Below are 141,021 nucleotides of genomic sequence, written 5' to 3' on the forward strand. Positions count from 1 at the left end.
AGCCCCAGTTCAGGGCTCAAGTGCAGGGGGATAGGAGGAGAGAGGCAGTCAAGGGTCTTGTTAAGACCACTGCCCCTCCCCAGACCGTCACTGGTCATTGGCTCAAGTCTGCACATGAGCGGGCTGCCCAGGGGCTGGAGCCAGAGGGGGAGACCCGAGTTCCCCGGGCAACACTTCTCCTGCCTGAACCCCAGACCCCCGCCCATAAAATGCGGCCGCTGATGCCTGCTGCAACCTTTCGGGGCTGTTTCGTGGGTCAAATCAGGAAAGGCAAAACAGGAGCCTTGAGAGGGCAGAGGGCTATGTGTCCATGGACAGCCAAGTCCAGGCACATGGCACCCCAGGCAGGAGCTCCCTGGGGAGTAGGGACCCAGGTAGGTGGGGGCCTCAAGGGAGAGAGGACAGCATCCCTCCAAGACCCGAAACAAATCTGGTTCCAATCTGGATGAAAGTCAGGGTCCAGCACCTGAAATCAGGGGGAGAGCTGCAGTCTGACTGGGGGGCCCCTGGTTTCTGTCTGCAGGAAGAAGCTGTCAGATGCTCAAGCGGAGAGACAGAATGTCCAGGTGTCACTTAGGGTGGGGAGGTGCCTCCTGAGCTAGAGGAGCTCCCAGGAACAGGGACAGCGTCTGACTTTCATGGCGTCCAGCACAGCAGCCCGCAGGCGGCCGGTGCTGAGCAGGTATTTACAATGATAAACGCTCATCCTGTGAGCATGCAGGGGACACCCCTCATGCACACAAAGATGCAGGTGTCTCCTCCTCCTCATACTGCTCTCAGGTGTGCTCTCAAGCCCCTTCCTCTGCTGAGGGTGAGAGAAATGACCCAGAGAAACTCAGCCACGTCCTGCTTAATGCTTAGCCCGTTAGGCTCATCGCTTGGTCAGTTCAGGACACCAGCCCTTGCTCTCTCATCCTCCCAGGGTTACAGCTGTCATGGTGCTGGGGAGGGGACGCAGATGTGGCCTGTGGACATCTTTGGTCGGAGCCATTGTCCATTCTGCAGGGGCTGGTGCTGCCCTGTGTCCCCTGGGTAGAGCCCCTGAAGCCAGGTCCCCACACCCAGCCTCCTCCTCCTTGTCTGTGGCCTCCTGCCAGCCCACAGCCCTTGGGACCACTTCCTGGAGCCCCAGGGCTGCTTCCCCATCACTGGGCATCTGCGGGTCTGGGTGATGGGAGCTGCAGTAATGGAAGAAGAGGTCCCGCCCCTCAGCATCCTTGGCTGTGGGCTTCCTCTTTGACTGTACAGACTGACCAACCCGGCAACCAGAGCCATCTTCTGGAAGGTTCTTGACCCCAGACACTTACCCTCACCCGTTCCCAGCCAGTCCAGGGACTGGCTTCCCTGGAGACACGGGGCTGTGTGAAGAATGGGTGGAGACGAGAAAAAATCAGGGTTCTGTAGGAAGGAGGAAGGGAGAATGAATGCTACAGAGACAAGGAGAGACTCTGCTACCCCTCCCGCACACTTCCAGAAGTACAGGGCAGGGCACCTGAGCCTCCCCCATCCCGCCACCTCCGCCTGTCCCCAGGCCCTTCCCAAAGAAGATAGGGAGCGAGGTCAAGGAAGGGGGACAACCTCCATGGTGAAGGAGGCTGTTGCCAAGGGCAGAGGGGTCCAGGAGCCATCAGAGCTGGCCCCAGGCCCCGTCACGGTGTCTGCAGGAAGATGGCCACCCAAGCTGCCCTCCGGTGGCTCCAGATGTAGCAACAGTAGGTCGTCTGGGGACCTCCTGGGACCAGGACGTGAGCCAGACTGGAGGGGATCTTACTGGCTCCTATCCCTTTTCTGCTCACATCTCCCAGTCCCTCTGCCAGTCTTGATAATTGGATGGAGAAAGGGCTGCAGTTGATGTTAGTTCCTACCCCTGGCATGAGGTATGGCTGGGGAGTCCAGGGTACCCAGCCTCTCTACTCCGCTGCCCCTCAAGGCTAGCCCAGCCCTCCCTGATTAGTCAGAAAATAATCCCCCTGTTTCCCTACTTGATTTCCTGTGTCTCACCCGCCAGATGGTTCTAGTTCCAAGATGACTAATGGATTTCATCTCACGTGCCAGCTTCTGCTGATTGATAGTAGCCATGCTGGAAAAAATTATGAAGCCTTGTCAAGGCTCGCTGGGGGAAGACTAGCTGTGATTGATTAGCAATGTCTGCCACGAGTGCAGGAATACAGAGTGTGGTATGTGTGATTTTAGCTCACTCCTCTCAGGACCTGTTGCTCATCATTAGCCTGAGCTGGAAAGGTCTGGAGATGCCTTGTGGCTGACATCATCATGGGACAGATCAGAGCCACAGTGTGCTGGAATATGGTTAACAGTTGGCTCTTGGGTCAGGGTGAGGCTGCTTTGTAGCTTTTGCCAATTTCTGTGGTGTGAATACTCCTACTGTGGTTGATTTCTAGCTGCCAATGTGAAGTCACTGAATGCAGAATTGGGAAGAGATGAGCATGACCGGCCCTCACAAGACACCGTCTGAGCACTTATATATTTTTTCTGAAAACTGTAAAGCCTGCCACCTCTCAAAGCTCTGCCAGTGGTGGGCTGCTCCAGGAGGGGCACTAGACTGGAACTCAGGATCCCTTACCAGCCGTGAACCATAGGTAACTCACGTCCTCTCTAAGCCTCAGTTTCCAGATCTGTAAAATGAGAGCTGGGTTGTGGTGAAGCTCAGTGAGCTAAGATACAGGGTTCTTAGCATCAGTTCACTAAGCATGATTCATCAGACATGCTTCCAGGGCACCAAATCCAGATGCTTTGCTCACAGATTTGCAGTGACCAGCCCTGTAAAGCCAGTATCCCCACTGTGGGGTCGCACAGGAGAAGGGCTTCCTGTTTTCTCTGATGTCAGCCTCCAAGGGCGGAGGCTGCTCATTTCAGTTTCCCTTCATAGGCCATCACACCTGTCACTGACCAAGTCCTCTCGGTAGTTTTGAGCTACTCGTGTTTCTGTCTTTCAGCGCTCCTTCATGCTGAGGTTGCTCCGTCATTTCCACTCCACGTGTGTGTCTTCTTCAAGCTTGGGAGCCTCATGGTCCTAAGAGGCTGTGCCAGGCTGTGTTCATGCCACAGCAGTGTTCTGCAGGCCTGCATGTTGAGGACCAGCTCAGGAATGCATGACTCTGTGACCGTAAATACATACCCTCAGGGCCTCCGCTTTTCTCTCTGTGGAATGGGAATAATAATAATAGTAGCTACTCTGCTCATTCACTGGGAGGTATGTAAAATTGTTTGCATAGTATCAGGCACAGAATAATTGCTCAATAAATGAATTGTCCTTTGTCCTAGCAAAGTCTTGAGTGGAGGGAGAATGGGCTAACATATAGAAGATCCCCAAAGTTGGTAAACCATAGGTAGAGTGAGGACCAGGGCCTCAGCCTAGGAGCACAGGCAGGACTACAGGCATGTGGGAAACCTAGAGACAGGACTTCTGTTAGACCATGCTGGATTCCTCACTCTTGGCACTTGAGATTCGGAGTCAGATAATGGTTTATTATAGGAAACTTCCCCGTACATTGTAGGGTGTTTAATGGTACCCCGGCCTCTATCCACTAGAAACCAGAAGCAGACTACCAGTAGTAACAGTCAAAAATGTCTTCAGATATTGCCATCTGTTCCCTAAGGGACAAGATCCACCCCGATTAAGAATCCCTGTTTTGGCAGACAGAGCAAGGCAGGCACTGTAGTTAGTCACCCAGGTCCTAGGAGAGCCTGGGGTGCAGAGCCTGTCCTGGCAGGATGGGTGGGTCAGCACGTGGTGGAGACAAGTGGCAGGTGGTCAGCTGCAGGCAGCCTGGCAGCAAGCACCAGATGGCATGGGTTGGGGCTAGGACCCCAGGTGCTAGGAGCCCAGCAGTCAAACAGGGTCAGATCACAGCTCATGACGTTGAACTCGGGCACACTCTGTGGCCCTTTGCTTGTCTATTCAGGATCAGGATTGGATCCAAGGTCTGGATGGGCAGAGCCCTCTATGTTTTGGGGGTCGGGGCTGGGGTGGGTGTTGGGGAGGAGGGTTAGTAAGAGGGGAGAGCTAGTGAGGAAGGGAGGGGGAGGGGCCTTACTGCCCAAATTAGAAGGCTGCCCCTTCCAGCCCTGATGACCTTCATGACCTCCAGTCTGGAAAGCACAGGCTTCCAGGAAAGAGAGACCAGGTTCAAATCCAGGCTCTGCTACATGGAAATTAAGCCTAAAAAATAACAGATGCTGCCATTCAAGACAGGGAGACCACCTTAGGCAGGTTGCTTAACCTTGAAGCCTCAGGTTCTTCATCTGTGAAATGAGGATGATACCAACCTCATGTGGTTGTTGTAAGGACTGAACATGCTGTTATAAGGGCTCTGTTTAGCAATATGTCTGCCACGTCAACCCAGTAAACGCCGACTGAGTGGATGGTGACTCCTCCTACCGCCTATCTCCCTTAAATCCTTCTGTTCATTTTGGTTCTCTTCTCTGGAATCTCTCCAGCTCTCTGACATAGGAAACTCTTGATTTCTCAACAGGAGGAAATGAGTTATTCATCTCTGTATCACTAGCACACCAGGCCTGGTAGATATTAGGTAATTAAAAAATGAAGTTTTCCTTCCTCACAGGCAAGGACTGTGCCTTACTCATCCTTATAGAGCCACAGCCAAGCACAGCTCAGGATACACTACCGGCCTTTCTTAAATGTTTGCTGAATGAATAAATGAGCATGCTAAAAATGGGTGAAATAAAGGTGTGACATAGAACACGACCCAGGATTCTTTACTGGAGTCCATCCCTACGTGTCCTTTCAGAAGGAACATGACTGTCTTGGTTGGAGGAGATCAGCCAATCCCTAGGAAGGGCAAGTGTGGCCTCACTGAGGTGGTGGGTGAGAAAATCGACTACACAGGCCATGAGAGGCAGTGTGGCCTGTTAGGAAGACTCCCGGGTGGGAAGTCAGGAGACCTGGGTTCTGGACCCATCCCTGACACCCACCTACGTGGTGACCCTGCATGGCCTCTCCCCTCCCTAGGTTCTGCTTCTTCATTTGTACAATGGGGACTTGGCCATGCCTTGGGGTGACTCTTATGGTGCTTGGCCAGGGTGACCCATCAACTGATGGCCATATGATTGAGCATGGCCAAGTGACCAACACAGGAGAGCGACCAGTGGCATCAAGGCACGGCTGATTGCACAAAGCCATCAGCTCCCAAGCTGCTGCCCGGAGCTGGGAGCTGCCGGGCATTGAGCATGGTGCTAGTTGAAGCGTGCTGTCTGAAATCCAGAGCTCTGATGGAAACTAGCAGGGGTAGGACTGCAGTTAGATTTTCCCAAGGGGCCTACAGATTTTCCAAGGGGACCCTCGAGGATTATCCTTAACAAGGGAAAAACTGTTAATGATAGGGTCTTTTTTGGTAAGTCCTCTATCCCTCTTCCCCTTCATAAGGCACAGAATCAACTGAAAAACACAGGCTTTTTCCATCCTGAAGTCTGTGTGAGTGGCAAGTGGGGGAACGCCAGCCTGGTAGAGTTTGACAGAACCACATTCCCTTGCATCAGAAAAGCAACCTATAAAAGAGAGATGAGAGGGTAGGGTCCAGAGAGAGGAGTCAAAAGCTGAACACAGTGGGCATGCGTGGGAGAGGACTGAAGAGGTCTGTGGGCGATTTGGGGATGAAGTGGATTGTTTTTCCTTTTGACTTTATTTTTAATTGAAGGATAATTGCTTTACAATACTGTGTTGTTTTCGCCATACATCAACACGAATGGGCCATAGGTATATATGGGTTGCTTTTTGAGTTAGAGGCGTGGACAAGGAGACAGGAGCTCCACCAGTAACTAGCAGCTTGACCTTGAGGGGTTTGTGCTGTGCCTCAGTTTTCTTATCTACAAGGTAGGTATAACAGAATCTATCTGTAGTGGAAAACACTTGCACCAGCATGTCGTAAGGACCATAGCAGTAGATGCGGCGGTGGTGGTGGTGATATAAAAATCCTTGATATCAGCAGTAGAATTTATATTCCTTGGGAGGACCCAGCAAACCTCTCCTCTGGGTGGGACCTAAGTGCCAAGTCTCAGGTTGGCTTAATGGCTGCGTCTGGTGACAGTTGCCTGGCTAAGGCCGTTAGCAGCAGACAGGGCCATCGCTGGGGCTCTGCTGCGTCACCACAGATGCCGCCCCCAAAGCCTGTGCACTGGGAGCCCGGCGGGTGCAGGGCATCTGCTCTCCATGTGGCTAAAACCATCCACATTGCCGTGGGCTGAACTTTGTCACCAGTCTGTTTCTCACGAGGACACTTAGCCGGGCCAGGAGGCACGGGCTTCCCAGCTGGGCTGGGCCCCTCTTGCTAGTGCACTCGGGATATTTTCAGATTCTGGGTGACGTTCCCCTGCCCCTCCATCTAATAGGTCCCAGATGTCCCCTCCTCCCTCGGCCTCCCTCCTTCTTGCTGTTCTAAAGCCTCGCTGCCGGCCTGCCTGGGGCCTCCTCACCCGGGAACTACCTCTCTCTGTTCCCCTTAATGTGATGGCTTGACAGAGGCCAGCATGAAAGAGGCTGTTTCCTCTGAGGATGGAGAAGCAGGCAGATGAAGGCGGAGAGAAGGAAGCGGGCTTTGGGAACACGAGGAGCCCGGGGAAATATAAGGAGTCTTTATTGGCCAAGCATAAAAGAAGCGACAGGAGTCGCAGCTGTGTTAACGTGGCCAGGTCACCAGGGGCTGGGCAGAGGCACCGGGCCCAGCCAGGAATCCCACGGGCCCTGGGCTTTGGTGAATCATGTTTGCAGAGATGCCTTTCAGTTTGCTATCTCTCAGCTGCTGCTTTTTTCTCTCCCTTACCTCCCTATCCATCCTCCTGCCCCTTTTGTGGAACATTTGAATTTGTAATTCTCAGCTCTTGGTAATGAGATAGGGCTCTTGCTGAGGCCTGTGGGAGGGAGGAGGGGGGAGGTGGCCACAAGGAGGAGGAAAGTAAGGAGGGAGGCTGAAGGGAGGGTGGGGCAGGGGCACAGAGTTGCACAGTGAGAAAGAGGGAGTGGGCAGTGGACCCGGGAGGGCAGAAAGCCTGACTCAGAGCTTCCCAGAAACCAGGACAGGCTTGATAGCCATCATGGGGGAACTCAGGGGAAAACCTCCTTCTGCTCCTGTTGCTCCTGCCTGTTTTCCGTTGTGTTTTGTGGGAGTATGGAGAGACAGCAGGTGTGCCAATGAGTGCAATCTCCAGGTTCTGTAACACTCTGACCCTTGTCGAAGTGCCTTGGTGCCCAGCACCCCACATTTAGCAATGCCACCAAGAGCCCAAACTGGAGTGGATCCCTCAGAGCCTGTTTCTTGGGTGGGCAGCTGAGGTATGGACTGGAAGTTAGGGCCACAGCCCAGCTGCACCTGGGGCCCAGACCTCTGGATTTCTCATCCAGTGATAAAAATACAGAGGTGAAATAAAGGGGGAAGAGATTAGATGGGTGAAAGTGGGCCAGGAAAATGCAAACTTCGGAGACCAGCTGGAAACCCCACAGCTGAAGAATTCTTGGATGCTCCCTCTAAGGCAGCCCTTGCGGTGGTGACACTGACGCTGGCGTTTTCTCTCTCTCTTTCAGGGCCTCCTGTAAGTACTCCTGTGAAGTCTGGTCTCCAATGTCCAAAAGGCCTTGCTCTCTGCTGGTAACCGGGCCCGGGGTGGGGGGTCTGAGCCCCTTATACTCTGCACTGATGTCTGCAGGGTCCCCCCCAGAGGGTTTACATGGGCATCACTTTGCTTCCCATCCGCCTCTGCACCCCCCAGGGCCAAACAGAGGTCGTGCCCGGGGGAGCCTATCCCTGAATATAATCTGAAAGCCTGGCTTGCCCCATTGTTAGCCTGCTCCTTTGTCCTACAAAGAGGCAAGTAGAGTCAAAGGAGCACCAGGTATGAGAAGAAAGAGGTCAGTTCTACTCAGGTCTGGGTCCTTGAAAGATCTCCTGCCCTTTCAGTAAACAGGTCGGTGAGTGGCCCTAAGTGTGGACCGCTCCTAGGACATGGTCTTCGCCCCACTGTGTGGGCAGCTCCATCTGGCCAAGTCACTTCAGGCAGGTGGTGGCTGTTGGTGGTGGTGTTTTTATGTAAGAGAGTGATGTCAGCGGGTTAGACTGGGAAACAACACAATGTTGAGGCAGACGGTCGGTCTCCTTCCCCTGGCATTGGCCTAGAGTCCAGGGCAGAGAGGGGGAGCCGAGCCATTTCCAGAGAACCTGAGAAGAGCCCAAGGAGACTGTCTCCCCGAAGTAATGGATCCAGGGAACAGGAGCGTGTCTTCTGAGGACAGCATTTGATATCCCAACAAAAGGCCCAGAGGTCACGCCCCGGGGAGCTGGGGATTGGAGTTGAAAGGGCCAAGCCCTCCACATCAGATCTTTCTCAAGGATCCTGAAAGCCTATCACCAGCCCTTCCTTGGAGAAGTCATTTCCATAGCTGTTGTCTTGATCTGAACCGTGGAGAGCAGCCACACTGTTTGTAATGAGACCATGATGTTCCGTTCCATCCGTGTTCTGAAAGGCACATTGAACCCAGGCTGACGATACCGCCCAGCTTGCTCGTTGCTCACTTAGAGAGAGAGGAAAATCTTGTCATTCCCTGAGAGGAGGAGGGCTGATTTATCATGCATGTTCTCAATGTCAGACCTCAATTCCTGTCATCAATCTTCCAAAATAAACTCTGCGTAGGAAACTTCGACAGACCACCTGCTGGAAATGGGCTGCTTTTCCCTTTCTTTTCTGACAAAGCCAGAAAGAGTCCTCACCTCCCCCACTCCAGGGACCTCCCCCATATACCTGGTCCCCAGAGCCAGACTTCCCAGCTAACCCTAGTCAGTGCTGGGTCCCTGCCTGACTTGGGGGCTGTGGTACCCAGGAATGTAGTCTCCTGAGCTCTTCTGCAGGCCTTAGCCCACAATAGTCCCCAGCCAGGGAGGTGCTGTCACTGCTGGGAGCTCTGCAGGGTGGGAGCAAATTGGGAGGTGGTTGGGTGGGCTTCCCAGGTGGCACTAGTGGTAAAGAACCCGTCTGCCAGCACAAGAGACATAGAAACATGGGTTCGATCCCTGGGTCAGGAAGATCCCCTAGAGGAGGGCATGGCAACCCACTCCAGTATTCTTGCCTGGAGAATTCCATGCACAGAACCTAGTGGGCTACAGTCCATGGGATTGCAGAGCGGACACAACTGAAGCGATTTAGCTCATATGCATGCATGGGTAGATATGATCCTCTCCTCCCAATGCCTGCCCACCCAGCCCCCAGAAATGCAAAAAAGCAAAATGGCTGTCTGGGGAGGCCTTACAAATAGCTGTGAAAAGAAGAGAAGTGAAAAGCAAAGGAGAAAAGGAAAGATATAAGCATCTGAATGCAGAGTTCCAAAAAATAGCAAGAAGAGATAAGAAAGCCTTCTTCAGCAATCAATGCAAAGAAATAGAGGAAAAGAACAGAATGGGAAAGACTAGAGATCTCTTCAAGAAAATTAGAGAGACCAAGGGAACATTTCATGCAAAGATGGGCTCGATAAAGGACAGAAATGGTATGGACCTAACAGAAGCAGAAGATATTAAGAAGAGGTGGCAAGAATACACAGAAGAACTGTACAAAAAAGATCTTCACAACCCGGATAATCACGATAGTGTGATCACTCATCTAGAGCCAGACATCCTGGAGTGTGAAGTCAAGTGGGCCTTAGGAAGCATCACTACGAACAAAGCTAGTGGAGGTGATGGAATTCCAGTGGAGCTATTTCAAATCCTGAAAGATGATGCTGTGAAAGTGCTGCACTCAATATGCCAGCAAATTTGGAAAACTCAGCAGTGGCCACAGGACTGGAAAAGGTCAGTTTTCATTCCAATCTCAAAGAAAGGCAATGCCAAAGAATGCTCAAACTACCACACAGTTGCACTCATCTCACATGCTAGTAAAGTAATGCTCAAAAATCTCCAAGTCAGGCTTTAGCAATACGTGAACCGTGAACTTCCTGATGTTCAAGCTGGTTTTAGAAAAGGTAGCGGAACCAGAGATCAAATTGCTAACATCCACTGGATCATGGAAAAAGCAAGAGAGTTCCAGAAAAACATCTATTTCTGCTTTATTGACTATGCCAAAGCCTTTGACTGTGTGGATCACAATAAACTGTGGAAAATTCTGAGAGAGATGGGAATACCAGACCACCTGACCTGCCTCTTGAGAAATCTGTATGCAGGTCAGGAAGCAACAGTTAGAACCGGACATGGAACAACAGACTGGTTTCAAATGGGAAAAAGAGTACGTCAAGGCTGTATATTGTCACCCTGCTTATTTAACTTATATGCAGAGTACATCATGAGAAACGCTGGACTGGAAGAAACACAAGCTGGAATCAAGATTGCCAGGAGAAATATCAATAACCTCAGATACGCAGATGACACCACCCTTATGGCGGAAAATGAAGAGGAACTCAAAAGCCTCTTGATGAAAGTGAAAGTGGAGAGTGAAAAAGTTGGCTTAAAGCTCAACATTCAGAAAACTAAGATCATGGCATCCGGTCCCATCACTTCATGGGAAATAGATGGGAAACAGTGGAACCAGTGTCAGACTTTATTTTGGGGGGCTCCAAAATCACAGCAGATGGTGACTGCAGCCATGAAATTAAAAGACAATGACGACCCTGTATGCAAGACAGGGAAAGAGACACAGATGTGTATAACGGACTTTTGGACTCAGAGGGAGAGGGAGAGGGTGGGATGATTTGGGAGAATGACATTCTAACATGTATACTATCATGTGAATTGAATCGCCAGTCTAGGTCTGACGCAGGATGCAGCATGCTTGGGGCTGGTGCATGGGGATGACCCAGAAAGATGTTATGGGGAGGGAGGTGGGAGGGGGGTTCATGTTTGGGAATGCATGTAAGAATTAAAGATTTTAAAATTTTAAAAAATAAAAAACTAAAATAAATAAATAAATAAATAAATAAAAGACACTTACTCCTTGGAAGAAAAGTTATGACCAACCTAGATAGCATATTTAAAAGCAGAGACATTACTTTGCCGACTAAGGTCCATCTAGTCAAGGCTATGGTTTTTCCTGTGGTCATGTATGGATGTGAGAGTTGGACTGTGAAGAAAGCTGAGCACCGAAGAATTGCTGCTTTTGAACTGTGGTGTTGGAGAAGACTCTTGAGAGTCCCTTGGACTGCAAGGAGATCCAGCCAGTCCATTCTGAAGGAGATCAGCCCTGGGTGTTCTTTGGAAGGAATGATGCTAAAGCTGAAACCCCAGTATTTTGGCCACCTCATGCAAAGAGTTTACTCGTTGGAAAAGACTCTGATGCTGGGAGGGATTGGGGGCAGGAGGAGAAGGGGACGACAGAGGATGAGATGGCTGGATGGCATCACAGACTCGATGGACGTGAGTCTGAGTGAACTCCGGGAGGTGGTGATGGACAGGGAGGCCTGGCGTGCTGCGATTCATGGGGTCACGAAGAGTTGGACACGACTGAGCAACTGAACTGAACTGAACTTCCTCAGTCACTGCCGATCTACTGGAGTCCACACTAGCTGACAGTTGTTGGCCATTCCGGTTCTAGATTTAAGAGAGAGTGTCTTAATGATGCCAACTGTGAGACTGAAACAGATGACCAAGGGAAGTATATGTATCTCTTACTTGAGGAAACACAGGATGTTCAGCTGCTAGCCTTGGTTGAAAGTGATGCTTGCTGGAATACTAGCTAACACTTACTATGTGTTAGACACTGTTGTGTTTTTATGGAAGCAGTGTAATAAAGTGATTACAGGCATGGACTCTGGAGCCAAGCCGCCTGGGTCTGAATCCTGCTTCTGCCACTTCTAGCTGTGTGACCTCAGGCAAATTACTTTACCTCTCTGTGCCTCAGTTTCCTCATCTATAGGATGAGAATAGTAATAGTACCTGCCTCATCCAGATGTAAGGAAGATATACATAATTATATGTATGGCCTGGAGAAGGAAATGGCAACCCACTCCAATATTCTTGCCTGGAGAATCACATGGACAGAGGAGCCTGGCGGGCTACAATCCGTAGGGTCACAAGAGTCGGACACGACTTAGTGCCATCTTTCTTTCTTTTATGTATGGTTATGTGTGTATATGTATACATATTATACATACCTATATGTGTGTATAATTATGTATATGTCTTTCCATGTAAAATATATTAACTCATTTAAACTCTAGAAACAGAAGGCTTCCCTAGATGATCCCCAAAGATTTTTAGGAGGAAATTATTATTCTTTGCATTTTTATTCATTAATTTACTACTTTGTTTTATTTCCATCCCACGTTATTCCAAGAAACATTTGGGAGGGATTCATAAACTAAATACGGAAACAGTGGGTAGGTGTGTGGAGAGCAGAGGTAAGAAAGCAAGGGGCATCCAAGCTGATGACCCCACAGCATCCTGTGCAGCCACAGGTTCAGCCTTGAGCTTCCTGGTGGACAGAGCGATCAGGAGAGCAGAGCTGCTGCAAGAGGCAGGGAGCACGGAGGGTCACGGGAGCACTGGGTTGGGAACCCTCCGCAGATGCGCCTGCCTCTTGGGACTGAGGGAGGTGGCTGCCCCTTGTGGGCACACTCCCTGATGGCATTTAGAAGCAGCGGGAAGAGGGACTGGCTCAGCACTACAGCTCTGGATCAAGGAGGACACCAGGGGGGCCCCAGGCTGTCTTTGTGGGGCTGGGAAGAAAGGCGGCTGCGTTCCTAGGTTCATTTGTTCACAAGCATGAATTAAAGACCTGCTAAAAGCTCAGCACTCCTTAAGGCCACGAGCAAAGGAGAAAGTGCCCTGCCTGCCCTGGGAGCTTACCTTTTGGTGCCCCAGGGGTAAAACTCAGCAGAGAGCAAGGAGTGGACACTGACCCTCTACCTACGGAGCCACTAACCAGCATCCCCTGAGCTTGGTTCTCTGTTGGGGCGTCACTGCTCCCCACCCCGCCTCCCGGACATCCTTAGAAACAAGGCCCCAGGAAGGGGGCCTTATCCCTGCTACTGCCTGCATTTGCTCAGCAGCCCTGGGGCAGAGGGACTTGTCTCCAGATGGGCACCCTGAGACCGCCTCCTGGTGTTGCCGTGGGTTTCTGGGAAGAGTGGGATGTCTGGAAGGAGAGAAACATGCCTGATGGCTGTGCCTCTGAAAGGAGAGCGCGGGCCTAGCTGCACATACCTCCCAGCCAGTCCTCTTCTCTTCTGATGACTGCGGTCCTTAGCGCTGGCTCCCTGCCAGCCCTGTGCCACTTGCTCTGCATACATCAGCTCATTCGATCCCAAGAGGTAGAGATTGTTCTCCCATTTACAGGATGAGGAAACTGAGGTGCAGGCAGGCCAAGCGGCTTGCCTGAAGTCACTGACTAGTAAGTGACAGTCAGGCCGGCCGACACCAGAGCCCTGCTCTTAACTGAAGCTTGCTTCTCCCTTACCACGACCCCATCTCTCCTGACCCCCGGCCTCAGCCATGCCAGGGTGGGGGCTTGGCTCCAGAAGCTCTCTCCAGGTGATCCTCCCCACCCTCTGCACGGCACCCCACCACCCTCTTGTATCAGATCTACCTGGAAGTTGGAGGCCAGAAGGAAAAACATATGAGTTTCTCAGAAGCTCCTTTGTTCCTGCGCCCCCTCCTGTGCATATTACTCTGAGAATAACTATTATGATCAATGCTTTGTTGAATGTTTTCCTCTCTTCAATGGGAATTTAGATCCATCATAGGGTATCTTTAGTCTACACCCAGAATTGTGCTAGGCAAGAGTCCTAGAGTCATTCACATAAAGGGTTTGAGACAGATATGGCTGTGGTCAGTGCAGACAGGTTCCCAGAGCCACATGGGGTGGGGTCCCACCTGCTCACCCTCAGCACCAACTCACTGTAGAGAGAGTGGCCTGAAGCCAGTTAGAGGCATCAAAGGAAGGAAGTCCCACTGCTCCCCTCACCATCCGGTGGAGGGGAAGAGGTCCCCCTGGGGAGGCTCCCACCTTCTGCTCCCTGGTCATGGTCCATTGGCACAGATGGGGCAGGTCCTCCAGAAGTGTCCCAGGCAGACTAGCTCCATCAGAGGTAGTGTCTGGCTTCTCCTGTGTGGCAGGACAGGGAGGGCCAAGCCCCAGGCCCTCAGGCCCTTTCCCAGGCCAGGGCCAGAGCACATGCGTGGGAACCCTGAGGCACAGAGGCTCAGAGAGAGGGGGCGTGCTGTGAGGCCCAGAGCTCTGATGGCCCTTGAGGGATAGTTAGGAAGCGGCATTCTTGTCTTCTGTCCCCTGCACAGGCTCTGGGCCTGGCACAGAGAAGGCCTCTGCCAGCGGCTTTCCTGAACGAATGAATGAGTGACTGAATGCATGCTACAACTGAAAGGAAGCTTAGTGATTAAGGCCCTGTCTTCATTTTGTTTATAAAATAACAGAGGCTCGTAGAGCACAAGGGACTCCAAGGGCACACAGCTAGATATTGCAATACCCTGACCTTCCTAAACTTCACTCTTCCTCTTTAATTTCAGGGTCCTGCTGGAAGACCCGGCCTCCCGGTAAGTACCTTTCATTTCTTTTTCCCTTTGCCTTTCTCTCACATGCTCTTCCTCAATCCAAGGACCGGAGAGGGTGGGTGGCCACTTTCCACCAGGTGTGTCTGGATGGGAGGCCTCTCTTCAGCATCTCTAACCTACGGCTGAGGGTGAAGCACCTGGGTACCTTTCCTGGGGGGCTGGGTGGGAAGGCAGCCCCCTGGCTTACTGGTTATCCTGCATACCAGCTTCATTAAAGGCCACTGTCCCTGCTATGTCCCCTGGTAAGAGTAGACTCAAACACTTTATTTTCCCCCCCGAGTTACCATTTCTGAGTGCTAGAGAAGCTGGGTCCAGTAACCATGGGGGCTTTGGGACAAAAGTAGAAATAGTACTCATAGCCATCTCTCACTGAGACCTTAATACATGCCAGGCACCAAGCTAAATGCTCTCTATACATTTGATTTGTTCATCAACTCAATAAAATGGGTACTATTATGCCCATTTTATAGATGAGGAAATACAGAGGGGAAATAGCTGGTCCGATTGTCCAAGCCTCAGTTGTAGACCTGTTGAAGGCCCCATGTTATCACACAGCATCCCATACTACTGTTTTCTGTGATCCATACTGGGCATCTGAGATCCATCTTTAAAGTCTTCGAAGACATTGCCCTGTGGGGTGTAGCCTGGGGCATCGAAGCATGGAGTACTGGATACCATGGGCCCTTAGATGGCTGTTGGCTCAGGCAAGATGCTCTAGCCAGCCAGAGGGCCAAGGTGGGCATTTGGGGGAGCCAGGGCTGGCACCAGGCTGCCCTCTCTCCCTGCCCCGAAGGCCACATCAATTGGATTCCAGAGCCTCTGTGCATCTTTCTATCCCAGTTACTCCTCTTTTCAATGTGAATTGTACTATAACCTCTTGACTAAACCAGTAACTTCTAGAATTCAAATCTAGCAAGGACTCTCTTAATGAAATACATGTGGGAGAATGTTTAGCTTTGAAAATGAAAACTGTCCAAGCAAGTACGAACCCTGGAGCAAAGAAGAACAGGGCAATCTGTCCCATGAAATCCAAGGAGAGGGAAAAGTCAGATGACTGGGGGAACGTGGGCAGACTTTGTTTTTTCTCTGACAACGTCCACCTTTAAAAAGCATTTGGGGGCAATTCGCAGAGCAGGGGCCGCCACACAAGAATTTCCAGTCTCCGGCCACTCCATGCCCGTCCCTAAACCAAGCATTTTATGGCCAGGACTGCAAAGACCATTAGTTTTAAAAAAAAAGGGGGGGAAAGAAATGAAACCAAAGCACACATCCTGCAAGATCATTCAAAAACACAAGAGCGAGTGGGCCATTGGGATGTCGCAAGTGACAACCAGTGGGCCTGGCGTCCTCGGTGGGAAGGGTCACAGCCCTACTCAGGCTTCCCCATGAAGGGACCTGGGAGTGACCAACAAAAAGATCTGCTGATGCTTGTTGTGAAGTGCAAAAGTGTGAAGTACACACATGTTTATAACAATCGCTTCTCCGGAAACTTGCTGGGCTCGGTACCTGTAGACAAAGTCTACACGGCACACACCAGGTGGCAGGCACCCAGAGTTAGATTCCCAGAGCCATAGTCTCTTGACATCCTCTCAGAAGCCCCAAGAGAGAGACCTGGATGCTCAGGGAGCTTCAGGGAGCTCATGGATCATGGTTATGATCCATGCTCATAACCCTTGCTGCAACCCTGCTACTCTTTCCCAAAGTCTGAACGCTTTACTGAAGACACCTTCAGTCTTGACAGTGTGCGTGTAACAGGAGCCCAATTCAGAGCTGGTTGCTACTCCCTAGTGGGTCCATGAACATCTTAGGATGCTAATTATCCCTCACAGCATTTGCCTAAGTGGCGTCAGCAGACACAGAATCACTCCAGAAATGCCCACCCTTCAGATGAACCCACAAACCCAGCTCTTCCTACCGGGACAAACACTGTCTGATTTTCAGCTGCTGTGGCTTTCCATCCTTCCAGGCTCCCGGCAAACCCCAAGCCCTACCCCAGATTTTATGAGTCTACACATATATGATTGCAAAAAAATATTCTCTACCAAAAGAGGGAGGAATAAAACTTAATAAGCAGATTTCCAGAATGAGGAGATATAACCCCTGGCTGCAAAACAAAGCAGTTCCGTCTGAGCAGTTGAAACTCGTGATGCGGCTGAAGACACATGGCACAGTGATGGTGCCGGGTTGGTGGCGAGGAGGGGCAGGACTCTATTAGTAGTCTTTGCAGACACAGGGCTTGGGGAGGAGCTGGGGACCATGGGTGCTGTTCCCCAGCTCTGGCAGAAACAGAGCAAGGGTAGGGATGCACCCTTCTGTCAGATGGGAGCTGCCGTTCACTCTCCCTACCTTGAAGCTGAGTGTGACAAGGATGCGACCAGTCTGTGGGGCTCAAGGGGCAAGTTCACCCACGATGCCTGGAAAGCATTCCAACCGCCCAGGCAAGCCAGATCTTGGGTGTGTAGCTAGCCATGGGGCCCCTCACCTGCTGGCCCGGCTCCAGCCACTTCTAATTGTTTCTGCCTTCTTCATCAGGGGGACAAAGGTGCCATTGGGATGCCTGGACGTGTGGTGAGTTGGAGCATCTCTGCCCGCTCGGGCAGCCATTGCTTGCTTCCCTGTGCTGGCCTGGCCTGCAGACCACCCCACCCCCTAGCAGGCAGTTGGACCTCTCGCTTCTCCCCACCCAAGGCTGCTGCAGAAAGGACACTCGAGGAAGAAGGGAATTGTTTATTCCAACCCTTCAGATCTTGCAAAATGGCTTTAACTCTCCAGAGAACTGCCGCGGCAAAGGAAAAATCCAAAAATGGCACGAATAAAGGCTCTTTGTCAATCACTACCAAGGACTCCCATCCACTCTATGCCCTAACCACCCCCACCGCCCCGAGACAGGCAGCTCACCCTCAGATTTATAGCTGTTCCTGCAACCATCCTCCAGCAAGAGCAGTGAAAGATGGCAGGAAACGCAAATGGAAAGTGCCCTTCAGAGACTACAGTGTAGCCAGCGTCTGGAGGCATCGTCCCTAGACAGAGGCTAATGATGAAGACAGGGCTTCCTTCCAGGCAGTGCCTCCAATCCTCACCAGGAAGGTGGGGGTTAAAACCTTCGTTTCCTGCTGAAAAAATAAGATGGTGAAACAGAAGACACGATAGGGAGCTTGTGTCACATATGGGAAGGTTAGCACTAGGCTTTGAGGGCCCAGCACCGGGGTTTTTCCTGGTGCTTGGAAAGGCAGCACCTGGTGGCCGCCTAAGGCAATGATGACCACACACCAGCCTCCCCGGCCTCCCAAGTCTAGGACATGGCCCGAGCTCCTCTCCCCGTCTGACCTCTGATTCCCCACCAGCTGCCAGCCTTAACCTCCACCCTGGTTTCCAGTGCCCCCTGACCAACCCCATGCCATCTCTCCATGTCACTCACATGCTTTGCCTTGTTTACATCACCTCTTGCCCTGGGCTGGCCTTAGGCCTGGGTTGTGCACGGCTGATCATAGCTAACACTTGAAAGTACTGTCTTTTGTGCTCAGGGCCTTCCAAGCATCAGCTCATTCGGTCCTCCCAAGAACTACATGAGGCAGGCATGATGTCCACCCCCATCGTTCAGATGAGAAAACTGAGGCTCAGATGTTCAAGTGTCTGTCCCAAGGTCACAGGTCCAGGAAGTGGCTTATTTTAATCCAGGCAGCCTGACTCTAGATCTGTGCTCCTAACCCTAATAATGGAATCCTGCCTCCCACCTCCCAAATCCCCTCCATGGGAACCACAGCTCTAAGGAGAGTCTGATCCTTAGGGTGAAGCCATAGTTCTAAGCCTAGGTTCTGGGACATTTCAGAGGTTCGGGACAAGGGTTCCCTGTCACAGAGCTTTGAGCTCCCTTGGGCCACCCAAGAATTGTCAAGACAGGGAGACTGGCAGCCCTGGGCCACCCCGTTGGGCGGTTCTCCCTCCGCTTCCCAGAACACAGCACTGTGGCATCCCTGCCTCACCCTTTCTCTAGGCTTCAGCTCTCTAAGCCCAAACCCTGAGTCCCCCAAGCTGTCAGCGTGTCCTGTGTAGAGTAGGGGGGTGACATTCAGCCAGCCTTTCTCAGGGGCTCACTTTGGGAAAGCCTGGGCCAGGTTCATTCTCCACCACAGCCCTCTGAGATCCCATTTGTCTATGAGCACGTTGAGACTCAGTTTACCCAGGATTGGGGTGGAGTTGGGTCTGGTACCCAAGACACCCAAGTCCTTGCTCCTGACAGGTAAGCTTCAGGAGTCTCTACCCTGTGTGCAGCCGCCAGCCTGCCGGGAAGCCTGCAGAGTGCAAAGCAGCCCCTCCAGGCCTGCCCCCTCATGCCCTCCTTCTTGGGCCCTATGGATGTATCTCCCCAGGAAGTGTCCATCCAAGCCTTGTTCTGACCACAGGGGGCAGGGGGGGCAGGAGAAAGAGCGACATGAGGTCTCCCCATTTCCTTCTACACAAAGCTATTTTCAAACCACCTTGGCGCTTTTATGCTGCTTGTGCTGTTTCAAACGTGACAACGGGCCCATTTGGCTGCCCCGTAGGTGTCCTGGCACGGGCCACCTGAGAATACTGGGGTGGACGATGGGTGTGAAATGCCTGAGATGTTCTCATGATTCACCAGAGATGGTGCTCTTGGCTGCTGTGAATGAGGGTGGATTGGTCACCGTGGGTCCAGGGGTCCTTGGCCATGACCCACTTCCTTCTGCATCCCGGACGCGTCCTCCCAGATGTGTGTGCTTCTGTCTGTGTTCCTCATCGCATCTTGCCTGGGCACCCCTAACGACTCCTGTTGTGTCTACCTTGGCAGTTTCGTGCTTGGTGTTTGGCTAGACCTTCAAAAGGACTGGACTGCACCTCACCTCACAGTCCTTGAAAGTCTCTCCCATGCCCACTCCCTCCTCAAAAGACCCAGGCTGCTGGGGCCACAGCTCCTCAGACACGTTTCTGGCCTGGGTGGGCTCTCCTTCTTTCTGTCTCTCTCTGTCTGTCACATACACACACACACACACACCATGCACGCAGATGTCAAGAGGGCTTCTTAAGGTCCCTGCCACTATTTCCTTCCTAGTTATCTGGCTGGGGCCAGCCTTTGGGCTGAGACAACAGCTGTCCACGAGCTATGCTTGTCAGACTCGGGACCTGCTGAGTGTCAGCATCTGTGTTTGGTTTTGTTTCTTATTTCACGGTGATTTCTTGTGTTTGGTCATCATGCCATTAACACGAATTCTTGCGCGTGTGTCTCTCTCTCATCCTTTCTTTTTTCTCTCCGTCCCCCCTCTCTCTTCCCTGCACCCCATGTTGCATGTGATCGCCCCAGGGAGGAAAGGGCCAACCAGGAGAGAAGGTGAGTCCACACTTTCCCCTCTGCACCAGTGCCTCCACCCCCTGGAGTCATGGGGGGTGCTTTTGGAAGCCCCCCATTCCAGCCCTCCTGGTGCACAGGCCCCAGTGGAGGCTGCCAGCCCAGCCTGCTCTGCCCTCACAGCCTCTCACGGCCGGGTCTCCTAACAGCCTCCACCCCATCAGGCAGCAGTGGTGGGCGGAGGTCCCACTTCCCTGACTGAGGTCCCACTTCCCTGGCTGAGGGGTCTCTGCTGCCCGTGGGGGCTGCACATGGCCTCCTGGCACTGATTTTGGCCTTAGACAGTCACCCTTCCCAGAGGTGAGGACAGCACCAGCTGCCGTTGTATGTGGCTGGTCCTACCCCCATCTGCAGCCCACCACTGCCCCCTCAAACCGAGACACTCTCTTTGTGCTGCCCCCTGAGAGAGTCCCCCGGCAAACGCCCAGACAGACTCCCGGGGTGTTAGAGCGGAGTCTCCCAGGAAGCTAGACGCCAAAGAAACAGTCCTCTCCTGGAACTGGGTGGGCTCTGAGGGATTATAGAGCAGTGTAGCTAACCAGCTGGCTCTCGAGATGAGGCCCAGAGTGGGTGTGGAGCTTGCCCGAGGTCCCACAGGATTAGAGATGACCAGAGGGCTGGAAACAGACTCCTGGCCCCAGCGCCACACTTCCTCGCTTGGACACCGCAGTGTGTATTTCTGCAAGTCTCCCCATCTCCGAAATGACAATGACAACAGTGACGACAGCAACAACCATATATTAAGCGCAAACTGTCAGGCGCTGTTTTAAGCGGTTTACTCTGTAACAGTAACGTCCCAGGTAACAGTGGTGTGGCCCTTCCAGGGAGGCTTGGTAGTCCCATTTACATGAGAGGGAACTGAAGCACAGAGAGGCAGGGTCACATACCCGACGTCACACAGCAGAAAGTGACAGAGCTGGGGACTTCCCCGGCAGTTAAGACTCGGTGCTTCCACTGCACGGGGCACAGGTTCAATCCCTAGTCTGGGAACTAAGATCCCACATGCCTCATGGCATGGCCGAACAATTTAAAAATAAAAATAAAAAACTTTTTTAAATGATAGAGCTGGAAAGGATTCCCAGGGTGCCTGACTCCAGGTTGAACTCAGGTCCCTAACCACTGTGCTATGCTGTCTTCCAAGTATAACGAAGACCGGGTCTCACCCTCACGGGCGGTTAAACCACCCAGGGGAAAGACAGGGGACATGATCACAGTATAAGAATAATAGCAGACACTTGTTAGCCCCTTCGGAGACCCGGCATTCTTTTAAGCATTTTACACCATTATCTCATGAAGTTGTCACATCTACCCTATGAGACAGGTGCTATTATCTCTGCATTACAGGTAAGGGAACTGAGGCAGAGAGAAGTTAAGTAGCCCAAGGTCAGCCTGCACGGAGCAGAGCTGGGCTTCAAACCCAAGCATTTTGGCTCCTACCCATCACACTATGTTGCCTTGTATAAAAATTATTACATAATTGCAATGGAATAAACAGCTACTTAATTTGAATTCACTCTTCACCTGCGGGTGAGGCATGACATTTTACAAATGTATTTCCATCCCTTGCCCTGTAAGGGCAGCAGAGCTTCTCTCAGCATCCTGTTCACAGAGGAGATATGTGGGCTCAGAGAGGTTCTGTGAGGCAGAGCAAGACCTGCAGGTGAGGCCTGGGCATTTCCTGGACTCCTGGAGGGAAGTAGCATCCTGCCATCCTCCAGCCGGGCACCATCAGGATTCTTCTGCCAGAACATCACCTCTCATCCCCACCTGTGTTCATACACCCTTCATCCTCCTTCTGTCACACTTCCCCAAGCTCCAGCACACACACGCACACGCACACGCACACACACACACACACACACACACACACACACACACACAAGCTTATCTAGGCAGCTGGACCGCATGGCACTTTGAGCCTCCAGCCCAGCATCCACCATCCTCTCTGGGCTGAAAACTCTGCTGCAGGCTTAACCCCTCTGTGTCACTCCACACCAGGACTAGGAGGCCAAGGCAGCTCTAACCTCCAGGCTCAGGCCTGCTGGGCCCACACAGCAAGTGTGTGTCTTGTCCCCACCTCTGTTTACAGCAGCTCCATCCGGGGGCGGGCTGCTGTCTGGCAGTTACAGGGTGTGCAGCTGCGTGGGCACTGGGGACTGGGGAAGAAGGCTCAGGGGGTGTGAAGTTTGGCTGGGGCTGCAGCAGGCTGGGGAGCATCCTGAGCAGGGCCCTGTGGGGATGCCTCTAGGGCCTGAGCAGCCATGGCTGAGCTGAGTCTCCCTCCTTGCCTCTCTCCCCCCACCCCCTGCTCCTCCCTCTTCCCCATCACCGCACGGCATCCTCTTCTCCCCACTTCCTGGCCTGGGGGCCCACCGCCCTCTTTCTCTGGTCCCCAATCATGTGCTGTCACTCATATCTCTTCTCTCCATTCCTCCTGCTTCCCCACTGCCCTTCTTGATCCTTCTGGAATGTTCCATGCATCCTCTTTTCATCTCCTCTCCTGTGAGTCCCTCATCTTCCTCCACCTCCTCTGCCTCCTTGTCCTGCGGTCTCTGGGTCTTGGGGTCCCCCCTCGCCCTCTCTGCCTTCCCCACCTGCCAGCTTCTCCTTTTTGTTCTTCCCCCCTCCCCTCCCCTCCCCTCCCCTCCCCTCCCCTCCCCTCCCCTCCCCTCCCCTCCCCTCCCCTCTCCTCCCCTCCCCTTCCCTCCCTCTTCCCCTCCTCCCTTTTTCTCTCCCACACAGGGCGCCCCAGGAGATGCCGGCATGTCCATCATTGGTCCCCGTGGCCCCCCTGTAAGTGGTTTTTGCCCTTCTTTGGGATGGATGGATGGGTGAGTTAATGAGAAGGGCTGGGTGGGGAGGGGGGTACGCAAGTCCTGGCTGTGCCTCTGGGTGTGATGCCTACCGCATGGGATGCAGTCAGCCTGGCCAGGCCTCAGTGCTGCTGTCGATGTCAAAGAAAGTAGCCTAAATCCGCTTAAGTTACACCCTCTTGGGAAGGTTCCTGAGAGCCGATCCTTTAGCCACGAAATGACAGCAGTTGTGAGGCGGCCCTGCCGTTTACAGGCAGAGGGAGGAAGTGCTGGCTCTTCTTGGGGTGGGGAGGCCCGGTGCTCCAGCTTTCCAGAGGAAAGCCTTGTTTCCAGATGCCCAGGGAGCAGCTACCCCAGAGGCCTGGTTCCCTGACCCAAGCTCCCACTCCTGGTCTTGGCAAAGCCTGCCCACCACTCGCCCACAGAGGCTCTGTTTTGTGCTTGGTCTGGGTCCCAGTACCCTCTGCCGAGTGGCCGGGGGCTTGGGAAAATCGAGAGACACTTCTCCTCCAGTACAGTTCCTTAGGGATCAAAAGGGGGGCTCGGGTGATGCTGTGGGAAGATACCGTGACTGTGGGAAGGAGGACTGACTGTTTTTCTCAAAGAGTGTCTGACCCACGGGGCTTCAATCAAATCTCCAATTGTCAGAGCAGAAGGGACCTCTCAGAAGGGGAAACTGAGGCACAGGGAGAGGAAGAGGCTTGGCTGGGGTCCCGCAGATAGAGAAGGATTAGAACCCAGGACCCCTGGCCCCAGGGCTCCGCCCATAGCAACGGGCTGCCGTCTCCATGCTCTCCTGGGCTCTTTTGCTGACTGACCATGCATGAGAGGGGGAAGGGATGTGGAGGCCTAGCCTCAGACTCCCAGAGCCTCACCCAGTGGGTGGATGAAGCCCTCTAACTTATCCCCCTGTGTTCAATGGCAAGCAGGAGTCTTCTACCCACAGACTAAGGAGAGGGGTCAGAGAGCAAATTGCTAAGCTCTGTCCAGGGGAGGGGACTCTTGGACAGTCAGGGAGGGGCTGTGGTGAGAGCTGGGAGCAGAGGGGCAGAGCCCAGGAATTTTAGCAGGGGAAACCAAAGGACAGAGTGGGGCTGGCAGGGCTGGCCGGTCGGGGGCCTGGGCTGGAGGCAGGGATTGAGGGTCCTGGGCTGCACAGACAGGCTTCAGCAAGGTTTCCAAGGCTCAGATCACACAATAGTGCTGAAGACTGACACTTTGCGCTTACTCTATGGCAGTATCCTGAGACCGTTACACATAGAAGCTCTCTTAACCCTTACGAGAACCTCACAGGGAGGTACTATGAGCACACCCATTTTACAGACGAGAAAATCGAGGCCCAGAGAAGTTGAGTGACTTGCCGAAGGTCATACACGTGAGTGGGGCCTTGCTAGGCTATGACACTCAGCCGGGCTGTGTGCTCAGAGCCTGCCCTCTGACCTCTGCTGCTGTAGCAGACCACCCGGCCACAGAGTTCCCATCACCTGTGTTTCTGGGCTCACGGGCTGCTGCCACAATGGACTAAGCCCCCTCGTGTATTGGGTATTCCTGACAAAGGTGGTATGCAGCTGGAGGGCAAGGCAGGAGAGGGGAAAGTCAGAGAAAGACAGTGCCCTAGGTTCCAAAGGCAAGGACCAAGCCTGGGGTGGGCCTGTTAGGAGGACAGGGGAGTAACACAGAATACGGGCCGTACTCCTTGGCCACCATCTCTGCCTGCCTCCCTGTCTGACACAATGCTCCATTTGTGTGGATCAGGCTGGTCCTCTCACACCCTCTTAGCTGCAGCTTTCAGCAGGCTACGTAGAGGTGGTTGAAAACACCCCACATCCAGAGAATACGGGCAGAGGGCGGGGTCTGCTTTACCCAGCACCGCCCACCCCCAACCTTCCACCCTGCTTCTGGCTCAGCGTGCATAAATATAACCACCACACTGGACTTGGTTCCAGCGGTAAGAAGTACTTTCTATTTCCGGTAATAGTGACTGCATCCCTCTCGTGGACACCTGGAGACATGCTGGGTCCTAAACTGAAAGATCATGTATGTGCTGGTCTTCAGCTCCCAGGAAAGCTGCGAGGCAGGCCCTGCCAGCCCATTTCCCAGAGAGGAAAAGAAAGGTGCAGAGTTGGCCTGTGGTCACCTGGCTCCTCAGTGCTGGAGCTTGGTTTGGGCCCAGTCAGCCTCATTCCAATGCCAACGTTGTTTCCCCAACATCCTCTTTCATGTTTTAAGTTCAACTGTTTAAAAAGGACATTTACCTTGAGGAAAAAGCTCTCCCTGTGAGAGCTTGGTTGGTGTTAAGAGAGGCTTTATGGCACCAGAAGGCTTGACCAAGCCCAGGGCCCTCTGACTTTGGCCTGTGTGTGTGACCATCACAGAGCTGGCTGGTCCCACCCCCACGGAGTCCTCAGTAGACACCAGGGCAGCGCCTGCAGCTCCTCCCAGCAAGCCCCCTGGAGCTAGTGAAGGTAGGGGACCCCAGAAGACCAAGGGACCAATGCAGTCAAGGGGCGGAGGTCAAGTGGGCAAGCCCTCTGTGACCGGTGATGATGGGGAACATATGGCTTTCCACTCAGCCAGGAAGGGCCTTGAATACACGCTGCTAATGAGAACCAGCCTTGCTGCTCTAGGGGCCACCTGCCTCCTCTCTTGGAACTTTAGAAATGGTCTTTGCAAAGGGGGGACCTCCACGTACTTTGGTGAAGGATGGTTCAAGATGCCAGAACAATGGGCCCCATTAAGCTGAGCTGGAGGCTGGGACCCCGAAACGCTGGCTGGCCCTGCAGGCACTGGAAAGGTCATCAGCCAGGCTAAGAAAGCCCACCATCTCAAAGGAAGCTTGTTCCTTCCCAGAGCCCCTAGCTTTTCTTCAGAGGCAAGAAAGAGCTGTCTAAAGTTCCAGCCCTCAGTCACAAGGAGACACCCTACAGCCAGCTTGATACCTCTGCTGGATGTGTCTTCATTTATTCATTCCATTAATATTTGTCAGGCACCGACTGCATCCTAGACCCTGTGTAGACGATGAAAACCTGACTGCATCCCACTTACCCTTTTGCAGAGAGAAACCACCCTATAGTGATTATAGTCCAGATGGTCAGTGCTTGGCTGGGAACAATTAGGGACACGGAGAGAGGCACCTGACCTGGGGTGCAGGCAGGCAGGGAGGACTTCCAGGAGGAAGAGGTAACTAAACTGTGATCAAGAAGGAGCAGAACTTCCAAGGCAGGTGCAATTCCTGTAAACTACTGGAGAAATGGGCAGAGTCCTTTCTAAAAAAATTATTTGTTTACTTGGCTGTGTTGAGTCTTAGTTGCGCCACAAAGAGTCTTCCGTTGCAGCACACAGACTAACTGGGGCACCTGGGCTCAGTAGTTGTAACACGTAGGCTTAGTTGCTCCGTGGCATATGGAATCTTGGTACCCCAACAAAGGACTGAAACCAAGTCCCCTGCATTGTAAGGTGGTTTCTTAACCACTGGACCACCAGGGAAGTCCCAGGAAAGTTTCTTCTAGAACAAAGCAAGAGCAAGGATGGTGAGAAGGAGGTTGTCAAGGTGAGCGAGGACCCAATTGTGAAGGACATGATGTCCAGGAGTTGGGACTTTATCCTTTGGGTTATGTTCTGCTAAGGGGGGACATGACCAGACTTGCAGTTTACAGAGCTCCTCTGATCCTTCTGGCTCCAGCACTGAGCATGTTTAGAAGAGGCTGCAGGTGCGGGGCTGGCTGGAACGCTTAAAATGGGCTGTAATGAGAGTATTTACAGAATCACAGATTTCCAGAAATTGGCAAATGCTGCACAAAGCAGGGCTCTCTTCCCTACTCTCCCCAGCGTGAGTAAGTAAGTGTTTACTAGCACAGAGTCCTGCTGAAAAGATGGTCAGCACTGACTTGGGGTGGGGGAGGTGGAATGAGGCAGGCTGTGGACAGATCCGTGACTGGCCCTCTTTGAGAGGTCAGCCAGGAGGGAAGTTTCTCTCCAACCAGAAACTTTGGTTCGTCTATGTTGCTTTACCCTACACACACAGGCAGGAGAAAGGAAGGTAGGAGCAGACACAGGGATCCACCTGGCTCCCTCTCTTCCCTGGCCTTGAACTAAGGGAAGCGATTTTAGAAAGCAACGTAAAGCTTATTTCCCTTGTTCTTATATTGGTGTTGTTTAGTCCCTAAGTCATGTCCAGCTGTTTTGCAACCCCATGGACTGTAGCCTGCAAGGCTCCTCTGTCCATAGGATTTCCCAGGCAAGAATACTAGAGCGGGTTGCCGTTTCCTTCTCCAGGGGATCTTCCTGACCCAGGGATCGATCCCAGGTCTCCAGCTCTGCAGGCAGATTCTTTACTATCTGATCCACCAGGGAAGCCCTTGTTCTTGTATAGAAGGACATAATATTAATCAGCAAATTAATCTACAAGTAAATCTATCATCCATAATTTTAACATGATTCTAATACCAGTAGATTTGGGGGTTGGTTAGGAGTTCAATGAAATAATATTCAATTTCATTTGGAAAAAAATCTTGTAAGAATTTCAGAAACTTTTTGAAAAATAGAGAAAGGGGCATAGGAAGGAGAGGTATAGTTCTTCTACTCGATAGTAAAACGTTTGTAGAAATAGAGCAATTAAAACAACAAACAGAACAGAAATAAAGCTAAATGCATCTTGAAATTTGGTCCATGATAAAGACTTCACATCCCAATAGAAAAAGAAGATAGATTGTTCAGGAAATGATGCTGAGACAACTACAAACAGCTTAGAAATCAGAATAAATTTCAAAGGAACAAAATACTTAGATATAAAATATGCAGCCATAAAATCAGAGGACAAACATGAGCAAACATTTATATTTCTGAACTGAGGAAGGTCTTTCAAAACGTGACCTTAAACCCAGAAGCCATAGGAAAATATTGATACATTTGTTGACATAGACGCAGAGTTTCCATATGGCAGAAAGTATACCATAAAAAAGACAAATGCCAAATTGGAAAGAATATTTGCAACACATATGACTCCCAGTTATTATTCTTGTCAAAGAGCTTTACTCAAATCAGTAGGAAGAAGATAATACGGTAGGAGTTACCGGTAAAGAATGCACACAGGCAGTTCCCGAATAAATATAGCCAGTCAATAACCATTGGAAGAGATGTCCACCTTCGGCACAGATGTGAAGAGATAGAAATTCAAGTCCAGCTTCAAGCCTCTCCACGTGCCTCGCCAATACCCACCCTCTCAAGGAAGTGGAGTCCCGGTTTCCAGCTGGTCAATGACAACATCCTTCCCAAGATCTCCTGAAAAAGCCTTGGTTAGCCCCAGACTTGGCTCTGGGTTGGAGAGACGCACCCTGCTACCAGGGACTGCTCTGTAATTAGCAAACCATGTGATTATCCCTACCATGTAAATATTACCCGGAGCGGGACTGAAGATGTTTCTTGGAATCCTTTCCTCCTGACCTTTTCTTCGGGCCTCTCAGAGTTCAGCGTAACTGAAAGTTTACACTGGGAGGTTTCCGGGTTTTCTCCTTTGTGCTATTCTTAGCATCACTTATATTTGAGAGGAGAGAAGCCTGGGCCCTTCTGCTACATGAGTGGTATCTCCACCCTCTTGCCCTTTTGGATGCTTTCCACAAGCCCATCCCAGGCCCGGAGCATGCTCCAGTGTGCTACCCGCCTGACCAGTGCATGGATTCTACCCACAGGGACCCAGTCCCACCTAGCCTTGTCCCCTGAGCAGAGGCCTCTGGACACTCAAGTCCACACCTTCAAGGAGGACCCAAGTAGCCCAGAGAGGTTTCATGTTTACAGCAGATGGACCCAGAGAAATCCTCCTCTAGATATGCGGTCTGATTTGAATCTACTGCTTGGCAAGGACAAGCCTCCATCGACCCTGAGACGTATCAGATCAAAAGCCAAAAGCAACCTTACTGAGTTCTGGTGCCCTTAGGTTCAGTTCAGTTTAACAAATTTCAGCTCAGGTTACCGTGATGATGGCAGCTACCATCTCAATAGGCTCTGAAGATATAATTGAATGACCCTGTGAGTTTATATAGCTAGTCCCATTCTATAGATGAGGAAACTGAGGCATGGGGAAGATAAGTGGCTTGCTCCAAGTCACACAGCCCTCGGTGGTGGAGGAGACAGGATTAGAACTCAGTCTGCCTGACTCAAACCCCAGACTTGGGAAGAGACTGAGGCCATCTCAGCCCAGGGGAGACTCCAAGCTTAGAGCTAGACATGTGAGGGATGTGGTGTGTCCAGGGACAGGCAGGTCAGCCAGGGTGTGCAGGCAGAGAGTAGGTGGGAAGGTGAGGCATGAAAAGAGCTAAAGTGGTGCACTGGGATAAGATTGAGGCTGACCTTGAAAGATGTGTGAGCAAAAGAGAACCCTGGCTAGTTCTTCGGATGGGGAGTGATGGGATCCAGGCTTCTCAACTCTTATCACCTTGGACCTCCTGGTCACCCCACCCCAGCACTGGATCTGCACAGCCTCAGCCTTCTTCTCACCTCCATTCTTCTCCTTTGTCCTGAATCTGGATCATAAGCCACTGGACTGTGGCCAATGAACCTGCCTCAAATTTCCAACCTGAATACCAATCTGTGTACTTTGTACCCTGGGGAAAATGGGCGTGATAGCTCTGCACCCCACAAAGATGGGGGGTATCCAGACATTGTCCAGCCAGGAGAACCCCACTAGCCAGGGTGAAGGGACACTGGACAGTGGGTAATCTGACCTGTTCTGGCCTGAAAACATATTCCGAAGGTCAGTTCTGATATCCAAACCATCCTTAGATAGGTGGCCATGAGCACTAACTGTGTGAATGAAGAGGACTTGGACAATCACAGTCAAGGAGTTCAGTGTGCTGTATGCTGAGTCCCCAGCATCCTTGCTGTCCACCCTGTTCCCACGTAGGGGTTCAGAGCATCCAGGCGGGCAAAGAGGAGCTCAGAGAGCTACTTCCCAGAAAGACCCGAAGGGCTGAACACCTGCGTTCCCCTTTCCCACCCCCAGTTCCTGGAGGAGATCTCTTATGATGGTCCATGCCCATCTTTCCCGATCCTGCCTCCCAGGCTGCATCTCCCAGGGACAATCACAGCAGAATGGGAGGGAAACCGTGGACCCTCTGGGAGCCCAGGTGAACCAGGGACTAAGGTTTGGCTTCCTCACCTCCTCACGCATCCTCACTCTTCTCCCACTCTTTTCAGGGTCAGCCGGGCACCCGAGGTTTTCCAGGATTTCCGGTAAGTGGAGAGGACTGGTGAGTTGTGTCTGCGGAGACCGCTGGTCCTGGCTGGGTGATGAACTTCAGGCAGGGCTGGCCCTCAAGCTGCCTGTGCGCTTCTAAACCCCCGTCAGCAAGGACCTCTTCCCGCTGGCTTTCATAGAACGCCACCAAGGAGAGTAGCCTGGTGCTCGACTCACAGTGCAGAAAAGGACAGGGACATCAACATGGAACTAGAGGCGTGGCAGGCCAGACAGGCTGCAAGGTCACAGCCATGAAGCCTGGCTGGCCCGTGGACTCTGGGGAAGATGATGCCTCTCGGGGAAGCCACCTCCAACCTGGCTTTGAGGGTTAGTCCGCTTGGGGTGTGGGGCCGTCGGCTGGCCATCTGAATGTCTGGGGAGCCCCTCCTAAGGCCTAAGACAGACTCTGAGAGCAGGATAGGAGGCAGGCCTTTCCTGCAGGCCTCGGGACTGGCTGGCCCTGCTATCCAGGAACACACCATCCACTCTCCTCTGGGGTGAGAAGGATTTTGGTACCAAGGTGACTGCCGCCTGTCAGGTGCCAGGCATGGGGCAGGTGGCATTTCATTCACTCCTCACAAAAACCCCATGTGGGAGATTATTTTATTCCCATTTTAGAATGGGAAGCCAAGGCTTACCTGTTTCATAACAGCCAGCGGTGAAGCAGAGACATGAACCCTACCTTGTTAGAGTCCAGAGCCTGTGTCCTTAGCCACCCCCAGGCTGCCTGTCTGCCAGAACGCCTGTGATGCTCAGTCTTCACATCTGGCCTGTTTATCTTTCAGGGTCCCATTGGGCTCGACGGCAAACCGGTGAGTGGCCCCTTTCACTCTGTGGGCTCCTCCCCCTCGCTTAGTCCAGATCACTAACCTGGGGTCTTTTAGTCCTTCTCGAGACCCTGACTCCTTAGAAGGTGCTTTAGATATAAATGAATGTCCTTGGGGTGTACAGTCATTGCCAATGAGAAGGGGAGGAGGGGCCATTAGAATGAGTTGCCCCAACCCGCATGGGTACAAGTCCACGGCCAAACTGTGCCCTCAGCATCTGGAGCAACAGCCATCCTAGAATTTGCTGATTCCAGGCCTCCTGAAGGAGCTGGAAAGGAGTGAGGTGGGGAGAGAAGAGGGCTGGAGAGCTCAACCTGCTATTCTGAAAGGAGCCCGGGCTCTAGCTCACACCCTCGCCCCCCGAACCCCTACCCCACCACCTCAGGGTGCCTCCTGTGTTCTCCTTGGGGTCTCCCATCCTGGTTGAGCCCCCACATATGCCCAAGTCCATGGGGAGGCTGCTGCCCGTCCAGAGCACCTCTCTGTTCATTTCAACCCTCTTGACATGGCCGCAGACACAGATGTTCATGAGAAGGGCAGCTGCCGGGAAGGGGCTCCTGGTTGCAAACAGCTCACTTGCTCTTCTCCTTCCAGGGCCGGCCAGGACCAAAGGGGGAGATGGTAAGACCAGCTCACCCTAACCCTAAGCCTTCTCTCAAGGGTGGGGAGTGAGGGGGGTCAGACTGGCCCTCCTAGGCTAACAAACCCTACCCAGCCGAGGGAGTGTCTGCCCCAGGGTCACTCCCCAGCTGGGTTTCACGCATCCCACTTACTCGGCACAAGGAGGAGAGGGGGGCAGGGGGCTTCTCCACCTGAGGAATGAGGAAAGAGAGGTCCAGAGAGTGTCACAGAACTGGCAGCTAGTGTCCCCAAACCATCGCTCATGCTCAGCACTCACACTGGGAGCGAGGCGTGTCCATCCAGCTCTACGTCCTGAGCCTGATTTTCTTTTTTTAAAAAATAATTTTATTTGTTTATTTTTGGCTGTGCTGAGTCTTGGTTGCTGAGCAGGCTTTTCTCTAGTTGTGGCGAGCTGGGACTACTCTCTAGTTGCAGGGTGCAGGCTTCTCCATGCAGTGGCTTCTCTTGTTGCCCAGTGTGGGCTCTAGGGCTCACGGGCTTCTGCACTTGCTGCGTGTGAGCTCAGTAGTTCCAGCTCTTGGGCTCTAGAGCACAGGCTTAATAGTTGTAGCGCATGGGCTTAGTTGCTCCACAGCACGTGAGATCCTCCAGGATCAGGGATCAAACCCGTGTCTCCTGCGTGGGCAGGCAGATTCTTTACCGCTGATCCACCAGGGAAGCCCTGAGCCTGACATTCTAGTGTTCCCTGCTCCAGGCTTCCCAGGGCTCCAGGCGCTCCTGCCCCAGCCAGGCAGACAGCAGACCTGGGGAAACACACCACTGTCCCCACCTTCCTCCTGCTCCTTCCCACCTTCTGCAGAGCCTTAACACAGTCCATGCAACCCCAGAAGTAATAGTGATGGTCATCAGCTGGGCACTAATCCTCATAATAACAGCTCATCGTCCTCCACTCTGTAGAAGGGGAGATAGAGGCTCAGGGTGGTTGAGTATAGTGCTCAAGACTACGCAGCTTGTAAGTAACAGAATGGGATTGAGACCCACATGGTAGGGTCTTACCCTCCACCACGCCTCCTTTCGCTGCCAGGGCCCTTTGTTTAGAAAGAAAAGGACCCTTTTAAGGGGCTCCTCCTCCTGCCCTCCCTCTGCCCCACCCCAGTTAACTACCCATGAATCTTACCCATCTGTTCTGGAGTCAGAACAAATTTGAGTGGGGATGGGGGGCAGGGGGGAGGGGAGGCCATCCCTTCCACCATGAACCCACATCGGTGTGATAGATTCCCCCATCTGCCTCATGGTCATCCATCAAAATCCAACAGGCCACAGAGCCATTAGGCTCCTGTCTGGCTTGGCACAGGGACCCCAAGCTATTAATTCCACATGCCATCTAGTGTCATCATCTTGGCCTGCTTATCAGCTGTCCGTCTCCCACTCTCCCCGCTTCCCGGATGGTTTACCATCTGTCAGGCGTCCAACTTGAGGGCTGGGGCTTACCCCGCCCTGCCCCGCTTAACCCCCCTGTCAAAAGGGGGTCACCTCTGCCCCACCCACCTCCCAGTAGCCCCGAGAACCTGATGTAAGGTGTAGACAGGATCAGGGTCCCAGTGGTGTAAAGGAGAACCAGGACTCCAAATTCACGTCTTGTCCCACCATTCACAGGGCTGTTGTAAGGTGGGAGGGGTTAATTCACATCAAGCATTTCAAACAATGCCTGGCCCAGAGGAAACACCACCAGAGGCACACTGCCCTGACCCCAACCTGTCCTAAAGGGGCAGCCTCAAGAGCTCGTTGGTGCCAGGTGTTGCTGGACCTTGAAATACTTAAACTCGAAACTCAGATTTTTGTTGTACTCTCCATGCTCTTCAGTATTGGCATTTAATTGAAATAAAAGTGTGTGGGTTCAGCAGAATATCCCCGGGGACTGTGATTGTCCCATGGGCCACCGTTTGGGATGTCCAGGCTCAATCTTCCATGTCTCTGCAGTCCCAAACCTTCGGGTAATTTTGCTGGGTCCCTGGACCTCCCTCTCCCATCATACTCCTCTCTCTGTCCCCAGGGAAGGTGGCCTAGTCCCCTGCAGTTCAGTCCCCTGCCAGATGCATCATAGTCTGTTGAACTTGATACTAAACACTTGGTCAACCGCATGGGCTGGGATGACACATGGTTTGTCCCAAAGACCACTTGTCCCTTCCCACAACCTCCTGGGAATCTCCCAGTTTGGTAATTGGCCCAGTTAGCAAGTCAGGGACAAAAGGAGGCCTTTCATCCACCCAGATGAATCTGTCCATGGGGATCCTGAGGTCTCCAAGCCCTACAGAGACTGGCCTGGCAGACGGGCCCTCACAGGCCCTCAGGATGGTGGCTGGAAGGGACCTCAGAGCCCCAGGGGTTGAGGCACTGCCTGTAACTCCTGCCAAGTTTGGAAGCCCTGCCCCCTGGGGTTCCAACTCAGTGTAGAGCATGCAGCAGAGTGGATGCAGCTGGACCTTCACGGTCCCAGTGCTGCCACTGCTCACTGAGCCACAGGGCCTTGTCTCCATCACCTCATCTAGGAGAATGAGCGACGCCAGCCCCTTCCTCTTGGGCCAGCGTGGGCGTGAGCTCAGCATGTCCCAAAGCCTGCCCCCAAGGGGGTCCTCAAAACAAGGGGCGCCTTCCATCTCCCTCTCCACTCCACACCAGCCAAGCGTGAGGCCTCCTCAGCCCCGGCCTCAGGTCAGGCCCCTGAGAGAGCCATCTGGACGCTGCATCCCCTTCAGAGAACTGGGGTCCACCCTGAACCCAGACTCCTTTCTCAGCCCTGCGAGCTTTTGACCAGAACCCCTGGAGGGGAGCTCTGAGGCCCTTACGTTCCTCTAAGGAACCCAGAACACAGAGAAGAAATTCCTGCTTCATCTCTTTGGCCAAAATTTCCTCCAAAATTCCTGATGTCTGGAACACTGCCCCAGGTCCCGTGTCCCCAGAAGCCCTTCTGGCTCAGTGGGTTTAATGCTGAGGCTGTGGACGGTAGGAGTTAGAATGTGCTTTCGGTTCTGAGAGGAAATGGCCTGAGAGTGCAGGGCGCCTGGCAGTAGCAGAGCCCTGTCCCGCACGTCCATGCAGCCTCCGCTGTGGCCAGCCCACAAGATGCTGGCAGGTGCAGGGATAAATGAAAGATGATACCTGCTCTTCATCATAGTCAAGTGCGGGGAGCAGGGCACACCTAGTCATGTCTGCCGTTGGATGAAGATGCTGGGCCACAACAGCTGGACTGTCTCGGGCACAGGAAGACCAGACATGGGTGGCTAAGCCTGGCCTTCGGGACTCAGGCCTTCCAAAAGTTTCTTGCACGATCCCATGCAGGCCTGCATGACTGGTTCTGCATGTCTTCTTTGTTCCACTCACCTGTGGGTGTTTCTGTCCCTCAGGGTCTGGCGGGTCCCTGGGGACAGCCGGTTGGTATCTCACCCCAGGGCTTTCCAACAGAGAGGCTTCAGGCCCTGAGTCCTGAGCCTCGGTTTCTGACTCTCTGATTTCCATCTCTTTGTAGGGACCTCAAGGACAAAAGGGAGAAAAGGTAAGCCGATGGGGGTTTTCTAGAACTTTCATCTCAAGAAGCAGTCTTTTAACAGGTAGAAAGGGTAATTTTCAAACTTCAGTTTTTATCAACAGAAGCAGGGAATCCACTGTGGCACTCAGTATATGAGAGAGAAGGGAGGCTGCCCTGAGTGGGGGTCTTTTCTTGAGGGAAGAGGACAGCCTGGATCCTGGCCCTTCTCAGCCTCTTTCTCTACGCACTCCACCTGCCACCCCCATAGTATTTCCTGACCACCTCCCATGAGCCTCTAAGATTTCAGGGGGTCTGTTTTGTAAAATCCTGGCTTGGCCCTCTTCCCAGCCTTCTAGGTGCTCTGTCTCCTTGAGTTTCTGATGGGGGCTCTACTGGGCTTGCCCCCAGATGAATGGTGCAGGGACCTGGCACCTCAGCTCAAAGAAGGCATGTCTGAGGGCTCCGTGGCCCTTGCCTCGGTGTCCACTATTCACATCCAGGGACTCCTGTTTAGGGCCCAGGCAGAGGATGGACCTTTCCGGAAGATACTCCCAGCCAGGCCTGGAGCACAAGCCCTGACTCCACTGTTACAGCCCATGATGTAAGGTGGCAGAGTCCTGCCCTTGGCTCCGTGGGGCCACATGCAGGCAGGCCCTGGGGGTTTCTTCCCCGCTGCCAAGCAGGCATGAGGGAGGGAATCAGACAGAGCCTGGAGGCGGGTGGTGTGTGTGCGTGTGTGTGGTGTGTCCCCGGGTCCTGAGGTTGCCCCCCAGGGTCCACCTCCCAACAAGTGTCTAACACCGCCTCTCCTTCCCTCTCTTCCCCAGGGTCAGTGTGGCGAGTACCCACACCGGGTAAGTGAACCCCAAAAACTGATCCATCCCTGGGGCACAGCCCCCAACTTAGCCTCCTCTTCCCTACAGTGCTTGGGGCCGGGGGCACACAGACCCTCTGCACTCAGCAGACAGAGCAGCACCATGATGGGGGCAGGACGATGGCCAGCCCCCAGGGTTGTGCCTGGTGATCAGCGTGTGTGTTTGTGCAGAGCTATGTGTCTCTGTGTATCTACCCCCATGCTGGCTGGGCCTGGGAGCCGCCAGCATGCGTGTATCTGGAGCTCCAAGTGCCTGGCTGTGCGCTCCTCTGCAAGTGGCCTTCAACATAAGGCTGTGCAACTTGTGTGGGTCTGGGTCTGGCTCCCTACCCGGCGTTTCTGTGTGTCTGTCTGTCTGGCCGGCTGCCCGGTTGTCTGCCTGCCCTGGCCAAATCACAGGGACTTTTGGGTTAGTCATTGTTTCGGATGACCCAGACCTGCGTGCTGGGAGATAGTTGGAAGCTGACTATCAGTGCAAGAGTGAAGTCTTTGTTTTGCCTCTAAGAGTCAAGGCAGCCCCTCCAAGTGGGGTGGGGCTTTCAGGGCTAGTGTCCTGCTCTTCCCCACCCCCGATCCAGTTCCTCCATTCCCTTGCTGCACACCAGGATACGGAGCCCAAAGCCTGCTGTAGTCCTGTTGAGGGCCCTCAGATGTGTGCACTAACGTTGAGAGCCACTCTCGGGGACGGGGCTGAGGAGGGGCAGTGGGGAGTGAAGGTGCAAGAGCCCCAGTGAGCTGGGACACCCCTCATTTTATGGATTGCCCTCGCCGCTCTCAGTCCCAGGCAGTGGGGACAGGGATGACAGGCATCTTTAGGTGTCCATCCCCCTGTTGCGGTCTGCCTTGTGCCCCCCAATACACACAGTGTGGCCACCCTGGCCATCCACCCCTGCCAGGCAGGGCACTTGAGAGAGTGGAGAGAAAGACAAGAGAGACTCGGAGTCAACCAACCTGGCTCCAAAAGGCCCCGGGAGGGCCTTGCTAGGTGCTGACCTCTGGTTCCCAGGCCAGAGAGAGGCCGGGGGCAGGGTGCAGCCTTGAATGTGAGTGGCTGGGGTAGGGGTGAGGCCAAGGCTGAGTAGGGGGCGCAGGCAGGCCGGCGGCAGTGCAGGCAGAGCCAGCCTGTCGGCGGCATGTGCTCCAGGGAGTCAGGGGCCCTGGTGTTCCGGCCAGCCTGATCCCGATACAATAATAGAAGGTCAGCTGTGTTTATTTGAAACGATGGGCTCACAGGATTGTTATGTTACCCGAAAAAAGACAGCATCCCCCAGCAGCAAAGACAACACAACTGTAGCCGCTTTGACAGTGTGTCATTAGCTCTAAGCATGGGGCAGGGAGAAGGGAGGGATTCTGCCCTTGAGCCCAACCCAGGAAGAGGGAGCCAGCAGGGATGGAAGGCTCCAGCACTTGGCCACAGGCTGCAGAGAAACCCAGGGTTATGACTGCACCAGGGTGGGTAACAAGTCAGGCTGGGTAAGAGTGGAGTTGGGGATCCAGCTGATGGGCAGGGCAAGGCAGCTGGCGCCTTCCATTCATCTGGAAGTGGGTAGGAAAGCAGGGTGTTTCTCGGGTAGGGGGGCTGTTGCCTTTCTGAAGGGTCTGCAGGCCTGAGGTGGGTCGCAGTTCTCCCAGCCCACGAGATACATGATCCAGGTGGTCTGGGCCTCTGTGCCAGCCTGCAGCATCCCCAGGGAAAGAGGGGGAGCCCGGGTGGACAGTGGGTGTCTGGGGTGCCCTGGGAGCGGGAGCTGGTATCTGAGCCTGGCACTCACTCTCCCCGTTGCCCTGTCTTCCCCTAACCCCTACCCCTTACCCCACCCCAGGAGCACCTAAGTGGCTCTCTAGCAGCTCTGCGCTCCAACCAGATAATTACTCTGAAGGTTTGTAGGTTCTGAAAGGTCTCTGGGCCCCTCTGGTGAGAGGCTCCATGGACACAGAGCCCAACGTTGCACATCCCCAGGCCCCAGTGGGAAGGCTGGGGCTCCTCACGAAGCAGCTACCCATGAAGGTGGCAATGACCCAGAAAGGCCATGACTGGGCTCCCAGGTTTCTGGCTGGGTGCGTCCTCAGCCCAAGCAGCCCTTGCTTCTTAATGCTCCTCCCAGCCACCTTGTGTGAGCTACAGTGCTTTCAGAAATAAGAGGTGGATTATATGCCCTCTGTTTTCACATGGGTTCTAACCTCTTCCTAAAGCTGTGGGGTGCTCAACTCCCCTGGATAGAAAGACTGGAAGCAGCCAGAATTTCCAGAAATGAAAATTGCGTTAGCTAACGTGATTGCCTCTCCTCGCCTCAGCCCCCCAAAAAGTGGTTGAACATGCCAGCGACGCCTTTGTCCAGCCTCGATGCTCCAAGCCCCCGGCTGAGGCCTCAGTAGCTCTGAGCTGGTGCTCCCACTGGTCACACCCTCCTCCCGCTCAGCCCCCGGGAGCCGGGCTCGCCTCTGCCCTTGACCATCTTCCCCAGATTCGCTGACACCAGCCCTTCTCGCCCAGCCGAAAAAAGAACCCAGGGGTGGCCGCCCACCAGCCTGGCTTCAAGTACCAATTTAGGCTGATCCTGCGGCTCCCAAGTCAGAGCCTCAGAGTCTGTTCCCCTAGCCCGGCAGCCTCTGTCCACGACCAGAGACCCGAGGGCCTGGCAGTGCAACGTTGGGCAGTGTGTCAGGAGGGCTCTGCGGCCTGGCTTGGCCATGGAGGGCAGGCCTGGCCGGGGCGCCCCCTCCCCACTGGGGAGTGCTGCTGCCGACACCCCGAGGGCTTGCCTCCTCCCAGGGATGGGGTGCCTTCCAAGGGCAAGCTCAGAGCTGCACCCACAAGCCTCGAGCGGCCCGTCCACGCCCTCCCTCCAGTGCCTCAAGCCCGCTAATCTCTCTTCTCTCTTCCTCTCCTCCCTCCCTCTCGGCCACCCTGCCTTCCTGGTGGACTTTCGACCCTCCTGAACACCTGCGATCTTTGGCTTCTACCCTCTGGCCTTCCAACTCATCTTTCTCCTCAGCTGCTGCCTCTCCTCAATTCAGTGCGGCTGGCTCCACCCCCAGTCATTAAAAGGCGGACCTTCCAGGTAGACACCTCCCTTGGCCAGGCCACACGGGGCTTCCCAGGGGCTGGCGAGTCTCTGGGCCCTGACGAACCAGCTGAGGCTGCGACAGTGAAAGCTGCTCAGTCATGTCTGACTCTTTGCGACCTCATGGACTATAGCCCACCAGGCTCCTCTGCCCATGGGATTTCCCAGGCAAGAATACTAGAGTGGGTGGCCATTCCCTTCTCCAGGGGATCTTCCTGACCCAGGGGTCAAACCTGGGTCTCCTGCATTACAGGCAGATTCCTTACCATCTGAGCCACCAGGGCTGTTGGCAAAAGCAGAATCTCACTGCACTCCCATTGCATTAAACTAGACAAAGAAGGACCTGCAAATGCCGTACACGTGGAGATAGATGCACAACACCCAGGCCCAGAAGCCTCAACCACTATCTCACTGTTACTGCTCACAGCAGCCAGCAAAACAGCCGCCGCTGTGTGCCAGTCACCAGGCTATGCGTTTTACAGCCTGCTTTTGTTTACATTCTCACAATGGTTGTATGAGTTAGGCATGATCATCCTTGTTTCACAGATGAGCAAATCAGGCTCAGAGACGTTAAGTAAGTTACCTGAGGTCACACAGCCAGTAAACTGCAGAGCACCCACATTCTCCAGCTCTTACTAGTTATGCAATTTGGGGCAAGTTACTTAACCTTTCTGTGCCTCTGTTTTCTCATCTATAAAATGAGAACAATAGTGGTTCTTACTGTATAGGGTTCTTGTGTACGCAGAGCACTGGGAATACTTCCTGGCAGGGTTTAAGCTCTGAAATTACACTGAGGCTCAGAGAGCTGAATCTGTGCCCAAGGTGGCACAAACAGCAAGAGGCAGAGCTGGAACTGGCAGTCGGGTCTGCAGACCCCACACCCAGGGCTCTCTCAGTTGGACCTACACCCTTTATATTTAGAAATGCAGATTGCTTAGCATCCAATCACTTGTAACCTGAGTTTGAGAAGCAAGGGAATTCGCAGAGGAAATGTAGCCCACAACCAACAGGTGTAATCATTGTGGGCAACTGCTTCCTTCTTCCTGCCTTACTAAGCCAAGGAGGCTGGGATAGGACCAGATCACAAAGAACAAAGAGCAAGAGAGCACAGACCCAGGGATCCAGGCAGAGGCATTGCAGCTTGATGCCAGGCCAGGAATTCCATGGCTGCCCTCGCACCCCTAGCCTTGCTCACACTGGGGGTCAGAGGTGACCCCCAAGGTCTCAGGAGTGCTGGAAGAGGCAGGGCTCTGAGACGCTCTCTGAAAGCCTGACAGCAGGGCCTGGAGCCAACATCTGGGCTGACTCAGGGGCCCAGGGGCCTGAATGTTCAGGCATCTGATTGAACAAGGCTGAAAAATCACTCCAATTAATGGCTAAAAATACAGAGGGACCCGTGACACGTGTGCTACCCAAGCCTCCATATCCCATTACACCAGCCGAATCCTCGAGAGCCTCCATGTGCTCCAAGTGCTTACCCAACGCCTGGTTATTCAGGGGGCTCACTGGCAGCTCAGAGAAGCACCAGGCCCACCCCACTCTCAGCCACACCTACCCATGTCAGACCCCATTTCAGGAGAGCTGAGTCCTTACTCTCAGAGTGGCCATCTGCCTCGGCCCCCATCACCCACCTCCTGGCCCTAGTTGCACTGACTGTGATGCATTGAGCCCTTGCTGGGCTCCGAGCTCTGTTGTAAGAATTCTACACAGATTATCCCATGTAATCCCACACGGGCCACCATGCAGTGGAACTGGCATCCTCATCGCCACCTCACAGAGGAAGAAACTGAGAGGGGCTGAGGCATGTTACTGCCTCCCTTTTCAAGAACAGGAGGAGGATACACCAGAGCTTTCTGTGATGCCCTGACCTGATTTCTAAAGTAGAGACAGACTAGGGAACCCCTGTCTTTCCTGCTACAGATTCGGCCTTGAGAATAAGGTTTTTATTCTGTTGGCCACCGTGGGACACAAAAAGGCTTGTCCATTTCCAATCAATAAACCAATATTGATTTCACAGGCTCTGTAAGATGCTTAAACATTGGGTTTAACATTAGTTGAAAAAAATGATGTGTTTAGCAGATGGTGTTGAAGGTCATTGCCAAAGTGCAGAAATTTGGATGGTGAACAGTTTTTGCTGGGGGCTTATTTGGAATGAATAGAAAAGTCTAGAGTTCTGGGTTTTGATTCCAGTTCCCCCCAAATTCTCCATGTGACCTTGGTCAGGGTGCCCAACTTCTCTGAGCCTCCGTTTTCTCTTCTGTAAAATAGGACTTGTGACCCATCTCTGCACCTGCCTTCTCCACCATCGACTCTCAAGCCCTTAAGTGGATTCTTAGAGGGTGTGGCAGGATGTAGCTCAGGCCAAGAGTGGCACTGCTGGTGGCCTCTGTCCTAGCATATCCCATTGGAGAGACGGTTCAAGCAGATGCTGCTAAAATCTGAGTTCCCATTCTGAGGTTGTGCACTCCTACTTATGATATGGGGTTTGCAGCAAGCATCATCAGGCCCCTTTTCTATGTACAGTGTTAGAAAGGATTACTGAGATCACACTGAGAAGGGGGGGCTGGCCTGGAGTCTGGCCACCTGGATCTCCTGCATCCCGGCCTGGAGCACTCACACCGGCCAGACTGTTCTACTTGAGTCTGTCTGCAGGGCTGGACCCCTCAGCAAGAGCTGAACCCAGAACCTCCCCAGAGAGGTCGTGGAGAAAGCAACCTAACGACGCTGGTCTGCGTAGATTGAGGATGACACGGGCTGGCCCCCAGCCCCGAGAGCTGGGTCACGTGGACCAGGCTCTCTCCTCCTCCCAAGGGAACACGATCCCACCCCTACCTCCCTGGGCTCTGGGTCCACCCTGGGCACCTGCATGGAGTGGGGTGACAAAGGCTTCAGGATAAGGAAAAAGAATAATAATAGTGACTCCAGAAAGGCACGAAGCACTTTACACCTTCAAAACTCAACCAAACAAAGGGTTGCAAACTCAACTGTCCTCTGAGGTCAGGCACAGATCACGCAAATGACAAAGCTGGCTGCACACAGAATGGTTTGGAAGGGTGGGGCCTGAGGGACCCAGAGAGCCCAGCTGATGGCGGCCCCCGAGCAGTGTGGGTCTAGCTGGCCCAGGCTCCATTTTTTTCAGCAGAAGCTACCAAGGTATATATATGTATTTTTTACATAAAATCTATTGCCCAATTGTTTGGTGAGCTAAACAAAATTCTGTGGCCTCTGACCTAAGGACTCAGTTGATCCTCTGGGCCAGATAATCACAGACGGCAAAACGTGACAAGAGACAAGGAGCAGCTGTTCTCACTTGAAGGCTGGGAGGCCAGGGCGCGGAGGGGGCGGGCCCGCCACATGCAGGGAGAGGTCAAGGCAGGCCCAGGCCGCCGGCCACCTCGGCTGGACCCTGGTCATCTGACTGACCTGGGGACAGGACTTCGGCTGGGCCGGGGGGCACTCACCCGCTCCTCCGCCTCTGCCACTGCAGCAGGGCTGTGCCCTGGGGACCAACAGCTCACGCAGCAGATCTGTCTGGAAGCCTCTCCTCTGGAGGCCTAGTGTCTTGGCCTCCTCCTCACTGCCACCGGCCTCTGCATGCATCACCACCGCACCGTCACATCACGTCACAGCCGCCTCCCCCAGAGCCCACGGCGGGGCCTCACCGTGTGCATGGCACTGGGGTGGGATGGTTCCGCAGCCCAGGGCTCCCTCTCTGACACTTGTTTCCACCAACCTCAGGGTGAACAGGGCCAGGCTGGCATCCAAGGCCCACCAGGGCCACCAGGCCCTCCCGGACCAAGTGGACCTCTGGGGCACCCAGGACTGCCAGGGCCCATGGGGCCACCGGTAAGTACCCCTCCTGCGCTCCACCAGCTCCTCTCCTTCAAGATTCATCCCCTGAGTTCTCTGGAAGTTTGGGAACTGGGTAACCAATGGGACTCTGGGCCCCCACTGAAAGCGCAGAAACACATTGGCAAGGTTGCGGAGCATGGCTGGCCCCATCCCTGAGGGAGCTGCCCATCCCCGTCACGCTCACCGGTTGCTCTCTGGTTCTGAAAACACATAATGGGACCATGTGTTCCACTTCAGCCACTGCCTCCCGGGGGGAAACCATGAGCAGGCCTGCCTCTCCCAGTCTCAGGAGAGAGGAGCTTGGAGGGAAAGTTCCCGGGACCACGCTGATGTCCCCTGCCCGCTGGGCTTAGGAAAACTCAAGTTGGGATGATGTGTCCTAAAGGAGGTAGCAAGGGGGCATCTGATGGCCTAGCATCCCTAACAGACATGCCTTTGCTGGTGTGTGTGGATTTCCCACTCCCAGGCCAATTTCCAACCAAGTTACACACCCAGTTGGGCAAGAGGCCCCTGCCTCAAGCCTGTGGATTGGACCACTGCCAGGAGGGGCCCAGGGGAGCCAACAGACACCCCTCTGGGCAAGACCACACTCAGGCAATAGGTCAGTCCCAGTGTCCACCGGGTCATCTGCTTGCAAGCTCTAGCCAAGCCCCAACTCTTTCTCAGCCCTTTCATGCAAGAAAGCACCAGGGCAGAGTAACTCAGAAAACCCTGGCCTTCTTCTTTAGAGAAAATGCATCTCTACCCAGAGCTAAGACCAATGTCAGCAGTTATTAGAGGCAGAGGGATTAAGGACACAGTCTGTTTGATAATGTTTTTCCCACGTGGATTTTTTTTTTAAGTGTTTTTCTTTCGTATGACAAAAGCATCATATATCCATTGTGAAAAATTTGGAACATAGATGAAGAAAAAATTTTAAACTGTCTGCTTTCCCATACCCAGGGTTCCCCATCATTAACGCTGGGGAAAGCCCTTTCCATTTTTCTCCTTAGACTTCTCTGCACATAAACGTTTTTCAGGTTGGTGATGTTTTGAATAACATAACACTTTGTATCCTGTTACTCTTTTCCCTTAATCTCATACACCATGCCCTTTCTTACATCAGGAGTCTCCCATGATACAGATTTTAGGACTGCTGGGTCTCTTTACAGTGTAGTTAATGGGTTCCCTTCTGTAATATACATCCTTAAACATAAATGCGTATGCACATCTCCAAAGCTTTCATGGCAATAGATTCCCAAAAGTGGAATTACTGAGTTAGGGGTGCCCCTGTCAAGTAGCCCACGATGAGTATGGCCACATTCCAGGTCACTTGGCTTCACACCTGGGCCCTCGGCTACCCCGGCTTCCAAGGCTAAGGTTTCGTATAGAGTCCCCCTAGGCTGGCTGACAGCTCTGGCCAACCAGGGCAGCCAGCTTGACCAGAAGGCAGCATAGCCAGAGTGAAAACCTACCTTTCTGGGAGAGCCAGCTCTCCTGCTCAGCTTAATCCCCATAACGGATTTTAAATATTTCCATGAATTCTCCCCAGAACCCTGGGGAGGGAAGTTAGTCTCACTTCCATGGATTGATGGATGGAAAAGCAGAAAACCTAAAAGGAAGCAGAATTTGGAGAATTGAACCAAACAAACCAAGCCAAGAAAATAAACCAAAATTTTAAAAAGTGTTCAAAATCCACTTCTTTCCTGACGGCCCTCACCCGAACACACTGGGCTCCCGATCACTGAAACCAAGCCAGGCAGTTTTCTTTGTTAGGTTGTTTATGAAGAAAAAAACCAGAACTCATGTTTTGAAACCAACTGAAACAGGCCAGACTCAGGCATCATGGTTTTCTCCAGCCAGTGTTTGCCATCCAGACCCACGCCCAAGACCACGCTGGAGCCTGCCTTCCCTTTCCTCTCCCTCGGGCTCCTGCAGGGCTCACACCACTTCCCCCAAGCTGGCTCCTGTGGTCACAGCGCCCCAGGGGTGGGGAATGGAGACAGAGGGCTCCCCTGCAAGCTGGCAGGGCTGAAGGCAAAACCCAAGCTCTGCTGGGCAAGGTCAGCTTTCCAGGGAGCGGCTCTAGTTAGGAGGTGGGTGGGTGGGGACCTGGACCAAACACACTATCAATTTCACATGATGCCATTGACCTATTTTACAGCAGTTCAGCACAGCAGAGATGCCCGAGGCTCCCATGTGGCTCCAAAGAGGGACAGGAGCCTGTTGTCCCCACTTGCCCTGAGCAGGTTTCAGATGCCCTTTGAGGACCCTCTTGATCTATTCTCTAGCGCATCCAGAACCCGTTGCAGCCTCCACTGTGAATGTGTTTGTGTGCGTCCGTGCTCAGTCATGCCCGACTCTTTGCAACCCCGTGGACTGTAGCTACCAGATTCCTCAGTCCATGGGATTTCCCAGGCAAGAATATTTGAATGGTTGCCATTTCCTACTCCAGGGCATCTTCCTGACCCAGGGATCGAACTCGTGTCTCTTACATCTCCTGCGCTGGCAGGCAGATTCTTTACCAACTGCACCATCTTAACACGTTTAGCCCTCACCATTTGCCAGTGGAATCCATCTCCACTCACCTTTCTTCTTGCTTCTGCAGGGCTTACCTGGGCCTCCTGGACCGAAGGTGAGGGTCCTTCTGGGTGATGCATCGAGTGGATGGGAAAGTTCCCTGGTGGGTAGAGGGTGGCGCGCTGACAGGTACTGAGTAAGGGGCTGAGAGGGAATTGATTGACTTCCACAAGGATTGCACTTTCGTGGGCTCAGGCCAAGCAAGTGCTGTAGCTGGTATGGAAGATGCAGCCCTGCTTTCCAAACAGATTGTGGTCTGAGTTGGGAACTCAGGTGCCCAGGACATGGTCACAACATCCCAGTAAAACAGTGGCTCCTAAGGGGCCAGAACTGGAAAGGACCTTAGGGGCCATCCAGTTCCCTTCGAAACCTTAGCTGGAAGCCCAGTGTCGAGTCTCCCTTTGAAGCTGGAGCCCCTGTGGCTCTAGGAAAGAGAAGTTTCAAAGCACTGGTCCAGCCAGCCTTTTCACAAGTGCAGCAGCTGGAGTCCCGGGGGAAGTGACTTGTCCAGGTGCCACAGAGAGCCCGTGGTGGAACCAGAACTGACCCTCAGGGGTGCTGTGCCCCTGCTGAGTCGACCCTTCCCTCCTTCCTCAGCCTCTGCAAGACAAGGACTTGTTCTAAAAAGTCAAACAGTCCCTGCTACTGTTCTAAGGTTGGCTGGAGGTGGAGGTCAAAGGATTTGGAGTCATTGGAAAGAAGAGGGATGGTAACATGGAGGAGGGGGTGCAGCAAGAAAACCCCTCTAATGGCCTTATCTTGGTTCCCCTCAGGGAGACCCAGGCATCCAGGGCTACCACGGCCGGAAGGTAAGAAGGAGGGGGAAGGGAGGACCCACTCCCCACCAGGTGACTACCCAAGTAGGGCTTCACCACAGTGTACACAGGGTCTGGACTTGGTTCGTACATGCTTTCCACACACATCAGCAGGGGCCTCAAAACTCTTGAATTTAAGTGATCGAGGGTTTGTGTCTCCACTGAGGAAGCAGGAGGCTCAGGGAAGGAAGGGCCTTAGGCAAGTCAGTGGCCCTGCTGGACCTCAGACCAGGAATGTGTCCCCTGCCAGCCCGACTGGCCGTGTCTGCAGAGGCAGACCAGGCTCTCACCTGCCCCCTGAGGGCCTGGTAAGCAGGGACCAGGCAGAGCTTCTGAGTATGGTAGGGGATATGGAAGGTCCCAACTCTGCTGTCTGGCCACTCACAGGCCAAAGAGACAGAATTCCTACACAAATAACGCTAGTGAAGGCAATTGCACTAACCACTACCGTCCCAAAGCGCTGTGCCAATATTGGGGTAGGGGGTTCAGGGAAATTCATTCTAGGTTGGGAGGATTTCAGGAAGTCGTCAGAGAGAGGACAGCCTCTGAGTTCAATCCTGGTGAATGGGTAAGTGTATCAGTTTTCTATTGCCATGTAACGAACCATCCCAAACTTACTGTCTTAAAACAGTTCTTTCTCAGGATTCTGTGGCTTGGCCAGCTGTCTCCTCGGGGCTCACTCATGCAGTCACATGGGATGGTGGCTGGAAAAGCTGGGGGGCCAAGACGGCCTCGTCCACATGCCTGGGACTGGCACTAGCTATGGCCTGGGTTCCTCTGTTCTCCACGTGGCCTCTCAGCCTCTAGTGTAGGGCAGATGGATTTCCTCACAGCATGGCAGGTCCAGGTCAGCTTTCAAAACAGGCGAGTCCCAGTGCACAAGTGCTTTTCAAAAGTATCTCTTGCATCACATTTTCTGAGGTCCTGTTGGTCAAAGCAAGTAACACAGCCAAAGCATTCAAGTCAGTGGGGCGGGAGGACTCAGCCCCTGTTCTTCTTGTGGGAGGGTGGCAAAGCCTTTGTGACCATCTTTAATCTACCACTGTGCTCCTTCAAGCAGCAGATTTCAAGGGAAATGGCATTTTAGACAGGGAAACAATTGAGCCAAGGCCCAGAGATGGTCATTACAATAACTTTAATAATGTAAAAATAATTTTAACACTGTACACCACTTACTGAATGTCTCCTGTGTGCCAGGCTGGCCTTCAATGGGACCTGCATTATATCTAATCCTAGGAGGCTGGTACTCTTCTTCTCCTATTTAACAGATGAGGAAACTGAGGTACAACCTAAGTGGCTCATAAGTGGCAAAGCAGGAATTCAAGTCCAGGTCACGGCCCTTCCCGTGATGCCATGTGTCATAAAGAGCCCATCCCACTCTCCAGGCCCCAGCTGGGAGGCTCTGGCGCCTTCCAGAGGAAGAAAAGAAACAGGAAAGAAAGGCAGGACGAGGAAGGGGAGGGATTCTGGAAAGGGAAGAATCAGCTCCGGAGAAGCACATTCCACAGGCTCTGTAGCTCTGTAGCTCTGTAATCCGTCAGGGGCCTTCACCGCATTGTTTTATGGGTGCTTGGTGGGTGAAATGGCAAGACCCGCGAGGTCTTTCATCAGCTCTGCATAAACTGCAAAGTTTGTACTGTGTCAGGAAGTGGAAATTACAGCCCCCGAGGTTGCTTCCATCCACTCTCGCAGACTGACAAAATTCACTGCCTCCCAGTGCAGCACAGGATCGGCCTTCCCATTAGCAGCCAGACCAGCTCTTTCAAGCTGTGAAGAAACTTCAGGGCAGCAGTTTCCCCTGGGGTCATGGGGATGCCCACAGCTGGCATCCCTACCATGGCAGGCATCTGCATTCCCCTGCCAACTGGAAGTCTGGTCCATTCAGAAAGGAGGTTGGCCGGGGTGGTCTGTCGCCCTGAGGATAGAGAGGCGTCAGCTTGGGGCTAGGGTGTCCTGATGGTACAGGGCCTCGTTCCATGATTGTGGCCATTCGGGGTGAAGTTTGTGGGAGGAGTCGTTCAGCCCTGACTGTGTGGAATTTGCAGAGGAAACCAGTGTGGTCCTACTGACAGAGGGGCAGCCTCTGATCCCAGGGAAGCCTGCTCTGGAGAGAGACGGCTCAGGGCTGCTAGAGGGGGCTCAGGGCTGCTGGAAAAAGCACAGATGTATTTCTTTTGCCTGACTAAGGATAAAGCAAGTACTGATGGGTACCTTGAGAAGGAGGGAGCTCCCTGTCATCAGAGGCATTTAAGGAGAGGCTGGAAAACTATGGGTCTGTCATGTGTTAAGAGAAGCTCCTATATCCGATGGGAGACTGAATTGAAATCCCTTCCTGCTCAGGGAAGCAGCAGCTTCCTAAGAACAGAGCTGGCTCCATACTCCCTGGAGAGGAGCAGCCTCCCACCCCACCCTGGCTTTATGAGTCAGACCCCTCGAGTCTATGTCCAGGCCTTTCTCCATCCACATCCAGGGCTTGTCAGAAGCATCACCCCTCTTAGGTCTCCTGGGGTTCCGAGAAGGCCCTGCTCCTTCATGCTCAGCTCATGTTCCCCACACTTTCTTTCTCTGTTGACCAGCCCCTGCCCTTCCACAACAGCCTCTTCTCATGGAATCCAGGGGGAGCTGTGAGGCTGCCGGCTTCTCTGCATTTCTGGAAGGCTCCTGCCACCTTCTTTTCTCCCAGCCTGTCCTCGAGACTTCTCAGTAGGCGCTCCGGAGCCACCAGGTGGCCCTAGAACTCTTATCTCCGTGCTGGCCCTCCCTCTGCTGGGACCCTTGTCCTGTCATCACTGAAGCTACAGCCTCCTAGTCCAACAGAGGCCAGAGGGTGTGCCCTGGAGACCGATGGCCAGCAGCAGAGCCCACCCCCAATTGGGGGTCATTCCTCTAGGTCAGGCGATACTTGGGAGGCTACGAGTGCCTGTTCCCGCTGCCTGAGCCCCAGTGATCACCATACCCAGGCAGAAGTATTCTTCCCATCAGAATTCTTAGATGAAGAGTCCTTTTTCCATGAGATATTACTTTTCTCCTTAAAGTGTTTCATCCCATTTTTCAATTCTTGGATGAAGAATCTTGCCCAAGGACAAGGGCAGCAGTTACTTCACATCTCTGGTTCAGCCAAAGTCCTTTCGCTCCGTCTCACTCATCTCATCTCATCTTGGCCCAGTAATTTGATGCATTATCCCCACTGTTAAGAGATGAGACGCTCAGAGAGGTCAATACTCTGCCCAGCATTGCACAAGTCAAGTGTTAGTCACTCAGTCGTGTCTGACTCTTTGTGGCCCCGTGGACTATAGTCTGCCAGGCTCCACTGTCCATGGAATTCTCCAGGCAAGAATACTGGAGTGGGTTGCCATTCCCTTCTCCAGGGGGATCTTCCCGACCCAGGGATTGAACCCAGGTCTCCTGCATTGCAGGCAGATTCTTTACTGTCTGAGCTACCAGGGAAGCCCCAGCATTGCACAGCTGGTGCTACTCATGCTGGGATTGGAAGCTAGGTCTCATGAGTCTGAACCCAGGAGCCAGTCTTCTCGCCCTAGTGCAGAAGGAAATGTCTGCTCGGGGGAGGTGGGGTGTCACCCCAGGCTAAGCTAACTGTGCAGAGACCACCCTCCCCTGTGGTTTCTCTGGGATGTGGAGGGGTAACTCTCTGGCTCTTTTCTTTTGTCTACCAAATCTCTTTTCTCTCTTCCCCTCTCTGCTCTCTGCCTAGAAAGAGGCCTGGAAGGAGGGACCCCCACGAAGGGCAGCTTGGTCACAGATGCTGGGAAGACGAGAGTTTGCCCCCCCCAGCACCCTGTGCCACCCAGTGGGGACATCGAGCTGGGACAGAGGCCACGGGACGCCCCGTGTGTTCAGGGTGTGAGGGGGGCCCCACGGGGTAACAATGGACCCGCCACATCTGCTTCCATTACTCTGTCCTGGCGACTGACACACACGCGGGGAGGCCTTTCTTTCAGGAAGGGATGGAATGTAACTCTCAGCAAAGGCGCTTCTGGTCCTGTGAAGTTTGCTGTTGATCAATTCCATCCACCACCGCTACCACCACCACCCGCCCCTGCAGCTGGTCCCAGCCTGGCACCCTCTCTAAGGCCGGCCAAGGCTGGCAGGGCAGCGTCTCCACCGGCTCCTGGAGATCACAGCCCGGTGTAGCCGGCGGGCCGTGTGCTGCCGCAGCCCCACTCACACCCAGCCCCGTGGCCTAGACACTGGGAGCATTGTTGTGCGCCCATGTGGTACCTATTTGATCCAAATTTATGGCACCAATCTACTTTAAATGAGTTGCAAGACGCAAAATGTGTTTAAAGCGTCGCAACCTTGGCTCTCTTTCAAGAGGATTGATGAGTATTGTCAGACTGTGTATGGATCACAAAACCTGGTGAGAGCTTATCTCCAAGCACGTCAGAACTGGCCTGGCCATCTTGGCAGTAGGGGGGTGCCTTTGACACATGTGGTGGTCTGGGTGTTAAGCCTTGGGGTTTGCATGAAGGACCAGAGCTGACCACACATTGCCATCCTGCCAGCTCTGGGCTGTGCGTCTTCAGACCAGTGCAGGCAGGATGTGAGAACCTCGTGTTTACTCAGCTTGTAACTGAGGTCACAGCTCCTGGAGGCTCTGGGGCTCCCCAGCAAGAGGCACTCCCAGGGAAGGAGATCTGATGGGCCCTGTGGTCGGCTGGCTAGGGTGCTGAGTCAGGGTGTGAGGAGCAGAAGGGCACCCACCCGGCCCGTCTGCTCACCCTACCTTAGTTCTTCTACAAAACGGCAGGATCATTCTGACCTGCCAGTCAGAGCAAAGCATCATGTGGGTGGACACACTTCTGAAGAATGATAACTAGAATTATTATATCTACCTTTCTGGGCCTCTTTGTGCCAGGCTGTATAGGGGCACTTTGCTTGCATCGTCTCATCAGATCCTCTATCCCTAGTTTACAGATGAGCAAACCGAGGTTCACAGAGGTGAATCCCCCTAGGGCCACAGCTACAAAGCAGTGAAGCCACATCTTTCTGGCCCCAAAGTCTTGTTCTGGATGACTTTACTACCTGGGTTTTATGAGCCCAGGGGACCCATAATTTCCAGTATCCCACCACCACTGCGTACTCCCATCTCCTCCACTAAAAGGAAAGAAGGAGGGAGCTGGCCTGTTTTCCTTCTTGTGAGATGGTTGTGGCTGCATTCAGGCCCTCCTCCAAGTCTCCCAGGCTCTCTGTGAACATCTAAGGCAGAGAACTTGGGAGTACTTGGTGTATTTTATTCAAAGAACCAAAGAAGGGGAGTGCTTTGCCCACTGGCACTGATTCTACCCGAATGCTTCCCCAGGGAGCTGACCTGGTCCTGCGACCTCCAATAAAGCTAGGAGAAGGCTGTCTGAGCTGTGTACCCCAGCGGAGAGACCTCCTGAAACTTCCCTGCATCCCCTGACTCCCAGAGGACCTGGGCAACCCTAGGCTCCATGCCATGCTGACGTGCAGCAGAGCATTCCCTGCAGAGGGAAGCTGTAGAGGCAGAGGGGGGACAGCACTTGCTTTCAAAGCCAGGAATTCCTGGGGGGGCATCCAGGCCATTTCAATTAAAGCAGATCAGGGAGCTGAGACATGGGCCCCACATCTGAGGCCTCGTGGGGGCTGACAGCCCTCCTGCTCCGCCTGCCTCCAGCCCCCAGCCTGTGCTCTCTGCCCCCTGTTTCTCCTGCACTCCCAAGTCCCCAGATTAATTAGAGCTGACTTTTCTTTTTGGAACTAACTACAAAATCAACCGATCTCAAATCGAGATTACAACCCAGCCGCCCTTCCAAAGCCCTGGCCTTCGATGGGGCGCCTGACCCCGGTAATTCCCTGGATCACTTCCTGCCGGCCCTAATTACCGGAGGACCTGGCGTTTCCGTGGCCCCAGGGCTCTCCAGTCTGGAGCTGGCTCGGTGAGAAGAGGGAGCCGAGCTGCCCTTCTCCCGGAAGGGAGCCCTGGGAACTCTTCAGGGAAGAGAAGGACAGTAGCTCTCCTCACCCGGCTTTTCCAGCCCAGGAAAGGGCCCTGGTCCAGAATTAAGGCCTGAGTCACCTGCTGGCCTCCCCTCAGTCCTCCACTCCCCACACTTCTCCCCTGCAGAGAACAAAGCGTCTGTGTGGAGCTGCTCTGGCTCAGCAGCCCCCACCCAACCCGCAGCAGGAGCCTCACGTTAGGGAGGTCCGTTGTCTCCCCCTGCTTCTCTGGCCTGACCTTTGCTCGGCTGGGGAACTGACCTGGAAGCCCCCCACCTCTTGCCTCCTTTGCCAAGTCCCTGCCCTGTTTGTTCAACAAACAGTAAATCACCAATTAAGAGAGCAGAACACGACTGGTTTGTGCTCCAAGGAGCTTGCTTCCATCCCATCATCTGGGCAAAGGATGGGTCCTCCCACCTGAAAACAGAACCAGAATACAGAACCTAGTGATGCTTGGCAGGCTCTCCAGGCAGGGGCAGCAGGAGTCAGTGGCATCCTAAAAGTGGTGGCTGCGACGGCCTTCAGGGTCATTCAGGGCAGTCCCCTGTCTACCCACGTGAACTCACCCAGCACTTTCTTAGCCACCAAGACCGGAATCCACCCCTTGTAGGCCAGCCATCCAGCATCCTTGGTTCAGGGAACCAAGGTTAAAAGAGCCAGCCTTTTGCAGGCCTGGCTCCACAGCATCAGCCACCACCCATGCTCCGGGCATCTGGGGTAAGACCCTCTGTAATGCTTGGAGCACCCACTTCCGCAGCCCCCCAGGCTCCCTGCTCAGAGGACAAGAGGTGCGGGAGATAAATTGGGGCCCTTGGGTTTTGGCAAACTATGAGAGCTCTCTCCCCAACTAAGATGTTAGTGAGTTAGCGGATCTAAATTCAGCACAATTCCAAACTTAAACCTTTTAACCAAACAAACAAAATACTTTCATGTAGGAAAATGGGAACGAAGGAGCCTCTAAGTGTGCTCTTACAAAGACACATCACAAGGAAAAGCTCTGTGAACACACACATGTCACTGTCCTCCCTTTAGCAATGGCCCCAGAAACACCCCCAACTCTGCAGCCCCCATCACCCCTGCAAACGGATGCTCTTGCTCACAGCCACCCTGGAGTCCTTGATAATGACTCTCAGCCTGCTCTCACCAATCTCATCGTCCAGAATCAGTGTTTTCTGGTGCAAGCTGAGTCCAGACCCTGGTTCAGAGGTCAGGCTGGGCTGAGACCCCGGAGACAAGCCCCGGAGAAGGAGACTGATGAGACTGGAATGAGCCCGCGGGGTGGGGTCAGCCAGGGGCACCCTGGCTTCCTGCCCAGCAGAGGGGTAGGGGTGAGGGAGGCCCTGAGATGGGGATCAAGGGAGTCTGGGTCACTTGCAGAATTAAGAGACTTGACCCAGAGGGAGGGGAGGGGCAAAAGGTCAGCCATCCTAACGAGGAGACTGCCTCCTCCGAGGGGCCCAGATTTCCCTGGAGAGTGCGGTTGTATCTTCACAGACAAACCTTCAGGGTCTGAAGACAACCCTGATTACATCAGACACCCTCACTCCAGGTTTTGATCTGCACAGCGCGTGCGGAGATTGGGGACAGAAACCCAGGGATGGAGCGTGGGCAGACCCCAGCCTCCTCCCCTGCTGAGGCACCCCAGGCTGTCCTTTGGGGCAGGAGGAGACCCACTGAGCCCCTTGTAGAACCACAGTTTTACCCAGAGCTAACATCCCTTCCCCAACGGAACCTTGTTCTGGGGCTGCCAACACACCCAGAGTCAGCTCCTCGGCTTCTCCCAGGAGCAGAAGTGAGTAGGAGGTGTCTAGTCCTCACTTTGCAGGATCCTGAAGCCAGAGAGAGAAAGTAAGTTATCCGAGATCACACAGACACCCAGCTCAGCTCTGTTACTGGAGGTGGGAAAGGTGAGGGCAGATGCATTGGAGGAAAGCTGCCAGAAAGATGGGAAGAGAAGGAACGGGGTTCAAACAGGAGATCTCTGAGTAGTCAGGGCTGCGCAAGCTGACCTCCCACATGCACCCACCACCACCCCAGGGGACTCTGTCTGGTGTCCCTCTGGGCTGAGTCAATCCAGTTGAATTGTTTGGAATGGAAACTGGGGACTTCAGTTTATGCGCTGTAGCGAGTTACCAGAATTCTGATGACGTCCTGTGGCGCCCTCTGCTGGCCATAGAGCAGAACTGTGGTCACAGGCCAGCCGGGCTCAGCCTCTTTCTCTGGTGCCAGAGGTTGTAAAGACGGCCCTGGGTTGAGCACTGACCCCTCACTCCTATGGGGCACAGACCTGAGGGCCCTCCAGAATACAGGGCTTTTCCCTGCTTTTGGCCTGCAGAAGGGGTTTAATGGAAGCAACGGATGCTTGGGGTTGCCAAGCGATAGAAGCATCTGATGCGTGGGGTTGGCTGAGAGAAATGGGTACCTGGGCTTTGGCAGATAAAAGACCTGTGTTCAAATCTCTGCTCTGCGTGACCTTGACTATCGTACCTGGCCTTCTAGAGCTCACCTGTGGGACAGAAATATCCATTCCTACACTGACTGGAGGGGATGCCTAGAGATTGAAGAGAGGATGGATGTGACGGCTTCACTCAGTGCCAGACACAAGCGCAATAAATGGCTGAGCCTTTCTCTGCTCTTTCCCACAAGAGGGATTTTCCAGAATTTAGTGCCTGGGGCACAATCTTGTCTGTTGCAGTCGCTTCTGAGTCCAGCTCCATCACCCCTGCCTGTGGCTCAGGGGTCCTGGTGGGGTCGAGATGAGGGAGGGCTCCTGCATCGGAAGCTAAAATTTCTGGGCCTTTTGCAGAATTTCGAGACCTGGCCCAAAGAGGATGGGGTGAAGCCATCCCTGGCAGACATGATTTGAACGGTTATTCCAAGCTTCCGGAGCAACCCCTCTCGCTGACATCCTCGAAGGCCATGCTTCAGAGCCGAGCCCTTGGGCCCTGGGTCTGGTCTTCTTCTCATTGTTTCTCTTGTCTCTTCCTGCAGGGAGAACGGGGCATGCCAGGGATGCCAGGCAAACACGGAGCAAAGGTATGCAGCGCCCCCCACTCCCCAGCAGCTCCCCGAGCCGTAGTGCTCTCTTCTGGCGCCTCCTCCTTTTGCATCCTATCCTCCCATAAAAACAGAGATGGGGTGCACATTTCTCCTCATCCTCTCCCCTTGCTGCCTGGCCTGTTGTTCAGGCTGGGGTGTTCCTTTTCGGCCCATGAACCATCACTCACCAGCAGCCTCCTAGCATGGCCAGGCCTCCTCCTGGGGATCAGTGGGTCATAAAAAGAACTTCTCAGGTACCCTCAGCTCTGGCTGCAGTCCTGAGACCCATGTGGGAATCAGGATCCCCTGAGAATGACATTCACTTGAAATTTACTAAGTGCTGTGCTTGGCAGCTTAGTTACCTCAAAGTTGGTGGTCTGGAGCTAAGGAAGTGGGATTCACTCCCAGCTGCTCCCTAGTCCACTGGGACTTAGAACTAGAGGGCTCCCTTAAGGAGAGTCCTACAGGCAGCCTCAGGGGCCAGTGAGCTTAGTAAACTCAGCCACCTGCTGTTGTTCACTTCCTTGTGGCTCTCCTTCCCCCACTTTCTCCTCCATCTCCTCCTCTCGTATCCCCCCCGCCCACTCCACCCAGGAGCGCCCCTCATCTAGCCCAGCCAGGGACTGCCTGCCATGATGCCCTCTGAGTCTCCCAGGAGGGTCTAGAAGCCCAGGGAGCCTGGCTGAGCACAGAGGGTCTTCCTCAGGCCATGAGCTCAGCAACCCCCTTCCCTGTATACCTGAGCGGCAGCCCAAAGTCTCCACGTCTCATGTCTCTCCAAGAGGAGACTGGCCACCTCTTCTGTGCACCGCACCCCTCTCCCAGGTGAGAAAGTCCCCATGCCTTTCCTTCTCTCTGCCAGGGGGCTCCTGGAACCACTGTGGCCAGGATGAAGGTCAGTGGACCTTGAAACTCAAGACCTGAGGGGCATGATGGGAGGGGTGGAGAGAGCTGGGGTTTCAGGGGCTCAGTGGGTGGCCACTGGACCAAGGCAGGGGCAGACAGAATTCAGAACCATTGCCCTGAAAGCAATATGTATGCCAGATGCTCAGCTTGAACAACAGATGTTAACTAAGCCGCGCAAGCAACTGGCAAAGGTTTACCAGTCTCAGCTGAAGGTCCCACCAGCCTGCCAACGTGAAAGGAGTCTAGTGCTCTGCTTTACTCTCCAGAATTCAGCCAGTGGGCAGGAACACTCCCGAAGCAGAAATTATCTATGTGGATCTCCTCCAGGTCACTTACAGGGACACGGCATCCAACGCAAATACCCCTTCCTTCCTCTCCCTCCTCCTGGGCCGCCTGCCTCTCACCTGCCACCGTCTCACCTCGGGGAAGAATACGGAATAGTCCAGGCGGGGCCCGAGTCCGAGGCAGAGGAAAGCCCTGCGCTGACCGGACACTTCTGCCCCCAAATGCCTTCACTTCTCTGCTCCTGGCCTCTCTCATCTGGCTCCCTCCCATTCTTTACCAGAGTCTTCTTTCCTCCCACACAGGGTGAACCTGGGATCCCAGGAGCCAAGGTACTGATACAGAGGAAATGTTCCGGGCAGCCCGGAGCATCAGGCGTGGGGTGGAGGTGGGATGGGCTGCTGTTGTTTTGCTCCTGGTCCCTTGAGGCTGATCCAGAGCTGGGGACCTGACTGAGCAGAGGAGAGCCCACCCCGGAGGGGCTTGCTTGTCAAGAATGCGCTGCAGATGCCTCGCGTCCCCCTCCCTGGATCCTGTCCCGGGCAACTGTCTGGTTTACATTCCCACCAGCTGCAGCAGGCGGTGACATGGTCCCCTACACCCACAGGGATCTGTCTCTCATCCAGTCCAATAAGAGGTATAACATGAGAAAAGTTTCCATGGTCAAAGACATTTGAGAAATAATGGACCTTGGAACTATTACACAGGCTTCTTTCCTGCAGGCCTTCTCAGAGCCTTTACTGTGCTAAATATACATTGGGAAACTCTTTTGGGGGCCGCAGAGAATGAGATGGTTAGATAGCATCACTTACTCAATGGACATGAATTTGAGCAAATTCCGAGAGATAGTGAAGGATAGGGTAGTCTGGCATGCTGCAGTCCATGAGGTCGCAAAGAGTCGGACTCGACTGAGCAACTAAAGAAAAACAAAGTAACTTCTGCGGCATTTTCAAACTTTCTGATGAGGACAATCTTTTTTTAAGAGGTGCCTCTTAGGGGGCAGGTACTCTGGAAACACTCGTCTATGATTCCTGCCCCTTGTACCCCTCACCACTCCCACCCCATCCTCTTATCAGTGACTTTTTCTTCTTACCCCAAAGGGAGACCCAGGAGCAACAGGGAAGCCGGGGCCCCCAGGTTTGCCGGGAAAGAGGGGGCAGAGGGTAGGATACTGTGTCTCTGAGTGTGTGCTCCCTTCATCCTGGCCTCTCCTGGTCCCCCTGCCGTTCCCACCCCCCGCCCCCATGGTTGTCAGGCTGCTTGCAGTGTGAGGAGGGTGCATGTGTCTCCAGGAAGAAGGGAGTGCTGGCCAGGATGGCCTGCAAATCTTCGGAAATTCACACTCGAGGGCAGAGCCTTTCTCCCTGAAAGCCACTGGGTACCCCAGGGGAAAGCCCAGCAGAAGGAAGAGAGGTCCTCCCTGCCCCTGCTCCCATCCCCCAGGACCTCAGCAGAACAGCCCCACACCCTTCCCCTTAGACCACCCCCGCCTCAGACAGGGGTATGCCCCCGCTAAAGCCACAGGCACTGCAGGGCGAGCTGGGGCCTTAGGATTCATGTCTCTCTCATCACTGGGGCTTTTACTTGGCCCTCCTCGCCTCCCGCGTGTGTGTGCTTAGTAGCTCAGCCATGTCCAGCTCTTTGCAACCCCATGGACTGCAGCCCGCCAGGCTCCTCTGTCCCTGGGGATTCTCCAGGCAAGAACACTGGAGTGGGGTGCCATGCCCTCCTCCTGTCATTCACTCTTTCTGCCCCAGGGCAGGTGGCAAGGGGATGACTGCTAAAGACCCTATGCGACACCGTTTGTGTTGGCCGCTGAAAAGTTCGTTGAGCCATCCGAGTGAATTATGAGCGCAGGGCCCTCAGTGTATATTATTACATATGAGAACCACCATCAGCCTAGAGCAAGCGGAGCTTCTCACGCTGGCCTGGAGGGGCACTCTCAAGGGGCCCTCCTGATACAGGACGCTGTGAATCCAAGTGAAGTCTGTGACACAGAAGGAGGAGCATCAGGAGAGCTGGGTGCCTCACTGAGGGCGTTGTCCACAGTCACAGAGACCCTTCCTCTCTGCAATGAGAGCGGGGCTCTGGGACCTAAGTCACGGGCAAGAAAAAGTATTCTTTGGTGGTAGAATAGAGAAGGGTACTTGTTTACTGGGCTTCCCTGGTAGCTCAGCTGGTAAAGAATCCGCCTGCAACACAGGAGACCCCGGTTCGATCCCTGGGTCAGGAAGACCCCCTGGAGAAGGGAACAGCTACCCACTCCAGTGTTCTTGGGCTTCCCTGGTGGCTCAGCTGGTAAAGGATCCACATGCGGTGTGGGAGACCTGGGTTCGATCCCTGGGTTGGGAAGATCCCCCAGTGAAGGGAACGGCTACCCACTCCAATATTTTGGCCTGGAGAATTCCGTGGACTGTATAGTCCGTGGGGTCGTAAAGAGTCGGACACAACCGAGCGACTTTTGCTTGTTTACTAGGGCTGCCCTAACACGGGACCACTGACTGGGTGGCTTCAGCAGCAGACAATGACTGGCCCACAGTGCTGAGGCCGGAAGTCCGAGATCAGGTGTCAGCGGGGTTGGACACCCTTCTGCGGGATGTCCCGTGCCTCTCTCCTGGTTCCTGGGAGCTTGCTGGCGTTCCTGGTCTTCCTTGGCTTGTTGAAGCATCACCCCAGTCTCTGCCTTCGTCTTCACGTGGTGTTCTCCCCATATGCATGTCTGTGTCCAAAGTTCCCTTTTCTTTAAAAGGACACCGATCTTACTGGATTAGGGGCCCACCTGACTCCAGGGTGACCTCATAATTTAGCTAATTACATCTCTAGTGGTCCAATTGCCAAGTAAGGTCACATTCTGAGATACCTGGAGTTAGGACTCCAGCATATGAATTTCATAGGACACAATTCAACCTGAGGCACACTTCTCAAAATATTCCTCCAAAGGAGAAGTGCCGGTATGATGGGTTTAGTCCTCCCTAGAGGCAGGGGGGAGGTGTGCAGAAAGCTCTCCCTAGAGACCAGGAGCATCTAATTGCTATATGTTACAAACATAAAAAACAGCAAAGCAGTTTTTAAAAAGTAACGCCAAATATTTGCATTCTGAATGGCTCACGTCTCCCTAGGAGACCCCCAAAGGAACTCAATGCTGTTGGTTCCTCTCCCTCCATATATGCCAAGGGCCCTGCCCACACAGGACTGGGAGGACAATGATACCAATGGGAAGTGTCCCAAGGAAGGAGTCAGGTCCCTGATAGGGTCCAGCAGGAAGTGAGTCCTTCAGAGAACAGCCCAGGTAAGGGCAGGGAGGCAGGAGAGAAGAGAGTTAAGACCCTACGTTGGAGGGCTGGTCCCTTCGCCAACAGACTAGAGAAATAGCTCCTAACCCAAACTGTCTGCATCTCCTCCACAGGGTGAAAAGGGGGCTGCGGGGTCCCCAGGGCCACTCGGCCTCTTGGGGCAGAAGGTGGGTAGCAACCAGCTCTGAATGGTGGGTTCTGTGTAGAGGTCCAGCATCCATCCCCACCCACATTTCCCACCCTGCACATTCACAAGGGCCCCAGCATTACAGGGGTCCCTCCCAGATTGGGGAAAAGCAGGTGGAACACAGCCAGATTCTGTTTTGGGGGACAGAAGCATGGGATACCACATGGGAGGTCCTGACTGTCCCCAAAAAGCCCCAAATTCAAAGAATTTACTAGCTATGACTTGGTCTGATTTCTCTCCACCAGGTCTGAAAGTGTAGTCTACAGTATGTGAGCTCCACAGACATTCCATTAAAAAAAAAAAAGAAGTCAAATAAGTTTGGCTCTATACAATAGCACCCTCAGAATTCTACTCAATACTCTGTAATGGGCTATACGGGAAAAGAATCTGAAAAAGAGTGGATATATGTACATATGTATGTATGTATAACTGATTTTCTTTACTGTATACCTGAAACCAACCCAAGTCAACCATATGCCAATAAAAAATTTTTTAATAAATAAAGCAGGCTCCTCGGAGAGTCATGAGCACCTTGGCCTGTCCAAGAGGCTCCTGGCACCCCGTGGTGAAGGAGCCTGGAAAACTTCACTTCATTTTGCCTTTCCGACATTGTTTGGCCACCAGACCCCTCTCTGTCACAGTCTGAATATTCCCAACCTGCTGAGGGAGTGTTCCCTGAAACACACTTTGAGAAACCTCGATTCTGGTCCTGCGGGGATCTTGTTCTGGCTTGCACCTGTTCCACTTGAGTAACCAGCTCCATTCTCTCCTCACATCCCATAGCCAGGCTTCTCAAAGCCTCTGGTCCCCAGCCATGCTGGAGCCCACGGTTCCCCAACATTCAGCACAGACTGAGGGGCAGGCTGCTGTCTTCAGTCCTTTGAGCTATGAGGGGAGAAAAGACAGGGACCAACCACCTCCCGCAAAGTTAGTGATGGGAACTCTACCTTCCACCCCCAGGGGGAAAAAGGCGATGCTGGAAACTCCATTGGAGGAGGCCGAGGGGAGCCCGGTCCCCCAGGGCTTCCTGGACCCCCAGGGCCAAAGGTGAGTCTTTCCCTGGGATCAGTGCTCAAGTCAGGTGTTGGCCTGTGTTCCTTATCCCTAGTCCATCTGGGGGACTCTGTATCCTGGGCACCTTGCCTTCTCTCCTCCTCTGTGTGGTTGTTCCAGTGGATTCTAAAAAGGTCTGAGCTCCTGGGACCGAGCTCCTATTTCCAAGCTGTGACCTTGACCCTCCAAAAGACATGCCCTATCTGGGGCAGTTGGAAGTAGGAGCCATTGACTCAAATGGCTCTGATGTAGCTGAGTCAAGGACCAGGGGCTGCCAGGTCTTTGGATAATCAGAAAGGCCCGTAGCCTGGACTCTGAATCGACAACAGAGACTCCTGTCTCTCCCTGCTCCTCCGGTCCTAGGCCTCCTGGGGCCCCCTCCCCACATGCCTAGGCCCTTCTCACTCACCTCTGCCTCCCAGGCAGGACCTGGTGAGGTGAGCAAGTGTTCCAGGCTCCAAAATGACCTGCCTCCTACAGCCGGAAGTTGATGAGGGTCCATAGTTAGGGGCCTCAACAAGCTGGACACGTGTGTTAACTAAGAACTGAGAAGGGCCTGGCAGCACAGAACTCAGAGGGAGAAAGGAATAGATCAGGAGGGCTGCTTGGAGGAGGTGGGCCTGGGCAGGGCCCAAGGGTGGGGAAGTCAGACAGGTGGAATAGGGGGAGTTAGGAGATAACCAGGCAAAGAGATAGAGCCCAGAGACACTTGCTACAACATGAACGGCTGGATCGTCTCTTGCCCCCTGCGTGTCCTCATCCCATCTCTCTCCTGTTGCCCAGGGGGAAGCTGGAGCAGATGGCCAGGCAGGCCCCCCAGGACGGCAAGGAGACAAGGTACAGAGGGCCCCGATCTAAGAGCTGCAGGATGAGGGTCAGCTCGGGAGCTCAGAGGGAGAGAGTCTCGGCCGTCCCTGCCACCGGGCCCCCAGGCACAGGGCTGACGGCCGTGACTCCTGCCTGCCATCTCTTGTGGTCACCTTGGGCTTTGGGGAAGCCTCTGAGATGGCGGCCAGGCGCAGGCAGGCCCGGGGATGAAACGCTGGGCCTGGGGAATGCAGTGACCCAGAGCCCCTGCATCTACTATTTTCTAACCGCTGGTAAAGGCAGGCTCCATTCTCTCCAGCTCCCCCTGTTGACAGGTCAGCATGGTGTTGCTGTGGGCACTGTAAGACTGTGGGTGCGGGGAGGTGCCAGCTGCTATTTGGAGGTGACGCTCCCTGAGCTGACCAACTGAGGGGTCAGCAGAAGTTGAGTTATATTAAAGGGTTTGTTTTCCCTTTATTTTTACTTTCTGTCTTCATTTTTGAAGCTGTGTTCAGTGTTCATATTTTCCCAGATCAAGTATGGAACTGTGCTTTGCTTTTCACAATTTATACCACCTTTCATTTATTTCCCACGGTTCTGTCCTATTTCCAACAAGTACAAATCCTCCCCCACCCAACCTGCTCCAGGAGGCAGGGTATTTCTAATCCCTCACCCTGGCCCCCCGCGTTTCCTCCCACAGTTTGGGTCTTCCACCAGCAGACAGGAACCGCCTGGGCTCTCCACTGCGATTGGCGACCACCCAGGCAATTGGCAAAAAGTTTCTGAACCCTTGCTCCTTGAGCAGGATGGGAACAGAGGGGCAGAGGGTCTGGTCTCTGCTCCCAAGGAGGTGGCTGACTTAGGGGACTAAAGAGAAGTGCCCAGACAAACAAGGATAGAATCACCAACAGCTAACGCAGGACAGAAATAAGACCTTCCAGTGTGAAGCTGGAGGGAGCTCAGAGGGAGAGAGGCATGCGGGCTGGTGGAGGCGCTTCCCGAGGGGTGGACCCTGCATGAGCTGGAGCCCTGCACCCTCCTGGCCTGGGCTGAGCTGAGCCTCCCGGCCCCTCCAGGGACCCAGCACAGACCATCTGGGGACATCAGATTCTCTGTAGCCACTTTATGCCCATTTCACTTCAATTTTGTCCTGCAACAGGGGGAGCCTGGAGCAGCTGGAGAACAGGGACCTACTGGCCCCAAGGTATGTGCATCTCTCATCCAGAGAATCAGGGCAGCCCAGCCCAGCTCCCTGGGGCCATGGTGTGAAGTGGCTCATCTGGGGCTCTCCGGGAAGAGCAGTCTGGCCGGCTGGGTTGTGTGGCTAGGGTGTCTGACATTGCAGCCACAATCAGACTTAGCGTCCCCCAGGTCTGTCTAGTCTAGGGCTCTCCACTGGTTCTGGATTCCCGGAGCATCCTCTGAGTGTGTCTGGAGCCCTAGGAGCCACCGCCAGCGGCTCTGGATCCACCTGTGCAGCCAGCGTCGGCTCTGATCCCCTTTGGCAGGAACAGGAGGTGCCTGTCCTGAGGTCCCCGCTGACCCAGACCCTGGGTACAGGTGTCATTTGTCTCCTAGGGCTCCAAGGGCGAAACTGGGAAAGGAGAGATGGTGGACTACAATGGCAACATCAACGAGGCTCTCCAGGTGAGCGGGGCCACCCAGAGATGGAGGTCTGGGGTTCCTCGTGGGCCTTGGGGCTGGGCCCCAGGCCTGCTGGGAGATCTGAGCCTCTAACCCTCCAAGGCCTGGCCACTAGGCAGAGCTTCCAAGGAGCTCCCTTGTCTTCTCTCCTTCGGCCTCCCCCAGGCACACAGCTCCCTCATTTGAAATCCAAGTGGCCCAGCTCTGGGTCACCAAGAGCCGTAAGTGGAGCATCCTGGCACCTGTGGGGTGCTCTGGGTCACCGAGAGTCGTAAGTGGAGCATCCTGGCACCTGTGGGGTGCTGGCCCACTTGTGGTTCTGGGACTCCCATTTCTCTGGCACACAAACTCCCCCTTCACTTGGCAGCACTTGTCTTCCTGTGACCCATCTACCTTTGTGTCCGTGTAATAGTCCAGGTTCATACGGCTCCCTCCTTTAAAAGTGGCGTTCTTGGGACTTCCCTGGTGATCCAGTGGTTGAGACTCCATGCTTCTACTGCAGGGAGCCTGGGTTTAATCCTTGGTTGGGGAACTAAGATCCCTCATGCCATAAAAATTTTTTTGTAAAAAAGTGGGGTGTAGTGACATTTGGGGCTGGTTGATCTGGGTTGTGGGAAGGCTGTCCCGTGTGCCGGAGGATGTTCAGCAGCATTCCGGGTCTCTACCCCCTAGATTCCAATAGATGGCACCTATGTCATTGCCTCTCAGCTGTAAAAAACAAAGTATGTCTCTGCACACTGCCGAATGTCCCCAGGGGGACAAAATCACCCCAGACTGAGAACCGCTCCTTTAAAGGAATCCTTGTACCTATGTGAATCCATTTTCAAGGTGTACAGATTTTTTTAAATGCCAACAATTGTCCCTCTAATTTATTTCCAAGTAGTTCCGTGTTTTGTTCTACTGTGTTTAAAGGGAGGTACATCAGAGCCTTAAATCTGGGTCTTAGAAGAAGGGGGAAGATGAAGGGAGGGTCCCGGTCAGTGATTAGAAAGAAGACATGCTTCTTTCTTCCCTCTCTAGTAAAGGGACAGTTTGCAGTCCCCTTTAAGGCTTGTCTGAGTCTGTTGTAGACAGCATTTGGTGCTTGTGGGGTGTTCTCTGTTCAGTGATAACGATCCTCTGGGAGAGGTAAAGGTGGGGTGAGTCTGAGAGACACAGAATCCCCGAGAGGGTCTACCTCTGTGGTGCTCCTTCAAGGGGCCCAGCGCCCACACTTCAGGACTGTTTTGAGGGACCTTCCAGGTGGCTCTTGATTTGCTCTTCAACTGATCATGTGATGTTGATTTTTAGGAGATCCGGACACTGGCCTTGATGGTGAGTCCTCGTCCCTTGATTCCCCCCAGGTGCTGGGCTGAGGGCTGGGAGTGGGCAACCTGAAAGCCAAGCCTGGAGGTCTCCCCTCCAGAAGGTTAGGGTAGACCCTGCTGTGCTGGGGCAGGGACTGGCCTGAGCCTGAGCAGGATCATAGCTGTCATCTGGAGTGGCTCTTCACCAGCTCAGCAGGGTGCTCTTGTCAAAGGATAAATGCTGGGTTGGGTTCTCTTTGCAGCGGCATCGAAAAAGTAATGGTATGGAGGAAGATATTTCTATGTTTCTCCTTTTACCCAACCTTTCTACTAATAAAGTATAATCCTAAGAAATCAGTAGCAGTCCTCCACCTTTCCTGGAAATCAACTTCATTATTAGCATCTGGAAAACCGGTGTATTCTAAGCCTGGATCCTGCCTGGATGCCCACCAGTGATAGGCTCTCAGTGAAGATCTGCAGTTAAAACGATCACCACCTGCTTTAACTTCCAAGTCAGAGAAAAGAGGAGAGATTAAGAAGTTCTCAAACTACTCATATTTTATGTCATTCAATATTTTTTAGTGGCCATAAGCCAGAGAACACACTTAGAGATGATACAAATCCAGAATTAAGCACTGGTCATATGATGCCTCAAACCCAGAGATTGGTATTAACCAAATGGTTCTAGGATCAGTGAGCTTCATTTGGAAACACTAAAATATATTATTTGAAAGAGCTATTTGAAACAAAACTTTCATGGAAAAATTTTTTAATTTTTAAAATCAACCTTGAATTAACTGTACATACTATAAAATGTACCCACTTTAGGTGTAGAATTTGTTGAGTTTTGACAAATGTATATAGCCTTGTATCCACCACCTCAATCACTACAGAAAATTCCTTCATGAGACTCAAGAGTCAATCCCACACTTACCCCACTGATCGCTTTCTGGCACCACAGCTTAGATCTGTCTTCAGTTCTGGAGTTTCTTATGGATGGAGTCAATCAGTATGTCAGCCTCCGCATCCGACTTCTTTTGCTCTGCGTCACGTGTCAGAGTTTCTTTCCTGGCATGGCCTGGGCCGTGCTTGGTTCTTTTTCACTGCTGTATAATATTCCAGACACTCACCCGCTGATGGACATTTGGATTGTTGCCCAGTCACTGTCAGGGAAGGTCAGATTTGTCTTCTAGGAACCCGAGGACTCCCCAGGGCTTAGAGGGAAGGGGAGGAAGAGGCTGATAGGTGTGGCTCTAGGATCCCCACCCCTGTCTTTAGCCTAAACACACTCAGAGCTCACCTGCCTTACACTGTGTGATCTCCTTGTTATTTTCTTTGCAAAAAAAAAAAAAAAAAGTGTTCCTAGAAGCTGATGAAATGTTTGGAAATAATCAGCCTCCACATACACCTCCCTGGAGACAGGCCATCCCTCCTCAGTCGTAAAGTTCTCCCACGAGTCTCTCTTTCCTTTCCTAGGGGCCCCCTGGTCTTCCTGGGCAGATCGGCCCACCCGGAGCTCCAGGGATCCCAGGCGAGAAGGTAACACTGTCTTGACCAGGCAGATGCAGACCCTGCAGAAGCCCCACATGCGTCTCTGAGCACGGGACCCCCGGCTGCCCCTATCTGTGTCTTTCTCATGTTCCCAGGGCCACTACCCGACTCCAGCCTGAAATTCTCCCCAAGCTCCAAGGCGCCGCCTGTCCTCCATCCCTCCCACACCCTCAGCTCTGCCTTTCTCCCCTCACCGTCTGTCTCAGGCTCCTGTAATTCACAGGCCCCTCTGTTACGGTGAGGACTGGATCTAGACGAGCTCGCACCCTAGCTGGACCCACAGCAGGGACCCAACCCACCATCACAGCACGTAGCACTTGAGCCCCTCCCCAGTCTCACCCCTCCCTCCATTCCTGCTTCCTTTTGTCCTCTGCCCTCATCCCTGCGGGTTTTCTCAGAAAGCCATGCTCATTTGTCCTTCTGCCCTCTACTCATGAGGCCTTCTGCCCTGAAGTCCCTTCTTGTCTCCCGTACCATTCAAAGTCCTCATATTTCAATGCCACCTCGAAGGCTGCCACCTCCTCCCCGAAGCCTTACCTGATCTGCCAGGAGGAATTCACCGCTCTTCCCTCTCAGCTTGCTTTGGTGGTGCAGCTGGTTATTTGCTGTGCTGTGCTTAGTCACTCAGTCATGTCTGACTCTTCGTGACCCCAGGGACTGTAGCCTGCCAGGCTCCTCTGTCCATGGGGACTCTCCAGGCAAAAACCCTGGAGTGGGTTGCCATGCCCTTCTCCAGGCGATCTTCCCAACCCAGGGCTTGAACCCAGGTCTCCCAGATAGCAGGTGGATTCTTTACCATCTGAGCCGTGAGGGAAGCCCAAGAATACTGGAGTGGGTAGACTGTCCTTCTCCAGGGGAACTTGGATCTTCCCTACCCAGGAGTCAAACCGGGATCCACTGTTCATTAACCACAGGCCTTGGGCTCACAACTCTGCACTGGGGTCCTCACCTGTAAAACAGTCAGTGAAAGTGCATGCCTTCCACGTGAGTGCTGAGGACACCTGACCCAGCAAGTGCTATGTAAATAAGAGTTACTGTTCTCCTCTGGTCCAAGAGTGACCTTGGGTTGTTCTGGCTGCAGGGGGAGATTGGACTGCCAGGCCCTCCCGGACTCGATGGGGAAAAGGTAAGGACACACCCAGACAAACCTCTAAAGATTGTCTTTGCCCTGGTGGTGAGGGTGCAGAAGGCTCTGGAAGGAGCCCGGGTGTACACTTTGTGGGGAAGGGAGGAGAGGGGAGAGGGGACCCGCCTGCAGAAGCCCCCTGATCCCCACTGCTGGCCCCAGGAGGAGCCAGGCAGACCCACGCTGGGATGGGCCGGGGCTGGTGGCCAAGGCCCCTCAGATTCGCACAGGCAGCTGCACAGACTCTCTGCCTGGTCCAATAAAGCACCAAAGAGCCAAGTCCTTTGGGGCCCCCACACCCCATTCTTTCATGTTCTTCCCCTCGATCCTCCATGAGTGTATCTAAATACATGTTGTTGATCTTTTCTCAAGGGACCTCGAGGCAAACCAGGAGATGTGGGCCCTCCTGGTCCCCAAGGCCCCCCAGGAAAGCCTGGGCCTGCAGGAATGAAGGGAGAAGACGGCCTCCCGGGGAGCCCCGGAGAGAAGGGGGAGAGAGGGGAGACGGGGCAGCCAGGACCACCGGTGAGCGCCAGGGCCCACCTAGCATGATACAGCTGTGTGCTGTGCCCACTGCAGCTGGAAACCAGGGTCAGGAGCCGGGGACAGGGGCTCGCCTGCTTTCGCCTCCAGCCTTACTTTATGAAAGCTAGTTTCCTGCCTCAAGAGACCTGAGTCCCACTCTGTCAGCTCCCATTCACAGCAAAGTCACTGAGCCTGGCAGAGCCTCTGTTGCCTCATCTGTAAAATGGGGATGATAATACCATCCCTGGATACCTCACTGGGTTGTTGGGAAGATAAAGTTGTGGGTGTAAAACTGTCTCTTGGGATAGCATACAGAAGCCCTAGACCCAGGAGAGGTACAAACAAGGGACCTTGCCCAGGCCAGCTAGGTTTGACCTAGGAACGTTCTTTGGGCCTCACAGCTTCCATCTGAGAAATAGACGGCACCCTAGACATCTGCTTTTGGGAGAAGGGAGTCCCACGTGCAGGCTGCAGCTTGTCCACAGACCTCAGTGTGATGGCCTAGCCCTTGATTAACAGAGATCTTTGTCAATCCGTAGGGTCTAGACGGCCCAACTGGGGAGAAAGGAGAACCAGGTGACCAAGGGAGAGCCGGAGCGACTGGACTTCCTGGCCCAATCGGGCTCCCAGGATTTATAGTAAGGCGAGGGGACTGAGCATCACGGTTGCCAGCAGACCTCTGCTGACGAGGGCAAGCAAGTCGGGTGCCCTGACTGCGGTCATCTGCCTAGCAGGTGCCTGGTGTGATGAGGCTGCACCGACCTCATCTGCCATCCCAAACTGGGGATGGGAGGGTCCTCTGAATGAGCAGCTGCTCCCTGAGGGGCAGATAGGTGTCAACAGGGGTTCCAGCTCCCTCCGCTCACAACATGATGGCCTCCCTCTCCAGGGGCCAACAGAGTTCAAAGGTGCCAGAACCTTGAACTTGGAGGAATTCTCTTCTTAGAAGTAGAAAGAACCTCAGAGGTCAACAAGTCCCACCTCTGACCCAGTGCAGGGGCCCTCGGAGGCCACTGACTGCCCACTCGGCTGGGACAGGCAGGCAGCTGGTGGCTTCCTGACATGTCCCCTCCAAACTGGAGGGAGTGCTCCCTATGTGGTGTGAGGGTCCCCCATCAACATGCTGTGGGCCTGGCTCTGCTTCTGGAGCCGTATTTGCTTTCGGTAGCTGCATAGCAGGTCACCACAAATTCATTGGCTTAAAACAGTACACGTGTTATGGCAGTGTCCCTGGGTCAGGAATCCAGGCATGGGGCCTCCGCCCAGCGCTTCTCGAGGCTGCAGTCAGGTTGCCATCAGCTGCGTTCCCGTTTAGTGCTGGGGTCCTCTGCTGAGCTCACTGCCACTGGCATAACTCAGTCCTTTCTATAGTAGGACTGAGTCCCTCAGCTCCTACAGGTTACCTATGGTTCCCGACCACACAGCCTTTCTCATAGTAGGCAGAGCACATTACAGTAGCCTGCTTCTTCAAGGCCAAGGCCAGCAGGAGTGTCTCAGTGCACGCAAGCAAGACAGAGGGGTGTGTGTATGTGTGTGTGAGAGAGACATACTTGTAACACAGTCTTAACCTATCAGTTGTATAACATCTGTATAATTTGTACCTAAGCTTATAACATAATCACAAGAGAGACAGACCATCACCTTTGCCACAGGCTGTATTCTGTTGGTTAGAGACAAGTCCCAGGTCTATGCTAGGGTCTCTACCCTATAGGATCCATGCAGAATATCAGCCTCTCCTCCCATGTGCTGTTAATAGAACCTCAGATTCAGGAAGCCAGTGATCACAGGCTCCCTGTCCCGGTCTTCATCCTCAGGCCAGTTACCCCCCATAGCTTCCCAGGCGATCCTTGCAGACACCTAGACACAGCCTAGTCCTAGTCCTTGTCTGGTTTGTCACAGATTTGAGGGTGACTATCCCGGACTCCCCGGAGTGCTGGCATCCATGCCGTGTTGTTTTCTGTCCACAGGGAGAGAAAGGAGAACCAGGGGAGAAGGGTGACCCAGGAATGGAGGTAGGTTGTGCCTGCTCTGCGGCTTGTGTCACGGGGATTGTGACAGGGACCTCATCACGCCACAGCCTCCAGTGGGCACAGCATTGCCGTGCTCTAGAAGGAAACTCACAACTGCCTGGCACAGGAAGAGGGCAGGAAACCAGATTTCCTGAGCGTTTCAGGATCGTTGTGAAGTTCGCTCCACTGATCAGGTCCCTCAGCGGCATTCACATGGCGCCTGCCACTCTCCGTTCCCAGCGCTAGAGCCTGGAGACAAGAGATAAGCAGACCGCCCCTGCGCAGCAAGCAGTCTCCACCTGTGGGGAGATAAGCAGACCGCCCCTGCGCAGCAAGCAGTCTCCACCTGTGGGCACTAGAATGGCAGCAGCTCGGGGAGGCGGGCGAGCACCCCAGCGGATGGGTCTTTGGGGCAGCGTCTGTAGGAGTTTGCCCAGAAGCTCCAGAGGTAGGGTTTCCAGGGAGAGACAGTATTCTTATGAGAAATGTGGTGGTGAAGAGGAAAGGAGAGAACTGTGGAGTGAGAAGTAGTCAGGATGGAAGCCACCTTCTCATAAGACAGGAGGGGATCAGGCTCAAGGAAAGAGCCAGGAAAGCAAGAGAAATCAAGGATGCATGAGGGAGAGGCTATTTGTTGGGAGAGCCTGCACCACCCCAACACCACCGCAGAGAGAGACCCCCAAACCTTCTCAGTCCCCAGAGAAGTCTCCTCAGTCACCCTTCAATGTCACCAAGCCCCGTCAGCATTTAGTAACCCAGACTTGATTATAGAACACGTGTGTTATTTATTTGGATAGCCTCCTAAGGAAATGCTCTGAAATTCAGGAAACACATAATATGCAAAAATGTTCCTTCCAGATGTATTTAAAGTACAAATTGGAAACAGCCTGCATTTCTAACAAGGAGGAAATGATTAAATAACTTACCACAACAATACTAATGGTAATAATAGTCCCCATGTTGGAGAGTTTTTCTTATGCCAAGCCCTGCTCCAAGCTCTGACTAGTAGGAAATCATTTTTATTCCATTCAGTGAAAGAGCTGAATATATATATATATTTTATCATCATAAGTATAGATACACATTCAAATACATTTTATGTATCAAAAGAGTGTAGAAAAAATGAAGCAAAATATTAGCATTACTCAGATATTTATGCATTTTCTTTCTTTCAATTCTCTTTTTCAATTAATTTATTTTTTAACTGAAAGATAATTGCTTTACAGAATTTTGTTGTTTACTGTCAAACCTCAACATGAATCAGCCATAGGTATACATTCTCTTTAATTTACTATGTTAATGAATTTGTATTCCTTTAAAAATGTTAACATTTTAAATGATCACATAATAAAATTGACTTTTCAGGTCCATGAATTTTAATATATGCATGATTTGTGTAAACTCTACTCCCATCAGGATATATGATTTACTTGTTTATACTAAGAGAAAAAAAGTAGTAAACATTTTTTTTAAGAAGGTAGAGTTTGCAAAGATTGCATTCCCTACAAGGTGACTATAGTATCGTGAAGCTAAAAACTCCACATGGCCAGGGGACAACAGGAGTTCCCTGTCTGCCAAGTTCAGGGGCTTCCTTTGTGGTCACCTGGCAGAGGGTCCCCGTGCTGGCCACACTCCAGGGGATTCTGTCCCTGGAAAGGCGAGGTATCCAAGGAGAGTCCAGAAGCTGAAGTGGGGGGACCCACTCAGAAAAGGGCGGGCAGGTCTCCTCCCAGACCATGGACAATGGATGTCCATCTTCACCAGAGACAGAATCTGCCCGTCACAGCATCCTCCTCTGAGAGGAAGACCTCCCAGGGTTCCTTCATCTTCACTCTCCAGTCCAGATCTCTTCTACTTTAACCTACCTTCAAAGGAAATAGAGACCCATATTCCCCCTCCTGTCTGTTACCAACCTGGGGAGCTTGAGGAATATTCTTGAGAAGCATCTCAGTCTCCTTCCATTCCAGATAACCAATCTCTTGTTTCTTTAAGCTAAAGGTCTCAAACTCAAATGCCAGCCAGGACCAAGCATGAAACAAATGACTGCAAAAGGTCTGGGTTCAAAAAAATAGAGAGGGACTTCCCTGGTGGTGTAGTGGCTAAGACTCTGCACTTGCAGTGTGGGGGCCACAGGGGTACTCCCTAGTCAGGGAGACCCCGCATGCTGCGTGGTACAGCCAAAAAAAAGCTTTAGCAAAAAACAATAAGGAGTGGTGAGGACTAGGGTAAACCGAAGGACTGAAGCCCCACCCAGTGGGGAAAGCTCTTCTTGAGCTTCAGGTAATTGTTGCCAGGCAAGAACAAGAACAGGTTCAGCAGTACGTGAACCGTGAACTTCCAGATGTTCAAGCTGGTTTTAGAAAAGGCAGAGGAACCAGAGATCAAATTGCCAACATCTGCTAGATTATTGAAAAGGCAAGAAAGTTCCAGAAAAACATCTATTTCTGCTTTATTGACTATGCCAAAGCCTTTGACTGCATGGATCACCACAAACTATGGAAAATTCTGAAAGAGATGGGAATACCAGACCACCTGACCTGCCTCTTGAGAAATCTGTATTGCAGGGCAGGATGCAACAGTTAGAACTGGACATGAAACAACAGACTGATTCCAAATAAGGAAAGAAGTACGTCAAGGCTGTATGATGTCACCCTGCTTATTTGACTTAGATGCAGAGTACATCATGAGAAATGCTGGGCTGGAAGAAACACAAGCTGGAATCAATGTTGCCGGGAAAAATATCAATAACCTCAGATACGCAGATGACACCACCCTTATGGCAGAAAGCGAAGAAGAACTAAAGAGCCTCTTGACGAAAGTGAAAGAGGAGAGTGAAAAAGTTCGCTTAAAGCTCAGCATTCAGAAAACTAAGATCATGGCATCTGGTCCCATCACTTCATGACAGATAGATGGGGAGACAGTGAAAATAGTAGCTGGCTTTATTTTGGGGGCTCCAAAATCACTGCAGGTGATGACTGCAGCCATGAAATTAAAAGATGCTTACTTCTCAGAAGAAAAGTTATGACCAACCTAGCTTATTAAAAAGCAGAGACATTACTTTGTCAAAAAAAGGTCCGTCTAGTCAAGGCTATGGTTTTTCCAGTGGTCATGTATGGATGTGAGAGTTGGATTATAAAGGAAGCTGAGCACCAAAGAATTGATGCTTTTGAACTGTGGTGTTGGAGAAGACTCTTGAGAGTCCCTTGGACTGCAAGGAGATCCAACCAGCCAATCCTAAAGGAGATCAGTCCTGAATATTCATTGGGAGGACAGATGCTAAAGCTGAAACTCCAATACTTTGGCCACCTGATGCGAAGAACTGACTCATTGGAAAAAAAACCTGATGCTGGGAAAGATTGAAAGCGGGAGGAGAAGGGGATGGCAGAGGATGAGATGGCTGGATGGCATCACTGACTCAATGGACATGAGTTTGAGTAAACTTCGGGAGTTGGTGATGGACAGGGAGGCCTGGCATGCTGCAGTCCATGGGGTAGCAAAGAATTGGACATGACTGAGTGACTGAACTAAACTGAACTGAAGAACAAGAGCCTGGGGCTGCCAGATTTTCTGGTTTTTCAGAAACATCTAGAAGAATAGACATTTTGAGGCATTAGGGTTTTTTCCAACATTGTGTAGGGAAATGAGTTTAGGAGTTTCTGGCCTGTTCTAAGCCTTCGTTTGGGAGGCCGTGTGCTGGTAGTTCTGTCTTCCCCCTTGTGACTCCAGCCGGACCCCAGACTATGGCAAAGGCAGGGCCACTGAGAGTATAACAGGGTGAGCTAATCATTTCCCTTTGGCTTCCAGGTTCCTGGGCCACCAGGGCCAGAGGGGCCTCCTGGACCTCCGGTAAGTTTAGAGGGCTTTTCTGTGTTTTAGTCCACTGTGACTAGGCCTAATGTCCCCTCTCCATGGCAGTCACTGGGCTTAGCCTCAGCCTTAGGTCAGCTATCATCTATTTCCACAGAGGGATTTTCACATCCACGTGCCCCCTCCATGCTCCTCTTCCCTCCCACCTTAAACAGGCATCATCTCTGTGACACCAAGGAGCCTGAGCATTGCCTGCTTTCCTGGAAAGAGCTGACGGGCTTGACAGCCCTGAGGTCTGGTCACGGGGTCTGGTCCTTCCTCGCAAAAGTCAGAGTCACTCCGTTCCTTTGCTATCAGACTTCTGTTCTTCTCCTTCTATTCTGACTAACCAGCCAGCAGGATTAAAATAGAAAGTGACCCATTTAAAACGGGACTCCACTAGGTTGGCCCTTTCATAGTTACAGATGATAAGGCACCTTTAAAGGGACCCCTCTGAATTATACCTAGAGGATCCCTAACCTCCCCCTGGATCAATAGATGCTGGTCCCTGCCTCTGTGGGGTTCACAGTCCCCATGAGGATGGGTCACCCCATTGCCACTGGTACAAGTAGTAGCAGTAGCAATAATGGCAGTCACCAACATTCATTTAAACTTACGATGTGCCTGATACTATGCTAAGCACTTTGTACATATCAATTTATTTCACTTTTGCTGGATTCCCTCTGAATCTTCCTTTCATGACACTGAGTATTCTCTCATGAGTCAGCTGTGGGGGCCACAGAGCGATTCTCAGTTAGTACCTGGCTGGGGAAGCCTGGCTCAGGCCTCACTCCAGAAAGCCCCAGCAGACCCCTTTTAGCATTTCCTTCTATCTCCCCGAGGTGGGGATCCCAGGCCAGGCTCTATACCCTAAGTCCTTGCCCTTCTGCAGTCCAGCTTGTGGACAATGAGATTGACTTAACCAGAAATGCAGTTCTGAGGTGCCTTGTTTTGATTCCAAATGCAGGGGCTCCAAGGCGTTCCCGGACCAAAGGTAAGATGAGGTCACCTGGCAGGTGCTGGGCGAGGGGGTGGAGGAAGGAGCCCTGTCGGTGAAGACAGGGAAGCGAGAAAGTGCTTCAGAGGCAGGCCAGCTGACCCCTCCCCTAGACGGACTTATGTGACACTTCAGCCAGTGGAGTAGAATTAGGACAGAATAAAGTCCTGCGGTCCCATTAACATCCATCACTGATGCTGGACAGGCTTTGGATTTAGAATGTTCCCATCCGTCGATTGACCCTACAGAGTGACAGGTTAGATTCTTAGCAAATGATGAGATCCTTTTTCCATGTAACCTACCCCAGACCCTTCACTCACCCTGAAGTATAGGTGGGAGACAGAGGGCGGCAGAGCATAGGACCCCTTCCTGGAACCAAGCCCACTGGACTCTGGCCTGGGATTCTCCCAACGCCCTCCCCCCACATCTCAAATGGATACAAGAGGCTGCAAGCTGCTGGTATGGGGAAGCCTGTGTCTCCTGCACTGACATTCTTCGGGGGACAGTTTCTTTCCCTGATTAGTTTGGGAGACTCAGGGATCCAGTGGCGGCATTTCAGGCATTTGCCAGCCAGGATCCCCAGCATCCCAGTTTCTCTGCTAGGCAAATGGTCATCTATGCCAATGCCTGACCTGGAACTGATGTGGGTTTGTCTTCTCTCTTGCCATCCCCTTTCCCTTTGGGCACCTCAAAGTTACTACAGAGACACAAGGGACTCTACATGAGTGAAGCCAGGCTAAGAATTCAGTGATTTCTGGAGTCCCCAGCCAGCCACCCCTGGATTAGCCACCTCCACCTCCTCCCTCCTCTGTCTGCCCTGCTCCCCACCACCCACCCCTGTCTCCAGGACCCCAGAATGCAAGGGTGAGTTGTCTGGGCCATGCTCTTCTGTGATCTCGCCCATCTCCCTTCCCTGCAGGGGGAAGCGGGACTAGACGGAGCAAAAGGAGAAAAAGGCGTCCAGGGAGAAAAAGGAGACCGAGGTCCTCTGGGATTACCCGTAAGTATCGCGGACCCTGCACACTGGTATGAGGAGCCCAGCCTGGTGGTTTTGAAGAGGTGCTGAGCAGGGCCCCTGGAAAGACCACTGGAAAACTCAAGGTTCAAAAGTTGTGAGCATCCCAGAGCTCCGTGGGGTTTTGCTTTCCCACCTGGACTAGACCGTGGGCTCGAATTCTCTTGCTGAGGGCCTCCTCTGGGCTGGGCCTGGCCTAGGTTCTGGAGGAATGTGGATTTGAATAAGATAAGTCCCCACCACCACCCCAAGGAGTATCCAGCTGGAGAACCAGAGGGAGCCCAAGAACAGCCTTATTGTACTCAGTCCCAATTGTGCTCATTTGAGGCAATAAAAGCAATAAAAATAAAAATCTCCCTCTACTGGGGCCGAGCTTAGAGGACTTGAGGGCACTGGGACAATGGAGTGTCCCTCCATCTCTCTCCTACTTTCCCAGGCAGACTCCAGGAGAGCCCCTGCTCTCTGCTCTTAAGCACTGGCCACAGCAAAAAGCTTGTAAAAAGTCAGATCCTCCTGTCCCAGCAGGCTAAGGCCACTCACGGCTCGGTTCCCTGAGATCTCTAATCTCAGCTAAAGGTCCCAGGTCAGGGCGGGGGCTGCTTGGCAGGCCTCTGCATCTCCAGATGTGGGGCCTGGGCTCAGTGAATTCCTGTGTCCCGAGCTCCAGTGGGAACCCCACTGGCCTGGTCACTGCCTCACCTGTCTCCAGGGAAGCACATGTCACCACCCTCCCCAGAGACCTGGGCTCCACCCTCCCTCACTCCCCAGTGAGGTTGGCACACTTTGTTTGTTTTTCAAGATCTGGAAGGAAACTTTGGGATTCCCTGTAATCATTGTATTAATGGGCCCAGAAAAAAAAGCGAGTCACTAGAATTCACAGATGAAGTCAATGGCCCAGCTGGGCCAGAAGCTGAGCCTCTACTGAGGCCACAGCCTTGCAAAGAGTGATTTTCCCAGCTACTGGGGCTTCTTCTCTCCCAAGCACAAGGCCAGCTCCCACTCCAGGAAACCATAAAAAAGCAGGGGAACGATAGGAAGCCCAGTTGCCCCAGCTTGGCAGGGCTAGAAGCTCTGGTTAAGGTAATCACAGCAACCAAACAGCAAGAGCAAAAGGTATGATTACACCTCATTACTGCATCAAATGTGGGAATATTTAAGGAGCTGATTTTGCCTGACAGACTACAGTAACTGATGACTTTAGCAGATACTTTTCCCGTGTCTTAAGCTGTGTCCAGAATGATTAAGTGCTTTTTACTATTAGAGAGACTTCCAGTCCCCCACTCAACCACAAACCTCTCCTTGCTCACTTTCATGGCCCCAACGACCCTAGTAAACATTGGGGAATTCAGCCAGGGGTTGACATGAAGACCAAACAGGTAATATAAACAGAGAAAGCGCCAGACGGAAGACAAAGGAGCCAACTGTCCTTAATTTTTCAGCTTTTGATAGAGACAAGGGGACGGAGAAGTACTTTTGCTGGCTTAGGAAAACAACAGAGCAAACAATATTCATAAAAGACAGTTAACATGGACTTCAAAGGGACAGTAAGGAGTAGTGGGGACTATGGTTCCTGGAGACCGTGTGTCTCTTCTCAAAAGGCCCAGTCCCTGCTCAGTTCAGCTGACTTGCCTTAGGGGAGTGACGGTCCAGTATTTCTGCATACTCTTAACTTTTCTAAGGAAGCTAGACATCTGGCATTTGATGGAATATCTCATTTTCTAATATTAAGTCAAAATTATTTGCAATACTACAACCCATATAGAATATGTTAGAGGTCCACATACGGCTCCAAAACATCCAGTTCATGCTGTCTGCTCCAGACCGCTCAAGATAACTCGGTATTAATCCTGCATAGATGGATTTCCCTGGTCTTACAGTGGGTAAGAATCCGCCTGCCAGTGCAAGGGACACAGGTTCAATCCCTGGTCTCAGAAGCTTCCACATGCTTTGGAGCATGCACCGCAACTATTGAGCCTGTGCTCCAGAGCTTGGGAACAGCAACTGCTGAGCCCACGTGCTTCGACTACTGAAGCTGTGAGCCTAGAGCCCGTGCTCTGCCACGAGAAGCCACCACAACGAGAAGCACAGGCACCATGTTCTTCATTCTATATAATGAAGAACAACCCCAGCTCACCACAACTGGAGAAAGCTCACATGCAGCAAAAAATAAATAAATAAATTATGTATGTGTGTATATATATATATATATACTGCCTAGACAAAGTATATGGATGCTTAGCTCAAGTTCTATTTTTAGGCTTCACCTAAGTGTTTTAGTTGATACAGCAGCAACCTGTTTCCAGGCACATCCTACTGAGTTCTTCCTATTTACCCTGCAGAAGAGATTCTCCATGCAGGCTGTACACTGGACTCACCTGGAGTTTTCAAGTGTGCTATTCCCCAGGACTTCCTTTTGGAGACTCTGTTTGAATTGGGTTGGGGTGGACCCAGGCATCTGTGTTATTTAACATCATCCCCAGGAGATTCTGACATGGTAGCTGGGATTGAGAACCGCAACTTTCTAGGCCATAAGCAAGATCAGTCCCAGGATTATGTGGTCCTAGGACTGAGAAGCAAGGCCCTGTGAAAAAGTGAAAGTGTTAGTTGCTTAGTCATGTCCACTTTTTGCAACCCCATGGACTGTAGCCTACCAGGCTCTTCTGTCCATGGAATGCTTCAGGCAAGAATGCTGGAGTGGGTAGCCATTCCTTTCTCCAGGGGATCTTCCCAACCCAGGGTTTGAACCCAGTCTCCTACTCTGCAGGCAGATTCTTTACCATCTGAGCCACCAGGGAAGCTCCCTGACTGAGAAGCAAGGCCCTGAAGGATCCTACTACCTGATATCCTTCCCCCAGGATGAAACAGCTCCCTTCCCCCCTCTTCCCCGGGGGTATTCCCCCACCTTTAAAATCCTGAGGCCTAGGCTCATTTCTGAGGCTCAGCTGGAAGCCACTTTCAAGAACTCGGTCTTCACCAGCCTCGAGTGTCCTAGCTACTTCTCCCTGGCTGCCACATTCAGCTCTCCTAGGTGGGCTGACGGAGCAGCATCATAGCCCAGCACAGGAGCAGGAGCTCTAATTCCCACTGTACTGTCACTGGATGCTGCCTAGTGAGTTGGTCTTAATAGCATCCTCCCTGCCAGCCGGTTTAATTCCAAGGGGCAAATAGCCGTAGACCTCTGTCCTAGGAGCAGTCAGCTGCTCCTAAAGCCTTTTTCTACAAAAGAGGCCCTGTCTGGGATAACATGAATGGATTGCGTTTGTGTTGAGCTTTGCCAACTGTAAAGTGCCAGAGAAATGTCAGGCAGCATTAGTATCATCATTCAAGGCCCAACTCCTCCCACCTAGCTGAAGCTGAAGTAGGCCAGCATGTACTGATGTTGTGATCCAATGCTGAGCCTCCTGGGGTCCCCTAGTGTGGACTCACATCAGCAGGTATGCAGAGGAGGCTGGGGAGACCATCCTTACCTGGGCCCCGCCTGCCATGTCTTCCCCAAGTAAGACTGGTCGTAGAAGGATGCACTCGCTCTGGTTCAGACACCTCTCCATGAATGTACTTTCTGTATCTCTTTCCCTGGAATGCTGCAACCTCTTGGGAGAGAGGTTTCTGAGAGAGGATGGAAGGAGAGAGGGGAGCAGGGGGCACAGAGGATTGGGGTGGCCGTTGGCACTGCTCTCCATCCAGCTTGCTCAGCAGTGGCCACACTGCACTCAGTGTTTCCATGGTCTTGTTGGTTTCCATGTGAATCCATTACCTGTCCTCCCAAGCTTATTTCTCCCATTTGGTTTGATGACCAGCATTTATGTCTGTCCAGAGTCACTGCTTCACTCACCTCTCCCCTCCCTGGCCCCTTTTTCTCCCTCCCGTTCCTCCCTTCCCTGTCTTCTGGTCAAACTGTTCCCTTTGTCCAGGGAGCTTCAGGTTTGGACGGCAGGCCTGGGCCACCGGTGAGTCTCACTTCTCCGTTACCCCTCCACCCACCCCAACCCACCCCACCCCACCCCACTCCTGGCCTATAAGCCCTTTCATCTGTCCTGCTGTGGCCTCCTGTTTTGTTTTCTTTTGTTTTGTTTATTTTTTCAGTAAATCATGGCTTATCCCACCACCGACACCAAAAAGCGCCACCTGTGCTCAGTTCACAAGTGCTTATTCAGGCCTCTTGACCAAAGACAATAGGCCTTCATCTTCATTTCCCTGTTCATAGTATGCACACAGGGTCCTCAAATCTGAGTTTCAAGACCACTGGATGTTGGGTGGGAGGCTGCTCCAGTAGCAAAGACTCTGTTCCTAAAGGAAAGCTGAGTTCAGCCTGGGACTCAAGCCCTAGGGGTTTGGGCCACGACTCAACCCCACCAAACACAACTGTGTCTGTATGTGCCCGTCGTGCTGTGTTGTCGTCCTCCTGTGACCTCTGTCCATCTCCTGTCTGCCCACAAGGGCTTTCTAGTCCTGTGCAGCCACCAGTCTGGCACGTATGTGGGTGAGGCCAGCACTGATGGGCGAGGGCGGGTGGGGCATAGATGAGCACACAGGCAAGTCCAGGCTGAGTGTTCTGAGAGCCTCTGACACCCACTCCTTTCTCCACATCTGCCTCACACCACAGTCCCTTTCTCTCTATCCTCCTTGCACCCAGCACACCTTTCCCAGGTGGCCAGTCTGAGCTAGAGGGATTATCTGTGGCTGAAATCAGAGAAACCGTGACTTCCTCTCAACTACTTATTCATATTGGACAGAGGGGAGCAGTGCTATGTATACATTTATATCTTCTGTCCCCTTTGAACCCATCAAATCAATAACAGAAAGTTAAAGGAAAATGTTTACGGGAAGAGTGATCCTATCTTGCCAATACTAACATTTATTGGGCACTTCCTAGGTGTCAGGCCCAGAACCAAACGCATGCCACATTTTCATCCATTCTAACCTGGCAGCAGCCTGGGAGGCAGACACTCCTGTTCTCATTCCCATTTTACAGGTGGGAAAATGGACCCTTAGGGAAACCAAGAAACTTCTCCAATATCACAGTTTATAGGCCTTCGAGGGAGGAGTTGAAGCTGACCAGTGGACTTCAGAGTGCTATTCTGACACTCTGTCACAGATGTCCACAGCTTTCCCTCCTCCCTCAAAGGGGCCACCGCAAACATCTCATGTCTCTTTTTTCCACGTAAAGTAAATCAGTCTTTGCCCGCTTGCTCCCGCCCCACCTGTCACAGCTACATCCCAGTGCCACCGGGAACCGCCCATAGGCCCAGGCCCAGTCCTCATGTCCTGAACGAGAAATATAATCACTGAGGCTGAGCAATAGGAAGCTCTGAATTATAGGTTTCGCCTGGCAGCACTGTAAATCAGGAACCTGGAGAAGATGTTTAATTATACCCTAGCAAGCCCCACTCTGTTTCTAAGCAACACGGCTCTGATCACTCCCACTGCCCTGTGAGGCTGCAACCCCAATTCTGGGGCACAGAGGGCACACCTCCATGGCAGGCCAGCATCAGCAGACATCCACTAATCTACTCTCCAATCCAGCCTGTCCCTCAGGGCCTGGGATGGGGACAGAAGGCCCAGCCAGAGGCTGAAGGCCAGGGCCCGCAGTGGGGGCGGGGTGGGGGTGGACGATGGCTGAATGACCCTCCCACGCCTGCCTCTGTGTGTGTGTCTGCATCGGTCTCTGTGGCATGAAGACCCTCCCGCTGCATGTGGAGCTGCGTCAGCAAAGGCGTGCCAGCCCCCAGCCTCCCTACCCCTGGGATGGTGTCAACTCCCTCCCGAGCGCTTCTGGGAGCCAACTAAGCAACTGTTCTCCTGCCGTTTTCAGCCTTGGCAAGCTTGGCTGTGAAGCGAAAGGGTTTCCTTCCTCAAATCTGGCTCTGAGGCAGTGGGGAGAGCTTTCTCCTCGAGGCCCCCAAAACCAAACAGGAACGCGGCCCAGTCCAATGACCACCCTGCACGAGCCGGGCCTCGCCAACCCTGAAAACCGGGCCTCTGGACCTTGCTCGTCTCCAGGCACCGGGCGGGGATTCCAGGCTCCCCTCAGCATCAGGGCCCTCACCTCTGCGTCTTCTCACCTCCCCAGGGTACTCCAGGACCAATCGGAGTTCCAGGCCCAGCAGGACCAAAGGGAGAGAGGGTGAGTGCCCAGCAAGGTAGACCAGAGGCCCCTCTGCCCCTCCTCTGCCTCAGGCCCTCAGTCCTGGTTCCTGAGACCCATAGGGCCACCGCATCAGCCCAGCTGTCTCAGCCCCCATCTGTTCCTCCTAGACCCAGCCAGCGCCTCGTGCACGTCTTCTCTGATGATCCTCCCAGCCTGTGGGGGTGCAGCAGGCCTGGGGTGCTCATTTGTTTTCTGACCGTGCCACTCAGCTTGTGGGTTCTTAGTTCCTCAACCAGGGATCGAATCCATGCCCTCTACAGTAGAAGCTCTGAGTCCTAACTACTGCCCCTGCCAGGGAGGCCCCGGGGTGCTCATTTCATAACTAAGAGTGGACAGAGACGTGGAGAGCTTCCTCCCCTCAGTTTCTAGTCATGTGGCCTTGGTCACAGGTGACTGCCGAGGCCCCAGACCCTGCTGTCACCAGCCATGCCTGAACTCTGCAGCGACTTAGGGAAGCAGCACGGAACATAGTGCCAGGTGGTGTTAGAAATCCTGGGGATATCAAGAAGCCAGGAGACCTGTGCGTCAGACCGGCTCTCGTGGGTCACTCTCCCCCAGCCAGTGTGGTGCAGGGGTTGGGGGAGGAAAGCTCCCTACACCAGCTCCTCCCAACCGGGCCTGGTTTCCACACTCTCAGGGCCTGGCATCACTGGAGGGCTGGCACGGGCACTGGACCTCTGAGTGGGCATCTGCTGGGCTCTCCACCTGTAAGAGCCCACCCTGCTGACTCTGCCCACGGGAGAGGCTTTGTCTCTTTAGTTCTCAGACCACACAACTGGGGGAGGGTGGGGTGGGGGAGGGAGCTTCTGGAAAGACATGTGGACTTCCCCGAGCTCTGCAGCCACTTGGAGAACCAGGGTGGCTGCTCTAAGGGGTGACACCTGCAGCTTCAGAGAGAAATCAGAGCTCTCTTTCTCTCTGCATTGCCCCCCTCCTTCTCGCTCCCTGTCCCCCTTGTCCACGCCCATTTCCTGTTCCTTGCCCTCCTCCCCTGCTTGTCCCTGTGGCCAGCCAGTACACCCGCCCCAACAAACACACGGTCCCCAGAGGCCAGGATCTGTGGAAGAAGAGTGAGAGGAGCTCCCAAGCCCCCTCCTCAGGGCACATAGTCCATGCAGTCACCCCACCCTCCACCCAGCCCTTACTTCCTGGGAGGCTCTTTGAAGAGACTGGAGAGCTTGCCCAGGTTTCGTATGAAAACAGAAAATGCTTTCGGAAGGTTGTTACCATGTCAGGGAAGGCTCATGTGTTCTTTCTCTGGTTTCAGGGCAGCAAAGGTGACCCTGGGATGACAGGACCAACAGGAGCAGCTGGGCTTCCTGTAAGTCTCGTGGGATCAGAGGCTCCACCTGCCCGGATCCCCCACCACAGAAGCGCTGTCAAAACAGAATGCCCAGGGCCTGGAGCAAAAACTCTAGGGCCAAGCAAGGAGAATTCTCATCTCTGTGACAGATGAAGCAGCCAACTGCCACTAGCCCATTCTCTAGAACTCCCCTGCTGGGCTCTGCTCCAGGCAAACCCGGGGCCCATGGCCCCTGATAGGGAACCAGGTCCTCAGCAGTGTGGACCATCTGGCACACATGGCTGAGCCCCTTCCCTGAAGGCCTCTGTGTTTGATGCAGTGAGGGTCTCACAGGTGACAGTGCCATGGACCCTGCCCTCACGGAGGGACAGAGCCACGTCCAGATCATGAGACACAGGGAGACGTCTCCCAAGACAGGCAGCTTCCCAGGGGGCTGGCTTCCCATTTGCAATGGACTTCTCCTTGCTGGGTTATAAAAGTCGGCTGCCTGCGAGGGACAGGACATTGGTTTCCCACCCACTTGAAGGTTGTACACTAATTGGGCTCTATGCTCGGCAGTGCCTGGCACCTCCAGCCAGTCTTTGCTTTACATCCCTCTCCAGTGGAAGACAAGTGGGAAAAGAGTTGAAAGCAGCCTTGTAGAGAGGTTTAGTCACAGAAGCATCATTTGCAATAGCTAAAACTGTGAAGCAACCAAAGTGTCTGCAGATGCATGAATGAATAATCAAAACGTGGGATACATGCGCAATAGCGTATTTTCCAGTCTTAGGAAGGAAACTCTGACATTCTACACTACAGTGAACCTTGGGGACATGTAAGTGAGATGAGCCAGTCACAGGAAGACAAATACTGTATGACTTCACTTGTATGAGGCATTTATAGTAGTCAAAACCATAGTGTCAGAAAGTAGAACGCTAAGTGAAAGGTGGAATGAGTAGTTACTGTCTAATGATATAGAGTTTTAGTTTTGCAAGGTAAAAAGGGTTTTGAAGATGGAAAGTAGTGGTAGTTACACAAAAATATGAGTGTACTTCATACCACTGAACTGAATGCTGGGAAATGGTTAAGAAGGTAAATTTTGTGCTGTGTGCTAAGTCACTTCAGTCATGTCCAACTCTGTGCGACCCCATGGACTGTAGTGCACCAGGCTCCTCTGTCCATGGGATTCTCCAGGCATGAATACTGGAGTGGGCTACCATGCCCTCCTCCAGGGGATCTTCCTGACCCAGGGATTGAACCCACATCTCTTATGTCTCCTGCATTGAAAGCCAGGTTCTTTAACAGTAGCGCCATAGTTTACCACAATAAAGAAAATTGAAGGAAAAAATAATCAAGATAAAAAGAGCAACTTGCGCCTTGAAAAGAGGGGCTCAGGAGTTTTGGAGTCATTTTTCTAGCAAGAGGCAGGTGGGATCTAGGAACTCAAATCTGGTCGGTACTCTGACAACCCAGAGGGATGGGATGGGATGGGGTAGGAGGTGGGAGGGGGATTCAAGAGGGAGGGGACATATAGATACTTATGGCTGATTCATATTAATGGATGGCAGAAACCAATACAATTATTGTAAAGCAATTATCCTCCAATTAAAAAAGAAGAAGAGGCAGGCGGGAAAGCCATGCGAACACCTGCCTATCCAGGAGTGGTCTTTGCTCCTGTCTAGAAGAACCCGACCCCAGGCCAGGGTGTTGGCTGCAGAGTGAGAAACCAGAACTGCGTCTGACTTTACCCATAACTCGTTATCCGTCTCTAGGTCCAGTTCCTTGAGCAGGTGTTCTCCTTTGTACCCCTTCTGTAAAATGGGCTCATGAAACCTGTCTCTGATGAATTAGGCACCAGTAAAGAGCTTTATTGGAGAAGGCAATGGCACCCCACTCCAGTACTCTTGCCTGGAAAATCCCATGGACAGAGGAGCCTGGTGGGCTGCAGTCCATGGGGTCGTGAAGAGTCGGACACAACTGAGCGACTTCACTTTCACTTTTCACTTTCATGCATTGGAGAAGGAAATGGCAACCCACTCCAGTGTTCTCGCCTAGAGAATCCCAGGGATGGGGGAGCCTGGTGGGCTGCCGTCTATGGGGTCGCACAGAGTCGGACACGACTGAAGCAACTTAGCAGCAAAGAGCTTTATGAGCCTGGAAGGAAGGACTGTGTGGCCATCCTGTGTTTTCTCCTGAATGTGTCTTTGCTTCTCTGATTTATTGCAGGGTTTACATGGACCACCCGGGGACAAAGGAAACCGGGTCAGTCTGAGTCCTCACACCTGGGCTCTGATCACTAACGTCCTCGTGGCGAGGTGGAATGACCAACCAGGGATTTCTGACTCGATGTGGGAACACAGCTTTTCCTGATGAATCGTTCCAAATTAAAAGACTTTCTAGTGAGGGGCTTAATCCGTGGCACTCAGGGAGCCTAGGGACCCAATCCTGGAATTGTAGCACGTATTTTTCCACGAGGAAAGGGGAGGCTGAGTCCCAGGGCGACCATCAGATTAGCATCGCCATCCAGTGACAGGGGTCACAAGCCCAGCTCTCTCTAGGCTGCCCTGATAATGGGCCCTAAACGAGATTTTTACATCCATCATTGCCGAGTCCTAGTCTTTTGACACTTAGTTTTACCAGGCATCCCAGGTCACTGGTGAGAGAGAAAATAAATCCCAGCTCCAAGAACAAGCAGACAGCGGTTGTACACAGGCAAGCCTTTCAGAAGGATCCCAGCCATTGTTTCTCTTGGAAAGAGTCAGCAGGACTATGGCATGACTCATGGCTTCCAAGGACCCTGCTCCTCCTTTAGTTTCTGCCATCTTCACCAGGACACAGTCCTGAGTGTCCACGGCACCCACGGCCACCTCGCGGCCACATGGCACACTGGTGCCCAGCAGCAATCATCTCACAAGATCTGACCAAGGGCTGGCCTTTGGCTTCCTTTCTAGAACGTCTTGTTGGCTGCCTCGTCACAGTGGTTCTCAATGGGGTGCACGTCCCCTAGAAGGCCAAGAGCAACTTCTAGTGGGAATAATATTCAAGGATCTTAGAGGCAGAAAAAGAGTGGGAAGAACAGAAGGGGAAACATGCTCCAAACTATAATAACACGTTCTGAGTCCCCACGAGAGTTAGACACAGAGCAGGGGACTTGCAGAAGCCCGGCCTTCTGGCTGATCTTTGAGCACTGATAACAGAGCGTTTGTGAATGGAGCATGCCAGAATCTGTACATTTAAATCCGGCATCAGCACCAGTCTCTTCCATCTAAGATGGCTTTACTCAACAGTTCCATATCCCTAAAGTTTCCTTTCTGGCAGCTGGTCAGAAGCAATCCATTTATCCCATATATTCTATGATCAGGCAAGGAAAGGCAAAGCTACCCCTCTCAGACTGTCCATGAAAAGCCCATTGTTGCCTCACTGTTGCTTGTGGAGGTGGAGATGTTCAAAGCCCCTCACGCCCACTGGCTATGGAAGGGGTCTCCTAAACTTTGCCTCACATCACACCTGGGGTACCCCATCAGAGAGGCTCGGAATAAACCACTGGAATAAACAGACCCACTTCTAGAAATAAGCCAGCCACTTAAGGCGGCCTGGAAAGCCCATCTCTGACACTGGCATCCAAGAGTTCAGGCCACTGAAATAATTGATCATTCCACCTCTCAGTTGGCATACTAACTTCCTTTCTAATTTATTTCTGGAATGTTCTGGTTTTCTTTGTTATGTTCAGTTAATACTTGTTAAGCCTCTTTCTTAAGACTTTTTCAGTTGGCTTGAGGCACTGGGCCATTGGAAGGCTACAAAACCAATCCTTGCAGTGGTGGTGACTGTGTTGCTCTAGAGGCAGAAGCAAGGCAAGAAAATGCCCTTGTCAGGACTTCCCTGGGAGTCCAGTGGTTAAAACTCTGCCCTTCCAATGCAGGGAGCTCGAGTCGGGGAGCTAAGATCCCACACACTGTGCAGTGCAGCCGATAAATAAATAAAATTTTTCAATACCCTTGTCACAGATGGAGAGAAGGTGGGAGGCTAGTGGCTCTGATGCTTAAAGAACCGAGGTCATTGAATGAGCCACTGAGGCCCCATGATTCAGTGGGAAAATATTTCTTCTCCAGTTCCTATTCTAAGGTTTTATATACTTCTCCCCTGTCCCACATATAAATTAGCAATATATCACTTAGTAAAAATCAAGTCCAGAAAACAGGCAAGTTATATGGACCTTCCTTGGAGTGCCTCATAAAAAACCAGTAGACTTCTTCCAAAGGGCAGGTTTCCAAATCAAGAGCCAGATAATTCTTCCATCCGAGAGATCTGACTCTCAGGATGCCAGAATGTCCTAGAAGTGTACCCCCTACAGCTCATCTCCTCTTTCAGACCTCTTTATACCACTGGCCCTAATGGGGCTTTTGGGGGGAGAGATGAGGGTTTGGTGATAAAAGACTCCAAAATGAAGAAAGGTCCAAGCAGAGTCAGCTCTGTGACATGACCTGGAAACTCAGGTATGGCACCTGGAAACTCAGAATGCTGACACTTTGATCCAGGTTTTGGCCAGAAGTGCTTAGGTGATGTTCAGGTTGGAAGTTTCATTACTGTTCGTGGAGGTGAAGCTGGAGATGTTCAAAGTCCTTCATCCCCACTGGCTATGGAAGGGGACTCCCAAACTTAGCCTCACATCACACCTGGGGCACTCCATCAGAGAGGCTCGCATGGGGGCCCCAGGTCTGTTATCCTATCTCCGAGTGACCCAAGACACAGCCTTAAGACTATGCTACTCCGAGTCCCACCAGAGAGTGGTCTTGGGGCCTCCTTTCTGCTCATGGAAGGAGGACGGTCCTCATAGTGGTGGGCAAGGCCCAGAGGCCAAGACAGGCAGTTTTCTTAGGGGACACACATGCCAGGGGAAAGAGTCTGTCCTTGTCCCTAGGGGTATTCTCCTTGTCCCTTAACAGCTCTGTGAATTTAGCCACTTTTAGGATGAAAAAATTCATCACAGGGTAAAGGGTAGTGTGAATTTGGCAATCAGGGCATCAGGAAAATTGGGTTTCACTGCGCAGCTTCCTGCAAACCAGCCAACTGAAAGGTCTGGGAGCATTCATGCAGCTTCTGTCACTCTCCGAGAGGTGCCATCTGCAGTGTGTGTGTATGTGTGTGTGTGTGTGCATGCTTGCATGTGTGGGCACGTGCGTTTTTGCGTCTTGCTTTCCCAGGTCCCCTTGCCTCCTTCCTCTCCCCCATCTGCTCTCTCTCGGCCTGGGCCTGCTTCTTCCTCCCTTTACTCCCTGAATATTTCTCCCTCTCGATAGGTTCACCCATTAGAATAATCCCATAGCCTCATCCTTTCCCTTCCAGTCCTCCAGCTTCAGTTTATTTCCTCTAAAAGCAGTGTTGTTCATTTTTTAAGAACGCCCTGCCACTTGATTCTGCCTGCCTGCCTCCCACACCAATTTGACACCCCTCTGCACCAGGGCCCTTTTCATGTCCTCTTTGGGGAAAGGGAGAAGCGAGGATATAGGTGAAGTTACGACTCTGATGTCTTCAAGGGGCACCCAATAAGGCCACTTCCTGTGCCCTTAGAACCTGACAGCCCAGAGTGCAAGTTTCCCATCCTGAAGGGACCTCGGCTAACCCTCTTCCCCCACAGGCCCATCATCAGGACCTGCAGAGCCCCACTCCTGGGAGCATTGCTCAGCCTCTGAACTTAAGGAACTGTGCTCACTTTTGTGCTGGCCTCACCCAGAGTATAAGGGGCACCTTCCTGAGGAAGGGTCCCACGGGGCTTCCTCATCCCAATAGCAAGTGGTTTCGCTTGTCCACTGTCTGCAGGTTAACGGTCCCGTGATTTCCTCATTGGTGGGCCTATCTTAGAGCCAATGCCATGGCCCCTAAGATGCATAGACACAGTGCCTCTTAAACACGCTCAGTAGGCATCTGCATTTTAGAAAACTCACTCAGAAGGATGCGTTGGCAGTTGCAGGTAACCTCTGAAATCAAGAAATGGGGGTAATTTTCAAAGGCCTGGAGAAACGTCTTAAGTATTCTTATCCATTGCCTCCCTCTAAGGAACCCTGTAGCCTTCCACTGCTGGAACGCAGTAGACAGGAGGCCCAGCCTCTCGGCAGCCTTGGCTCCTACGGTGGCTGACGAGAAGTGGCGACTGTTACTGCTCTTATTATGAAGCTGCGGTCATGACTGAGCACACACTAGAGGCCAGTGCACGCATGTGGGCTAAGTCGCCTCAGTCGTGTCTGACTCTTTGCAACCCCATGGACTGTAGTCTGCCACGCCACGCTCCTCTGTCCCTGGGATTCTCCAGGAAAGAATACTGGAGCGGGTTGCCATTTCCTCCTCCAGGGGAACTTCCCGACCCAGGGGTCAAGCCTGCGTCTCTTACGGCTCCTGCATTGGCAGGCAACTGCTTTATCACTATGATGGTTTAGTCGCTAAGTCGTGTCCAACTCTTGGATTCTTGCGACCCCATTGACTGTAGCCTGCCAGGCTCCTCTGTCTATGGGCTTCTCTAGGCAAGATTACGGGAGCCGGTTGCCATTTCCTTCTCCAGGGGAATCTTCCCGACCCAGGGATCGAACCTGCGTGTCCTGCATTGCAGGCAGATTCTTTACCAACTGAGCTATGAGAGAAGCCCTTTATCCCTATATGCCAGTATTAAGCACTGCTGCTGCTGCTGCTGCTAAGTCGCTTCAGTCGTGTCTGACTCTGTGCAACCCCATAGACGGCAGCCCACCAGGCTCCCCCGTCCCTGGGATTCTCCAAGCAAGAACATTGGAGTGGGTTGCCATTTCCTTCTCCAATGCATGAAAATGAAAAGTGAAAGTGAAGTCGCTCAGTCGTGTCCAACTTTTAGCGACCTCATGGACTACAGCCTATCAGGCTCCTCCACCCATGGGATTTTCCAGGCAAGAGTACTGGAGTGGGGTGCCATTGCCTTTTCCGGTATTAAGCACTAAATGTGCACAAAGACCTTGCAACAATGCTCTGAGGGCGGTGTTATTATCCCCACTTTACAGATGAAGAAACTGAGGCTCGGAGAGGTTAAGTAAGCTCCCAAAGTCTCGTGGCTGATAAGAGGCAAATCTCATTCAGCTGCAAGCCTTCTCTCTGACCATTAGGCTACCCACCCCGAGACACACAGTGGAAGCCCCCAAGCCTGAGACAACCGGCCTTCAATAAAGGAGAGTTCCAAGGAGACTTCCCAGGGGCATGCTTGGTCCCTTATAAAGAAATCCAACATATTAAACCCCAACTCAATTTCATTACACAGAATTTCCCACAGCCCTTCTTTAAATGGAGAGTGACCTTGACATATGTAAAATAGAGTTCAATTTAGAAAGATGATGTTTACTGAAGCTTTTCAGAAACAAATGAATGCCTTGAGTCAACATATCCGTATACAAGTAGCTGCCCATGACCTCAGGCCAGGATGGGCCAGAGAACGGGAGGACCCAGCTGAGAACCCAGACACACAACATACACACATGCACTTGCACACACACGTGAGAGCACACACTCATGCATGCACACACCGTGTACACACACACGAGCTCGTGGACAACCATGTGTGCCGCACATGCCTGCATGCCAGGTTCACACACACACACACACGCACACACAACCAGGGCTCTGAACAAAATCACCCTGCCTCCTAAGAGAATGTCAAAGGGATGGACTCAACTGGGACACAAGCTGTTAGGGCAGACCCTTTTTTTCTAATATGAGTGATCTATGATGATCTTTTATTTATTTACTTTTGGCTGTGTAGCACATTGGATCTTAGTTCCCTGACCAGGAATCGAACCCACACCCCTTGCATTGGAAGATGGGAGTCTTAACCACTTGACTCCAGGGAAGTCCCAGACCCCTTAAAAAATGAACCCTCAAAGAGAAGGAAATGGGTCCCCCTGTCCATTATATAGATGCATTCCGGGCTCAGAATTAGTATCATCCATCTGCACTTCCTCCCACCTCTGGCTCTCAGCCCTACTGACCCACACGCACACCTGCCTTAGCCAAATACTCAGGTTCTTTGTGGGGTGGGGTGGACACTGATCCCTAATCCTGTTGAGGAGACTATCCTAATTGAGAGAATCTATTTCCCCCCTTTTTTTTTCTGTCTCTAACCTTAACACATGAATGATCCTAAAGTTTTGATGTTTTTTTTTTTTCTTGGACTAAACCATTGTTTACAGGGGGAGAGGGGGAAGAAAGGCTCTAGAGGGCCTAAGGGGGATAAGGGAGACCAAGGAGCGCCTGGATTAGATGCCCCCTGTCCATTGGTATGTTTCCATCTATCACTTGGTTTTTCTGTTTTTTCCTGGAGGTTTGCAAGCTGGAAACAAAGAAGGCAAATAAACTAAGATGAAAACCGAATGACTCCATTGCCACTACCAAAACCGGTCTGCTCATGTGGCCGATGAAATTCTGCCTGCTGTTGGTGTTGCCTTAAAACCACAGCTGCAAGCAATTCCCGCTAAATCCCTTCCCTTTGAAGATGCTGAACAATTGATGTGTGGAAATGGAGACACCACAAGGAAAGGGATTTGGGAGCAGGCCTCGGCGCTTAGCTCCGGGATGGCTTTGGAAGCCAGGGTAGCATTTGTGAACCACCCCCATTTGCCTTCTTTGTTTTGGGGCCACCTCAGTGGCCAGCAGTTCAAGTCATCTGAATTCCCACTTGGTCAGGATGCAGGACACCAGGGCTAGCATCTCCTGAGGGTCATCTTTGCCCCAAATGGGGCAGAACGAGGCCAGAGAGGGGCTTTTATATACAGCTTCTCAATGCCCACCAGCCATCCAGCCCAAACCTGCAAAACTGCAGACCAAGGTCAGTAGACAGACACCCCCAGGAAGCCTTCCCAAACCAGCCAATGAGGAATGATTCATGGCACATCTGCTGGGCTTCTCAAGTGTCCCTCATCCCGTTGGAAGGTCCTGAAATTATGATGCATTAAGTTGAAGCTCGTGTGTGCTGACGCCAAGTGCGTCTCTAAATAGAGAGGGGTCTGGATGGACACGTCACCAAGCTCAACGTTCCTGGAGCCAGAGAGAGCAGAGAGGCTGAATTGGGAAGGCAGGAATCAACTGGGGTTTGAGGTTTACCTGTAGATGCCCTAAGGGTCCTGCATCCTGGCCAAGATAAGACTGGGCCTCTCCACGCCACAGTCGGAGCTGGCCACCCTTGACCGAAATAATCATCGTGGTTGGTTTTGTGAACAGGGACACCGAGGTTTTAAAGGAGAGAAAGGGGAGCCGGGGTTACCAGGGCTGGACGGACTGGATGCCCCGTGCCCATTGGTATGGCATCGCCCTCCCTCGCCTGCACGGCCAGTATGGGCTTCCCCACGTGTGCGGTTTGTGCCTGTGTGCTTCTCCAGCTGCCCTCCACACCCCTGCTCCCTCCACCTGGCCTCCGCTTCCCCCCTCCTCACTCTGTAGACACCAAGGGTCACCCTGCCTTGGCTGGCCCTCAGGGGCTCCTGCACGTCCCCCTCTTGCATGCAAAGACGGCCAGGAGGCTTCTTTTTTCTTCCTCTTGCAGCAGCTTCAAAAGCCCATCACCTTCATGTGAGCTGGTCCTGCCCATCCAGTGCCAGCTTTAGCTGCATCAGGCCCTCCTTTCAGAGCTGCTTCTAGGCAAACCTGCCACTGGAAAGGAAGCCAGGGAAACGGAGTCTCTGCATTAGCTCTCAGGACTGTGACTTATCTGCCTTCACACACTGCAGTTAGTTGGATGAACATTTGCATGAGATGCCCAAGTTGGCCCCACGTCCCTCTCCACTCCAGCATCTCACTATTTAGCAGAGGACAGATAAACACAGGGCAGAATGAGGAGTTCTAGAACCAAAGTTAGAGGAGGGGGTACTCTGCCTGACCTTCCAGCACAGATCTGGGATCACTGTCCAGGTGACACCCCAGTACCAAAGGATGGTCCAAAATCAGGATTCTCGATCCTAGAGGGCTCATCCTTTTTAGCTGGAATCCCAGAAGATGCTGCAAGACCCTCCCTCTGTTTCCTCTTTTTTTTTCCACATCTTTCAGTGGTTTGCCACCAAAAAGTCTAAAAGAACATGGAAGGGTTGAGAATGTGGTTAAGGAAGGGAAGGGAGGAGACAGGGAGGAAGTGAGACATTGGGGACCCACTCCCAAGCATAAGACCTGCCTAAGTGGCTACAGTTCTGGTTCCCCAGGGCCCAGTCTCTCTCCAGGCAGGGACCTTCTAGGCTTCTACAGCGATCCTTTCAGTGCACCAGGGGGGAAGAAGAAGATGGCCCTTCACTCCACGGCAGTTTGCTCACAAGCTTCCTGCCCCCCTAAATTTCCCGAGGAGGTTTGGAGCTCATGGAGCTATTTTCACACCAGTAATTGTCAGATGAGAATTCCCAGCCTCACATTCCCACTCCAGGGTCACACAGGAATTATCTTGGGACAGAGGAGAAAAGGCTATAAGAAAAGATGCTGTGTGACCCTGACAGGTGATCACAGAGCCCCTTGAAGGGACTTTCAGGGACCAGGAGAGGCAGATTAAGCTGACAGAGTGGCTGCTTCCTGTCCCCTGCCCAGTCTCCTGAATCCTCAGCATGCAGCATGCAGCTCACAGGCACCTTTCTCAGCCATGGGATCTCCCACGCCCTCCACGGCACCTCCACTGATCATTAGCCAGTCATCCCTTCTGCCACAGCCTTTCCCAGGATCCCGAAATCTGAGTTCTGCCGGCTGCAGCCCTGGCTCCTCACCCTGCTCTTCACCCACACACTGCCACTGCACCCCCTCCCAGCCTGCCCAGCCCTCCTCTGTCCCCCCTGCCACCGTCCACGTGCCAATGGGAAGCCGCTGTGGCCCGCGGAGGCTCCTGTCCCTTCCAGAGTCCATGGGAAGTGTCGCACTGTGGCGGGCTGGGAAACGGGACCCAGGTCTTCATGGAACCCTGGGATATACCGCCTTCCCCTGCAGAACCTCCCCAACCCAGAAGGGATGGTGAAAGTCACCTTGACTTGACCTTTAATGCAAACTGGCAATTTCTCCAATAACATGTCATTTGTCTATTAATTTTGCTGTGGAAGTTTACATACCTTCCCTTTCTTGTTTTGCGTTGTTGCTGTTTGCCGTCTCCTGCATTGTGTTACGGTGGGCGTGGGGCAGTGGGCGGCGGGGGCAGGGGTGTGGGAGAAGCGCCGCTGTTGATCAGGATTTTTAGTACAAGGTAACTAGACTTCTTCAGCATCCGTGCAGGGCCAGCTGTCTGCTGGGCTCCAGGTGAGCAGTTTCCACGCCTGTCGTGGGTGGATGAGTAGGTTCAGGCATAGGGGGCTCCCATTCCAGCCCCTCGGGGGCTGACCACTTGCTCGGGTCTCCTGAAACCCTGTGTGCATCTCCGTCTCTGCCCTGGAACCTGGAGTTCTAGAACCTGGGCTGCAGTTCTAAAAGACTCAGACTGAGAACCAGATCGCTGCCCTGGTTCAACCTCATCCTCCCTGCCTGCTCCTCAGGGGTTTCTAGTTTATCCCAGGGCGCACCAGAGCAGCCAGGACAGCCGGGCAGAGGAGACTCAGGATGTCCTGAGGCTTCAGGTACTCCGTGCGTGCACCAGCAGAGGGGACAAGTGGCACCTGGTGGGTTCTCATCCTACCACTGCTCATCCCCCCAAGTCCCCAGAGATAGCTAAGGCTGTGCCGGGAGCCCCGCCTCCTTGCTGAAGGCACCTCGGCCCCATGTTGAAAGCCTGTGAAATCAACCCTCCTCCTCCTTATAGATAAACAGATGGGAGCTGCCTGGATGTCCGCCCCAAGCTGCTAAGGAAGAGAGAGAGATCAGAGAATGAGAGAGTGGGGGCTTTGTTCCATAGAGCCGCACCTTCCCCAGGTTTTATAGAGGAGGAAACTGAAGCCTCCAGCTGCTGAGTGGCTCGCCCACGGGCACCGCATACCCAGTACAGCCAGAGAGGAGACCAGCAGGCCTCTGGACTGTCCTCTCCCCCACGCTCAGGTCGCCTCTGCTCACGGGCCCACAGGCCCATCTCAGCTTTGAACTGTCACTACATGTGAGCTCGGCCTGCAAGCAGACAGGCGGGCTTGCTTCCTGCCTCCTTCTGAGGCTAGGCCGTGGGGTAGAGAAGAGAAACAGACAATATCAGGTGGGCCGCACCCTGATCAGCTGACACGGTGTTCGTGGCCCTTGTTCCCCTTATCCTGCTGCTTGTTGGGCCGTCCCGGTGAGTCTGAGCCGTCTGCCTTTCTTCCTCACTGCAGGGTGAAGATGGCTTGCCAGTCCAGGGCTGCTGGAACAAGGTAAGCTTTCCTGGGGTTCCAGGGCCTCAGGGAAGAGTTGTACGTGGGCTCCATTTTCTGCCATGGGATAAAGCATGCACGATTTCCATTCCAGGCCTTCCTGCAGATAAGGCAGCAAGACCTGGGTCCAAAAATGAACAGTCCTAAAAGCAGGGATAGTCCCAGAAAGGAACAGTCCCAAAAGCAGGGTGCCCATTAAACATTCCACTCACTGCATGCACTTGAGAACATTAAAAAATGGTTTTTAAGGCATCAGCAAACCCAGAGTATAGAATTTCCATGTAGCCAGACAGATGACATCTTTATGCTTTGTGAGGTTAATTTATACCATACTTCTTCTACAAGGAGTTCTAAACCATGTTTCAAAATCAGTTATTATTAGCTAGTCTCATAGTGTTCATAAGAGGCCATTTAAGCCATATGATGACGTTTATCCAGATGTAGGAAATCTCAGTTGCTTTAAGTATAAAGTCATATGGATTCTATACCTCCTCACAGAGACCTGCCAGCTCATCATTCAACCCTTCCCCTTGAACTTAAATAGTCAGAGTTTCATGCTTCTGCACATTGAGACCTGCCCACCCTCTCTTGGAGTCCCACAGTTCCTACCAACAGGCAGGTTTCATTTGTTCATACCTGCCTTTGGCATTTGCCATCATTAAAGCCACCTGACACCACAGGGCTGTGCCCTCAACATAGTCACCCGACTCATCCAGGGCCCCCAATGTGCAAGGCTCCCCTGCATGACTGGGGCCATTGGTTTCCTAAGCCAGAAACCCAACTTGGTCTTGGAAAAGGCAGTCCCACCTATGGCCTCCCTTCACCTTCCTCCTGTTCAGTGACTTTCCACCAGCCCTCCACCACCACTGTCTCAAGATCTTGGTTCATTCTCATTAAAGAGCTGGAGACCCTTACCTGTCCAAGAGTCTGTGCTTAACTAATCCAGTCCCGCCCCGTGACAGCACTCACGCTTACAGTGAGATGAATCCACTCCTCTGGCTAGACACCCACCATCTCATTAGCTCACAAGAATCCGTAAAAGCAGTGAAACCACCAAGACGCCAGGCTGTAGGTTGAGCATCTACTCACCCAGGTACCTAAAACACCCCACAGCCAGAGAGAGAGGAAAAGCTCTGCTTTCAAGGGAGATGCCTCCCCAGGAATCTGTCTGTCACTTCATCCTCTTGGTTAATTCCCCTAGACCTCGTTAAAGCTCCAAGAAGCAGGAAAAAGGTGTGTCCCCTAAGAAAAAGATTTTCTTCTTCAGGGTTGCTGTGGATGGTTAAGAGATAGAAATGACTGAGCTCAGCAGGGGAAGAAGAGCCACTCTCGAGAGGCACAATGTCTGGGAGAAGCAAGAAGCAGCTAGAGAGCCTGATTGGCTGTTGATTCACATCATAAATTCATTCTGGGAAGACTGGGTAATTCAACAGCCAGGCCTCCAAAGGCTGCATAAAGAGAAAGTGCCCTCTAGTGACCAATAAGGGGAATGACTGGAAAGAAAAAGTATTAAATAATTTCCCACCCTCAGGATGCTGACAGTCAGCCCCAGGGTCTTGGAGGAGGGGGTTCCTGGCTCCGCCAGGTCCCCTACCCAAAGCTCTCCTATCCAACCCAGACCTACCTCACTTCCCACAAGGGAAATGAACACTCACAGACACTAACCCCATGTTGTTTTGTGTTTGTTTTGCAGTGATGCCTCTAACCTGGGATTGGCCTGTGTGTGTGTTTGTACATAGAATATTTATTTTTATACAGTTTTCACTTTTTGAAAATGCCTGAAGTATGATGCATCTTACAGATTTTTTAAAAAAGGAAAACCTGCATATTTTGTACAGAAAATACCAACCTCTTCCCTTTTGTTTACAAGATGTTTTGCATACGTCTAAGACTCTAATACACTTTTCATCTGTGAGTTCGGCTGTACGTTTGCATGACATTTGTGCACACTTATTAAGTATTAAAGCTTAATAAATTATTGTGCTCCAGTGCCAAAAGGGGCCAACCAGCACTCAGGGGCTGGCTGGTTTGTGTGTGACTTCACAGATACAAGAAGGTCCATGGTGTTTGCTAAGCTAGGTGTGTCTCAGAATATTTTAAATGCTTATGGATTTTCACTATTAAAAAAAGTGAAACATGGAAATTCTTGATCCTGATTCATCCCTAAATCAATTACATTCTTTTCTTGTTAAATCAGGAACTCCCAGAAGCAGGGGTCCTCAAAAATATAATGGTTTGAGGACTTCCCTGGTGGCCCAGGGGTTAACACTCTGCACTTCCACTGCAGGGCACAAGGGTTTGATCCCTAGTCCAAAAAGTTCTACATGTCTTGCAGTATGGCCAAAAAAAACAAAGAAAGAAAGAAATATAATGGTTTGAACCATGTTAAGTCCAACAGAGGAAGGGCCAGGTCTGTATTAAGCGACGTCTTTTGTCACGTACCCCACGTTCATGACAGCTCGATGTGCACGTGTCAGGTTCCGATGCACCGAAACCCTTCAAACCCCCAGGGTTACAAAGGGCTAAGTGCTAGCACTTTTGACTTTTGGTTTGTTTTCCTTCCTTTTGAGCTGCAATCATTAATACCAGCTATTGTTGACGATGGCCATTCGTTTGCTATAGATTTGCAGGGTCCACTCGCAACTAGCTACTGAAAAGTTTGCCCCAACGGTCTTTTCGCTCCAACAAAGGACATTCAGAAACGAATCTGGTTAAGATACTGGCATTCTGGTTTTGTTTTTTTTTTTCAAGAAATAGAATTTTACTGCTTTCTGTACTATTCTTAGTACACTATTTATAAAGGTCTCGCTGCTTATAAATAAAACAAACCTATTTTAATGACTAGGCAAATATTACCTATGGGGTAGCACACAGGTTTACTGTTAGGTATTACAACATAATTGGTGCTTCTAAAGGGCTTGAAAATACCAAAGTACTTGAGTAGTTTAAATACCCTTCCCCATTTTGTTTATGCCTTGTCTTTATATACGTATATCCTTTCATCATAGACAGCACAAAAGCACCCTGAAGCAGAGCTCCCGTCCACATGTAGGCACACGAAGTCTAAGTTAGTGAGCTTCACATTCGCGGGGCCCCTGCCGCGTTGTGGGGTGAGGCTGCACTCACAGACTCTGGTCTTCAGGGGACCACATGCTGCCCAAACCCCAGGGACCTTACTGGTGTTCTTACCAAGTGTCCACTCAGATGATTTGGACGTCATACACCTTCCTCCCCTGAGTCTTGGCTTCCCTGTTTGAAAAGTGAAGCAGTTGAATTAGAGCCGCTTTCTGTGGTCATCTGTCCCCTCACCAGGCAGCAGAAGCATGAAGGACCCAGGCCCCAGCTGCCAGCTGGCACAAGTTACTTTTCTTACTGAGGGGGTCCCAGGATGCCGCACTTCCCTGATAATGCCTAAGCCCACGCCCCAGACCCCACCCAGAGCCAGCTGCTCCACCAGGCACAGTGAACACAAGCCTGGGCCTTTGGGGGGCTTTCAGAGGATAAGACAATATCTTAATATTTTCATTTCTTTTAAATCCAAAAGAAAAAAATTGAATATATAATCATGCATCCAGCCAGGATTATATTTATCTTTCTACCAGAGCAGTCATAAAATGTAATTTAAAAAAAATTTTTTTTGTTTTGTTTTGGAGTACAGCTGATTAACAATGCTGTGATAGTTTCAGGTGGACAGCAAGGGGACTCAGCTGTACATACACATGCATCCATTCTCCTCCAAACTCCCCTCCCATCCGGGCTGCCATGTAACACTGAGCAGAGGTCCCTATGCTGTTCAGTAGCACCTTGATAGTTTTTTGTATTTTTCGGAAGGAAAGCGTCTGCACAGTCAGAAGTGCCTGTAAGTCACAGCACAGCTTCGTCCATCCTCTCCTCCTGGAGACACGCCCTTGTCCTGGCTCTACCGACTTGTGCTTCCTGCAATGCCAGCCTCTTCACCATTTCTTTTGCTTCCTCGCCCCCTCACCCGAGGTCCTAAGGAATCAGAGTGGAACCTGGCTTTTCTAGACTCACTGCCTCATTCCATTTCAGGGTCTCACTGGAGCGATCAGAACCCACTTGTGATTTTGAAATAGGGTCAAACATGCACTGGAAAGTTCCAGAAGTTGAAATACTGTGTTAGCTGAACACCCTGAAAAACTCTGGGCAAACCCAAACCTTACTTTGTTCCCATCCTCATCTTTTGTTCATTTATTTCTTGCTGTGCTGTGCTTAGTCGCTCAGTCGTGTGCGACTCTTTGCAACCCCAAAACTGTAGCCTGCCAGGCCCCTCTGTTCATGGAATTCTCCAGGCAAGAAGACTGGAGTGAGTTGCCATGCCCTCCTCCAGGGGATCTCCCCAACCCAGGGATCAGACCCAGGTCTCCCGCATTGCAGGCGGTTTCTTTACTGTCTGAGCCACCAGGGAAACAGCCCTCATTTACTTCTTACACCTCAGCTGATATCACAAAGGCTTCAAAGTCACTGGCAAGAATATAGATAATAAAACAGAGAGATGTGTAAAGAAAAGTTTATGTCAGAGTCAAGGAAAACAAGTCAGAGGTGGGGGCAGGAGAGCCCGGGAGAGGCGGGGAAGAACCTCTCAGGCGGGGAAGAACCTCTCAAGTTTCACCTCCAGGGGCTTGGTGGTCAGAGAAAATAAACCATCAGCCTGGTTTCAGTGTCCATGCTGCCCACCCCTGGGGGGAAGTTCACCAAGTACCATGTACACACACCGTCGCCTGCAAAGTTTGGCACATCCTTAGCCAAGACATCCTCCCCGGCAAGGGCTGCAAGCCAGGCTCCACACACCCCTGACTTCAGGGTGCCCTGGGCCTCTTTACTTGGACCTTAACCCAGCTCAACTCCATGTCAGAAGCATGGAAACAAATAGTCAAGAAGTAGCTGTGGCAGTGGGGTGAGGGTTGGGGGGTGGCCTCCTTGGTGACTCAGTAGTAAAAGAATCCACCAGCCAGTGCAGGAGACAAGGGTTCTATCCCTGAACTGGAAAGATCCCCCATGCCACGGAGCAATTAAGCCCATGCGCCACAACCATCCATCCTGTGCGCTAGAGCCTGGGACTTGCAATGACTGGAGAGGAGTCACTGCCTTTCGCAACTAGAAAAAAGCCCTCACAGCAATGAAGACCCAGCACAGCCACAAATAAATAAATAAAAGCAGCAGCAGGGGCTCCACACTCAGGCTGGCAGGCAGGAGAACAGGAAGAGGCAGGTGTCTTACAGGAGAGATGGGCCAGGGAGGGCCACGCAAGGGGCTGGTGGCAGAGAGGACTCAGGGAGGTTAGAGACGCTCACTCTGGTCCTGGGGACTTTCAGCCCCCCCTTGTGAGAGCCATCTGCTCAAGGAGTGGCTGGGGCACCAGCCCTGCCCAACGGGGCAGATCACAGCCCTGTTGGTGACCTTCTTGGAGCTGCTCTGGAGAACCACCTTCTCTAGTTTGCTCCCTTCCCCATGCTCTGGCACCAAAGGCACCTGGTGGCAAGCACTGTCTGCCTGGAGACTTGCAAACACCCAGCTAGACAGAAGACTGAGTCAGCCGGGTCCTGAGTGACAGTATAACAGGTTCTTCAGGTCGGAGTAAGGATTCTCACCAAGGTCGGCCACTTGTACCTGTGCATCTGGCTCAGAAGGAGACAGCCCCTCCCACACGCCTCGCGGCCCCACCACCGCCTCCCACGCGCCCCAAGGCCCCACCACCACCTCCCATGAGCCCCAAGGCCCCATCACCGCCTCCTACGAGCCCCATGGCCCCACCACCACCTCCCACGTGCCACGCGGCCCCACCACCGCCTCCCATGAGCCCCATGGCCCCACCACCGCCTCCCACGTGCCATGCGGCCCCAGCGCCTCCCATGAGCCCCATGGCCTCACCACCACCTCCCACGTGCCACGCGGCCCCAGCACCGCCTCCCATGAGCCCCATGGCCCCACCACCGCCTCCCACGTGCCACGCGGCCCCAGCACCGCCTCCCATGAGCCCCATGGCCTCACCACCACCTCCCATGCGCCCCGTGGCCCCATCACCACCGCCCCTGGTGCTTCCTCCCCACCTGGTCTCCCTTCCCGGGATCCCAGCTTTCTACCTGGCAGAATGGAAAGCCACAGACATGGGGAGGGTCAGCGTCAGCCCGAGAAGGAGGCCGGCTCTGGCCAGGAGTCAGGAGCCTCAGCTACCGGACCTTCCTCCACCTCTCACTTTCCCCAGGTATCAATGGCAGGTGACCTCTGACATCTTGAAACCCCCTGATTCCACTGACTGGTCGGCTCCTGGCAGGACTGGGACACTGGAGCATGCTGTGCCCCTCAACCTAGAGTCGTTTTCAGCTGTGACAGTTTTGTGCATGGAGCTGGCATTGCAAATCCATGAGCCGTATGCATGTGCTTCGTAACCCTGAGTGACCAGACTCCTGGGCATGCCCTCGGGAGTGGGTGAGCGGGGTCAGCTCTCCTGGGGCAGTGGTGGCTGCAGACCTGGTCTCTCCCAGCGGTGTCCAAGTTGCCACATTCTTCAGGGACTCAACAGCACAACTTTCACCACCTGGCATGCAGCGGGAGTCCCAGAGCCCCACAGATGTACAGGGACATGGCTGCCTTCCTAACTCCAGGCTCTTGTGCCCTTCCCGGGGCCCCACCCACACACCTACAGCCTGGGCCCAGCCCCAGCCCCGCACCTGGACACACTCTTGGGCAACTTGAGATGTCAAGCACCTAAGACCCCACCCACACCACCGAAAAGAGGGCCCAGAAAAGAGGAGGAGATCCACACAGAGACGGAGGGCAGAGAAGGAAGGAAGGGACAGGGGAAAACCAGCAGCTCATTGCTCCAAGGAGGGGAGTTTTCAAGGGGGAAGTTTCCTTGAAGCGGGGAGGACATGGGGAAGGGAGCTGGATTTGACAGCCCTAGGGAGAATTCCACATGCAGAGACCCTCAGTTCCTGGAACAGCCCTGCTTCTGAGAAGCAGTTGGGTGTCTGTTGAAGGAAAACGTAGATGGAGGCAGAGCTGAGCCAGGGATGCAAGCCTCACGCCATGGGGCCTCCTTTTCCAGGTCTATTCACCGGCTCCTGCACACACCCTCTGCTTCCCCCTGCACACACACACGCACACACACGCACACACCCCGCAGCCTGTGCGGGCTCCTGGGTTCTTCTGTTGGATGAGTCTCCCTCTCCAAAACAACCAAGAACTCTGTCTTGTGTTTTTCCCCCTCCACCTTCTATTAGAGGAGGAAATTTGGTCTCCCATACTAGACAATGAACTCTTAGAGGAAAAGGACTTTTTCTTTCACTGGGCTCCTCAGGGACCTAGCTCAGGTCTCTCCCTGCCATGGCTGGGACTCATAAACATCTCTGACCTGCTGACTTCTCAATATACTTTATTAAGCACCTACTGTGTGCAGGCAGTAGGAGGGAAAAGGGGCCACTAAGGACCGTAAGCCTGCCCTCCAGGAGCTAATAGGGTACCAGGCAGAGCAAGGACTGTGCTGAGCGCTAAGTGAGGGTACCTCTGAGGATGCTATGGCTGCCAAGGGGTCAGAATGAAGAGAGGACCCGGGGGCCAGGAAGGAATCAACAGCAGCGGAGAAGGAGCTGGCCACTGCAGACAGGGGCCCCTTCCTCGTCTCGTCCTCCTCATAGAATCTTCCAGTGAGCAGAATCCTGGGTCATGCTAGCTTCTGGAATTACAGGAGGGCAAACCGGATTGTGGTGGAAGGAAGGGAATATAAAGAGGGTGAATCCAAACTGGGAGGGCCCTTTCCAAATTCGCAGGTCCGTGGGACTCCGGGCTCAGGGAGGCATCCCATCACCAGCGGGGCTCCTCCTCAAACACTCGCCTCTCTCTGCCTCCTCAAGGGCCAGAGTCCATGGTTAGTCGCCAAGAAGTGAAGCCAGGCAGCCCAAGCTTTGGGAAAAGCGTTTTACCCTGGAGGAGGGAGAAGACGAGAGCTGCTTCTGGACAGAGGGTCGCGGGTCGAACCCTTCCCGGGGGTCTGGCTTGAGGGTGATCAGGAGACCTTTAGACACCTGATGTTACCCTGCCTGTCTCCAGCTCTTTGCTGGGCTTTCTGCCGCGGCCCTGCAGCTAGCGCCCTCTGCTGGCAGCTAGCGCCCTCTGACGTTGCCGCGCTGCAAGGGCGCTGGGATGCCATTTAGGCGGTGGAGAACTGTGGATCTTCGAGCAACTTCTCTGCAAAGTGGCTGCCGGCATGGTCACCCTTTGACCTTGAAAGCCTCCCCAGGAGCCTGTGGCCAGAGACTGGTCACCTTTCCCGGCTCCTTCTCAACAGATTTCCTTTAACTTCCTTTGGTGCTGCCACCATTAACCTTTTAACTTCCTGGGCTCTTTCAAATGTTGTAAGCTGATCAACATACCAAGCAAGCTGCAAAAGCAAAGAGCATGTGTCTTCAAGAGAATGGCACAACAGTGTCGTAGAGGAGAGAAGCCCATGAGCACGACTGGGCGATGAGCTTGGACATCTGGGCTGGCCCTCAGAGCCAAGGGCCTCACGTATCTCATGATGGAGATAAGCAGCAAGCTACCTGCTTCCGGGAGGATCTGGAATAAACCTTCTTCCTTTAGGTTGAAGGGACAGTGCCTGGGATGTACCCACCACTGCCTTTCTTCTTCCTTGGTCATCATATGCAGAGGCTCAGTGGGTGCCACTGGGTTTTTACAGCCAAATTAACCAGCCATCCAATGCTCCTTCCATCCCTGGGCCCATGGGAGAAATATAAAACAGCCCTCTAGAACATGGTATTAACACATGAGTGGAGGGATTTGAGGACTTTCACTGACTCACAGGATCCTGGACATGTGCATATATCAGTAGTAAAATGGTCTGTGTCACGTGCTGGCAAACCACCAGCTCTGAACCTACAACACTGGAGGAAGACAGATCCATCACGGCCACCTTTTAAAGAGGAAACTGCCGGCGCCCGGGTTCATTTTACTGTTAAAAAAAAAAAAATACAGGGAAATCGCCTGCTAAGAGACATTTTTCTTGCACTCTGCTCATTCCAAAGACAAAGTGTTTTATTGCAAAAGTCTGCCAAAATAAGCCAGCCTGCAACTTCCCCCGCCAGTGAGAGGCACTCTGGCCTGGGAGGAAGGAGGTCTGTGAGCTGGCCCTGATTGCCCAGTGCCGGCTGGGCCACCTTGGACAAGTGCCTGCCATGCTCTAAGCCTCCTCTGTAACCTGGGGAAGGTTCTGCCTGCCTCACAGGCCATGGGAGGACTATCTCCATGAATGGACTTGGAACATGGGAGAGAGCTGTATAAAGGGTAGACAAGGAGATGGTTAGTATTCAGTTCAGGGAAAAACCTTGCTTTTTGTAATCAAACCTCCATTAACTGGAGTCACTTGAGAAACTGTTCATTAAGATTTCTGGAGAAATTTGGTTCAGAGCAGGCCCCCTTGTGTCCACACAGAGGACCTGCTTGACAGACATCTTGGACACTGAAAAATGGAGATGTGGGAATGGTGGCCAACCTGATGTGGGACAGGATAGATGTGAACTGGCTTCCCCATCCCAGGGAAGCTGCTTTTTAAAACTAAATGTCATAAATGTTCATACTTTTTATTTTCTTTTCTCTAAAAAGAGAAAAATCAGTAAACTTTAAAAATCTTTATTTAAAATTCCAGTTACCCATATCCCTAGTTGAATGAGGACTTTTTTCCCTTTTGTTGGCTCCAATATAAGATGTGTTATTGGGAATTCCCTGGTGGTCCAGCGGTTAGGACTCCACACTTTCACTGCTGAGGGCTCCACACTTTCAATCCCTGGTCAGGGAACTAAGATCCCACAAGCCTCGTGGTGTGTCCTAAAGACAAAACAACAACAACAAAAATAAGATGTGTGGTTTATTCTGGGCCTATTACTATCTCCCCAACAGCAACTCCCCATTTATGCTCCCCGCCTGTGGCCTCTTGGACATTGAAGCCAACATTCCCCATGCAGTCAATCTGTCGTCTTAAGTTTAACAATCATTTCCTCAGTATTTCAATAGAAAAACTTCTCTTGCACTGCGTCTTGCAGGAAACTTCAGTGCAGTTTATTGAACATTTGGTGTATTTTTTAAATGAGTCAGAACCTAATTTTCCGAATTGCATAATGAAGATCAACAGCTTATCTGACTGATTATATAGATTAGAGAGTAAGGAAAAATAAAAGATTTTCGAGAGTAATTCCTTGATGATAAAAGCACTGGTGAATTGCATTTTTTTCCCTTGTGTAATTATTTTTGTAAGGACCTATCCGTACTGCAGGCAGTGGGTCTCTTGTATGAAAGAAAAAAAATTTACCTGCATAGAGTTCGCTGATGGTTTAAGTTTCTCTAGCATTTCTGTTTTGATGTTAAGGTGAGATGTCTTCTTTTTATTTTTAATAATTGTATTTTTCCTATGACTTTTAAAAAGTTATTTCCTCCAAGCTCTCTTTTGGGTCAAAAGCGCCTCCCGTGAAGGCAACCTGGTGCTAAGTTCCTGGAGCAAGGCATCCTATACTGAATTCCCTGCCTTAGGGACCTCCAACAACAGGCTTTATTTTTCTGGGCTCCAAAATCCCTGCAGATGGTGACTGCAGCCATGAAATTAAAATACACTTGCTCCTTGGAAGAATAACTATGACAAACCTAGACAGCATATTAAAAAGCAGAGACATTACTTTGCCAACAAAGGTCCGTCTAGTCAAAGCTATGGTTTTTCCAGTAGTCGTATACCTTAAAGGAGGCTGAACACTGACGAACTGATGCTTTCAAACTGTGGTGTTGGAGAAGACTCTTGAGAGTCCCTTGGGCTGCAAGGAGATCAAACCAGTCAACCCTAAAGGAAATCAACCCTGAATATTCATTGGAAGGACTGATGCTAAACGTGAAGCTCCAATACTTTGGCCACTTGATGCGAAGAGCCAACTCATTGGAAAAAAAAACAAAAACAAAAAAACCCTGACGATGGGAAAGATTGAAGGCAGGAGGAGAAGGGGATGACAGAGGATGAGATGGTTGGATGGCATCATCAACTCAATGGACATGAGTTTGAACAAGCTCCAGGAGATGGTGAAGGACAGGGCAGCCTGGCATGCTGCTGTCCATGGGATCACAAAGAGTTGGACACAACTGAGCTACTGAACAACAACAGGCTCTCCTATCCTGACCACTGCAGGAACCCCTGTCACATCCTAGTGCCTTTTCCCAAAAAGAGATCAATTTTCAATGAGCAGGACCTCTCGTAGCTCCAGGTCAGTCACTGGTCTCCATGGCACCCCTTCACCACGTCCCTCAGTGTCCTGGGCTTGCATCTCCTCCCCTTGTCAAGCAGATGGTGAGAGCCTGGAAGGTTTCTACCCTCTTACTGCCTTTGTCACTTTCCCAAATGGTTCCCAAAGCCTCTTACCAATCTCTGACCCTCCAAGGGTAAGTGTACCTTACCATTCAGCCCTTCAGCCTGAATGGTCTTCTCAGCCTTTCCTTTTGGTTCCCCCTGAGGATCTCACCTCCTTATCTCGCCTCCACCCACGACCTGTTTTCTTCATTTTTTCAGTTCTCTCTTCATTCAGACCGCCCTCAGACCACCCACCACCTCCACTCTCTCACCCTCAGACCACTTGGTTCCCTCATCTCTCTCTCCCTCCTCATCTCCTTTTGCCTCTCTCCCCATCCTCAGCCCCCACCCAACCCAATCCCCCAGTTCCCCCACACTTCTTTCAGCTCAGTCCTCTGAGCATCATTTTAGCTCACCTCTGCAAAACAAGACCCCTGGGGAGAAAGATCTGCAATTTGGTCGACATGTGTGACAGCTTTGTTTTCCTACCAAACACTCCTGGTGCCTTTCAATTACATAGAGTTGTTGACAGATGTAACATTTATCCTATTATGTTCCTCATAAGAAGAGAAATCCACACCTTTGTTTTATTTGATTTTATTTGGGGTTTCTATTCTGAATCTGATAAAACATTGTGATTAGGACCTACCAGTGAAGAAATACTTTGTTTTCTGGCTTCAGGGTCATAACTAAAGTCTCTAGGGTTTTTTTTTTACTGGTTTTAAGTTCAATAAGTCACAGCAAATTTCTTAGTCTAGACCTGTGACTTGCTCTGTCTCCAGAGGAAGCCCAGAGGCTATGATGCAGAGAGTTTCCTTTTCCTCATCCTTAAAGTGAAAGGTTGAGACTAGATTTAATATTTTGTGCTTCTATAATTCAGTAGCTTTTTTGCTGATTTCAATGCGTCAGATGCATTTTTCCTTATGCCTATCAGGGATCGGTTTGGTTTGGTTTTTAACCAGGTATCTATGTTTTCTAGTTTAAAGAGGGGGTCTGGCTCAAGCCTGGGTTGAAAAACACCCCTCCCCACCGAACCTGGGTAGAAAGCTGTTTTGGACAAGGAGGGGCAACAAATCCCTGTGCTGGTTCTTTCCTTTTCTTTGGGAACTCACTTGGTTTCCTTCCATGCATGAATTGCTGGAATCTGGGATAAAGCCTCTAACACATGATAAGACATTCAGAGAAACCCAGTGCCAAGTATTTGTGGCTAAAAACATAGCTGATCATTTTCTTTAAAACTGAATCTTTGGTTTATAGCTTAGCCAAAATGAAACAAGCCAATTCCATGGCCATCCAAGACCCCCACAAAAGACCCTCAGTGTTCCCCATGAATGAGCAAGGGTTTGCAGGGTCCCTGCCACCATAGCCATTAAAGTGCCATGTGTGCTCCTGAACGATCAGTGTGAGAAAGTCAGTCTCTAAGTAGCTCTGTTGCTGTCCTATGGCCAAAAGGGTGTATAACTGTGTCTAAGAGAAAATTAACAGTGTTTTATGTGTTATCAGAAGGCATAATGCAAGTTCATGCAGGACAGAGTGATGTCTCTGGGAAAAGGATTGTGCGTGGACAGTGTAAAAACACGTCTTCCAAGCCCCTGCCCAGCAGGAGTAGGGGCAGAAGAGAGCAATGTTTAACGATACCAACTGGCCAAGAAATACACTCTTCCTGGGCACACAGACTTGGAGGAACTGGCTGGTTCTTTGCTGGGACACAGTCCTCCAGTCCAAATGTTAACCTGATCATAAACCAAGCAGGTTCCCACTCGGAAGGAGACCCTGAAAGAAGCCTGGTTTCTCCAGTTAACGTTTTCATTTCTGAAGTAGCCATTGGCGAGGACGTCCCTCATCTAGCCCTGAGGCATTCACACTGGGCTCTTCAGAGCAAGTCCAGTTCTGAAGGTCAGTGCCCACATTTCCCAGCCGGTCTACCCCAGACTGCTAACCACGGAACAAGATGCCTTCCTGGGGCCCTGGAGACCTGGGGCCTCATGGACTCTGCAACCAGCCACACAGAGACATCCACCAGATGGTGGGAACCCCAGAGTGTGTCGGCCCAAGGCCCTACCTTCAACCTCAGCTTCTCTCTACTGACCACAGAGACCACTTCAGGGCAGAATCCCTGTGCCTCAGACCCTGCTTTGCTTCAGTAGCCAGACTCCACTAAGCACCATGACCTCTTCCAATCATATTCTAAAAAAGGCCTTCAAAGAATTTAATTAATCTATTTTGAGAATTTTCTTTGAAAGAAATGGTGTAGAATCTCATATTATATTCTAGCGATTCAGCAAAAAAAAAAAAAAAAAAAGCCATTTTACCAGGAAAGAAAAGCACAAAGGGCAAAATGCTTGATTCCCTTATTCCCAGCATTTGCTTTCTGCCCAGCTGGACTTTGCAAACTTCCACTGTAATCCCAGGCTGATCTTTCCAGCCTGTTTATTGAAGCAATTGGGTTTTATGCATTTGTTAATTTTATACTTTCATGTAAGATTTTCTTCTTGTTATTTGGTGCATTTGGTACAATGTTTAAACACACAGCATTTTATTTCCATGGTGAGCTTGATAATGGAACAGTTTCTTTTGCTTCTCACAATCTTCCATTTGTGTTTCATTGTACACACCCACTGATACATTTTGTGCTGCATACATGTAAATATTTTACCTCATACATGTAAATATCTTGTTATATTTTGGTATGTAAGCATTGCCTATTTTTAAAATTGTGATCACTAGCACTATTATTCTTTTATCATTCTTAATTTTGAATTTTTTTTCTGGGGCGCTCAATTTATTTTTCTAATCACCTTTGATATTCTGGAATTATGTTAGTTATTTGGGATAGCAGACATAGGAAAGCACTGTTTTTAAGCAGTGAGCAAGCTCTTTGATAGACAGATACTGACATTAAAAGATCAGTCCTTTAACATGTTACCTATATGGTTTTCTTCTTCTTATCAGGTGCTATTTCAACAAAACTGATTCCTCTGCTGGATTGTTCTGTCTTTTCCATTTTTTACCTTGATTTTTAATTGCCTATGATTCAGTTTGCCAACCTGATCATACCAGGTCAAAGACAGCATGGAGTGGGGTCTTTGCTCCGTTTGAGTAACTTCCAGGCTACAGGTGAACCACAGGGAAAACATCCCAGGTGATCAGTACTTGCCTACGGACCTATTTCTAGATGGCGTGGCTTCTTCAGTGTTTTTGACATAGAGGGCAGAGCCCCCGGCTGACGCATACCCACACCTGTTTGAAAGTTCTTGCCTCCCACAACCAGGCATTCTGAGCAACTCCAGCCCAGCCACTGTGACACCAGGATTAGGGCACTGAGACGGGGTCAGTTTCCATCCCAGGTCTGCCAGTGGTGCACTAGCTGGCAGTCTAGTTAGTGACCAGTCTAGTCTGGTCCTTGGCCCCATAAAGTTCAAGGCTGCATAGTCTTTGCAATTGGAATTCTCTCTACTGAAAAACATGGCTGAGCAAATGAGCCTATTCCTTGAAATGTACCCTTGCTCCTCCCAGATGAGTAACATTGCAGCAAATAAGTCCAACTACTCTTTTAAGTAGAAAGCCGTACCCACTGGAAACCCACAAAGGCCAGTGGCCTGAACCACAGTATCCTAAGGCTCAAAGGTGAACCCACACAAATGATGTGGCAAGATCAATTACTAATTATTCTGAACAAAGGCTCCTTTGGAGAGCCCATCAAGCTAAAGAGATGAAACAGTAACTGCCTAAATCAGCAAAATGTTAGGCAATGGTTAGCCTAATGCACTTAAACCCATAAGGAAAAAAAGAGACAGAGAACTCCCTGCCAAAATTGCAGTCCTTCCTGTCTGTGTCGTCCTAGAGTTTTATATGCTGTTTCGTACTTAATATCTATGATGTAAATACTTTCCATGGCAAAAGATGTAAATATGAATTATATATTTTCTTTTTGTCTTTTCTAAAATGGAAGTTGATCTAAGTAATAAATTACAAATCATCTACATCTTGTTCTTTTTTTTCCCCCAGAAATTATATACCTTTACTTCAACATCTTTCAGAAGGAAAAAGAGCTTCATGATTAAAGGAAGCATTCATTCCTAACTAATGGAAGTAAGATGGTACCATATAAAGAGGAAAGGATTAGGGTTCAGGAGAGTGGGTTTTAGTTCTGACTCTTTCATTAACGGATGTGAGACTGCCTAAGTCACTTAACCTCTTGGAGCTTCATCTAAAAATGAAAACAGCTGCCACAGTTGTTTTTAAAATTTGAAAGGTAGCAGATGCACTTGGAATTACTAAGTCTTAATTTTCATTAGGCCAACTGGTTGGAGTATGAATATTTTATATAAGGGAGATTTCTGTTTAGTATTTTATTTTGCTTCAATTCTATTTTGGGACAAAACCAAAAAGAAATTGAACGAGAAATGAACTTTTTCCATTGTATAAGACCCATGATTAATAGGGGTCTTATGTATAAGACCCATGATTAATAACCAGAATTATCTTATTATGTATAAGAGCATTTAGGGAAAAAATAAATTCCAACAATTTTTAATGAAATATTCAAACTTTGAATATGTTCTTGGTTGGACCAAAATTGTTTCATCGATGTCTAACATCACATGAAAAAAACCTTTGCCAAGGCAGAAATATAGTCAAATAACCTGGAATCGACAGTCCATTGAAAGTGGGTAGGAATTCCCAAGGAGTGTCCCAGGCAAACTCTGTGATGGAGCCAAGGAAATCCTGCATGTAACTTCATCAAAGCTTAGAAGTGGCATTTTATCCTTTGTGGATGACCAAACTGAAGCCATACAATTCAAAAGAAAGTCATGATGAATAGCAGGTTGCTTCCAACTTCAGTTGACCAAAAGGCTTGATCTTGGCTTCCTACCATGTCAGAGTAGAAACAAGCCTTTGAGATCATCTCCAGTCCCCTCCTCATGTATATGAGAAACAGAATTTTTGTGATTCAACATCATGGTCTCTCCAGTTCATGAGAAAAAAGCAAGGGATAAAGAAGGGACCCAGGCCCTTCTCTGGGGCTATGGCCTCTCCCTCTCTGCCCACTGTTCCCCACTGTTCTAGGTGATACTTGTGGACTTCCCTGGTGGTCCAGAGGCTAAGAATCTGCCTGCCAGTGCAGGGAACACATGTTTGATCCCTGGTCCGGGAAAATTCCATATGCCACAGAGCAACTGAGCCTATGCACCCCAACTACTGAACCCCAGGCATCTTAGAGTCTATGCTCCATGACAAGAGAAGACACCACAGTGAGAAGCCTGCACACCACAAACAGAGAGTAGCCCCTACTCACTGCACCTAGAGAAAGCCCGCACGAAGGAATGAAGACCCAGCACAGCCAAAATAAATAAATAAACCACCTTTAGATGACGCTTGTGGAAGGCAGGTGGGAGGGAACTTGGGGCATTCACCTTGTGGCCCTCCCTCTTCAAAATAGAGCATCAGAAATACAGTCATTGCATCGAATAATTTAGGGGTCGATGAAGAAGAAGAAGAAAGTCGCTCAGTCGTGTCTGACTCTTTGCGACCCCATGGACTGTAGCCTACCAGGCTCTTCTGTCAGTGGGATTTTCCAGGCAAGAATACTGGAGTGGGTTGCCATTCCCTTCTCCAGGAGATCTTCCCGATCCAGGGACTGAACCCAGGTCTCCTGCATTGTAGGCAGACGCTTTACCATCTTAGCCACCAGGGAAGTCTGATGAGGGTCTGACGAGGGGCTTCTAAAAGGAAAAACGTCTACCTCGCCTCTCCTCTTCTGAAGCAGAGCAGACCAACAACTCAACAGGATAAATGAGTTCCCCATCTGACTCCGCCATTAAATATGACTAGGAGCCCTTCCTGATCTGAAATGCTCCCACTGGGGTGAGGCACATAAAACACCTCTTCTGTTTTCTGTTTCCTGACATTTTCTTTCCCACTGTCCTCCCCCACCCCAATCCCCAAACTTCTATCAGCTCCTTATTGTAAAATTGGTAAAACAGACAAGTGATTTAGATACATAGACCTGTAGTTTCGAATGATTAAACCCCACAATGCAGAAAATAGCATCAAAAAGGAGGAGTGGGAAGGTTTCAACTGTTTTTTGTTTTAAAGGACTGATATTTAAAAGTGCCCGTGAAGAAGTTTTCAGGGAGCTGATCTGCGTAACAAAATCTCAGAAAGACATGGAAGAGGAGAGGGGCTGAACTTTTTCACAAGCAATCAGGCAACGGAAGTATTTTTCTGTTAAAAGACAATATTCAGAAAAAGGTAAAATCATGACACTCGGATATAAAAATGAACACATGGTAAAGATTTTATTTGACTCATACGATGAGAGAAACAGACAATTGTCTTAACCTGTCCAGAGGAAAAGTTTAAAATGTACATATGTGTGTGGATGAAAGGAATGTTGAGAGGAATAGCAAAGGGAACAAAGCCAATTATTACCATCGGTATAGAATTTACATATCTGGCCATCACCTACAACTTACAAAGGGTTGCAAAATACTGGTAACCCAGAAGGATAGGCTGTAGAGTACTGATCCCCAGCCTTTTTGGCACCAGGGGCTGGTTTTGTGGAAGACAATTTTTTCACAGACCACGGCTGTGGGGGATGGTTTCAGGATGATTCAAGCGTACTGCATTTACTGTGCGCTTTATTTTTATTATTATTACATCAGGTATTAGATCCCCGAGGTGGCGGACCCCTGGTATAGATGAAACATAGTTTTCCATTAAAACACAAAAATATATTTCACAATTGTAAAGCCATGCTCTGCTTTAATACCCAGACCTATTTTACCAATATTAAAACCCATCATCTTTTTCAACCCATACGTTATGCTGGTAAAAGTATAATCAGGAAAACCCTTGAACAGCTATTGTTGGAGCCCCATATTTGAGCATTAACCTTCTGACCTTTGTGAGCTCTGGGCCCTTCCCCTCTCTCTGTTCACTGTCTCTCCCACTGTCACCCCACCCCCCACCCCCACTTAGCTTGGGGCTAAGAACTCATGACATAAATAACTAACTCAGCAGAGCTTATCAAAAGCAGATGTGGTGAAGGGTGTTGACCCTGGATCTCATAGCACTCATCACTGGGTAAGCAATAAATCTCTACGTATATACGGCTAGAGTCTTTCCTCTGAATTAAGGACCCCTGACCCTTCACGTTTGTGACTGTTAACTAAGAAGGCCCTCTTTGCTACTGGCCCCTTAATTCAGCGTGCTGACAGTTAAGATGCTCTTAGCATAATAAATTGCGGTCTCTCTTTTTTGAACTCATAAAGCTCCCCCCCACCATGATGCTTCATGCATATCACCCACCTGGCCTTTTTAATCGGCTGGCAAATTCACAGCATCTTAGTCCTGGAGACATGAACTATGTCCCCCACCCCCTCCACTTTTTCCCAGTATTAATTTAACTAAAGTGGACACTGTATTAGTCTTACCACTGCTGAATAGTGGTTTCCTTAGGATTTCTGGATTTCAAGTTTAAATAATAAATCTTAATATTCATTTGAGACAGGGCTGTGGCACTAATGAGGGATGAGACCTTCCCTAGCTCTCCATCTTCTGAGGCCTCTGCTTTGCAAAAAAAGTGAAATCATTGAACTCAAAATCTCTTCTGATACTATGATGGCCTACAGCGATAGCTAAAGATCAATTGTGATCAATGGTACTTTTATATGATATGACTATAGTTGTTGTTGACAGCTGTAAGTGTGGCTGAAGAAAGTCAGCATATTACCTCTCAGAGACAAGATTTGTAAGGTGGGAATTGAGGGAAGATTGGCTTGGATAGCACCAACACATAGAGATCTCTTTCCCAGCTCAGGCTCCACTCGAGAGAACAGTAAATTCTCCCAAATGAGCTGTCAAAGGGCATCTCTAGGGATTCTGAGCTTAAACAGGTCTTGAGGAGCCTGGGAACCGAATATTGCAGAAAGAGATTGCTTACCTCCCTGGCTCTTCAAGAGTGAGAAGGGGTCAAGCTGAGCTGAATACACTCTCCTTCAGTCCTCCCACCTCCAAACTCTCACTAACAATATCGGGTGTAAGAATACAATGTAAATGGAGAGAGATTCAACAAAAACATGGGCCTGTACTCTTCAAAAATATTAATGTCATGAAAAAACAAAGACAGACCAAGGAACTGATCCAGAATAATGAAGAAAAAAAATTAAACAGACATGAGAACGAAGTGGATCCTGGACGAGAAAAAAGGAAAGCTATAAAATTTACTATAGGGCAGCTGGAAACACTTGAATATGGTCTGAAGCTTAAATAGTATTGTATCAATGTTAAATTTTCTGTTTCTACAATGGTATTATAGTTATATGAGTGAATATTCTTGCCTTTAGAAAATGCACAGTGAGTAGATAAATAAAAGTAAAGGGGAAGGATAACTACAATTTTCAAATAGTTCAGAAAAAAATAGAAAGGGATAAAGACAAAAATAAAATAATAAAACAAATGTGGGGAAACGCAAAAATGGTAAATCTGGGTGAAGGGTATATAGGAGCTCTTTAAACTACTCTAATTTTTCTTTGAAATTATTTTAAAAATAGATTTAAAAAGAAGACAATGTGGGAATAATTTCAAAGTGCTGAGACGGAATAATTTTGAACCTAAATTCTATATCCAATCAAACTATTATTCTAGTATCAGGAAAAATAAAGACATATTCAGATGTGCAGGACTCAGAATACTTCTTAGACCATGAACTCTCATTGCAGTTATAATCAAGATGGCCAACCCTACCCAATACTAGAAAGTGTACTTCAACCAAAAAAAGAAAGAAAGACATTTCTGGTACCTGTGTAGAAATGCAAATCACTCAATGAGAGACCACTTCACACCCACTAAGAGAGCAATAATAAAAAAAGATGGATAACTGTGTTAACAAGTTGCAGGAAAAGTGGAACCCTAATAAACTGCTAATGAGAATGCAAAATGGTGTAACTCCTTTGAAAACAGTTGGGCAGTTGCTCAAAAAGTTAAGCACAGAGCTACCAAATGACCCAGCATTTTCATTCCCAGGATTATACCTTAAAGAACTGAAAACATATGTTCACACTAAAACTTGCACACTCATGTTCATAGCAGCATTACTCATAATAATAAAAAAAGTATAAACAACCCAAATGTCCATCAGCTGATGAATGAATAAACTGAATGTGATGGATCTACATAATGGAATAGTATTCTGTCAGAAAAAAAGAAAGAAATGAAGCACTGATCCACGCTACAACATCGGTGAATACTGAAAACATTGTGTTATGTGAAAGAAGACAGAGGTACCAAAATGCAAAAAAATATGAATTAAAACAATAATAAAAATTGAGAGAGTAGCATAGAAATACACACATTACCATATGTAAAATAGAAAACTAATGGGAAGTTGCTGTATGACACAGGGAGCTCACCTTGGTGCTCTGTGACAACCTAGAGGAGTGGGATGGGGTGGGAGCTGGGAGGGAGGAAGAGGGAGGGGACATATGTATACCTGTGGCTGATTCACGTTGGTGTATGGCAGAAGCCAACACAATTACTGTAAAGTAATTATCCTCCAATACTTTGGCCACCTGATGTGAAGAACTGACTCATTGGAAAAGACTCTGATGCTGGGAAAGATTGAAGGCAAGAGGAGAAGGGGACGACAGAGGATGAGATAATTTGCTATCAACAACACGACGGACATGAGTTTGAGTAGGCTCTGGGAGCTGGTGATGGACAAGGAAGCCTGGTGCTGTAGTTTGTGGGGCTGCAAAGAGTCAGACACCACTGACTGACTGAACTGAACTGAATTATCCTTCAATTAAAAATAAGTTTAAATATATATATATAAAGTTGAAAAAATAATAAGGCATTCCCAAAAATTACTAAACATTTTTGTTTTATAATAATAAATTTCCAAATTCTTCAAGCTAGACTTCAACAGTATGTGAACCAAGAACTTCCAGATGTACAAGCTGGATTTAGAAAAGGCAGAGGAACCAGAGATCAAATTGCCAACATCCACTGGATCATCAAAAAAGCAAGAGAATTCCAGAACCTTGAAATTCAACTTGAACCTACTATACAGAACTTTTCATATGTTTTCCTATGTTTCAAAAAAGAATGTAGGTACTTTAACATTGTTATAGAAAACAGTAGAAACAAATCTAAATGTCTACCAATAGAGGAAATATTTTAAAATCCTGCCATAATCCCTTCTGCAGAATATTAAATGGATGTTAAAGAAAACCATGTAGTGCCAACGTGACTAGCTCTAAGATTACGCTGTGAATTGAAAAAGCAAGTCACAGAACAATAGAGAAAAGATGTTACTTGTAAAAAGAAAATAACTGTTTATGTACTTATATATATGTAGCTACAAAGAAATAAACCTGGAATTGTGCTCACCGAATATTTAACAGTAATGAACCTCTAGAGGGAAGGGAGGCTCGTGTGCTAGAATGAAGAGCGCTGTGTTGTTTCTTCTCCATTTAATAATTATTTTCATCTTTAACACAGTAAGAATGTACTCGTGTATTCTGTACTTTTTAAGACAGAAGACAAGGAAAGTAAAGAAACCAAATTGAGGGGGAAATGTACTAACACAAAAAACAAAACGGAACTTTTCCCTGGTGGTCCAGTGGTTGAGAATCCATGTACCAGTGCAGGGGACACGAGTTCGATCACTGATTGCAGAAGATTCAACATGCCAAGCAACAGCTGAGCCTGTGGACCACAGCTTCTAAAGCCCACTTGCTTTAGAGTTCATGCTCCGCAACAAGAGAAGCCACCGCAATGAGAAGCCCGCACAAAACAACTAGAGAAAGCCCGTGTGCGGCAATGAAGATCCAGTGCGACCCAAAATTAATTAATTAATTTTTAAGTGAAAGGAAATATTAATACTACAGTGGTAGTATCAATGGCTAATGTTCTCTCTCTCCCTCCAAAATTTCCATAACAAAATTCCAAACTTGCTTTTGGAATGAAAACCTTTATTTAAAATGTGTCTCTGGACTGGACAGGAAACTCCCTGAGCACCTGGTATTTCTCTGACTAGCCTCCGAAAAGTAGCTTAGCCCTTCCAAATAGAGGCCTAAAGATCCATGCATCTTTGGGGCAAAAGGGATAGGAACATGTTTCTTAATCGCAGTTTAGAATGGTTTCCATCAAAACAGTTAAATAAACTTACTATCTTATCTGTTCAGTTTATCATGCCATCATAAAACCATATGATAATGATAAAGATGATGATGAAAGACTATGTAGTTACACAGGGAAATGTTTTTGACAGTTTTAAGTGGAATGAAAATAAACAGGAAACAAGATCAGTTAGTCAGTTCAGTCACTTAGTCACGTCTGACTCTCTGCAACCCCATGGACTGCAACACACCAGGCTTCCCTGTCCAGGAAACAAGATGTTAGATTTTAATAACACATGGACAAAATGAACAAATGTAACTCACACACAAAAAGTTCTTGATGTAAAGTGACAGGATTATGGTTGATTTTTTTCCCAATGATTCTCTTAAAATTGTCCTAATAATAGATGAAAACAACTGGGAAGAAAAGAAAAATGAGTGGAAAATAAATGGGAAATTATTTCATTGGAACATGAGTATTGTCTATTGAAAGTAAAAACAGAAACATTCTGATTAATAGTTCTAGAAACTGCCCTGTGTACAACTTCAAAATATTTTATACTTTATATATCATCTATCAATATTATATAGGTAAAAATATATGCCAATGTATTACATATATAATTATACATATATAGAGAGAAAATCCCATGGATGGAGGAGCCTGGTAGGCTGCAGTCCATGGGGTCACTAAGAGTCAGACATGACTGAGCGACTTCACTTTCACTTTTCACTTTCATGCATTGGAGAAGGAAATGGCAACCCACTCCAGTGTTCTTGCCTGGAGAATCTCAGGGACAGGGAAGCCTGATGGGCTGCCGTCTATGGGGTTGCACAGAGTCAGACATGACTGAAGCGACTTAGCAGAGAGCAGAGAGAGAGAGAATGCACAAGAATACTCGATGTAACATTGTTTGTTATTTAAAAAATAGGAGCAAACCTATGTGTTCATCAATAGAGGAAACATTTAAATTTCTTTTTATTGGCAAACAATATAATCTGACAAGGGGTTAATATCCAAAAGATTCAAAGAACCCATACAACTCAACATAAAAAAAAAAAAAAAAAAAACAAACAGCCCAATTTAAAAACGGGCAGAAAACCTGAATAGACACTTTTCCAAAGAAGACATATAGATGGATAACAGGCACATGGAAAGATGCTCAACACTGCTAATCATCAGAGAAATGCAAATTAAAACCACAATGAGAGATACCTCATGTCTATAGAAATGTGAAAGTGAAAGTCGCTCAGTCGTGTCCAGCTCTTTTTGACCCCATGGACTGTATGTAGTCCAGGCCAGAATACTGGGGTGGGTAGCTGTTCCTTTCTCCAGGGGATCTTCCCAACCGGGGGATCAAACCCAGGTCTCCCGCCTTGCAGGTGGATTCTTTACCAGATGAGCCACCAGGGAAGCCCGTCTATCAGAATGGCTATTCAAAGAGACAGCAAATAACCAGTGTTGTTGAGGATATGGAGAAAAGCGAAGCCTCAGGCACTGGAGGTGGGAATGTCATTTGGTGCAGCCACTATGGAAAATAGTATGGAGATTCCTTAAAAAACTAAAAATAGAGTTGCCATATGATCCTGCAATTCCACTCACGGGCATATATCCAGAGACAATTGTAATTTGGAAAGATACATACATCCCAATGTTCACGTTGTTGTTGTTGTTCAGCCACTAAGTCGTGTCCAACTCTTCGCTACCCCATGGATGGCAGCATGCCAGGCCTCCCTGTCCCTCACTATCTTCCAGAGTTTGCCCAAGTTCATGTCCATTGAATCCAACCATCTCATCCTCTGTCGCCCTCTTCTCCTTCTGCCTTCAATTTTTCCCCAGCTTCAGGGTCTCTTCCAATGAATCGACTCTTCGCATCAGGTGGCCAAAGTATTGGAGCTTCAGCTTCAGCATCAGTCCTTCCAATGAGTATTAAGCGTTGATGTTCATAGACTATTTACAACAGTCAAGACATGGAAGCAACCTGAATGTCCACCAACAGATGAAAGGTTAGAGAAGACGTGGTATGTGCACACAGCAGAATACTACTCAGCCGTAAAGAGAGAATGAACTCATGCCATTTGCAGCAACATGTATGAACCTACAGAGTATCACACTAAGAGAAGTCAGAAAGACAAATAACCATCTGATATTACTTACATGTGGAACCTAAGATGAAACAAATGGGACTTCCTCAGTGGTAAAGAATCTGCCTGCCAATGCAGGGGCCAGAGGTTCCATCCCTGGTCCAGGAAGATCCCACAGGCCAAGAAGCAGCTTAGCCTGTGAGCCACAACTACTGAGCCTGTGCTCTAGAGCCCGGAAGCTGCAACTACTGAGCCCATGTGCCACAGCTTTGGAATCCTGCGTGCCCTAGAGCCCCGGCTCTGCAATAGGAAAAGCCACCACAATGAGAAGCCCATGCTGAGTAACTAGAGAATAACCCCTGCTCGTCACAACTAGAGAAAGAGCCCGCACAGCAGCAAAGATCCAGCACAGCCAAAAATAGATGAATTTAAAAAATAAAAAACAAAATGAAACAAATGAACTTATTTATGAAACAGAGATAGACTCAGACATAGAAAACCAACATGGGTATCAAAAGGGAACGGGAGTGGAGGAGGGATAAATTAGGAGTTTGGGATGAGCAGATACAAACTACTATATACAAAATAGAGAAACAACGAGGTTCTAGTGTATAGCACAGGGAACTATATTTAATACCTTTTGATAAGCCATAGTGGAAAAATATGAAAAATAATATATAGATGCATAACTGAATCACTTTGTTGTACACCAGAAACCAACACAACATTGTAAATCAACTATAATTCAATTTTAAAAAAGGAAGAAGATGACTTTGTGGGTATTACGTTAAGTGAAATAAGTCAGGCAGAGGGAGACAAATACTGTATGACTTCACTTATTTTGGAGTCTAAAAAACAGAATAAATGAACAAACAGAATAAACCAGAAACTGAATCAAGCATACAGAGAACAAACAGCTGATTGCCAGCAGTGAGGACAGTGCAGAGGGAAATTAGGAGCTTGATTCAGGGGTAATTTCTTTTAGGAGTGACTGGTTTGATCTCTTTGCAGTCCAAGGGAACCAGGAGAGTCTTCTCCAGCATCACAGTTCAAAAGTATTAGTTCTTCGGTGCTCAGCCTTCTTTATCGATCAACTCTCACATCCGTAGGTACCATAAGTAAATGAATAAATGTGATGGCAGTAAATAAATTTTTTTCTGTTAGAAATGTGAAGTTGGGAGTCATTTTCTTGCAATTAGATTTGGAGGCATGAGATGGACTAAATGTTTGTTTTTCACTCAAAATTCATATGTTGAAGCCCTGTCCTCCAATTTGATGGTATTTGGAGGTAAGGACTTTGGGAGGTACTTAGGTTTAATCCCCATGATGGAATTAGTGCCTTTATAAGAAAAAAAAGAAAGACCATAACTCTCTCCTCTCATCTTCCCTTCCCTTTCCTTCTCTCTCTCTCTCTCCCCCCACCATAAGAGCGCACAGCAAGAAGGCAAACAGCTACAAGCCAGAAAGATAACTTTCATCAGAAAGAAACCATGATGGCACCTTGATCTTGGCCTTGTAGCCTCTATAACTGAGAATATAAATTTCTTTTGCTTAAGCCTCCCAGCCTATGTGTTATGTTAAAGCAGTCTGGGCTCACTAGAACAATCAGTAAATTCTAAGTAGGATAAATATTAATCAGTTCAGTTCAGTTCAGTTGCTCAGTTGTGTCCGACTCTTTGCAACCTTTATTACACACACACAAAACCCACAACCAGATGCATCATAGTAAAAATACTGAAGCTCAAACCCAAAACTAAAATCTTGACAGCAGCAAGGAAAAAATGACTCATCACATATAAGCGAACCCCAATAAGATTAATAGCTGACTTCTCCTCAGCATTGAGAGGCCAGAAGGCAGTGAGATGATATATTCAAATTGCTGAAAGAAAGAACTGTCAACCAAGAATATTGCAGCCAGCAAAACTATCTTTCAAAAATTAAGGTGCTTTTTATTTATCAATAATTAGATATTTTAAATAAGATCCAGTATGAATCTTCAAGACAAAAGTAAGTGATCTCAGATAACTGTTCTGTGAATTTAAAAGTGCTCTTAAGAATAAAGCCTATAAGAAAATTCAATGTATGAATACTAGAAGTCTCCAAAGAAGAAAATTAAAATAAAGGAATAGAATAAATATCAAAACACATAATTTTAAAAACTTTCTTTAAATTAAAAGATTTTGAAACTACATTTTAAAAGAACATATCATATGTATCTAAGATTATCAACCCAGAATGACCAATATCACAAAATATTCTAAAGAAATTGCTAAACTTAAAAGACAAAAAATACTTTGGATATCCAGTTGAAACAGTAGTTGAGTTATAAAAGAAAGAAAAATTAGATTCCCATGAAATATTTCTACACTAGCATTTCTCCAGAAGCAAATGGAGAATATTTTTAAGATTTTCAAAGAAAGAAAATACAAGCCTAAGATTATAGACAGTAAAAGTAGCACTCAGGCACAAAGGTATAAAGTGTTACCAACACACAAAAGCTTATGAAATATTGTTCCCATGAGAACTTCTTGAGAAATATACCAAAGAATGAGCTTCAGTCAAGCAAAATGATTAAAGGAACATTTAACATAAGGATTTGTGATAAGTAATAAACAAGTAGCTATTTATAGAACTAACACTAAATGAGGTCTAAAAGAGAGAGAGATTTATAGTATGAAATGGCTGAAGTGCAAACAAGTAGATACCGTTTAAGTGGGACACAATATGCAAAAAAAATATTTTAACTGCCCTTAGTAATAACACGGGGGGTTGTAATATTACAGTTATTATTCTAAGGGTGTTTTGTGTGAGGGACAGAGTAGATGAGTACCTGTGGGATATTCTATTTCTATCATCTCTTCTGTCCTTAAGAATCAAGACTCTTGGTATAGAAGAGAGAAAATATAAATGTAATATAGAAGTTGAATTTTACAACTCTCATTATAAATTAGAAGTATCAGTATGAATGCATGAGATATTCTCTCTCTTAAAAGAAAATATACAGACACATAAACAAATACACATAAAATCTTAGCTCTGTGCACTAAAGAAGCCTGAAAACAATGACCAACAGCAATGACGTAACACTGATCCACTAACAGCAATGACCATCCCTAGCGGAGTGTTTAAAATGCCATTTTCTATGAAAAGACTTCTTGGGCAAGTTGCCATTGCTGGTTTGGGGCAAGAAATGTACAAGATGAACCTGGAATATATTGGCATATTACAGAGGAATTTATTAAGCTATTAAGGTGTTAAAAACAACTCAGAGCCCTTCCTTTGCTTTCACCTGAAACTGTCACATCGTTTGTTAATCAGCTATACCCCAATACAAAATAAAAAGTTTAAAAAAAACCTCAGAGCCAACTTGAAGAGGTTCCCCCTAACCAGAGATAGGGCAATTTGAGCTTCAAAAAGTATAATTGCAATTGATTAAAACTGATCAGTCAATGAGCTAATAATGATATTAAAAATGAATTTTTAAACTAATGAGTCATCTTGAGAGAATGATATGAAACCAATTTGTTATCTTAAATGAATCATTTACTCTATCTTCCCATATAAGCTGTACCATGAATAATCAAATACTAATGAGGACATGTGTCTCTTTATAATGCACTCCACCTAATAAATGAAAAAGAAATTAAAGAATTAGAATATCTCCATTTTGCAGTCCTCAGTGAATGAATACATTTAGGCATTAAACATTAATGCTAACATTACAAAAAGAGAAACAACCAGACATTATGTACCTCCTGGTGAAATCTTGCCAAAGGAATTGAACCCAAAACTGATCAGACCTCTGGATCTGGCTGCCCACTTGCAGGAAACATAAAAGACTCGGGCAATATGTTAAATTTACACCAAAAATATGCATCAGCAAAAGCCAGAGCATGTGAAAGCATAGTCAAACAGTTCAGTTCTTCCACAGATCAAACCAAAGAAAAAGAAAAGGATGAAGAAGTCTATGTATTAAAAGAGACTTAAAAGGTGCATAATAACTTTTCTATGGGCAAGAGTAAAGTTTCTAGAGATGTATCCCTGGGTGATAAAACTACTAAGTAGAATAAAGGCGCAATCACTCTAGAAGTCAAGATAGGGACTTCTGTTTCCGATCAAGATGGAGTAACAGGGACCAGATTGAGCTTCCCACCTAAAATAACTAAGATATAGACAAAATATATGTGGTGGTGGGGGTGCATTTTTAGATATTGGCTCTCTGGCTGCATAGATCAGTGATCCCTAAGACATGGGAAACAATGGAGGTAAACTCTAAAACTGCCACAGCTTATTGCCCAGAGAAAAGATCCAAGCCAAAATGCAGACAGGAGAAACCCGGCAGTCTTCCTGAGCTGGGAAACAAAGTTGGGAGGCCAGGAGGCCAGGTGGCTAGAGTCCCTGGGGCAAATGACAGGTGAGGAGAGGAATGCATGACGAGCAACAGAGGTCCGCAGAGAACCACCTCTGCGTACTGATCAGCATGTGGCTATAACAAAACCACCCAAATCTGGGGAAAGAACCATCACACAGAGAAAGGTGAACAATTCCTGCAGCTCACGTAAATCCAGGTAAAATCCATTACCTGGAAAAACCTTATAATTCATGAGGCATTAAGTAGTGGGGCAAAATCAGCCCTAACACAAAAATTGTTCTGACCTCACCTATTGCTGTTTTTTGGTCACCAAGTTGTATCCGACTCTTTGCAACCTCACAGACCCCCAGACTCCTCGTCTGTGGGTTTTTCCAGGCAAGAATACTTGAGTGGGTTGTCATTTCCTTCTCCAGAGGACCTGCACCTCACCTAACAAAGCTTAAAAGCGAACCTCAAAGTGATCAAACTGTTCCCAAGTAACGTCACTGAATCCCAGACATGAACTCAAGAATATCTTCAGAAATATAAAATATCCAGTATCCCACATGTTAAAATTTATAATATGTGGAGCCAACAAAAAATTAGGTATAAAAAGGAACAGGAAAATGCGACCCATAAAAAAGAGAGGCAGAAATGATGCAAATGGTTAGTAGATAAGGACATAAAACAACTGTAATTACAATACACATAGTTAATAAAGTAAAAGAAAGGTTGACCATGCAGCAATTTGAACAAAATATTTTTAACAGATCCAAATGAACAGAGATGAAAACTACAGTATCTGTGATTTTTAAAAACATACTGGGTAGGAGGACCAGCATATTAAATATTGCAGAAGAAAAAGTATTGAACTTGAAGACCTAGCAATAGAAACTATCTAAAATAAAACATACAGAGAAAAAAAGTCTGGGAAAGAAAAACCCCAGAGCACCCGGGAGCAGTGGGGTAACTTCCAGCAGCCTGAAAAAGAACAGGTAGAGTCCCCAAAGAAGAGGAAGAGGAGGGATGTGGGGCCAAAATTGAAGAAATAAATAATGGATGAAATTTTTCCAAAATTTATCAAAATTATCAAATGCATATATCCAAGAAGTTCAATGAACCCAAAGCAGAGAATACAAGCAGAAAACTTTACCGAGGCATACTCCCCACTCGATGCAAAAAGCCAGCTCATTGGAAAAGACACAGATGCTGGGGAAGATTGAAAGCAAAAGGAGAAAGGGGTGGTGGAGGATAAGACAGTTAGGTAGCATCACTGACTCAACGGACACCAATTTGAGCAAACTCTGGGAGACAGTGAAGGACAGAGGAGCCTGGCACACTATAGAACATGGGGTTGCAGAGTCAGACATGACTTAGCGACTGAGCAACAGCAAGATTTTAGCCAAACTGCTTAGTCAGTGTCAAGATAAAAATCTTATAAGCAGCCAACTGATAAGAATACAACTAACTAGGGACTCCCTTGACATTCCCGCGGTTAAGACTTTTGCCTTCCAATACAGAGGATGAGAGTTTGATCCCTGGTTGAAACAGTGTCAGAATTTATTTTGGGGGGCTCCAAAATCACTGCAGATGGTGACTGCAGCCATGAAATTAAAAGACGCTTACTTTTTGGAAGGAAAGTTATGACCAACCTAGATAGCATATTGAAAAGCAGAGACATTACTTTGCTAACAAAGGTCCGTCTAGTCAAGGCTATGGCTTTTCCTGTGGTCATGTATGGATGTGAGAGTTGGACTGTGAAGAAAGCTGAGTGCTGAAGAATTGATGCTTTTGAACTGTGGTGTAGGAGAAGACTCTTAAGAGTCCCTTGGACTGCAAGGAGATCCAACCAGTCCATTCTGAAGGAGATCAGTCCTGGGTGTTCTTTGGAAGGAATGATGCTGAAGCTGAAACTCCAGTACTTTGGCCACCTCATGCGAAGAGTTGACTCATTGGAAAAGACTCTGATGCTGGGAGGGATTGGGGGCAGGAGGAGAAGGGGACAACAGAGGATGAGATGGCTGGATGGCATCACTGACTCGATGGACATGAGTCTGAGTGAACTCCGGGAGTTGGTGATGGACAGGGAGGCCTGGCGTGCTGTGATTCATGGGGTCACAAAGAGTCAGACACAACTGAGCGACTGAACTGAACTGAACTGGGAAGCTAGGATCCCACATGCCTCATGACCAAGAAACCAAAACACAGAACAGAGACAATATTATAGCAAATTCAATAAAGACTTTGGAAAAAAAAAAAAAAGATCCACATCAAAAAAAAGATCTAAAAAAAAAAAAAACTAGTGAATGGAAACAGAGCGAGTCAGAAGACCACGGAGCAACATTTTAAGAACTAAATGACTACAAAAACTTATAATCCTATAATTTTATACTCAGAAAAAAAATACCTTTCAAAAACAAAAGTAAAGTAAAGACTTTTTCAAACATAAAAGAGCTAAAAGAATTTATTAGCAGCAGACCTGTACTTTAGGAAATGTTAAAGGAAGTCCTGCAGATGGAAGGAAACTTAGATGGAAATCTGAATCTATACAATAGAATGAAGAGCACCAGAAATGGAAATATTTGCGTAAATATAAAGTGTTTTTCTTATTTGTTAAAATCTCTTTAAAAGATAGTTGGCCGTTCAATGAAAATAATAATAACGTATTTTGAGGCTTGTAGCATACATAGAAGTTATAAATGATAAAATGCTATACACGGTAAAAGTCAGAATAGTGGTTACTTTCATGGGAGATGAGGGGGTTGAAATGGTGATGGGGCAGAATGAGGGGTTTCTGGTGTTGGTAAAGTTCCACTTCTTTATTTAGATATTAATTATGAGTGCTCACCTTGTGATAACTTATATTAAGCCATACATTTGAGTCATTTTCTAGATAGAGGTTTCATCTTACAAGACAAAGTCCTTAAAAACAATATGAAGAGTTTTGTGAATCATATAGACATGCCAGCAAAAAGGAAGGAGATTAAAGTGCTAATGGTTAGTTTATGTTTGTTGAGAGTGTGGATGAAGACTACTTTTCTTATTTTTTTCCAAAATGCCTACTATGGACATTATTTACTTTTGCAACCAGGAAAAAAATAAATAGAACCAATAAATACTTTGAACAGAAACAATTTATTCACAAATTGGATACGTGGTCTTTTAGGGAAAAAATTCATACTCATTTCACTATCTTTGCATCTTTGCTTTGATTACATCACTCCTGCCCACTTCTCTCCAAATTGGTTTGGAGTGTATGCTAACAGTCAATATCTAGTAGACAGTAGGTATTCCATAAGGTTTTTGTACAGAACTGAATTAAAGGCAACTAAAACCCCATTTTTGTCAATCTGTTGCTCTAATTTAATAATATTTCACTGAGAGATAGGAATCAGGAACAGTTATCCCAAAGCTAGAGTTAATAGTCAGAGACCTTGGGAGACTGGTCTTGTCTAGAAGGCCTTGTGATTATTTTGTAAACAAAGAGACTGAGGTATTGCACTCATGAATTCTGTAGAAAGAGCCATAGTTCCAGTATGCCAAACAGAAATACAGAGTGCCTGTAAATATCATCTGACAAAAACCTTATGCCTGAATTAGCTGTACCCCAAACCAGAGCAAACGTAAATGAAGCCTGCCACAAACCTCCAACCGCACCAAAAGACCATGTCCCAAGGGAGGAAAAATCAGCTCAAGGAAAATACCAGGTTTGACTGGAAATCTGAGGACCTGACAAAGACACAGCCTACTACAAACTTAATTGCTCACAGAGCAAGCAGGAAAGTGAAAAATAGCCCGTGAACATCTGTTGTTTGTGAATGACTAGGGCTGGGTCAAGTAAGATTAGCCACAAAAGAATGTCAGCCTGATAACATTTGCAAGAAAACACTTTACACACTCAAAAGATTAGCAAAGGGACTACAACGTACTTTAAAAAAATAAAAGGAATGTCCAGGTTGATTACTGATTTTTTTTTTAATGTGAAAAGGAGTGTGGTGGTACATGGGATGTCATGAGCTCTCACTAAGTATAATGTAGGGGTTTTTTCATGACAAAGAGGTTCAAAATTTGGGATTTTATCTAACCTTGAAGCAATATAAGAAAATTTTAAATAGTTCCAAGAGAACTATTTAACTGGGGCTATTAACTCAACTGAATCATTCATACACACGACCATTTTAAGGATATATAAATGTGAGCTAAAGGTAATCTGAACACACATTCTGCTTGGAAAATAAAAACATGTTCGTATGACGCTTAGTTTACAGAATTTATTCTAAAAAGAATTGAGAGCATCTGATGGGTGAATATTTGCTTCTTTGGGTTATGTACCATAATATCCTCAACAAAATTTTCACTACAAATGACTATATGGGTTACCAAAGCAAACACAAAAATCACCACAACATTCTGCAGTAATACATGCAGTCCTTTAAGCCAAGTCAAAGATGGATAATACAGAACTGGAATCATTTCCTAGACGGAGGACCACTAGCAATAACCCTTAATAGCCCAGAGTCTCCAGCGGCACATTTAAAGCAGGATTCCTAGAGCCTGCATTTCAGCAACCACCATGGAAAGAAATAAACACTTTGGAGTAGCGCATGAAGCCCTGCTGTTCAGAGCTGGCTGGTTCTGAGCCAATGGTTTCTCATCTCAACGAGCAGCAGCTGCCATAGCCACTCTACAGGGATGTTGTTTTCAAAGTTCTTAAAGATCTTAATTGTGACCAGCCCCTCTGGCTTTGACAGGCTTCCCCGGTAGCTCAGTAGGTAAAGAATCTGCCTGCAGTTCAGGAGGCCCAGGTTTGATTCCTGGGTCAGGAAGATCCCCTGGAGAAGGCAATGGCAAACCACTCCAATATTCTTGCCCGGAAAATCCTATGGACAGAGGAGCCTGATGGGCTACAGTCCATGGGTTTGCAAGAGTCAGACACCACTTAGCAACTAAACCACCACCACCTCTGGCTCTAAGGTTCTTCTTGCTCACTTGTTACACTGGGAGCGCTCAATTTCATGACCATTGACACAAAATGAAGTGGTGACTACCTTCACCTAACGAGCTGGATGAATGTGGCAACCAGAGAGAGAGGTAGCCCAGTGTCCTAGAAAGAGAACTGGGCCTCTTGACAAAACCAGACTCAAAGGACAAGGCAGCTGTGACCTTGTACTGATGAGAAAATGATTTCGTCAGTAAATGGTGACTACACAGTCCTTTGGTCATAAATCTATGAATACACCAGAAGATTCTGGGTACATCTACTTAATTGCTTCCATGAAAAGTATCTTTTTATGAAAATGAATTGTGTCAATAAAGAAATGGGGTCATTTTCATTTGTCCACATAAAATCCAACTGCACAATCTTCCTGTGTTGAATTATTTTGGAGTCTCTTCTAAACTTTTGATGTGAGACACACACAATGATGTGTAGTGAGATTAACAGAGGCAGTTAGGTGGAATGGAAAGAACCTTGGAATCTCCATCAGAATGTCCCAGTTCTGATGCCTATTGGGCCACTAGCTATGTGACTTTGGGCCCATAAGACAAAGTTAGAAGACAAATTCTCTCTGAGACTGTGATGTAACTGTGCCTCTTGCCAGAGAAGCCCAGAAGAGGAAAGGAAAACATGCCCTAGGTACATCTCAATGATTCATTGCAAAAGATTGTTCTTCATCTTATCCAAAATGCTTGTTTTAATGTACATCTTTAGTTTTGGGGGGGTTTTTTGGCCATGCTAAGCAGCATGCAGGATCTTAGTATCCCTGACCATGGATCAAACCCATGAATCAGTCTTAAGTATACATATGTCCCCTCCCTCTTGAACCACCACCCCCCACACCCCACCCCCTCTAGGTTGTCACAGAATACCGCACTGAACACCCTGTGCTATTCAGCAACTTCCCGTTAGCTATCTATTTTACATATGGTAATGTGTACGTTTCAATGCTACCCTCTCAATTTGTCCCACCCTTTCTTTCCCTCACTGTGTACAAAGCCTGTTCTCTATGTCTGCATCTCTATTCCTGCCCTGCAAATAGAGTCATCAGTACCATTTTCCTAGATTCCATATATATGCCTTAACATACAATATTTGTTTTTCTCTTTCTGACTCGCTTCACTCTGTATAACAGGCTCTAGGTTCATCCACCTCATTAAAACTGACTCAAGTACATCCCTTTTTATGGCTGAGTAGTATTCCAGTGTGTATGTGTGTGTGTGTGTGTGCGTGTGTGTATACCACAACTATTTTATCCATTCATCTGTCAATGGACATCTAGGAGTTTCCATGTCCAAGCTATTGTAAATAGTGCTGCAATGAACACTGGGGTACGTGTGCCTTTTTCAATTATGGTTTTCTCAGGGTATATACCCAGAAGTGGGATTGCTGGGTCATATGCAATTATTGTAAGAAGTATATGAGATAATACATGCAAAGCACTTAGCAGAATACACAGCACATCATAAGCATGCAATAGAGTTTATTATTATTAACATCATTACTATTCTAAAAGTGCTTTGCAGACCCAGGCACATGGAAAATGTTCAATAAATAATAGCTACTGATGTTATGGGGGCTTCTCTGGTGACTCAGAAGTAAAGAATCTGCCTGCAATGCAGGAGAACCAGGTTTGATCCCTGGGTCAGGAAGAACCCCTGGAGAAGGGATCAGCTACCCATTCCAGTATCCTTGCCCGGAGAAGTCCATGGACAGAGGAGTACAGTAAGTTCGTATGTTAAATAAAATTCATTTTAAAGATTCATTTTAGAGCAAATAGTTAAAGACTTAATTACAAAAGGACAATATGGTACACCCCCCCACCCCATTCTTAACTATTATTATCATTTTATAGATGAGGAAATTAAGGTTCAAAGAGATTCTATCACCTCCAAAGTCACACAGTGGAGGAACTAGGATTAGAACCAAATCTTTCATTTCTAAGCTCCATGAACCCACATGAAGAAAAACAAAATAAGTTAGGAGTGTGGTCATGTGACAATGGTTCACCTATCACCCAACTGAGAGATGTGTTACCTCCTCCACTGCTTACCACTTCTGAGCCTTTCAATTCCCTCATGTGAAAAAGGTGAGAAATTTATTTTACATGTAATGAAGAACCTCCTCCAGTTGAACATGACTGATTGAACATACAGTGGATTAGTCTACTTACAATGACCTAAACAAGACAAACGTGTAATTCTCTCCCACATACCAGGGATCATTAGAAGCCCAGAGCTGATAAGGTGCCCCACTATGCTGGGGACCCAGATTCCTTCTCTCTTGTTGCCCAGCCTTCCCCAAATGTTACCTGCTTCTGCAAGGTTGAGGATGGTTCACCACCATAACCATGTTCCAGGCAAAAGGGTAGAGAAGGAAAAAACCAGCCTCTTCCCTTTAGAGTTTGACCTGGAAGTTACACACATATCACATGCAGAACTAGCTAGAACTTAATAACACAGCCACATCCAGCCCCAAGGGAAACAAGGAAAAACAGTCGTTATTCTGGCTATCTCCCTAAAATTTAGGGGAGGGGATTCTTTTAAAAAAGGAAAAATACACTGACTAGCAGGTGGAATTTTAACTCTGTTATCTATGTTTATTTTCACTTCCTCCTGAAACGCCACTAAAATAATAATAAAGAAACTCACAGACATAAACCCTTAAGGAGAAAAAGTGTAAGAGAAATGACCACAGGTGAAAGTATAAAATGTGAGAGTATTAATAGGCTAAAGCTGCATTCAGATATGCAAATAGTTTCACCTCTATGCACCCTTTCTCAGGAAGTTCCTGGAAAATGTTCCCCACCAAAACAAGGAAGTCAACCAAAAATAAGAAGGACAGCAAAAGGGGAGAAGGAAATTGTTAAAGGGGTGGGAGAGATAAATCCCTCAAATAATTAGACAGCAATCTGAGAAAGCAAGCAGCACAGCCTGAAGGCAAAGAGAGAGATCCAAGAGAAATGTCTATGAGAAGAGGAAGAAGAGAGGGGGAAGAGAAAGGAGACGGAAGGGGAGGAGAAGAAGGAGAGAAAGGAGGAGGAGAAATGTTATCACCCCTAAAGTAGAATCCCATTCTTCTCATTAGTAGACCTGTATTCCAAAGAATTAATCTCCAAAATATACAAGCAGCTCATGCAGTTCAATAACAGAAAAACAAAACCCAATCAAAAAGTGGCAAAATACCTAAACAGACATTTCTCCAAAGACATGAAGATGGCTAATAAACACATGAAAAGATGTTCAACATCATTCACTATTAGAGAAATGCAAATTAAAACCACAATGAAGTATCATCTCACACTGGTCAGAATGGCCATCATCAAAAAGTCTACAAACAATAAATGCTGGAGAGGGTGTAGAGAAAAGGGAACCCTCAACATTTCCACTGTTGATGGGAATGCAAACTGGTACAGCCACTATGGAGAACAGTGTGGAGATTCCTTTAAAAAAAAAACTGGGAATATAACGTCCATATGACCCATCAATCCCGTAGCAGGGCATATACCCCAAAGAAACCAGAATTGAAAAAGACACATAGACCCCAGTGTTCACAGCAGCACTATTTGCAATAGGTGGGACATGGAAGCAACCTTGATGTCCTTTGACAGATGAATGGATAAGGACGTTGTGGTACATATACACAGTGAAATATTGCTGTTGTTCAGTCACTCAATCATGTCCAACTCTTTGCAACCCCATGGACTGCAGCACACCAGGCTTCCCTATTCTTCACCATCTCCTAGAACTTGCTCAAACTCATGTCCATTGAGTCACTGATGCCATCCAACCATCCCATCCTCTGTCATCCCCTTCTCCTTCTGCCTTCAATCTTTCCCAGCATCAGGGTCTTTTCTAATGAGTTGGCTCATCGCATCAGGTGGCCAAAGTATTAGAGCTTCAGCTTCAGCATCAGTCCTTCTAATGAATATTTAACACATTTGAGTCAGTTCTAATGAGGTCGAGGAACCTGGAACCTAATATACAGAGTGAAGTAAGTCAGAAAGAGAAGACAAACACTATATATTGATGCATATATATGGAATTCAGAAAGATGGTACCAACGACCCTACATGCAGGGCAGCAAAGACGATACAGATGTAAATAACACACTTTTGAACTCAGTGGGAGAAGGCGAGAGTGGGATGATTTGAGAGAATAACACTGAAACACATATATTACCATTTGCAAAGTAGATGGCCAGTGCAAGTTCAATGCATGAAGCATGGCACCCAAAGCCGGTGCTCTGAGACAACCCAAAGGGGTAGGGTGGGGAGGGAGTTGGGAGGGGGGGTTCAGGATGGAGGGGACACATGTATACCTGTGGCTGATTCATGCTGATGTATGGCAACCATCACAATATTGTAAAGTAGTTATCCTCCAATTAAACTAATTTTTAAAATAAAAACAAAAATCATATTCCATTATTATTACTATATTTAGAATTGTGTTAACAAAAAATTATGGAAATTTGTTTCTTCTCTTGCTATATAAATACCTACATAATATCCTCCACAAATCTAAAATATTGACTATCTGTCCCTTTACAGAAAAATGTTTTCAATCTGTGCTATGAAGGAGGTTTTCTAGGAGTACGTAACAGAGGAATCAGAGCTAGCTGGTGAGGTGAGGAGTCTGGGGTGAGATGAGAAGATTGAGTGAGCAGCTCTCTTTTGTGGGGGAAATCCCCGTGAGAAGCTGCCAACAACACAAGATGGAGCTCAACAAAAACGCACACACACAAGTTGTCCCAGAGCCTTAGTATCTCCCAGGAGTTCAATAGCTCTCAGTGGACCTTTCTGTGCCCAAAAACCCAAGCTAAGAATTTTCAAGGAGGAAAAAGGAAGGAGGGAAAGAAAGAAGGGAAGGAGGAAGGAAGAAGGTCAGGGTGGGTGGGGCGGGGAGACAGGGAGGGAGGGGAAAAAAGAAGAAACAGGTTGAAACCTCTATGGACAGCAAAGGTGTGAGTGACTAAGTCTCCTTTGACATAAACTCTCTTCCCATTCACTCTGAAGTTCTCCAACCCAAATCAAATAGAAGGAATACTTAGGTGAGGCAGGAAGTCTTCTACTGAAGCCCAAGCATGAAATTCTCTCTCTCTCTCTCTCTCTCTCTCTCTCTCTCTCTCTCTATATATATATATATATATATATATATATATGTACATATATATATATAAATTCCTCTGTAAGAATAGGGGAGGGAGCAACACAAGGGCTGCTGAGAACCAGACCTGAGGAGGCCACAGCTGAAAGGTTGCAGGAAGCCATGAGCTGCCCCATTCCCACCGTTTCCAGAGCTCATTTCTCTAGTGCCTTGGCTAAATCAGCCTCCTGCCCATGGAGGCTCCAGGGACACGCTGCGCCCTGGTCCACTGCCTGCTGTCCCCCGAAAGGCTGAACTGGAACCGGCCTCCAGGTGGGAAGGTTGGCAGCCCAAACCAGGGAGCAGCAGCGCCAACTGAAGGTGAACCTGCTCAGGGGCCCCAGGCTGCAGAGATCCCAAGCAGACATGACCTTGGATGTGATCTGGGTCAACAGACATTTCATTGATTCGGATGCCCTTTGAAGTGGGGAGCGTGGGGGTAAGTGGGTTCAGTCCAACTGCCCTGGGAGACTTGTCCACATAATGGGGGTCTGGGGGCAGTGCCCATTTCATCTCTAGCCCCACTCCTGGGAGGTATTTATGGGAAATAAAACGGAATGGCATCCAGGCATTGTCAAGGAGTCATCAAAGGTGAGGGAGGGACCCCCTGCCTTCAGAGCTGGGACTCTGGACCTGATAGACGCAATGTATTTCAGTGTCGGCCTTGTCTCTGGGGTTTGACTTACATCACGTGAGGATTTTTCCAGATCCAAAGTGGTGGGGGGTAGGAATTTTCACTTGGCTGCACCAGCAGAAGATCCTCGTGGTTACATTCACTAACATCTCACCTCCAAGTCTCTGTGCCCATACTTCTGCCTGGGATCTTAACAAAGAGGAGTTCATGTGCTGTCATAGAATCTGTCCCCTTTGAGGTTTGACTATAAAGACTCTTCCAGAGTCCCTTAGAGAAAACAAATAACACTTTTGTCCACAAAGAGACACCCAGGGGAAAAGTGGTGCTTGGAAGGACAGAGAAGCAACTTAACTTTGGGGAATGCACCTGGCTGCCTGGGGGATACAGGGAAAGGACCCCTTGGACCATCTACCTTCACACTTTTCGATTTGTGTGTTATATTCAGATGTCATATATATCATAATGTCTGAAATATAAAAATAAAATTAAATATTTGGGGGAAAAAACTTGGTAGGGTTAATTTTAAGAATACTTTGGAAAACCAAACTATAAGAACTGGTGTGGACTTAGGAAAGGGTTCAGAGATAAGATAACCACTGACTCTAGTGAACCATTTTTTATTGATAATGTCAAGGTGATTTCTGTATCTGTCACCGTGTCCTGAGTTACCAGGTAGATGGCAAGCTTCCTAAGAGAAGAAAAACATACCTTTTTGTACCTCTCCTGTGACCTAATCCAGTTTCTTTAAAAGGGCACATATTAAGAGATATTAGATTCCATTCCAAAATAATTGTTAAAATATGAATATTCAGTGGAGTATCTGTTTTGTGTAGAGGGATGGGGACAGGGGGTTTTCCCTTCTCTTTCATTTGTTTCCCTCACCTAGAGTCCTCTTTTCTTTCAGTATTAAAGGTAAGATCTAATTTTCAATAAGGGCTAAGAGTTGGTGCCTAGAAATCAAGTGGCCAGGATCATTCAATAGTGATTTGCCTTCTTGGCCTCCAAAACCAAATCCAGGGCTTGAGTTCAAGCCCATAGTCCTACCCCATCCATCAGAGCCGTGCACTACCATGAGGCCATAGCTCTCTGAATGCTAAAACATGTTTCTCATGCAGCAATCTTAATAAATGCGATTGGGCTCCATTTCTTGGCTTTGAGGTAATGAAAAATTAATTACCATACTTTTACAAGTAATAGTTTCTACTCACAGCACTCCCTTAGAAGTAAATATATCATAAATAGTTACTGTTATACCAATGGCTGGTAGATTGGGCAGCCTGTCGTCCATAAATCCTTTTTCAACAGACATGTTATTTCTTCTGGGGAACAAACAGATTTGTTTTAGATTAGAGAGTCAACTGACAGATGGCCTTTGTAAAAACACACCATTTGTATAAATAAATTATAGTTTTACTACGGGATTCTGCTTGTGTGCATTTGGAAAATCAATGCCCCCATTCTCTAGAATGGGTCTGAACTGTAAAGAGCCATTTCATTGAGGTGTGAGGCCACATCGCACAATCTCCCAACACAGATGCTAAAGTCCAAAGTCTCTAGATGCACGCTGCCACTTCCCGTCACAACTGTCACAAAGAGCTCTGCCTGGGGGTACTGGGATGATCTCCCAGGGAGCTCCAGCACCAAACGGAGCAAGATACCAACTGGCACACTCCCCTGAGCTCCAGGTTCTGTTTCCATTCAATTTAATGATATCACGTGCCTTATTTCCCTAACTACAACTCTGCATAATTGGGGCTGACAATGTATTTCCCTTAGAAACATGAAACATTTCATTTTCCTTTACAACATAGCTCATTGGTTAAATGCTAAACATTTGGTAGATTTCTTTAAAATCCAAATCAGGCCTTTTTTTTTTTTAGCCTGGGCTTTCTCTAGTTTTGGTGAGCAGGGGCACACTCTTCTTTGCCCTGTGTGGGCTTCTCACTGTGGTGACTTCTCTTGCGGAGCACGGGCTCACAGGCTCAGCAGTTGTGGCTCGGGGGCCCTAAAGCACTGGCTCAGTAGCTGTGGCACACAGCATTGCTCCACAGCATGTGGAATCTTCCCAGACCAGGGACTGAACTCTGTCCCCTGCATTAGCAGACGGACTTCTATCCGCTGCGCCACCAGAGAAGTCCCAAACTGGGCTTAACTCTGAACCTACAGCAGTCTCAGTCACTACCCGTCTTATAACGTCCACATATGTAACATACACACCAAAATTTATTTGTTCATATGTGGATGTATATACATAGATATGCATCACACCCACTCATGTAAATCCCCCTTTCAAACCAAAATGTCCTGCGTGCATTCTAACTGGCTTCAGTTGTGTCTAACTCGCTTCAGTTGTGTCTGACTCTTTGCAACCCTATGGACCATAGCCTGCCAAGTTCCTCTGTCCATGGGATTCTCCAGGCAAGAATACCGGAGTGGGTTACCACCTCCAGGGAAATCTTTCCGACCCAGGGATCAAACCCGTGTCTCTTGCGTCTCCTGCTTTGGCAGGCAGGTTCTTACCACTAGCGCCACCTGGGAAGCCCAAAAGGTCAGGACACAGTATCTAAAAGGACATATTCTATCGTTGTTCTTAAGAACCAGAACCAGTAAAATGTTTCTTTTGTTAGGGGACGATGTTCATTTTAGCCTGAGACACCAAGAATGCACTTTGCTGGCACAATAATTGCCTATGTGTTCTCTCTTTAAGGATATTATTCACTACCCAAAATGATTAAGATTTTAAAGCCACCAGTTCTGTGATAAGGAAATAAATGTTTAACATTAATCATGTTTACAATTCAAAATATAACAGGAAAGACTCTGCATTTCTCTAATAAAAAATTTTAATGTCAGATTGCCTAATATTTTCCAGACTATAAGGTACACTTAGAAGCTGCGTTTCCGTCTTAGCATAGTGGGGAACTGTTTAGCTTGATGTTTTGTGGGCATTCATAACCTCAGGCTTCCAAGTTGCTATTTAGAGTTAGGCCAGTTGGTGCCTTGATGGAATTAATATACCATCTAGAATTGCCTAACTTACATTCAAAGAAGAGCTTAAACCAATGATTTCCATCTGTTTTTATGACACTCCCAGGGAATCTCAGGTTACTTCAAAGGAGATCAGAATTCTCAAATGAAATTACGCTGGACATAGAAATCTCATACTCATGTACTTAGATATGTCAGATAAAAACATACACCTACATGATATAGTCTTCTAGAAGAGGTGAGGATCAGGAAATTAATAAGGTAATTGCATCCCAAGATCTCAGAAGGGTAAGACAATCACAAATTATAATAGCTGTCATAAACCAGATTAGAACTAATTATGGAAAATAAAAACCCACTAAATTCACACATCAAACATTTGGGTCACAGAAAAAGTAAAATGGCTTCGGAGGGTGGGCAAAATTGAACCTATTTTTAAAATTGATGATTTTGTGGATGAATTACTAGCAGACCCAGCAGAATATGAATCTGGTAGCATGGCTAATTCATTTCTTTCATCTCTAAATCATGTGACATGCCTGTCTCTAAGTGAAGAAACAGTTCATCCTGCATCTCAATAAAATGTTTATGAGAGATCCTTGTTGCTAATGGAGTCAACTCACAATCAATACATTTATTCATAAAATCACGCACACATACAGGTCAAGGGTTAAGAAAATATTTTCATTGCCACGGTAATCAACCAAACGTACTATAATCATGCTTTTCACTGACTCCTTGAGGATATGGATTGGGAATGGTCCAAGAGACTTTCGACCTTGTGACCAATCACAAAACTGCTCTGCTTAAAACAAATGCTTCCCTGGTAGCTCAGCGGTAAAGAATATGCCTGCCGTGCAGGAGACCTGGGTTCAGTCCCTGGGTCAGGAAGATCCTCTTTATAAGGAAATGCCAACCCACTCCAGGATTCTTGCCTGGGAAATCCCATGGACGGAGAAGCCTGGCGGGCCACTTAGCAACTAGACAACAACAACAAAACAAAGAGTATGAGGCTGCCACTTCCTAATTGTAACTGCGGGCAAGTTTGTCTCCCGCTCACTGCCTCAGTTTCAACACCTGTAAAAAGGAGAAAACAACACCCACCCCATAGAGTTGTTGTCAAGATTACATGAGTTAGTATTGGAAAAGCTCAGTACATACAATAAGCATTCAATAAGTGTAGGGTCTTACTATCATTATTTATTATTCACCTTGTCAGAGGCTCCCTGTGTGGGAGGCCACTGCAGAACTCAAGATTATTGATGAACTCATAAGCCTGTTGACTATTTCAAATGTATTTTAACTATACAATATTATCTCAGTGCTAAATTCCTGTTCATGTTCTAAATGTTCAATAATAAATATAGACAATTTAACTAGATCTGCACATTAGGTTACATTTTTGTCCCCTCTACATCCTGAATACTAGATTTTTCCTATCACATAAAGGGTTTGACCAAGTGAACTCTGGGATCTCTTCTAAGAACCAGACTATTATGAAACTGACATTCCCTTGATTCTCTGAATTTCAACTACATCATCTATTTGAAGGAACCAACCAGCATGAAAGGGGAAAGTCCTGTCTAGTAAATTTCTTAGACTCAGCCTTTATCAGAGAAGCATATAAGAAAATGCTATGATGAAACAAGTTATATAAACTACATATAAAAATGACCATGCCTACATTTTTATTGGGAAGTTATAGGGAGAATGTGAATCTAATATATATTGATGAATTATTCAGCTCTATCTCAGTCAGCCTGGCTGCCTGTATCACACGATAGGAGGATTTTTGAAGCACTCCCAGAAGGTTCTTGAGCCCTCTTGAATGTTGGCCTGGAGATTATTTCTGATCAAGTATAGGCATCAGAAATCTATATAGTAGGGAAGGTAGGGGCTTCCTGTGGGAAGGGAAAATCGAAACCATTATGAGATGCCCCAGGGGATCATTTTTAAACTCTTTAAATATGTCTTAGGAAAAGAGAACTTTGTCCTGACTAGATTTCTGACCTGGTAAGTGACCTTCAAAGACAAAGAACAGTGAAGTCATACACAGGGAGTGTAAAAGAGCACCAAGGTGAAGGAAGGAAGTCCCAGAGAACAGAGACCATTTGGGTCCAGGAGACTTTGAGAAGCCATGTGAGAGTTAAAGAGAGAGAGGTTTGTTTATACCTTTATGATACATCATAATCTTTTGGGAAATAAACCAATGCTCAAAAAACCCTTTGAAGCACATTTGGTTTAATGTGCTAATTCCATCAACAGCCCTGATTAATTAGCATAAATCCAGAGGGTAATGGACATTTGGGGTCTTCCCACTCAAGTCTATTGGAGGCTTTTACACTGAAAGATTGCCTAAACATTTATACATTTATAGCATCAAATACACATAATATTACCAAATGGAAGAGGCTTTGAAATGCATCCATTTGGCCAGTGTTGGAGAATTGTGTTTTCCTGTGGGTTTCTCTTTTGTGAAGACATCAAAAATTTGCCTCTCCTTTCGTCAATCCTTTGACTTACCAAGAGCAGGGGATCACAGGAAACAAGAATGGCCCATAGCAAGATAGCTTTTCCCACTGAAATAAACAAATTCCTTTGACTCAACCCCCTAGCCATGGAGCCCTAGCTAATATAATACAAAGGACAGAACTGGCTTCCAGTAGAACAGAACTACGATAAATTCCATTTTCACACCTGATATTGTCCACCACACCCCCATAAATATATTTTTTTTCCAGAAACTAATAGAAATTGGTCTTTAAGACAATAGCCTCCTGCTAGTCTTAATACCTACCAAGAATACAAATTAACACCCCATAAAAGCAACTGAACTAAAAATTAGGTCCACGCACACAGTCTTACCCATGAAAACATACATCTGCTAACTCCAAAGAATATGCAACTCTGGATTCTGTCATAATTTATAAAAAGCTAAAAGGCAGGCATGGATATAAAGTCTTAGTTCTCGTGGCTGTGGCCACCCAACGCTATCGTCCCAGTGGTGGACGCAATCGTTAATGTATTTATTATTCTTTGAGGACACGAGACATTGGAAAATGGCAT

The 141,021-nt window shown here is 49.6% G+C and overlaps 1 protein-coding gene across 1 annotated transcript; it reads left to right on the forward strand.

Annotated features, from left to right (window-relative positions):
• Nucleotides 1-7,558: 7,558 nt before the first annotated feature.
• Nucleotides 7,559-97,436, forward strand: COL13A1 (collagen type XIII alpha 1 chain). Its single transcript, XM_060406855.1, has 38 exons — nt 7,559-7,563; nt 14,469-14,495; nt 17,046-17,081; nt 19,834-19,860; nt 22,621-22,671; nt 29,883-29,918; nt 30,708-30,734; nt 31,344-31,370; nt 34,858-34,884; nt 35,685-35,711; nt 38,728-38,793; nt 42,535-42,642; nt 45,236-45,262; nt 45,981-46,016; nt 54,993-55,037; nt 56,534-56,560; nt 57,329-57,365; nt 59,635-59,688; nt 60,669-60,755; nt 61,545-61,598; nt 62,728-62,772; nt 63,147-63,215; nt 64,503-64,526; nt 65,975-66,037; nt 67,131-67,175; nt 67,548-67,700; nt 68,240-68,338; nt 69,668-69,712; nt 73,514-73,555; nt 74,523-74,549; nt 75,472-75,552; nt 79,479-79,514; nt 81,638-81,691; nt 82,983-83,036; nt 85,224-85,259; nt 91,199-91,285; nt 95,255-95,293; nt 96,987-97,436. The coding sequence occupies exons 5-38, from the start codon at nt 22,634-22,636 to the stop codon at nt 96,987-96,989; spliced, it is 1,725 nt and encodes a 574-aa protein (XP_060262838.1). The 5' UTR covers nt 7,559-7,563; nt 14,469-14,495; nt 17,046-17,081; nt 19,834-19,860; nt 22,621-22,633; the 3' UTR covers nt 96,990-97,436.
• The last annotated feature ends 43,585 nt before the right edge of the window (nt 97,437-141,021 follow it).

The sequence above is a fragment of the Ovis aries genome, chromosome 25 (genome assembly GCF_016772045.2).
Source record: "Ovis aries strain OAR_USU_Benz2616 breed Rambouillet chromosome 25, ARS-UI_Ramb_v3.0, whole genome shotgun sequence".
Taxonomy (NCBI): domain Eukaryota; kingdom Metazoa; phylum Chordata; class Mammalia; order Artiodactyla; family Bovidae; genus Ovis; species Ovis aries.

Bases quoted from the DNA above. Each gene is read 5' to 3' on its own strand.
- COL13A1 (XM_060406855.1), top strand. From the start codon at position 22,634: ATGCCGGCATGTCCATCATTGGTCCCCGTGGCCCCCCT. The intron at 22,672-29,882 runs GTAAGTGGTTTT...CACTCTTTTCAG, and splicing joins TTGGTCCCCGTGGCCCCCCT to GGTCAGCCGGGCACCCGAGG. The intron at 79,515-81,637 runs GTGAGTCTCACT...TCACCTCCCCAG, and splicing joins ACGGCAGGCCTGGGCCACCG to GGTACTCCAGGACCAATCGG.